The following is a 127,500-nucleotide window of genomic DNA, read 5'->3' as shown; positions in this document are numbered from 1 at the left end:
TGATTTTTAATGAGATGTCTACACAGGTGTACAGAGGCCCATTCCACCAACCAGCCCTCCTGTGTTCTAGTGGTACCTTGTTTAGCTAACATGTTAAAAGGCTAATTGATTGATTGATTAGAAAACCCTTGTGCAATTATGTTAGCACAGCTGAAAACTGATGAATAAAAGTGCGAGTTTTCATGGAAAACATGAAATTGTCAGGTAGTGTATATAAAACGGTAGGTTTATATACAACAATGTAAAATACAGGTTAACATGATTGTTTTGTGCTCTATAGACTTCTGTTCTGCTGGTTAACAACGAAGGTTATTCTGTGGGCTGGGCTTAGGGTGGAGGCAGTGAAATCCCTGAATGCTTGAAACCAGCTGGCTAAAGTTTATCAGGATATATCCAGCAATGAAACTTGGATTTGTAAGCATGATTGTTGACCTTAATCTTCTATCCTACCAGTTTATAAAGTGCTTATTTGTAGGGCTTGATTTAGGTCTTCGATTCAACATTGTCCGCGGACCTCATCACGGTATCATAACGGTATGATGATTTGGGACTATGCTTAACAACAAATTAAGAATGCAAATCATAAGTATGTTTTTGTGTGCTACCTCCATGGCTGAACTCGTCACATAAAAGGAGGTGTATTGTAAAGCTCCCTACAAGGAGTCTTTAGTAACATTTATTTGCAAAAGCACCTTCATGTTCAAACTAAGTGTCGACCACTCTCCACTCTGTCACACCCCTACTGCCTACCATGTGAGGCCCAGCATGTAGCCTCTTAGAAACAGAGCAGCTCTGTCCTCAGGCCACGCCCTCCTCCACCTCCACACTCAATACCTCCCATTAGAAGCCATTCAATTGACCGTTAAATGTATTTACTACAGTATTAGTGGTACAACACACCAGCCATTCACAACTGGCCAGTGGACGGTTAGTTACTGTAAAGCCATGAGGAGGACCCTGCCTGACCTCTGAGAGAGAGAGAGAGAGAGAGGAGAGAGAGAGAGAGAGAGAGAGAGAGAGAGAGAGAGAGAGAGAGAGAGAGAGAGAGAGAGAGAGAGAGAGAGAGAGAGAGAGAGAGAGAGAGAGAGAGAGAGAGAGAGAGAGAGAGAGACTGGAGTAACAGAGATGAAGCCCAAGTGCTTTTAACGACTTGATTAACGGTATAACCTTTTTCTCGCACTCATGACTGAAAGGCAATATTTATGTGGGAGAGGGACAGGTTTGTCTGTGTGTCTGTGTGTTTCTGGATCCCAAAATCCCCCCACACGCACACTCGTGCTGAACTCAAACCCACACAGGCTCAGTGTGCACAGTATCGCCCCTCTCCTTTCTTTTTTCCAGTCTTGCCTTTAAAAGAATGCCTGCTTTGATGAGCCAAACATGGGAGCAGAGAGGCAGGAGGAGTGAGGGCAAAGAAGGGGCACGGCAGAAAACCCCTCTAAAGAAGTGGTCGGGACTGGGGGGCCACGGTCGGCCATCGTTAAATCAGAGCCAGAACCAGATCCAATTTCCTAAGGGATAGCATCACTGCTGCCGCTAGCGCTGCGGGCTAGTCCTCCCCGGGGCAGGTCTGACATCAAAGCATCAGAGAGATCACTCGCTCGCTCGCACGCAGACATAGACACACACACACACACACACACACAGACACACTTCAAAACAACACCATGAAACATGAAACGTGGAACAGGCTCCAAAGGAAAGCGAGGTGGCTGTCCACCCCTTTCAGGGTGGCAGCTCAGGTGTTTGTGCTGCGACAGCAAGCTCGCCTTCTGTGGAGACTACTGCCGCTACTGGGTGGTGGGGGGGGGCTTTCCCTTGAGTTACGGTTCTTATCTCTTTCTGGGGCCTTCCAGGGGTCTTAGGAGCAAGGCACCAAAGGTCCTCAGCCACGGTGTGTGGCCCTCAGGTTCCAAGTCTAAGAGTAAGAAGGGTCTATTGTGGAGGATTGTAACGCGTCGCCTCATAATCTAACAAAACAACCCGATAGGCCTGGGATTATCAACAGGCTGCCCGCTAGTGAATGTTAGCCTGTGCCCGTCCTGGCAAGAAGAGCAGCAGAAGAACTGGAGCGTCCTTAACCACAGTGGGCATGCAACAGCATTCACCCAGCAGAGGACTGGAACAGATTCCTGTTGCTTATGACTTCCTCTGTGTGCGTCTGTGTCTGTGGGCGTGTGTGTGTGTGTTAAAATGCATTCTGCAAATGTATTCAGCAAAAAGTTTGTCCTTCCAAACCTGACCCACTTTTCTGACCCATAAAAAGCTAATAAAAAGTTGCGCACACACACACACTAACGTGAACACACACACACTAACGTGCACACACACACTAACGTGAACACACACACTAACATGCACACACACACACACACACACTAACGTGCACACGCTCTGCCTCGGATTGTCTGTTCGGCCGAATGATTGCATTGAATTGTATATTGATAGTACACAGTGAACTGTTTAACATTACACACAATGGACTAATAGCTAACTAAGAATCTTAAGGTCCATTTATATACTAAGATATGCTTCCTCATCTAATCAGGAAATGTATGGGAAACTGATTTGTGTGTGTTTAACTCCAACAGTCCGTTTGTTTTGTCAAACCGATGATGAAGCAGCTACAGCTTAATGGCTATAACAGATAACGACTGGCTGCAGAAGGCTGCGCACACACACACACACACACACACACACACACACACACACACACACACACACACACACACACACACACACACACACACACACACACACACACACACACACACACACACACACACACACAACACAAGGGGGTCAGTGAATGCAGAAGAACACATGTGTTTTACTCAGACGTATCTGCAATATCAACAGAAGAGTGGAAGCAGAAGGAGGCTGAAATGCAAAATACAGGCGAGAAGGGAAAAGTATAAAGAAGCTGGTTTTGCGTCAGTCGTACGATAGAAATGCCATCAACATGTCCACTCGCTTGTTGTGAAGTCTCCGGATCTCCGGACTCTACACTTGGGGCCTGGCCGGGGAAACTCTGGGTAACCTTGAGAGGGGCTGATGCGGACATGTGCGTTCACACACACATTGGGAGTATATGGATGAATAATAATCCGGAGAATGTTACAGGCTTACAGTGCATGTGTGAAAGGCCTAGAGAGATTGCTCCAACTTGTGTTTGCCCAGCCCCTCCTTCCCACCGCCCTGCTCTATGTTTGGGGCACACCCTGGTAGTTTCCTGGGTAAACACACACACACACACACACACACACACACACACACACACACACACACACACACACACACACACACACACACACACAGCAAAAGGGAAGATGACTAGGCTTTGGTTACATTTTGTTCAGATTATCTTCAACCTGATCCGTGTAAATGATCTCTAATTATGGCCCTAAGCCTGCAGGTTGAGACTGTTTCTTCCCTCTCTTCCTGTGTGTGTGTGTGTGTGTGTGTGTGTGTGTGTGTGTGTGTGTGTGTGTGTGTGTGTGTGTGTGTGTGTGCTGCGTGTGTTTGTGTGTGTGTGCGCGTGTTTGTGTGTTTGTGTGTGTGTGTGTGTGTGTGTGTGTGTTCGTGTGCACGTGGGTGTGCTGCGTGCGCGTGTGTGTTTGTGTGTGGGTGTGCGTGCGTGCCTCGGCTGCCAGCCAGTGCCTTGACTACATGCTTTCGACCGTTCCTTCTTGTTCCCAGTCTGGTCAGACATTTTAACCCTACACCCAGATCAAGCACTCAGAGAACCACACTAAAGACAGCATCACCTGTAGAGTCGGATACTAACCATTTGTTCTCTGATCCTTCAGAAACGTGGAAGCAGTCAAAAAATGAATAGGATCACATTTCAGGAAAAAGCGCATGATCCTCCAAACAATGTACTCTACATGCTACACTGTGTTACTATGGGGTGGCCATGACACCATTTATACAACAGGCTAATAATGCAATAAACCACTTATTTGATGCCTCTCTCGGTCTCACACGTTTAAGGGAACACTTTAGCTGGTGCAGAGACTGTTTTCAAAAACACAAACAGCTTTAGTATTGACTTGGACTGCTTGTCAACCTTTCCCTACATATGCCTGATGCCTGCACATAATCTGTTGGCATGCAGAGGGGCTTACAGAAGGTCCACCAATACAAATAGACACAGAAAAGTGGGTTTTAACAACTCTGTGCAGAGACCTGCCCGTCCACTTCAGACTGCACTTTTACAGCCACCTGATGGCCCCTTTGCCCTGGAGTGCTAGGGCTAGCTAAAGATGTGGCCAGTTTTCCCCTGTGAGACGGTACCTGTGATTAAGGGCTACACAAATCAAATTGAAAATTGACCAGGAAGGTACCAGGGGGTACCCACAGAAGTACCCCAGCCAGCAATATTCACCTTATTCAGCCACGCCGGTTTTTTTAATTTCTTGTCTTCCGCATTGTGTGGAAAATTCCGGTCGGCTAACTACAGCTAGTTAGCTACGTTGTTAGCTACAACCCGGCGAATTAGGATGGAGAGGCTAACGTGGGTAGAGACAAAAAGCAATATTAAAAGTCTGGATGGAGGGATTGTACTTTGCCACCCGAGGTTAATGAACTCCAGTGGGTGGATAACATGCGGCAGTGGCCTCAAGTGTCGTAAGGGAATATTTTTAATTATTTAGTGCCGTCGGTGGGCTAGAATAATAATAATATAATAATAATATAATATATTATAATAATATATTATTAATATTAATATTATTATATTATTAATATAATAATATGTAATAATTATTATTATTTGTTACGCACAGAACAAATAATAATTAATTGGTACCAGCGATATAGAGAGCACTCTGGTACCAGAGATATAGGGGGACTCTGGTACCAGCGATATAGGGAGAACTCTGGTACCAGCGATATAGGGAGAACTCTGGTACCAGAGATATAGGGGGACTCTGGTACCAGCGATATAGGGGGACTCTGGTACCAGAGATATAGGGGGACTCTGGTACCAGCGATATAGGGAGAACTCTGGTACTAGAGATATAGGGGGACTCTGGTACCAGAGATATAGGGGGACTCTGGTACCAGCGATATAGGGGGACTCTGGTACCAGCGATATAGGGAGAACTCTGGTACCAGAGATATAGGGAGAACTCTGGTACCAGAGATATAGGGGGACTCTGGTACCAGCGATATAGGGGGACTCTGGTACCAGAGATATAGGTGGACTCTAGGGAGATATAGGGAGAACTCTGGATTAGTGGGTAGGGACTTCAGTAAGGACAGATGAGATAACGCGGGAATCCTAATAAAGAAGAAAGGTCATAGGTTTAGCTTTTTGAGCATCTCTTAAATAGAGGCCTGGACTCACATGGGCGGAGCTTAGTGTTACATTCTAATCGTGATGTCTCCTGATAAAGTGTCAAATGACATGTCGCCTGTTCAACATATAACAATAACGTAACAGAAAACCTCCCGTTTATGAAACATGCAGCACCTATAGCGATAACTCCCACACGGCGCCTATTTGACCCAGAGAGGGGTTTTGTCCATCCATGGTGTGGCGGGGTTCAGATAAGATCGACATGGCTGTGGTAGAAGGGCCGCTGCTGGTCGCCCCTACTCTCTCCTCCTCCTCACCTCTTCGTTCACACAATACACCCAGAGTCAGCTTTCAGCCGTCAGATCTCACAGCACACAAAAGGGACCTACCTACCCCAGCAGCGACACACACGACTGTGATGTGCACACAAACACACACATGCATAGACACCTTGCCACCTTTCACACTAATCCACAGACTTGAATGTATGGAACCGTCGCCTGTCAGCTTGAAAAAATACAATAAACAACACAAAATACAACATTTCAAATGACAACATTTATAGTTGAAAAGTATCTGGTAAAGCTTAACTGATCGTTCTGATTTAAAAAAAAAACGAACTTACAAGACAACAGTGTTATGACTGTTAAAGAAATGGAAATGGAGGAATAAAATGTCCACTCTGATCCCCAACTCAGACCCTCTTCAGCATGACATCACTGGCTGCCTGATCCCAGGACAATAGCGTGGCCTGTGATGTCCAAGCCTCTCCCTTCTCCCCCTCTGTCTCTGCCTCTCGCCTTCTCCCATTCCCTCTCTCCATACTTCTATTCATTTCCCCTCCCTCATTAATCTTCCACCCCATTTTCCTCACTCACTAACATGGTTCAGATCATCCTATTTGGACACATGTTAACCATTGCGAAGAGCCCCTCATCACGTGCACCATGTCTCCTAGGACCATCAAAAGATATTTTGGAAACTTAACTTTAACTCTAGTACTACTATAAACATCATGAACATAACGTTAACATTTCCTTGTGGAGTTAAAAGCCAAAGACTCAGGGACCTGCTGTGACACACAAGCATGGCCCATTATCTAGAAATGGAGACCAGAATCAGCTACACTGTTGAAATAGGCCTATAGGACACTCACACCTACAGATGCTGGTTCCCAACGTCCTACTGAGTGTACATTGTGTCTGAGAAAGTATACCAATCGATTACTTCGGTGTTGGATCTTCGCAGAAAGCCAGACTAATGGATTGATACAAGTTCCCTCCACCCTCCTGGTCACATGTTACACACAGCTGTGCGGTATGATCAAAATCAGATGCATTCAGGAAAACGATCTGGCTAAAGCTCTGTGGAATGGCCTTTTTAAAAGTAATCCAGGATCGAAGGGTCTCTCCGCTGAAGATGTGACGTTGATGTGAATGGAAAGCCCTTGGTGATGGTGGCAGTTATCACACTGGGCGTATTGATGCGGTCCAGTTCTGTTGTCAATTAAAACACATCCTTAAAGAAGCATGCAGAACACACTTCTTTGTGGCTGCAGTTTCAGCGTCAGAAGATGCCAAGCTCTGTCTTGGTATATGCGTGTACATCTGCATGCATGCACATGCAAAGGTTATCTAAGTTAGCATTTTGTGATTGTTTGAGTACGTGTCAAACAACCTTCTTGTTGACTTGTTTCCAACATCAGTAATTTGTAAAGAATTACCCTTAGTTACAGCCCAGGTCTTCAGCTTTGACTTAACAGGGTCACGCAAACTCTCTGAGGTCAGATCCGAGATAAGGGATCAGGCAAACTAGGACATATGACACTAAAGGTGTGTGTGTGTGTGTGTGTGTGTGTGTGTGTGTGTGTGTGTGTGTGTGTGTGTGTGTGTGTGTGTGTGTGTGTGTGTGTGTGTGTGTGTGTGTTGGAATGAAAGTAGGAGGACAAGAGTTGTTGGGAGAGGTCATCAGTCAAACTCCACCTGCCAACACCCAGTTCCATTTGTTTTCCCAATTCCCCACTCATTCTCACTCTCGACCACAATGAGAACTGTCTGCTGTACTCAAAAGACCTATGAAGGGCTCTCAATCTGCAGACACTTCCCAGACACTTCTACCTTCAGGTTCATCTCTCCTGCTCAGTTTCAAACCCCTTTGAAGTGACACAGAAGAAGAGTTGAAAGAATACGGTGATGTGGCCGTAGAAAGAAGACGTTTCTTTTGGCTAGGGTATGTGCGGCGTACTCCCTTTGGCGCCACAATGAGGCGACGCAGTCTCGCCGTCTGTTTAGTAACGGTGTCGGGGGGACAAAGGGGGCTCAGATCTTCACAAAACGTCTGTAATAAAGGGTCCCATCTTCATTTCTGGGGATTGAGACGCAGGGCCTGATCTGTACTGACGTTAAGGACCATAAAGTGTCACTCAGGATTTCACACAGTAAAAAGAAATAGCACACAGACTGAATCACACACACACAGACAGAGAAACAGAGAGAGAGAGAGAGACAGAGACAGATACAGAGAGACACAGAGACACAGAGAGAGAGACAGAGACAGAGAGACAGAGAGAGACAACATTCCTGTCCTGCTGTCTCGGCCCTATGTCTCAAAAGCAGATGTTTGAAGAGGAAGGAACTATTCGCATTAGTTACAACCGCCCCCACCCCAACAATCTCAAGGACTGCCCTACATTCATTCACAGGACTAATACTCCCTGAGTGTAAAACAGTCTCACGCAACAGTCTGCATTTCTCTCTTACTTTTCACATTAACACCTGTTGTCTATCCAATGGGGTTTCTGAGATGGCAAAAACGATTTTGTCTGTGCACTGCTCAGTTTGATTTCACTTATTGAGATTTTTCTTGCTGACCTTGCGCTCAACAACAAGAGGGGGGGGGGGGGGGGGGGGCAGAATGCCACAGAACCAAGAGGACCCCCAAGGAGGAGCCACTGTGGGAAAATCTCCAGCCGCAAGTCTACACCCCCTATTTTCGGACACACACACACAACTCAAGTCAGACAGTCACCCTAAAGGACACACGTGTGACCCCTGTTACCCCTCCCCAAAAAAGAGTGACACACTGGCCTCATTCTGTGACCCGATTGGACGTCAGCCCAGCAAACTTCCCTTGGAAGACCTGAAATAGTCTAGTTGTCGGAGCTCCACTGGCTACTGCTCGCTCCGGTTCTCCTCCTGTAACTGGGCCCACGATAGATCACGTCAAAGCAGGGGCGCCGCGTGACGCACATGCTTGTCGGGAGAACTCTTCTTCAAGAGTGTACAGCCTTTTATTGGCTCTTGTGCGTTTAGGCCAGGGGCTAACAGGTTTCCTGGTGTACTCCTGCTGGGGGCGGGGGGGGGGGGGGGGGGCTTCTACCACGGAGGGCTCTATTGTTTACAGCACCTCAACACCAAAGAGTTCACTCTAAACAGTAATTATCCCCCGTCCCCTGCACCCTTCGCGTGGGCCCGCCCCCCAACCCACCACCAATCCTTGGCTGCTCTAATTTGGGTCATAGGCTGCGAACGGCATCTCAGCCCTGCTGCCCGCGTGCCTCTGAGCCAGGGCAGCAGCAGAAGAGCCTCCCAGGGGATGCATTGGGTCACAAGAAAAATACTAACTAGAACCCTCAAACCCAAACAATGTCAGGAAAAACAACTGGGCAGCGTGTCTGGCGTCAGTGGGCTGTCTACTGTGAATAAGAGTCCATCCCTGGCTTGAGATGGTGGTTTCACGCTCCACAAGTATAGGATTAATTACGCCAATGGCAGACGTCCATAGGAAAGTTTAGAGCATGTATGACAAGCTTGTCCAGGACAAACCATAGACTATGTACTTCCAAAATTTCTCTGTAATCCAGTAAAAAAAAGTTATAGGTGGTCTGCCAAAGAAATGTTCAAATGGAAAATCAGACTTTCTTCACAAAGTGAGATGAATGGAAAACAATCAGCGTAAGCATTTCAAATCGAAAAGTATTTTTTGACAAATGAAAGCTTTGGCAGCAACTACTTCTGGGCAATGTTTCTAAATTCCCAAAATGTACTCAACCAAAAGAAATCGTGCAAAGCCAAACCGATGGGCAGTAAAAAGTTCCTTGAGAGGAAGTGTGCATATAGATTTATACTTTTTTAAAGCCTCCATGTTAAGCCAGGTATCACTGGGATAGTCGCCAACTTACCAGTAGGCATGGTGGTTCCCGTCAACACACACTAAACACCAGCAGGTCCGACAGCAGGACGGCGGGGCTGTTCTGTTTGAAGGAGTCCTGAGAGGATCACATATCCACATTTGTATTCCGAGTTATATTCCCAAAGCTGGAGCATTCCTGGGAGAAGCCTGGGACCGTCCCGGTGAGTCTCACATTCTCTCAGAGCCGTCTCATTCCTTCAGTACCTCCTCTCCGCTGGGAGACCGTGGCGTCCACCGCTCCAACACACAACACACACACACACACACACACACTGGTGTAGCCTGTGTGCCTGGCTGTGTGAGAGAGAGAGTCTCTCTCTCCTTCTTTCTTTTGCTCTATTGATCCCTGTGGTCTCTCTCCCTCTCCTTCTCCTGACTGCTGTGCAAAGAATCCCCTCTCTCGGCCACCCGTCTGTCTTCCACCACGCCTCAGTTAGCCGCTCGCTCACCACTGGACACGCACACACCACTCTGTGTATGCGCTACCATGTATGTATGCATGTGTGTGTGTGTGTGTGTGTGTGTGAGTCTTTAAAGTGTGCAAGTGTGTGTTTGTGTCAAAGTGAATGGCCTCTGCTCCCTTCCCGCTGGGTTTCCCCTCCCCCTGTCTCCACCCCCCTCTCTCCCGCAGCAAATTACAAGGAGTGGAGAGTTCCACACACACACACACACACACACACACACACACACACTCAAACAGTGCCCCTCTCGCTCTCCTGCATTTCTTCTTCTCTTACCCTTTTTCATAAATGAAACTTTCAGGCGGGGACCAAACTTTGTAGAATAACATTAACTCTGTGTGTGTGTGTGTGTGTGTGTGTGTGTGTGTGTGTGTGTGTGTGTGTGTGTGTGTGTGTGTGTGTGTGTGTGTGTGTGTGTGTGTGTGTGTGTGTGTGTGTGTGTGTGTGTGTGCATGGCTCCACGCACACCCAGCAGGCACATGAACTGATGCCATTAGCCACACACACACACACACACACACACACACACACACACACACACACACACACACACACACACACACACACACACACACACACACACACACACACACACACACACACACACACACACACCTATAGTTCCTATAGTTGATCAATGTAGCGGATCAGACAAAGGGTCCTCACGCCCTGCGGTGCACCGTGGGTCTCCTGTGCAGCCATTGTGCTGGTCTCTCCCGCGGCGGTGGCGGGGTGGTGTGGTGTAGCCGGACGGAGCCCAAAGACCTCGCAGGACATATTGCACACAAATGATGTGTTGCGTAACACGTGGTCAGTGCTTCACTGACCATGAGGAGAAAAAAAAATGGAAAAAGAAAGCATCACAGACAGAACAAGGCCTTCTGAGCCCCGCATGGAAGACCTGCAGCTAAAACATAAGACTTCTGTCGCACCATCTCAACTCCCACGTGTACCAGTGAGGTCCCACACGTTGGAGACAATGGGACCACGACGTCCCGCAATAAAACAATCTGGCTGTTTGACTCTATTAGTCGTCTTTCTTCAGAGACAAGTTGGCCTGGTCCTGCTCTCCACGCTCCCTCTCTTTCCCACAACCCCACACACCCCCATCTCCTCAGAAACACTCCCATTCTGCGGACCAAAACAATGAGCCGGACCCCCTGCGCCACGACACGCACACACCCACCCAGCCCCCCCACCCACACACAAACACAAGGTTCACCAGGAGCACGACCCCTCTCTGGTAGGACCCAGTGACCCTCAAAACCCCTCGCTCTTATTTTTTTACCTCCAGAAAACCCCCACTCTATAACGAGCCTCTCTGGGAGGCGAATCAACGCCACCAAGCCACGGGTGGACTGACAATGTGTCACCAATATATATGCATGTCAGTTTGCATTATTTTGAGGTATTCACATACTCATTTGAGTTCAGAAGTTGTATAATCTTGCACCTTCACTGTGGGCTGCAAGGTATTTGTGGATGAAAGTTGTCTGCAGTCTCATTTTGCCCAAACTGTGTGTATGTTACATTTACATTTATGTTTGTTACATTTTAGCAGACACTTTTATCCAAAACGACTTATAATAAGTACATTCGTCAGAAGGAGAAACAACAATATATCGCCGTCAGAAAGGATGTTCATAGAACCAAATGCCAAGCTCTCACAATCACTAGGTTAACACATTCCCAGTAAACTGCAACTGCAACTAATGCAACTAAGTACTATTTTTAAGTGCCAGGACGTACAACATACAATAAGTGCATACATTAAGTGCCAGGATGTACAATACAATACAATACAATAACTATGTATGTATGTGAGATAAGATGACGGACTGCATCAACAAACTCCATAAAAATAGCTCTTATCAGAAGCCTCCACACACACCATGTTCTCCAGCTCTGTATTTCTGCTTTACCAGACCATAGAAATGTAACCGCACTATATCAAGGCACACAAACAAACACTTCACTGCCTTCAGCTCGTTTAACAAACACAGAGTAGTCTTAGGGTTGTTGTTCTATTTGTGACACTCGCAACCCAAAATGGCCCATGGGAGGACATAGCGATGGGGGTTGCTATAACAACAGACTATCCACAAAGTGAAAAGCGGGCACAAGTGGGCAGAGAAAGAGAGCGGCAGAGAGCTTATTGTCAATAAACCACTTAAGTCTTCATGGACACTCAGGCAGTGTGCAAACATCCACAAGAGCCACTAGGTTCATGCACGCTCTCCACTTGTATGTGTATACACACACACACACACACACACACACACACACACACACTTTCACTTTTTCAACACTAGCTGTGAATTCCAACTTGAAAGTTCCAAAACCTCTTAAAATGTCTTCCGTCTATTGTATAGTTGCATATCACTGTTTGCCATAGTTGCATACAACTATGGCTCCATCAAGTATAAGTTCATTGTTCTTAAGAGCATGTACTGAAGAGGAAGGGGATGGGAAACCAGCATTTGTTTCTTGTTAATGCAGTGTGTGTGTGTGTGTGTGTGTGTGTGTGTGTGTGTGTGTGTGTGTGTGTGTGTGTGTGTGTGTGTGTGTGTGTGTGTGTGTGTGTGTGTGTGTGTGTGTGTGTGTGTGTGGCCTTCCTCATTTTCCCAGCTGTCCACGCAATTCAAAATGAGGGCCACATGATTCTATGGCAACCTATATAAGAAGCAGGGGGAGTCGGGGGGGGGGGGGAGAAAAAGCAAGCAGAGGGTGACAAAGAGAATGAGAGGTAGTGCTCAGAAGGAAGAGTGTCATGACGGAGATAGACGGAGAGTGGAAGGCAGTGGCATTGTCTCTCTCTTGTCTCTTCCCTTACTTACAGACAGACATGCAGACAGACAGACAGACAGATAGACAGACAGAGAGAGAGAGAGACAATGAAATGAAATGGCCAGGGTCATTCATATACAGTTTCCCCCCCCCCCCGTGACCCCATCTGTCTATGTCAGTGGCAAGATGGATGGGTCATCTGGACGTAAACAAACTAACACACACACACACTCAGTGTCTCTTCACCATATGAAAGAGTGCCTTCTTGTGTACTATACTGAAGACTCACTCTCATACAGTCTCCTCCATTTAATGGATTGCTTTGTGTTGCTCTACTTGCTTTGCAATGCGGCTATGCAAAGTGATATTGATGAGAGGTTTAGAGTGATACATTTGAATGATGAATACAAACAACACTAAATGATTCATCAACTGTATCCTGCAGAGCATTAGGACAGGATAACCTCATATAAATGTGTCCATCACCTTTAATGGCATCCCTAGCTGGTGTTCCCTCAAGGCCATGGTGGCAACCTGCACGGACCAGAACGAGCCCAGGAATATCCGACTTCAGAATTCAGCCTAAAGCTCTCAATTATGGCATATATAAAGACCAGGGATCATACGGAACTGGCAGGAATAGCCAAACTACCACCCAGCTACGACACCAAAGCTTCCTACCTTCCTTCACCCCAACAAATACAACAGTATACATAATGTAATGTTTGCTTCCGCAAAAGACTCAAGACTCACTTGTTCAGAGTTCACCTAGACTCTGCATAGCCACCCCCCTTAACCCTGTTACACACTTATTGTATGTTGTACGTCCTGGCACTTAATATGCACACTTATTGTATGTTGTACGTCCTGGCACTTAATGTACAGGCTTATTGTGTGTCGTACTTAGTTATAGTACTTAATTGTGTAGCATCTTATCCTAGCTATCTTTATTGTATACGGGGTATGGGTTAACCTAGCGACTGTTAGTGCTTGGCACTTGGGTCTTGAACATCCTTACTGTACCGACAGCGATAAATTGTTTCACCTTCTTCTGACATATATACTTAATGTCAGTCGCTTTGGATAAAAGCGTCTGCTAAATGCCCTAAATGTAACTGCAAATGCCAAGGAAGGTCCGGCGTCAAGAGAAGACTGAGGGGGAGAAAGAGAAAACGCCATAATGCATGACACAACCGTTTGGTATTCAAAAAAGGGCTGTGACTCATGCATTATGACACATCAGTGGGATTGTATGTAAACAACATAAACATGACATGACTCAGTTTTGCTTCCTACATTCAGGATCGCCCAGGTAGATACCACTGAGGACTAGGGGATTTACGATGATCGCATACCAATACAACACATAATGAACCTCAATATGATGAGAGCCTCCGCTTGAGGTGAGGACTCAACACCACAAACAGAAACATTAAATGTACAAACAGAAATCAGAAATAATCATTGATATTTGTTCTGCGTGACTGAAAAAACCGAGCCACATTTGCTTATTCTTTGAGTGTAAGAGTTCATATGGGCATGTGTGTGTGTGTGTGTGTGTGTTAGTGCATGTACGTGTACGTGTGCGCGTGTGTGTGTGCAGGCGTGCACCCATGGCGGATGGACTGAGGAAGCTGTGTTTAGCCTCAGATTAAAATGCGGGACAAAGGTCCCTGGTGCAGGAAAGGCGCACTGGGTTTAGGCTGAGGGAGGGGCTGGGACTGACCTCTGGGTGGACAGACTCCGTTTACCTCCACGGATCAAACTCTCCACTAGCCATCGGGCACTCCTCATCAACTGCTCGTGTATCTCTCCTCATTGGAAAACACGAGAAGAACTCTCATTGTACAACAAATCCAGATAGTCCAGACAGAGTCACTTGCACTAGTGAACACACACACGCAGACACACACAACACACACACACATACAAAATGAGGACACACGCAAAGGTGTGTACATGTTCAGCGACGAACCAAATCATTGAAGACCATTGGGGTCAGAAAATAAAGATTCTGATGAATCTCCCTTTTTGTCTTGATAAGATTCACAATTTGTATCATCTAACACTTGGTCAAACTTCCCCAGCCGTACATAAACGACTGATCAAACAAGTGGCCCTGCTGGGTCCTATAATATAAACTCAACGCACACTAAAAGGGGAACATTGTAGAAGGATATTTGGTATAATGGACTGTTCTCGGTGAAATGAGAGCCACCAGTCTAATAGCTGCGCTCTGCCCGAGCGTTTAATTACAACGGCGGGCCGGTCTGCCATTACCCTCCCGCTGAATTGAAACTCTGGACAGAGTAATTGGAGGTTGGACTGGCTGCGTAAGCCCAGTGCAATTACCATTAATGAACACCAGAGATGTTGTGGAGACGATATAGAAGGGAACATTATGAGCCTGGACAGGCAGAAGGTTGGTACAGTAGAAACCATAACCCCTGAAGAATTGGAGCTGTGGCACAATGTAAAGCTAAATTAATCAGAGGATAAGGTGTTGCCCTGTAGGAGGACATTACGGAAAAGAAAAGTGAAAACACAACCTATGATGACAACAGTAATTGCAACAATAGTGAAAATAATAGATAAAAGTATAGTATATTAATGCTATAAGTCAGGATAATAAGGACGCAGTCCTTGGGAACATGCAGAAATGTTAAGTATGACATGGCACCGCAAAACAAAACAAAAGCCAAGTCCCACTCACCACAGAGAGCCTGGGACTAGCCTGCTGTCAGCCGCTGGTATCCCAGTATCCTTTCACCAGTTAGTCCCATGTCCAAAGTATTTGGAGAGAAAAACAAACAAAAGAAACGTTTTGTTTTCTCATACACGATGAGAACCGCGCGAGGGCAACGCTCGGAGGACATCAGATTGTGGTCCTGGGCTGGAATCAGGATAACTGGTTCCACAGTCCACACCTCATTGAGGTCAGTTCACACGGAGATTGGAGAGAGAGATTGGAGAGAGAGAGCGAGAGAGAGAGCGAGAGAGACAGCGAGAGACAGCGAGAGAGAGAGAGAACAGATGGAAACGGAAGGCAATGGAACACACTGCCCACTGGGAGAGAGGGAGGGAGGGAGGCAGAGTGTGATAGAGAGGGAGAGTGAGCAAAAGATGCAGGTCCTAAGCAGCCAACTTCCTGACCAATTACTGCAACAACACTACCTTGCTGCTTTCTCTCATCCCATCACACTTTGTCAAATATGCACACACACACACGCACACCGACACACACAACCTCCTTGTCTCTCTCCCTCCCCGTCGCCTCCTTCTCTTTACAGGATCTTGGCAAATCAATGTGGAGCAGCACCAGCACTACGGGCTAATGACAGAAGCCCCCACAGAGAGAAGAGGTGTCAGTGCAACGCTGGCAACAGACGGAGAGACCGGGCAGGGTGCAGGACGCCTTGTGTCCCAGAAAACAGACCAGGGCAGAGCAGAGGACAGAACGGGTAGTCAGAGAGGGAGAAATCAAGAACAATAACCAAATGCCGAAGGAGGACTGGTCTCGTCTGACCCCGTGAAAACACAGAAAGCACTAGGTGGCCCCGCATTAGGGGGGTGAGCTCCAGAAGAGATCCTCAGGCCTCACTCCCCCCTGCGTATCGGCGCTATATCGCTTAGCATCACAGTTCAGAGTGCAACCTGCTGTGAGCCACAACAGGTGAGTGCGCACATGTGCAAAAACTCATATGCATGCTTGTGTGTGTGTGTGTGTGAGAGAGAGTCATTTAAGGCATTGTTCTGGATGGCTGAGAGCCAGAGAAAAGTCCCCTCCACAAGAGCCAGCGGGTTGTGGTTCCTGCCCCCTGGAGCAAGGCTTCCTGGGATTGAAAGAGTGGCTCCGGGCCCTGTTAGCGGTCACACTTGCTACTTCCATGTTTTCGCTACTCTGCAGTCATCAGCAAACATGAAACCTAAGCTCAAAACTGTGTCAATGCAGTCTGTAGATAACAGCATCCGCGTACAGGCACAAAGAGACAAACCAATTGTAAAGCATCAACATGCGTTGAACAGGTCTACAGAATGCCCCTGGGCCTGACCCATTGGGTAAGGGCTTATAATCTCAGAACAGCAACACAGAGAAAAATGACCTACTATGTGTGACCAGAGGCCTTTGAGCATGGCCCTTTAGTCAATGAGCAATGCTTCGGTGGATCAGCCAGCTCCGTCTAAACATTTATAAACAGAGAACCAGGCTATGGATGTTGGTGGTGGTGGTGGTGGTTGCATCATGAGAAGGTGACCACATTTAGAGCTGTATTACCATACCAAAACGTTGTACTCTTTCCTTAGAGGCGAACCAGGACAGGAATCAAAAGGAAATATGTATTGCCTTTTACCAATAACAGCATGCAACTAATATACTTAAAAATGAGTAAAATGACGTAGCAGAGGTGAACAAATAAGCAAGAGCTATCAATACATTGGCCTCGCTACTTAGAAATTTCATGTTTGGTACTAATTGACAGATGGTGGAATCTACAAAACATAGTTATTGCAGATCGAGCAGAGCCCTAGAGAGGAGGGGGGGGCACTAAACAACAACAGGAAGAAACCTCCCAGCCATTTCCTCCTGTTGTTTACAGATTGACAAATTAAAACAGGACGTGACATCGCCTGGGAAGTGAATCACCCGGCTCCAAGCACTGGTCATCAGCGTCACCGGCCATTACACACGTTACCGTTATCTCTCCGTTTGGCGACTTCCTCTTGGTCATCAAGCAATCACCAAGGGAAACAATGGCCACTATCAAATACAGCTGTATTTACAGCAGGAGCTGTACAGCTGTACATCGTTAATCAAAGTTTCCCAAGCGCTGCGCATATATGATGGTCCTCCAAGTCAGTCCAATGTAAACGTCTGTCAATGAGCAAGGCAGCGCCATGCATTAGGTGACTTAGGTGATTAGGTGAAGAAAGACCACACCGAGGAAGGGATTGTTTGTGGTGCCGCGTTTCTGTTAGAATGTTTGACTTCACGCTAAGTGGCTTCCGAGCTCCCTCTCTATAAACATGAATGGGGCATGGGGGTGAGCATAGTGTGTCCACATGAAGGTCAAAAGCAGAGAAGAGGTCACACCCCTGGGCAAGGGGGGAAAGAAAAAGTGAAAGTGTATTTGACGTTAGGCCCGCTGGTGCCTGTGTGTGAGGAGTTTGAGCGCAATAAAGTGAGGGGGGAGGGATGGTGGTAGGCCGGCTCCCTTTGACCTGCTGTAGCTTTAGCCCCACCACCCCCCTCAAATTCATATTGGACTAATGCGGTGCTTTTCCCATGCCAGGGAAAACCTGGCCCTCTCCCCGCTCTTCAGGGAACTCCAAGACACAAAGGGGGCCGTGAAAGCCGCTCCAACTCAAACAGAGGCTATTATTTACTGTACCAAAAGAAAAACTCTCCCTCTCTCTCTCTAATAGCAATCCCCCCCCCCCCCCCCCCAAACCCCTCTCTCCCCCTCCCTCCCTCAAACCTCAATGCCTCCCTCTATTCTCAACTCTCAGTCTTGTATGCTGCTGTCCGACTCTCCCTCCGTTCCTGCCTGTTGGCCCGCCCTACCTCTTTTTGGTTTAGGTCCTTCTCCCTGACTCTGTCTCCCTCTCTGCGTCTTTGCGTCCTTGGTTCATGTAAATAGAGGGTCTCGAAGCCCCAAAGACAGGAATTAGAGGAAAATCAAACCTCAATTATGGCTTTGCAGATCCTGCATGAGCCACTCAAAACCAGCAGACAAATCCTGGCTGATCCCCAGACACACATGAGGCACTCCTGGTAAACACAGGGGGTTGGAGAGGGAACTACATTTGATCAACTTTGGCACAGAGTTAAGAAAAGGCTTCATAACCGGCTTCTCCTTTTGCAGTAGGCTCCTTTTAGGGAGAAATGTAATCCATACAATAGAGGAGGCCCAGTGCTTATGGAACAGCCAGTGATTACAATATATCAGACTACATGTGTCAGACATCTGAAGATACCCAATGTATAGCCAGGGGAGGAAAAAAATGAATATATATATATATGTCAGTGCAACATTTACAATGGTATCAGTCTGCAAAACTGCACTTTTTCATATTTATTACTGTTGAATTGTGTATTATCATTTGACTAATTTTTCTAATATCTATAAAATATATATACTTTATTACACGGCTCTTCTCAATGCTGTGGAACGCTCCATTCACTTGCATGGGCCTTCCTGACTTCCGGTGGTGAATTGTTTTTCAATAATGACCATTGCTAAGCATATAATGACAAGGAAAGTGGAGTGATTCACGTCTTTCGTATCACTCCGCAAGTAGTCCGGTAACTTATCAACCCCAGCGGATTCGGTTGCTAAGCGACGTCAACGTCTTTGGCGGACTATTTCTCTTCTGATGAACTCTCTTCTGAACACTACGAATGGTAATTGTAAAAAGACACACCGTGTGAAGTTATTTTTTCGTTTTGGCAAGTAGCCGTGTAATAAGCGGGATAATGTATAGAACGTTGCCGGACATTATCTCATTATCTCAGCCCCTTCAGGGCGAAGCAAGACCCCTCCACTTCGCGTCGGTGTCCGGTTCGCCCTGTCGGGGCTTATTTCCCGATAATGACCGGCGTTCTTAACATTATCCCTTACATATAGTATATATAATATACCATAAAAGCAGATAGACATCCTCGCTCGTTTGAGCCAAACAAGCTGTTTCAGGCGCTTGTTGACGGGAGTTATCGGTGGGAGCTAATACTCGCCCTGGCTTGGACTTAGATTATTCTAGTTTAGCAGACGTAAAACATACATACGTCATACGTCAAAAGTGTAAAGCAACGGGAAAAGTCGAAAAAGCATGATATCACCCATATAAAGGGCTGAGTTCCCCTATTCATCTCAAATTAACGTTAATTTGTCGATTTATTCAGCTACCACAGAACTTTACTATACTTGGAAAATATAGCCTAAATTTTTTTTTTTTAAATAGCCTATAACTTTTAATTATATTCTCTGGTATTAGAAGATTTAAGTGTTAAGTGTTAAAATTTAGGATTGATAAGGAAGTAGGATTCCTAGTTCACAACTCTGCTTTCGAGTCCTTGAGGAGGACTTGTGCAGTGTGTTACTTGTGATAGTTTGCGGAGCTTACATTTCTGCTGGCTTGACACTCCTCACAGACAGCCTGTTGCAGACTGCACGCATCAGCCTAAACAGCGGTTTGAGTTAATGGGCTGACAGAGGAATTGGCCCGACCACCGGCAGGCCACAAGCAAACCGACGCCTGAGGTCACCGTTCAACTGTAAAAAAATTAAAAAAAGGAATAAAAATAGAAAAATTGTTGCAGCACATCCATTTGCAAATGTATAACAATGTAATGGTCAAGAGGAAAGGCATGTGGTTCCTGAATGAAAAAAACATTTGCTTAGCCCTCCTACGCCGATATGAACTTATTCCTATGAACTTAGATCCAAGAGACAGATCTAAACCAGCCCCAGATGTGCATGAGGAGGATGGGCCTCATAACCAGCTTTAAGCTTCAGCTTCAAGCTGACACAGCCCTTAAGGAAACCAGAAAAAGGCATCAGTTATAGACGTATATCCATACAGTACTACACAAAGTTACACAGCCAGTTGGAGAGTCAACCACTATCCTCCACTGTTTATACCCCATTTATATGTACTGCAAGACATTTCTACCAACAGAAGCATATCCAACTCTTCGTCCAGCTTTGCGATAAAATAAGTGTGTGTGTGTGTGTGTGTGTGTGTGTGTGTGTGTGTGTGTGTGTGTGTGTGTGTGTGTGTGTGTGTGTGTGTGTGTGTGTGTGTGTGTGTGTGTGGGGGGGGTGGGTTTCAGGAATCGAGGACAGATGATCTTTTGTGTTGTTGCGTCTCTTCCTTCTCTGCAGAGGAACTCTCCAGCCTTCTACTACCTCTGTCCTACCCTTTATGTTCCCTCCTCCGTCCTCACCGTTCTTCAGCCGCATTCAGAAGCCAAAGTGTGCTGTTAAAATAGGGCATGAGCTACTTTGAGATGGCTCCCCATCCCTACGGCACCGTCACAGAACTCAGATCTAGGGCAAGCCAAAGACGGAGACAGCAATGGGGAGGACAAACCAAAGGCTACTCAGCTTATCGCCCCACCGTAGTACTGATTAAAGCTTCTCACCAAAGATATACGGAACGCTTTTGATTTAAACCGTCAAGCTTTGGGTCCTGGCATATACAATGAATACATAGCGTTGCCTATGCAGAGCTCTGTTCTGTTGAGATCTGTTGCACCAAACACTGCACCCTTTCCCTGACCTCTTTTCAGATCAACATAACACTATTACTGCTGAAGACGTCTGCACTGTCTAATGCAAACAACTAAACAACATAGGCTATGAAGAATCTACAGGTAGCTAGCAATTGGCTTCTAGTTATGGAGGAAAATCAGTGCCAAATTGCTCTGAAGAAGTTACTACAAAACCTTTCCATAACTTAAAAAGGCACAGAAACTTGGCTGGTAAGTGTGTTACTGAGCCCAGGTTCACATGGACACAAAAACACGTCACAGGCAATAATAATATTACAGCCATGTGAGGAAGGGGAAAGCAGGACACAATAGTGTGGTGCGTTTTCAGCCTTCTGAGCTTGACACACGATCTTGCTTGCAATTGTCTGTCTTTTTCTGTTGTTTTTTTGTGGGTTTAACCGTTTAACCCTTTTTAAAATATTGTTTGTTTACATCTAGTTTTTATGAGTTATTTATGAGTCAGGTCTCGTGGTTTGGCCCATCCCAGTTCATGCAAAGTTAACTTACCAAAAATAATTACCTTGCACATACTTATTAAACACCTGACTATTTGTGTCCATGAAAACACATTGGTGTGCACTGCAGGTGAGAATGGACAAGGCAAGGTAGTGTTGTATCCTTTCCTGCACATTCATAACCACGACCCCTCACATCTCTCATCAGCTTTAATATGCGTTGAACGCTGAACCAGAACACTCATAGCAGTATTTTGCTGAAACAGTTCTCCCAAAAAACATTTTAAAAAAAACAACATACGTCTTGTTTTCATTACATTTTAGGACGTTGCACCTGCAGAAGACTGTTTTGGAACTTCCCAAAGTACATTCATCCACATCAAACAGGATCTGAAAGGCACACACACCATAGGAACTCCACTCACGCGCACCTAAGTGGCTATTTATACACCACTTCCCTTTATTTACCCAGCTCATTGTTCAGGCCACATCTGCTCAGAGGCCAAGGGCACAATAGCCAGGCCATATCCCTGACCACACACACACACACACACACACACACACACACACACACACACACACACACACACACACACACACACACACACACACACACACACACACACACACACACACACACACACACACTTTAGCTCCTTACCCAAGTGACTAAGGTCTAAACAGCTGAAGCCACCTGTTACAGGCTGGCACTTCTGGCTGTTCTCTTCCTCCGTTTACCCTTCCCCCATTGGCTGAGCTCTCCAGATCCTCCGCTGGACACAGGACAAAAACAAGTAGCAAGGGCATTCAGCGAAGCAACTGAAGAAGACATCTGGAAGGTGGAAGCTTGCCTGTATGTGTACATCAGCCCGGTCAGACACTTTGCTGCAGATGTCAGTTTATTATAGCTTGTCTGACTCATGTCAGCTTTAATTGGATGAGAAGTCAGTTGAAGGCCCATTTAAAGACCAACGGTCAACTGTTAACCCCCGAGGCCCTGTGTCCTGCCGAGGCGGCAGGGAGTGAACAGCCAGGCGTAGCAGGCAGCTGCATGGGTTTAAAGCACAAACAGACAGCACTACTCACTCCAGAATCAGTCACCGAATTGAGAGGGAGATGATGCACATCATCATCATCATCATCATCAACACATTTAGAAGGAAGGTATTTTTCCATGCTGGCATTTAATAAACACCTTGGCTTTACTCTAAAGCCTGTGTCCCCCGTTCCTCAAAATGCCTTCAGATTATTACATGTGACAATTTTACATGTGTAAAATCATCATCAAGACGAGCAGCACACACTCACACACACAAACACACGTACACACAAACCCAAAAACAAGACCGATAGCTACAGTAGCTCTTTGTTCCAAATAAATACCGCTGTCCCTTTGGGCTCCAACACTCCAACACTCGTTTCCTGTCAGAAGGGAGCTACCCAAAATGGCCTCTTCAGGGTAAACAACCCCAGATCATTTACCCCCCACTCCTACTGCACCGCCGTCGACAGGGGAGGTGGGGGTTGGGGGCCAGGATGGAGGTACATGGTAGGCTGTTTATCCAAGCCTGGAGAACTCTGTTTAATTCAAGCACTGCAGTTTTCTACCATTGTGATTGTGTCCAAAAATACTAAAAAACCTACTTGTCTGTTTTGGATTAGACAAAACAGGATTCAATAAGGTGGTATTTTTAGCCTTGGTCACAACAATGACGCACACACACACACACACACACACACAGTAGTACGTGTGGCTTTTGTCGTCTCTTCGGTGGGCAGAGGAGAAAAACAAATAGTATTCTCTGTGGTGAACAGATCTGCTTGGCCTATCGCCACAGGAATGGATGCTGCGTCTTCTACACAGGAAATGGTGGGCTGTCTACACTGCAAATCAACAGTGTTTGTTTCCTGTCTTTATGGCAATCTAAAAGTGAATCTGGACTTGACCGATTGGCCAACATCATAACCTAGTTACACAAGTCATTATTATAAAAAAAAAATACATTCATAATGTTGATGATTATATTCAAATATACACATTCATACAATGACTATATAATAACAATACAAATACAACATTCCAATACAAGCCATTAAGCCAATCATCTCTTCCGGGCTGAACTGTGAGACCTGAACTGAACCTGATAATGAGAGTACTCCCAGCAGGATAACATTTCAGCTGTTTTTACATCAGTTGAGGGGGGGTTCCCATCAGCTCCATAACACCAAGCTCATTGATAATATCCCATCCGAATTCCCCTCCCCCAGCCAACTGCTAATCTGGATATCCCCCCGTCCGCTATTTGTTCCAGAGCCTTGGAACCCCTTCCAGGGTGGGTGGGAGCAGGGGGGATGGAAGGGGCGGTGGTTTTCTTGCTTAACACTCTGCAACAATAAAACAAAAGCCCTAACATCAGGGAGGTGGGGGTCGAAAGTGAGAGGAACAGCTGGTGGGTGAGAGAGAGGGAATAGAGAGAGAATAGAGAGGGAATAGAGAGAGAACAGAGAGAGGGAAAAGAGAGAACAGAGAGATAACAGATAGGGGGAATAGAGTATAAAGCAGAAAGGAGGCAGAGGAGGGTTAACCCCGTAAAACAACCGTGGGCTACAGACCGCTCCAGCTCCATGGGCATCCATGGTACCCATGGACAACAACAGGCCAAAACACTTTTCCTTCCGTTGTTTTTAAAGTGTTCTCCCTCCCGAATACAGTGGAAAGTCTAGCCCGCACCACCAAAAAAAGCAACACTAAACCATAAACACGTGAAGGCATCCAAACATGTGTGCTTGACTGCAACATGGTCACTGAATGAATCTCTCCTTATAGACGTGGCCCCTAATCCTCTCTCTCTGGAATGCTCCTTATTGGAGTCCCTGGGACACTCTGGGACTGATCAGCCCACCGCTTGGTTCTCACAAGTGAGAACCAAGACAGGCTTCAGAATGCTGTGCCCCAAGTAAGGGTGCAACGACTAATCGACTAATAATTGACGACTAAATTTGTCGCAGACAAATTCAATAATCGTTAATAACCTATTACGTCCTCGGGCATGTTTTCCCCGTTGTGGAACTGAAATAAACATTGTTTTCTGGAGGTGGTAATGAAAGTAGGAAAGGAGTGAATCATCTTGCTTCCCAACTATCTCTGATTGTTGCGCATGTGCAATAGCGACCGGTGGGACGAGACAGGTAAACAAAACATAGCAAGCTGGTGGCGGCCGCATCGTGTCCGAGATCATCTAAAGTCTGGCAGCATTTCATTCTAAACGCTGAAAAAAAAGTCACTTGCAAAATATGTAGAGCAGAGCTGGTTTGGCATAGGAGTACAACGGCAATGCTCGATTTGAAGAGGAGGCACGTTGGACTGAAGAACAATGTAGACACGGACTCACCTCGGTAAGATAGTATGCTTGTTAGCTAGCTAGCTACATAGGCAGAGTTGTTTTCCAACTTTGTGTGTGTGCAGGACTTTCTCTTCTGAGCATTCCTGCAACATCCACACCAGCAGAACACATTCTCTGCAGCGGGGAATATCTGCTCTCAGAAGAGAGCAAGCCTCACACGAGACCATGTTGAGATGCTGACTTTGCTCAGTTTGAATAAACAGTTTGATGTAGCCTCATATACTGTAGTTGCAACTTGCTGTTAACAAAATGCACTTTGTTTTATTGCTGCTTCTTTGCCTGTTCATTGTTTACAAAAAGAAAGAGACTTTTATTTTGTTGTTATATTAGCAAATGTGCCTTTCTTGGATTTACAGAAAAAAAAAAGATTTTTTTTAATTTAGCTTTTATAATTTTAATTTAACTCTGTATTTGGTTAAAAGAAAAAATGGAAACTTGATTTTTAATTTTTTTTAATATCAGCTTTAAACAGAAATGTTGTATTGGAATTTTTTTTCTATTTGTATGACAGAATTGGCCTTATCAGCAGCAAACGTTAATAAAATACATATTTCTAAATGAAGTATCAATCTTTATTGTCTTTATTGTTAGTGAGCACATGCCTAACACAAGCCTCAAGCTAAATTTAAAAGCTAATGCCTAATTAAAAGGCATTGAGCAATTGATTAATTTATTATCCGATTAATTGATTAATCGTTTCAATAATCGATAGATTAATTAGCTGCAGCCCTAGCCTAAAGACGAGCAGGCACGTGTGTGTGTGTGTGTGTGTGTGTGTGTGTGTGTGTGTGTGTGTGTGTGTGTGTGTGTGTGTGTGTGTGTGTGTGCCAATGCAATAGATACAGGTAGAACCCTCACCTTAAGTATCATGCAAAATCCACAGATTTGTTCTTCGCTTTTTTTCCTCTACAGCTGGTTGACGATAACAATAAGAGCACGATTGGAGCCAGTGTTGGGGATTTAAAATATTCAAGAGTTGGAGGATCCAGTTTTATTGTCAGATTCAAATATTGAAATGCTATGGAGGTACCAATTATTACAGCAGAACAAAAATAAGGGCATTCGTTTTCTTCTTCTCCGTGATGACAACACTTCCTGATTGAGTGATGAAACAACCTGCGTCTCAGAGCGTGCAGCTCAGAGCGTATCCAGCTGGGACGGGGCTGGCTGTGTGAGCACGCCGTCGGGATGGTGTGGCTACAGTGGGTAGGCTTCAGAGGCTTGGGCAGTTGCTGTGACCCCGGTGTCGCACGCCTCATGTTTGTGTTTGGTGCGGCCCCGGGGCCACTCTCAAATACAGCTGCTCGCTCCCCTCGAGCAGGCGCAGGGACAACACCAGTCAGCAAACAAGAGGAGCGCAGAGGAGTGGCGGCCGTCACCGGGCCTGCAAGGACCCATCACAACAACACTTTGTTTGGAGTAGTGGTGCCAGCCCGTTGCATGTGTGGTGCTTTTCCCTTAAACACAGGTGTATATTGGACAATGTTTTAATGTTGGCTGGTTACAACATAGCCCATTCCCTACAGTTTGGGCTGTGAAATAAATAAACTGTTTATTTTGTCGAGGCTTTACAGCCTCGTCAAACTTCTATCCCCTCTTTTAACTAGTTCTTGCTCGCCCCCTGCTTTCTTTCTCTTGGCAAGGTCTCTGAAATTTAAAATAAATGACAAAGCAGCAGAAGTAGAGTAATATATTTGCTGGGGGGACTAGACATAACACCGGAGGGGGGCAAGCAGCCAGCCCCATATCCAGGGCCCTTGGGGAGTGAGCTGGGCCGACAGGGAGGGACCACAATGGCATTGATTCATGTCCCGCTCCAGCCTCGCTTACTGCAGCCTCAGACTGGAGGAGGCAAAGGGGCTCTTTCAGAGGACAGAGATGTAGTTTGGCAAATATTTTAAAGGACATTCACTTTCAACTTTTCAAATTAATGTCAAATGAATATCTCCCAACTACGCTCTCCAGACACCTGCAAACCTAACCTTCGTCACGCTAAAGATCCTGACGGATAATAAACCTTTTCCTCCAGCACTGGAGTGTGTGTGTGTGTGTGTGTGTGTGTCTATGCGTGTGTGTGTGTGTGTGTGTGTGTGTGTGTGTGTGTGTGTGTGTCTCTGTGTGCGTGTGCGTGTAAGGGAAAGCGGATGGGGGGTGAAGCTTGATGTCTTCGTCCCCGCCCTCACCATTCTCCCAGTCACTACATGCCTAGCCGCCCATCAACACAGAGAGGATATTTTTAAAAGACAGCGGAATAATTCCCCCCGCAACATTCAGCTGTACATAGTTTCCCAGCTGACAGACGACACAGCAATCTGAGCAGGCAGGAATCCATCCCAGCGGCATAAAAGTGCCACTTGTTGTCATGGGACGTTGTGAAGCTATGGGGAATGACACCCACCACCCACCACCCCACTCCAAGCCAAACCGGGTTCCTCAAACACATTCCTCTCCAACTCTCGCATTCACAACTCTCGCATAGGCTGATATAGTCTCTCTATCAAGGAATGACACACATCTGGCCACATTAGAAGTTGGTACTGAATATATCTCACCAATAGTTTATTTTTCCATTCCTCACCTATAGTGTATTCATAGTGTATCACTGTCCATATCATACCCATCCTGTAGTCACCATATTCATAACATACATTATTCTTTATATAATATCTTGCTTACAGCATTACATGTACTTACACCAGCAATGTACATATTCTTATGCCATATCTGCACTACTACTGCTGCTCATGTTCATAGTCTTCTACCATGTATTTCCTAATGTATTCATCCCCACTGTTCTAGTGTCAATAGAGTTCTTCCAGCTGATCTTATTTTTGATATATTCCAATATTCATATGTATATACCCTGCACTTTACGGCTATTTTTGCAGTTCTGCTTAGATGCTAAGTGCATTTTGTTGCCTGAGCATTATGACTATAAAGCTAAATCCAATCTTTTAAATACAAAATATGGGTGTGTGTATGTATATATGTTGATTGATTGTTTTATATCACTTAAGCCGAAACGTTTAGGAAAGTTTTAACATGAACAGTCTACTATTCAGCAAGGATGGTCAGTTTGGAACATAAATGTACATATGTAAACATGACATTCTGCTCCTTCAGCACAGGAATTTCAATACTGTACAGTAGGGCTATGTTCACAAGTTTGTTTGCTTTGGTCCAGACCAAACAAATAAAAAACAGTTTGCCCCTGGCTTGGTACAGACCAAAAGTTGTAAGTAATACTTTGCATGGTCTCTGGTAGAACGTCATGGGCCGACTCGCTGCGCAAACCAAAGCAGGCAATACGGCTTGCAGCGACCCAAGTTCGATCCCACCTGCTGTCCCACTTTATACCTTCTCCTCTTCAACCCACTTTTCTGTCTTTCATCACTCTTCTATCCATAAAAAGAGGGACGATATAGGCCCAGAAAATGAATAATAATTAAAAAAATAAGTGTAAATGTTAAAATTGAATGCACTCTGGCTGGTATAACCAATTCCTACCTGAAGCACAGAAATTGCCCCCCTCTGTCCAACGCCGTCATAATGGCCCACGCTATCGGCCCTGGGGTATTTCAGTTTCACCCTGGCCCCGACCTTTGCCATTTCTTGCCCGGCATTTACGTGCAGCAGCCTGCAGGGAGAGTGCGCTAGAAACAGGCGCGCAAGTACCCTTGTCAAGGTGGGGACCATAAACACAAGCATGCATTTAACTTTGATGCACTTCCTCTGACTGGCTATTAAAAAACTTTACAAGTGCTTTGCGAAGACCGCAACATGTTCTGTTGTGTTATCCATGAAACAAAGTCGAAGTCAGTTCGATCCAACTCAACAATCGTACTTAATCTCGTAAGAGCAAAGCTTATCAGGCAACAAGGCAAGTCTTTATAGTATTTTATGCTTATAATAGTATTAAAAAAGGTATCCATTTCATGTGTTCCCGTCAGTGGCCAAGCTATCCCCCTCCCAGGCACCAACTGTGTAATTAAGTGAACCTGTTTTTACAGTAAATCTCACTGTCTAAAGCGAGGGTTAAGGGATTATACAGACACCGCCCTCAACCTGAAACACCACAAAGACACACACAAAATAGACACGGCCCAGCTGAAGAGGGTTTGAGGATGTCTTATACTTGCAGTAATACAAAATGCACACACAAAACACACCTGCACCTGAACCTGAACACATTGAGCGTGTATGGCAGGTTACACCAGTACTACGCATCCTCCCAGTAGCTCCCACAGCTCCTCCCTGATGCTCCCTGACTGAATTGACAGTAACAGTATTAGATTGAGCTACATATCAATAAAATGGTTGCTGACTGTAGATGATAAAATGTCCCCCCACACACACACACACACACACACACACACACACACACACACACGACAATTTAAGGGTGTGCAGGACAACGTATATAAATATATATATACTGTATATGCAAGGGCATTCTTATTAGCATCCGCTCTATGCAGATCAGGTCAAGGTTGCCTATGTGGGTTATCCCGGCTCTGTATTTAGAACCAAGGTAAGGAGGTCATGGAAGCTTCCATCTAGACCATGTCTTGGCTGGCATTCAAAACACAAAGTCCTATCAAGAGCACATCTCTGGGAATGTCACAACAAGCCTCATTTGACCACTTCTGCACAACTGAATGGAACCTAATGGATTGTACCATAGAAGTATAAGGTACTCATTCTCCTCAGTGGGAACTACAGAAAGTCCTTTAGTCTGAGGCAAGCGGCAACCATGATGAACACAGTTTCCCACCTTTTCATCCACATATGACGGCAATGTAACAGCGCAAAGCCCTTTCCTTTGAGACATTCCAGTCCACAGGGGAGCAACGAAAACCATGAGGGCCTTGAGGGGGTTCAGAGAAGGACGAAACCTTCCCTCTACAACTTGTGTCGAAGTGAACAGGTCTCCACACGTGCCCAGGCCACTTCCATTACTAGAGTCTGGACCACAGAGTGCACGCACGCACACACACACACGCACACGCACACGCACACACACACACACACGTCAGATCTTGGTTACAATTGCACTCGCAAACACGCACTTTCACCAACATGCGACAGGTGTCACATGTCCAGTTCAAACAAGAAGCCGCTCTCATGAACAAAGTGAACTGATTTACATATTGAGAGAGGAATTCATCGATCCACACCAGGAACAAATGGCAAACCCATCGTCAGACCATTCCATGCAGTGCTAGCCACATGGTTTTGCATGTTGGTGAGAGGAACTGTTTTGCATTGCAAGCCCAGTCATGAGGCTTTGTTTGCATTGAAAGCAATGACGAGTTAAATAACAGGGATGGGTGAGATTATGTCCATTTTCTGCCTTAGGCACTTGTGTTTCTTTGTCGTGAGAGACATAGCCGTCAACGGAGGCTTTATTAACGGCTGGATGAAAAAATCCATTAATGGGAGGGGTATTACCATGGCCTTTTACCACTATTCAGTAAAGGTTAACCGCAAACTCCTTGAGGCAGTGATCATTGTCTGTGTGTGTGTGTGTGTGTGTGTGTGTGTGTGTGTGTGTGTGTGTGTGTGTGTGTGTGTGTGTGTGTGTGTGTGTGTGCACAGTATCAATGATGAGTTGGCTCAAGCTGATGCTGGCAAGGTAAACGTCCTCAAACCATATGGCAAGTGGGAGAAACCATTCATCTGTGCAGGAGGATGCATCCATCTGTCTGTCTGAAGAGGGGGGGGACCAGCACATAGCAACAGGCTAGCATTCAAGCCCCGCCGCCTCCTGGTTTAGGATAACATTTCAGTGTTTCCTTTGGTGACAAATCATTGCCACCAAAAAGCACACTTTCTTACAAAGCACTTATAACGCGCTCGCTGGAACATTTCTCTTCTCTTGAGAGCAATAACACTGCACTGAGAAAATCCTTCTTTAGGCACACACATAGCCAACAACATACAACAGCCAATTGCTGCAACTTACTGTTTGCAACAAAATATCACTAAATGTGTTTGTCAACATATTGCAGACAAGTCGAGACACCCTTGAAGTATTTGGACGATTTATTGGGGTGTATCAAGCAAGGTCACTGTGAACCGAGTCTGACTCATGCAACTATGGGGCTGGGTGGGACTGCACACCTATTGTGCATTGGGCAATCAATGTGCAGAGGTGAAACCAGCCATCTCACCACACACAACAAAGTGATCTCAGACATGGCAGCATACCACCTGCTCTATGCATGATTGTACTCCAACCTCTGCAGTACACCGGTTTCAACATCGACAACCGGTGTCCCAGCACCAGAGAGCCCAATGAAGAAATGAGGTGGACTGTGGCAGTGTCAGTGCTACCCCAGGGGCGGCCTAGAGCTTCATTGGCCAAGCAGTAATTGACCTGTGTTTTACTGTCGTATAGTGTGCTACACTTAATTGCATTTTAGTTAGAGTTAGGGCTAAAACAATGGCTCTATAGAGAGTAGTGCTGCTCCCGTCTCCAGGGCAGGTATACACCACTAGACACACTGGACTGGTGGCCGCTGATCGCATCTGTAGTTCCCCGCATCACATCGCTGTAATTCAGATTGTGAATATCTGTAGAATATTCTATAGATTTCCAATTAAAAATAAAATAAAATCCCTTTCAACCAACCCACCCCACGTCAACTACCACCGCAAGGATAATCAAATGATGTGGGAAACACTGTAATGCATATGGTATTGTTATAAAGTTACACATACGCCCAGTTATGGTGTGTACACGGTTCCCGAAATTGGGCAGTTGGCTAGCCATTGACATCCATTCTATTCTATTAGTAGCAGTATACATTTCCACTATGTACTTTGTCCCTTCTAATTCACTATTCTGTCTGTTCTAGCGTGTTGCGGTGACTGCGACTGGATGCCTGGACTCTCCTCATGGTTAACCGGCCAGCACCCCATCATCAATTTTAATGTTTTGCCTGTACGTCAATTGTGGCACCCTCTGCACTCCTGATCATCCCTGGAAGGAGGGATCCCCCACTCTGCGTTTCTTCCCAAGATTTCTTTCTTGCTTGCTTAAGGGAGTTTTTCCTTGCCTGTGTGGGGGCTTGGGTCAGGGGGTGGCATAAATACTTAGCCTGTTAAGCCCTTTGAGACTGTAATGGTGATTATGGGTTATACAAATATAATTTAATTAAATTGAATTGAATATGTATTAACAAAATTGAGGAGAGAGCATTTTTTTCCGTCAGACTGCTGCGTGTCAGGCGGGCTCAGCTATCATTACTTAGTGTGTGGGTGTTTCCTTACGACTAGGCTTGAATTTCCCCTTGAATTTCCCCTTGGGATCAATAAAAGTATCTATCTATCTATCTATCTATCTATCTATCTATCTAGGCAAACGGCTACGCAATGCGGCGCTTGCGTGCCCAGTCTAGAAGGGATTTAGCCTACTGGCCAAACCACTTTTTCTCTTTATGCTTCCTGCATTTAGTCCAAAGCCATCCATGAGCTAGGGTCACCTACAGTGTAATCACGCATTTTATCCTTCTATAGCAGAAAACTATTTTGCTGTCAGTGTTTTTCCACAGTGAGTCTTGAATGACAGTATGTGCAGTAGCGCTTGGAATCGAGTGGCTGTGTTCACCACTGCTGGATGCATACAGTATGGGAGAAACACTGCATTAAAAGACACATCAGGTAAAACATAAGAGAACAGAGTAACCTAAATTAAGTTTCCCGGACCTTGTTTCCTCTCCTTCAACTATTCCAAAGTTTGTTATAGAGAATCTATAGTTTATGTTTCCTTCTTGGTCATGCCTAAACAGGTGTGCATTTCTAGAGAAACAAAAAAAGTATATATTTTTGTTACTTGTCATAACAAAAACAACAACTAAGCGATAATTAAAAGCCAATCTTTTTCTGCATTATTTTTTCCCATATGTCTTACTCCTTAAAATCTTTATCTTAGCTCTGATAGCCCTGTGTGTGGTGTGTGCGATTGGATGAACCTATAATTGTATAACCTTAACATAACAATTCCGAAGGACTCAGCAAACCCTATTGAATCTACTGAAAAGAGAGCGAAAGCCACGTTTTAAGAAGATATGCCTGGCCCAAGTCTAAATCACGAATCGAACCCTCGTGGGACTTTCACCTGTGTTTTTAGGGCATATATGCAATGTTTTGATAGCAGTTTGTTAGGTAGAAAGACATCTGCACACGTCATGTCCAGTAAGCTTTCCATGTAGTGGTGAAAGGAAGCCCCATTGAGTCATAAGGCAGGGCGCCTATGGTGGTCAACTTCACATCATATGGAAGTGTTCAAAGCACGCTCACAGCGGACATCAGGACACAGTAGGCCTGCATCCCCAAGACCACCGTAACCCAACACTAAGTTTTATACATTTTCTATGTCATCAAAAGACAAAAGGTCAACAGACACACACCCACACAAATGTTTTAACCATAAACAGTGCTGTAACAGAAGAAAAATAAATAGTCTGCACATACAGTAACTAACTGCCAATTGCACGAGTAAACAAGCACACCTGGACTAAGTCCCGAAATAGAAAAACATAAAAATAAAACAGGGATTGCAAGTGTGATTTAGGATCTTCCCCAACGGAAGGAAAGGCGATACAGGGTGGGAGAGCAGACATCCTGTGATGCCACCCCTGTGAAGCGCCTCCAGTAAAAAAGGGGAAAGGAGAAGAAGAAAAAGACATCTGCTGTCAAGGTTGTTATAAACCTGAACGGGCGGCACTGGCGTCACCCTGTGCAGAAAACAGTGGACAGAAGAAACGAGAGCTTGACTGAAATTATGTTGTCCATTGGTGACTGGGTTCAATGTCATCTCATTTGACTATCAAGTGAATGAATTATCAATTCATCCAAGAGAACACACACACACACACACACACACACACACACACACACACACACACACACACACACACACACACACACACACACACACACACACACACACACACACACACACACACACACACACACCTATGAATCTTACCGGATGTTACTACAAGTTCCAAGAAGAGAACCAGCCCATCTAATTTTTCCTTTTGTGTTTAGGGGTTGAGCAGTTGGGTATGTTGTCCATGGGGGAGAAGATCAAGGTGTGTTTGGCGGGGGTCATCTCATTTACGTCTCATTTGGAGATCAGATCACCAGGACATTCCCCATACCGTTGGGAATATCCAGAAGGGAAACTGCATCCAACCCCTTCATCTTCATACCTCATTATCACCCACAATGAGCCAGGTGGAACATGAAGATACAATAGGCTGTATGTTTAATAGGTTGTGGCTAGGAATGTAGCCCAATGCTGCTTTAAATATGCTTTATAAATAAATGTTTGACTTGATAACCTCAAGTAAAACTGAATGACATGTATTTGTGTGACTTTACTTTCATTTAAGTAAAAAAGTGTAAATCAACATATCTCTGGTACAATCTTTTAAGCAATTGGAAGTGGTTAAATGCTCCAGCAGTGAATCCATGTGGTCCTTTTGAAAACTCACTCCACCAGAACTCAAGTCTATCTCAACTAGACAGCAAGAAGGAACATATACAAAAACTTTTTTTTTTTTTTTTTTAATCATCCACTTTAGGTTTAACCCCATCTTAAATATCACCTAACCCTATTCCCATGAAACTCTCTCCGTGCAGACGTCTCTCACACTTAACTTCCCAGAATCTGAGATTCATAATTTATAAAATCGACCAACACTAAGACAGACAGAACTGCATACAAGAACAGAGAGAAATACAATAATACTTAAGCCCTTTTCACATTTGGTCCTTTCGACAGTCTACGATTTGTTAGATCACACTTTAGGCCTATGTGATGACTAACGTTACAAACTTGTGTTTTGTAATACAAGTCATGGTATATTCATGGTATTTGTTTCTAGCTAATGATAATATTTTGACATATAACTAGTGTGTGTGTATGTCAGTATTGCTGAGCGTACAACAGAGCAGGTATTAGTGCACACAAGACACCTAATGTCCCGCCTCTTCTTGTTCATCTTCTTCAGCACCATAGTGTCTCTTGGACCCCCAACACTAATGAGGGGGTTGCATTGGCAAAGGTCGTGTTGACGTTGCAAGACAAAAACCGAGATCGGCAAACTACTTCAATGATGATGGTTATATGAAGTTATATATAGTTAAATAGTGTTAGATATATAGGTAAAGTGTACGTCGTAATAAAAGAAGAAGAACACACCGATTTCGTACGAAACAAAGCGCTTTTGCGCTTTCGATATAAATCGGATACAATGCACTGAATCACTCACCCGCATTTTCACACGTCTTGACAAAAAGTACTTTCCAACATCTCTTTCTGACAGGTGAAGCTAGTCGTGCTAGCTTGGGAGACAAGTATTTAGACTTCATTGAACCGGAGACAGAACCACCGTCAATTTGAATTCGTTGATATATTCTAAAAGGTTTGTTTTTACAAAAAAAAAAACGATTCAAATTTTAGATATTTCCGTGATATTCGTCTGTTCCGAAATGTCGTACTTTGATGTTATGGTTTGTTTTGTGATTATTCGTTGCGCTTGCGCACGTGATTTCAATATAGCTTCTTGATAGGGTAAACAATTCGCCTTCTATCCTTATACTGCATATATATATATATATATATATATAAATTGAATTGTAATATTAGCAATGCTTTACATATTACATCTATACGTCATCTTACATCATATCTAAATTAATCAAAATATTTGAATTGATCTGGAAACAAATGTGTTTTGTGTGTTGTGAAAATACCATGAATATACCATGACGTATATAACAAAACTCAAGTTTGTAACATTAGTCATCACATAGGCCTAAAGTGTGATTCATATACTACATAAAAATCAAACAAGGGGGGAAATTCATAATCATAATCTCATTTTGCTCTGGTTTTGTTGCTTGATGCACACAACAATGTACTGTTTAATGTATCTATTTTCCCCATAACCTGCCAAACATAATATGACAACACATAAACAGAAACAACTATTTAATCTGATGGGCTGCAGTAACCCAGCTCCAAACTAATGGATGTCAACGGAAAACCAGACCAAACCCAGTTGTGTCAGTATAAATAGCCCCCCATTAAGGCTACGAAAACCAAAGCACGGAAGGAAATGTCTGTCATCGCTGAACCAGCTATGGAAACTGGGTCACAGAGAGATACCCATGGGGTTGGGCTATTCCTCCACTTTCCATTCACCCACACCACTCCCTAAAATATGCCTACTAAATATGTTTTGTTTAACTCAGACACAACCCTGTTGTCTTTTGGCTCTGTTGTGAAACATTTGAAGGGCTAAAATGTGTATCAGACAATTTATTGTGAGACTTAAAATTGCACCTCTGACAAAATGGCTCAATAGCTTTGTGTTACGGTAACAGTTTCATGTCTAATGTTCCTGTTTGCTCCACAGATTCAGTACAAATAGCATAACCTCTATAATGCACAAACATGCAAATGGTAAGGCAGGGGGAATGACCCACACGGTTTGATTTATAGGTAACAGCATGTCCAGTTGGCTGGGGGGGGGGGGGGGGGGGGCAGAACAGTAGCCTGAATCCTTCTTTCAGGGCTGCTGAAGGCTGGATGATTATCCCACAGGGGGAGAGGCTTAGCCCTCAGAGCTATTCCACCGCATATCATCTTTCCTGCGACAAGATGACTTCATTGTTAACCTGAAACCCTAAAATATCAAACTCCCCCCCACCCCACCCCCCCAGGTAGCAGACAAACAATGCTTTGCTCACAACACGACTGGCCCTCTTTCAATGTGTCAACGGCTCTCGGCTTCCAGTTAGAGATATTACAGTCTGGTAATAACAGTTTGTCTCCCTGTCCTACGGGTACAGGCATGCCCAGTCATTTTCAGTAAGTGCTTTTTCCCATAGTCCAAATACTTTCAGTTCAAGAAACATGGGGCCTTGAACCTCGCCCAGAGCACGCGATCCCCCTAAGTGCAGACGTCCGTAAGGGACACGGTGAAGTTCCCTACCATCTTTATCATTTCTTTCTAACTTATTTTGATAATATAATGCGTTGAATCTAAGCGAAAACTGCCTACTCCCATCTGAGTCACAAGCATGTGCACACTAGGGTGTATGCGATTTATATTGTGTCTAGTGGCATAACATAACAACAAGAAAACAATATGTTTATCTTCACAGACCACAGAACTCCTAAATGACTTACTGGAGAGGAGATTAACATTTCCTGTTTTTAGCATTTTGTGTTTATGGTCCCAGTAATGCACCTTTTATCAGATGTGTGCTACATTCGTGTTCTGCTTCGCAGGAGTAAGCTTGTGTGGTTGTCTGTTACTGAAGGCCCTGCCATGTTTTTTTATGGTCAATTACAGTTACATTGAAAAGCAAGTTCAGACATTCTCATCTGGTTTCTGTTTCCTGGTTATTTGGGTTTTATTTGTGTCTGCATCAGATATTGTATCCATATAAAACAACACTCTATGCAGAAAGAATGTCAGTAGAACCAGACAATTACAAGAGCTGCATGCTTTTAGAGTCCATGATCATGATCCCATTACCTGTGATGTCACCAGAACAGGCAGTCACCTTTGTCTAACCCGAGATACATTGTATTGGATTCACATAAAATTATGACAACCGAATACTATCTGAAAGTGTGGAGACATTGAGATGGAATGTTTCAGAGCCGTGTTTGATGTGCTATAAGTACCTTCCACTCTTTGGTTATGGAAATAGTTATTGTAAAGACTAGAACATAATAACATAAGAACATAATAACATGCCAGCACTAAATAAATTTAGTGCTGGCACTTTATGTACGCATTTATTGTATGTCATACTTGGTTGGCACTTGGTTCTATGGACATCCTTACTGTACCGACAGCGATACGTTTTTTCACCTTCTTCTGACAAATGTACTTTTGTAAGTCGCTTTGGATAAAAGCTAAATGCCCTTACAGTTTTTGCCCGTTGCTTGAACACGATTTGCAAAACTTGGCTAATTGTGTCAAAACTCAACACACAAGGAAATAAGACACAACGCTGGGGAATATACCATTCAGTTCAAATAAGGGGGCAAGTATATGAGCTCAAATTGATTATGGTTGGTGAAACAGTACCGGACCAGAACAGCCTGATGGAAACTAACATGATCCCAGACAACAACAAGCCTGAGCTGCTCTGATCCTCTACAGCTGCATCATGAAGTGCATCTAGAAATGTGATGATATGTTGGGTTTGGCAGGGACCTATTTTTGCATGATGGTGCAGTAACCCTTGAAGGCTTATGGTGGCACACAATTAGATATTTCCCCCTGCCCGGGACGTGCAAAATTGCCCTTTGGCCTTTTTATAGCTGGCTGATTGGGGTACAGTTTTGTAAGTAAGTGTTTTCAGGTCTGTATCTAAGTATTTTCAATCACCCAATGTGTTTTGTATTTTGAATAGATGTGTTATCCCAATGGTACGCAGAGATTAATTTTTTTTTTTTTTTATAAAAGTTTTTTTAACGTTAAAGTGTCTCATGTATGAAATGTGTGCAGGAGCAAGTGTGTTGCAGAATTGTAACTAAAGTGAAAAGCAGCGCTTTCGTTTAAGGTATAGTAACAAAAACTTCAAGTTGTGTTACTTTGGTCTAAGCATGTGTCTATAGTGTTCAAGTAATGGGGAAAAACTGCAATGTAAATGTAAATGTAAATTGAAGTGTCTGTCTATGAGAGTCTCTATAAGAGAGTGAGTATGTGAAGTGATGAAGGACATATTTTTGGTAGTGTATAGGGGAGAAAGATACCAAAAGAGAAATGTTGCTGTTCTAAGTCATAATGTTGAGTGTTGGCAACGGTTAACTTTGGTAAACAAAGCCATTGTGACCTTTTTTTAAAGTATATCATTCGCATTGGTATTTCAGATAGCACACATTCTTCACTCCAGAGGCTTGACAAAGACTTCATCAGGCCCTGGTGACACAAAAATATGTTGTCAAAGTCTACAGGAAGGGAAATATATTGTGTTTGATCGTTTGCATATTTCCTTTGACCATGGTTACACATTTATTTGGGTAAGCACTCCCTGCATGCGGCCGTTTGCCAGAACTCTTTAAGAAATGTATCAAGCTCAGTTCACTGCCTTTGGCTTTGGCTGCAGCTCCCCGGACTGTTGCATTGTCTAATTCATACACAAACACATCCACATTCAAGCACACACACCATGCAAACACACACACACACACACACACACACACACACACACACAAACATCCATACAAACACACACACACACACACACACACACACACACACACACACACACACACACACACACACACACACACACTCACGGCTTATCTCCACCATCGGCTGTGAAATGCTGTATGAGCGAGTCAGAGTGCCTTTGTGGTATCAGATGCTGAGACGGGGAGAGCTGTCGAGAGCTCGCCAGGATTAATGGACATTAGCACATGAACTCACGAAAAAAAAAGAAAAAGCAGGAAGCACCACAGGAAATGCCTAAGAGGATGTGTAATGCCATCTCTGATGACTGCCCATATAATGCCCTCATGATGCATGCTAATGTGGTGGGAAAATACTGAGTGCTTTTGTAAGTTTAGCACAAGACTAGAATGCTAATGGCCACCGAGCAAACCAGTTTTATGAATGTACAGTTGCATTGGGTAAGGAGGCCGGCGGGTCGTACATGTGACAAACGTTTAAGAAATCCCCACAGGATGATGATATTTTAACCATTTTATTAGATTTGATTCATCAATATTAGCTCAATTACAATTCAAGACTAAATCTTTGTCCTTGACCCATACAGTATAAGGCCTAAGTAATTATAATGTATATAATGTACAATATATAATGTATATATGTATATAGCTGAATCTTATATGTCATGCAGAGTTGGTCCCTAACCATATTATATAGATATGGTTGAGAAATCAATTACACAAACCGGAGAAATTGTCATATTTTAAGACATCATGTGGCAGGTGTGTGTGTGGGTGTGTGAGCCCAGTGCTGAATAGCTTGTGTTTATCCCTCACTCGGTGAGACAGAGACAGGATTCTGCGATTACGTAAGTGAAATAATGTGCCCCAGGGAACAAAAAATGCACAAACCTCTCTATCAATTGAATAAAACATTTTGTATAGTTCAGTTTAAACTTTAGACACTGAGTTACACATAATTCATAATAATTCACTTTAACCGTGAGTGTTTGAGTGTGTGTGTGTGTGTGTGTGTGTGTGTGTGTGTGTGTGTGTGTGTGTGTTTCCTTTGTAAGGGAGCAGGTGGCCGCAGACACCCAGGTGTTGTGTGTGATCGTCTGTCATTTCAAACAGGAGACCTCTGGTGTCCTCTCCACAGATCAGTGTCCTATCGCATTATGACCACACTCCCTTTACTCTCTATGTCTATATATAGTATCATGACGTCATGAGAACATGTCCGGAGCGGTCGTTACATTTCGTACGAGGAAGTGAGGTCTTCCATCCCAAAAGGGTTTCTCACCCTTTAGAGACCGGTTTACTTAGTTTTAACTTAAATTGCATATGACTCAAATAACAAGATGATGAGATGAGAAGATGTGATTCATGATGACATACAGTATATGGAAGAACCTTGACTGAAGCATAGATGCTCAGAATGTCCTCACTTGTAAGCTGCTGTACCCTCATGTATAGCTCTTTCACTGCACCTTGGCTTAGGACTCGGCGCTTGGTACACGGTGACAACCTTCATGAACACCTCATCAAAGAATGACTCGATAGAAAAAGCTCTGCTGGCATTTATTTGATTCAGTGAGTAATGGTGGGGCTTAGTTTTTGTCACGCAGCCAATCCCATGACCAACCATGGTCATCCCATGACCAACCCTCGACTCCACTCACCCCGAGATAGACGATCCACCACCACGAACTTTGACCTCTGGTGTAGTACTTCTCTCATCTCTGTCCTATCCCATTCTCTCTCTCTCTCTCTCTCTCTCTCTCTCTCTCTCTCTCTCTCTCTCTCTGTCTCTCTCTGTCTCTCTCTCTCTCTCTCCTCTCTCTCTCTCTCTCTCTCTCTCTCTCTCTCTCTCTCTCTGTCTCTCTCTCTCTCTCTTGCTACAGCTCTATGTCCACACCCCCCGCCGTCGTCTGTCTGGTCTGCCTTCCGCTGCCTCCATTCCTCCTTCCTTCCTTACCACTCATATCATGTTCAGAGAGAGCCTCACTCCCACCCTGGACCCCCACAGCACGGGGAGCGAGGAGGAAGAGGAAGGTGTGTGTGTTTACATCAGCCGTGGCAAAGGGAGATTGATGGAGGGAAAGGTCAAAGCAAGAGGAGGCTTGTTTCCGGCTCTGATGAACCTCCATCTTGGGAACGGAACCCACGTTCCATCTCTCTTGTAAGTTTAGATGGTGAGAACGCTCAGAGTGTGATTCCCATGGAATTTGTCCTCCTGCTCTGTTTCTGGAGAGAGGCGAGGGCTGTAAGACAACACTGTAGCCAAACACAGAGTGTGTGGTATGAGGAGCAAAGCCCCATATCATGCTTTTTTAGGGTTAATAATTGCATTAGGGGGTACTACTAGAATAGGGTTACATGCCTGTATGTTAGAAATACCCCTTACTATTCTCACACTGTTCATTACTGCAAAACTAATTTCAGAGGCTTTCAAAAACGGTCAGATTTGTATCATGTCGCTTTAAGGCCCTCCTCCCGCGTAGCCATCTGCTGTGATTGGTCAGCACGCCCACTATGTTGCGATTGCACGTGTGTCGTCAAATTCACACTGCTGAGAAGTTGTAAACATTGCGGGAGGTGGGACTTCTGCACTTAAGCACCGCCCACTGTCTGATGTCAGACTATTACGGAAGTAAAGTTTGAGCGCAAACAAGCAGTTTCACACACTTTTTGAGGGGTGTTCTCGGTGGGCGCTAATACTCCCCCTGGCTCAGATTCATATTTTTATAGCTTAGCAGGCTTAAAACATGTATACAAACGTCATATAACAGTGCAAAGGGAAAGTCGAAAAGAATGATATCACCCATTTAACATAGTCTATATACAGACATTTACAACTTCATGTTCATGCAGTCAAAGCTCTGACTCTCCTCTCAAAGCCAGTTGTTGCTCACAGCTATGAGCACTGAGAACTTTGCTCTAAAACACAGTGGCGTGGCCAGCACTGGTAGGCTAGGTCTCGCTCCTTGAATATACTTTATAGAGCAGCGCCATGAAACTAGGCTGCCGTTAGGCTAAAGTTAGCCATTCAATTAGTTCACATGCTAATTAGCAGAGGGACAGGAAGAGGCGGAGCAGATTTCCCCCGTGACGGGAACCTGTTTCACTTCAGCCAGAATGAGGAGATCCAATCAGGGCCTAGCAGAAGAAGAAACTGTCCCTAAAAGTAAAGAAGGAATAGCGTGGCAGCACACACACACATACACAGACACACACACATAGAGTAACATAAGCCAGTCAAAGGAATTGGGGATGTGTATATGATATAACAAGGGAATGGAAATACAACTATTACTAAGCACATAGCACAATAGTGCAACTTTAAAATCCCTTTAAATTGTATCACACTCTGCCATAGTGTCATCTCAAAGCTGTAGCTGTATGATTCCTGTGAGTCAAGACTTGGAAGGGTGACTTAAGAAGGGTTGTAGAGATGTTAACTTATTATTATTATTTTTTTTTAATGTATTTATTGAGTTTTCCATTTTTTACAAAAGAACACCAAATAAAAAAAGACTTAATAATAAAATAAAATATAGTAAAAGTAAAATAAAAATACATATATAGAAAGAAAAATATATATATACATATAAACACACTTAAATGCATACCGACACATAGTACATAATAAGAAAAAGTATGTAAATGTACGCATACCCACACACATATAAATGCGTAGATTAATAATAAAAAAATTTAAAAAAAGGTACATTACAATGCGTTCCCTATTATCCTCCGCGGGTACTACAAGACCTCTAAAGCAGAGGCTGTACTTATCCCTCCTTCACTTCATCAAGCATCTGAGAGAGATCCTTGTCCCTGATGTAGTTAATGAATGGGCCCCATATTACTTTAAACTTTTCTTGTTTGTCCCTGAGTGTATAAGTAATTTTTTCTAGAGGCAGACATAACGACATTTCTTTGAACCACTGTCTAATACTTGGTCTCCCATTGCTTTTTGTTAATGCAATCAATCTTTTGGCCTGTAACAGGCAAGTGTTTACAAAAATCAGTTTTCCTCTACTTATATTGTGTTTCTTTGGATAGATGCCTAGAATAAAAAGTTTAGGTTCTATTATTATTTGGATTGATAAAATGTCCTGTATCATTTTTCCAACTTCATTCCAGAATTCACTTATTCTCGGACACTTCCATATATAATGGATAAGTGTTCCCTTGTCGTCCCCACATCTTGTGCACAAATCTGGAATGATGTTAACTTTTTACTTGTTTGGACAAAGTCCTGCTTGGATTCAATGTGGTTTTACTTTGGGGGCCACGGGTTGTTCAACAGACCATGTTGTGTGTGTGTGTGTGTGTGTGCGTGTGTGTGTGTGTGTGTGTGTGTGTGTGTTGTGTGTGTGTGTGTGTGTGTGTGTGTGTGTGTGTGCTTGTGTACGTTATTCATGTGCAACCAAAAGCCCAGGAGTGTCACAGGGAATAAAACAATCACAGGTGCAACATAGGGAGTGCACCGTGCTGGAGAGCACATCCGTCTACCTTTCATCCAGACAAAAGGGCCTCCATGTTTCCCTTCACCCTGCAGAACGCCCATCAGGTGTTGGTCTGTGGTGAGGTTGTCTTTTTCAGGTCAGTCCTTCCTAGCAGATGAATAACCATTGTGGTTGTAGGGTTATTTTGTGTCTATTGAATTTCTGCCAATAGAAACTTGAGCAACAGATTTCCTGAATCTGTGGCCATTGTTGAAGAAGAATCCTAGTCTCAGATAGGTTGATTCTGAAGAAGCAAGAGTATTTTTAACAGTATCTAATAGACACAAATGAGATATGTTCCTTTCAGATGGCAGTTATAGTGTCATAGTGTTATAGTATAGTGTAATACTGGCAAGGATTGATTGAACCATTGGTTGAACCATTCCCGCCCGCGGCGACCGCCCCACATTGTTGCCTTTCTGAAAGTGAGGAGGAGAGTCTGGCGTCAAATGAAAGCATGTGAGCTAGCCCTGGAACATTAGCTATTCATGCACTTGTACTCCCCTACGGGGGCGGGAGCAGGAATCCCAGCCGTTTACCAGAAAAATGAAGCTATCGGGAACACAGATCCAGACCTCCGGATCTGTCCCATGGTGCACAGTGTTGCATGTTTTGTTTTGTTTTGGGTTCGTTTTTTTCAAAGAGGACTTCCATCTTGAGGACGTTACTTTTCTGTTTAGTTTTGCTCAGTAGTTATTCTTCCATTTCTCATCCTGGACTCGGTTTAGTTCATTTTTGTTTGGATTTCATAAACAAAGGTCAATTTCTTGAGCCTCATTCAGGAGACAGAGGGATTCCCCTTACATTGTAGCGCTGTTCAGACCCTTCATATGAATCACAGTCGGATACGTCAATGACCTTTATAAAGACATATGGATATCATATATCAGATGAAGAGCTTTTCTTCCCTGTGTGTTTACCTAAGCTAAGACGTAGGATCCTCTAATACAACCCTGGGATCCTAGACTGGGAGACTGAATGTGCAAAACAATATAGCACAAAGCACCAGATGGACACCTCATGAATCAAAGGGCCCTCTCCCCACCCGAGGCCATCGTTAGGGGGGAGAGCGTTTGGGCAGTCCCTGGTTCCTCTTCAATCCAGAAGGCCTGTGTGTTCTGGAGGCCCTTAACCCTCCAATACCTTTCTATTGACACACAGCGTTGTAATGTTCTCATTAGTCTGAGTAAATGATAATGTGTGTGTGTGTGTGTGTGTGTGTGTGTGTGTGTGTGTGTGTGTGTGTGTGTGTGTGTCTGTGCATGCGTGCATGGTGTGTATTTGTTTGTTTAATGTGTGTATGTGTATGTATACAATGTGTGTGTATATGTATAAGGAAAAGGAGATGCAGATAAGACACTTAAATGTCTAATTTACACACACTTTCCCTACAACCTCAACAAAGTAAGAGCATGCTTCAGCCCAACTACTGTAGGAGATGAGTTAGCTCAAGCATCAGTGTGTGAGTATGGGGATCAGGGGGGTTATGGCCAGCGTGCTCCTGTGAACACCCTCTGGAGTGAATATATCTTCCAAGGCACCTCTGACACTCATCTGGACCACAACAATGCCCCCTTTTTCCTCCGCCAATCACGCTTGGCTGGGTGCTCTGAATACGACCCATGGCAAGATAATCTTACACACGCACACACACACACACACACACACACGCACTCACGCACGCACGCCGCACGCACGCACGCACACACACACACACACACACACACACACACACACACACACACACACACACACACACACACATACACACATGTTGGCATGTTGAAATTGAGTTGAGTCAATAACTTCCTGCAACAGTACAGGCACACACAACGTATGAGACACTGGTGAGTTGGACACGCATGTTCTATGTACAAACACAAACGGTGATTTGGAGAAAACCGAACTAAAGAATGAGTTGCTGGTGGACGAAGCACACAAGGAATGCCAAGAAACTGTCATGAGAATGAGGAGTACAACAGCGTCCCCTGGTGAGCAGAGGCAGAAACGTCCCCAGATGCACAGTGCGTCTACAGAAAAGCTTTTCAAAAAACATCTGCTGCATGTGTTTTGCTGCGTGTATTGATAGATGGAAAAAAAGAAGCACAAAACACGGCGGTTTTCCACCGTAGACAGTGAACACTGCTTGAATTAAACAAGTATATATATATATTTTTGGATTGGACTATAGAATTCTATAGAATCCAATACACGCTTACATTATATATTATAGTATTGACGAAGTAGGCCTATGCGTCCAGCAGGTTACGTTTGGTGTGTAGTGTCTGTCTGTCTGCTGGGGTTTGTGTCCGTGGTAGGTCCCTACATTAATAATACATCAAATTTATATAGCGCTTTTCCAAATGCTCACAGACGCATTAGGAAGTTAACCCCCCTAGTAATGTGGTATGGTGCTGCCATCTACTGTGGTTGCCAATGCTGCGCGGTCACCATCGGTGTGACCATAAAACCAGCCTCGGGGAGACTATAGCTTGTCAAGTAATATAGTATCTTTCTTTATAAGAAAAAAAAAGTCAAACGAAGAGATCCTGAAGTTTAACTGACCCTTTACCCTTTGAACAATCTCAGCTATGCTAAAAAAAATAATAATAATAGAAAAAAACACAAGAAATTAAACATTTCTCTCTGGCATGGTTCTCAGGGAGGATTCTTTCGTTTTTTATTAATGCAACATTTAATTTGAGCGTTGATTTGAGATCCTATGAAATGGCTTCAGGTGGCGCTACTGCCTCATTGCAAGACAAAACATCTCCAAGCCTTCGTTATGACCCTTGGCCAGCGCACACCTTAACATTCAATAAAGAAATTAATTGAATTGTCCTCTTTTGACATTCAATATGAATTACTGAAACACAACATGCACAATTAAAACAAACACGCCATCTGCCGCTTATCCAAGATGAATTAAAGATTAATTTCTAATATATATGGACCCAAGTCCAGTAGAGCGCTCAGACCAGCGCTGCTCCCACCACCCCGTGCCCTCACCCCCCCACCCCATGCCCTCCACCCCCAGCCCACCCCACACATGGCCCCGCACACCCTCACAAAGGCCGTGATGACAGAGATGTCTCCTCAAGCTGATGGCAAGATGCGAGCCCGCTCAGATTTGCCCTCAAAACAGAAACAAACACAAACACCTGGGTCAGACGTTCCTGCCCTAAAGGGTGCCCCCCCCCCGTGATCCGAGACCCCCAAGACCCCTCTCATCCCCTTGGGGTGGGGGTCTTAAGTGGCCCTCTGTCTCAGCCACCGAGCCGCATGAATAGGAGTCAGCCGGCAAAGGTTTCTGAAATACGATCTGTGATGTCACCAACAGCTGGCTCGTCATAAGACCTTTATGAAAGGAGAGGAGGGAGAGAGAGCTAGAGAGAGAGAGAGAGAGAGGTGTGCATTATTTCGAACCGACCTCAACCTCGGGTGCTGTTGAGATTATGAACTGAATGACTGCCATTAGAGAGTGATTCTGTAATCTACTTTAAGGCCATAATCCAGGGATTACCAGACTTTGACCCCCACATTGCAGGTGTTTAACAGCCTTGTTTACCCGCCCAGTACATATGCTCCCCGGCTGAATTTGCATGTGTTTGTGTTTGCGTGTGTGGACATGTTAAGGGTATGTGTGTGCGTGCATGTGTATGTATGTGTGTGTGTGTGTGTGTGTGTGAGTGTGTGTGTGTGTGTGTGTGTGTGTGTGTGTGTGTGTGTGTGTGTGGTGTGTGTGTGCGCACAAGCACGTCGTGTATTTTAGCCCATAAGGGGCATATCTTTATTACCACTTGTTCAACAAAGATGCACATATTGTTCAGGAGTGGAGAGGTTGAAATTGAGGCTGCCCCTTATCGTGTGGACCAACTGTCCATGAAAACCATTCAAAGGAGGCCCGAAGGCCCCCACTATGGGGGCCTTCGGGTGAGGTACCGTGACCGCCAACGTTTCATCTCTTACGCCTGTTCTCTGCTGAGGTGGATCTGACCAGCAACAGCGGAACATTCACATACCTGAGCCTCCATCTGTGGCCTGAGCTGTCTATGTCTTTAGTCATCGTTTTGGATCAAGCCGCCTTAGTCAACCAACACAAACCAACAGACAGATCTATGAGAAAAATGAAGAAATACATAAATGAATGTGGCGCATGAGTTGTGGACATTGTGTGATAATGACAAACCATTTGAATTGAGCCTGGACCCTCCATGTGGTGGGGGCTTAGGGTGGGGTGGGGGGCATGGGGTTGGAGTAGGCCTACATTTTGATGATCGATGGAAGAATTCAGGAGCATTAGCCTTTAGCGTCCTATGACCCCCTGATAGAGACAACAGTTTAACTGAGTTTAATTTAATAAAGCATAAAATGCGAAGTACAACATTCCTCCACTCGTAATGAAAGGTAAAATGCACCTCTCATGTTTCAAGACAATTGTACAAAACCAAGGGTGTATTTGCTGTGGCCTATCTTTTGACAAGGCACTGCTTGGCAAGATAAATACATTAGCGTTAGACCAAAACCAAACGTTTTACCCAAATATTAAGAAAAGAGATCCAGAGCCATCCAGATCTACAACTGTATCTGATACATTGAACTGAGGAATTAGATAATGCAACCCGCAGCTCGATCAGCTTTCCATAAGCATCAGTTACCCAGTTTGACGTCCATAATCCCGGTCTCAACACCCTGACGAACAGGCATTCCTCGGGTGTTACTTCCTTGGGCTTTAAGGTTCCAAGAGGTCACCTAACGACTTGCCGCATTACGAAAGTTGAGGATCTGGAAAGAAGGGAGTGCATTGTTGGGGCCCTGGGCTGAGGAAACACCTTTTCTAAGGTGTTGATTTCATAACAAAGTCATTGTTGTTGTTGTTTATGTATACACGCATACCCATTATGTAAATCCTTTTCCCCCATACTGCGTTTAAGTATTGGTTATTATATGACGAATCTCATCAAGTTATATACACACACACACACACACACACACACACACAAACACATGTTTCACAGTCAAAACTATTTTGAAAAAAAGGCTATAAAGAATAGAAAGTACATTCATTAATAAATATCCTTCTGTGGAAAGCAGGTTGAAAAGAGAATAAGGCACAATCCTAAACATAGTGAAAAAATGAAATGACAATTGTCAGATAAGTCTCTTCGACTGTGGTCCATATTCAAATAAAAAGAAAACCCTTGCAGAAAGCAGGGTATTAGTTCAATCAGGCTTGAAAGCTTGCCTTCATTAACATATTTGAACTATAATCCTTTTATGATATAATGTTATACAATTGTAAGGTATTTCAATTGAGTAATTATGGAATAACCATAACCGACTGGATAGTCTACCTTTTCATTACATTCTATTTATCATACACCTAATATTTATATATTTATAGATCCTATAGGTCTAAGGGTGACACGTAAAGACAACTCAAATTTGATCATGAACATTTTAACCAAGAGGTTTAATACATTAATAATTTGTTTCCCGATTATTTTCCTAATTAGTTTACAAACCAAAATTAAATCTAGGGTCTGTAATTTGGAGAAACCAACCAGTGTAAGCTAGATTTTGAAAGTATCAAGCTGAAAAATCCCCATCCCTCACTTCAGGCCACCCGCCACATCCATTCCCCAAAACACATGATGAGCTTGCTAGCTTTAGCAATAGAGCTCCTATAACCATATGCAACCATTTTGAGAGAGGCTGCTCACAACAGAGCCAATGGGTGGAGCTCGGCCAGCTCCACCTCTAGGTCAGGCTGCACCCGTCCCAGGTCCAGCCCCACCTCCAGGTCCAGCTCTAGGTCCAGCCACACCTCTAGGTCCAGCTCTAGGTCCAGCCCCACCTCCAGGTCCAGCTCTAGGTCCAGCTCTAGGTCCAGCCCCACCTCCAGCCCCACCTCCAGGTCCAGCTCTAGGTCCAGCCCCACCTCTAGGTCCAGGTCCAGGTCCAGGTCCAGCTCTAGGTCCAGGTCCAGGTCCAGGTCCAGCTCCAGGTCCAGCTCTAGGTCCAGGTCCAGCTCCAGGTCCAGGTCCAGGTCCAGGTCCAGCTCTAGGTCCAGCTCTAGGTCCAGGTCCAGGTCCAGCTCCAGGTCCAGGTCCAGCTCCAGGTCCAGGTCCAGCTCTAGGTCCAGCTCCAGGTCCAGGTCCAGCTCCAGCTCCAGGTCCAGGTCCAGGTCCAGGTCCAGCTCCAGGTCCAGGTCCAGCTCCAGGTCCAGCTCTAGCTCTAGCTCCAGGTCCAGGTCCAGGTCCAGCTCCAGGTCCAGGTCCAGGTCCAGCTCCAGGTCCAGGTCCAGCTCCAGGTCCAGGTCCAGCTCTAGGTCCAGCTCCAGGTCCAGCTCCAGGTCCAGCTCCAGCTCCAGCTCCAGGTCCAGGTCCAGCTCCAGCTCCAGCTCCAGATCCAGGTCCAGGTCCAGCTCCAGCTCCAGCTCCAGCTCCAGGTCCAGGTCCAGCTCCAGGTCCAGCTCCAGACCTAGAGTCCACTAATGGACTGTTCTCACTGCTGAACTCTGAGGTACCGCAGCAGGAAGAGCAGAACAACCAGGTTCTGTAACAGCTTCTTTCCCCAGGCCCAAGACTATTGAACTCCCAATAAACCGCTGCTAGACCTTCTGTTTTATTATACATTGTCACTTTTTAAACATAATCTATACGTATATTCATTTTTGTAGATCTCTTTTAAACAATATGCACATGAAGCACTTTATATACAGAGCACTTTTACTGATCGCCTGATCATTATGTTGATATACTAACCCCTAAACCTGACCTTAACCCAACAATATCCCTAACATTAACCCCTAAACCTGACCTTAACCCAACAATATCCCTAACATTAACCCCTAAACCTGACCATAACCCAACAATATCCCAAACATTAACCCCTAAACCTAACATTAACCCCTAAACCTGACCTTAACCCAACAATATCCCTAACATTAACCCCTAAACCTAACATTAACCCCTAAACCTGACCTTAACCCAACAATATCCCTAACATTAACCCCTAAACCTAACATTAACCCCTAAACCTGACCTTAACCCAACAATATCCCTAACATTAACCCCTAAACCTGACCAAACAATATCCCTAACATTTACCCCTAACCATAACCCAACATTATCCCTAACATTAACCCCTAACCATAACCCAACAATATCCCTAACATTTACCCCTAAACCTGACCATAACCCAACAATATCCCTAACATTTACCCCTAAACCTGACCATAACCCAACATTATCCCTAACATTTACCCCTAAACCTGACCATAACCCTGACCCTAAACGGGTTGATTGTCCAGAATTAAACCCAATCAGCTACAGGTTCAGAGAGGTGGAGCTAGACTAGGTTTGCTCCTCCCATCTGGCTCTGCAGTGAGCCGCACTTGCATTTTGAGCGGTCTCAAGAGAGTGGTAGTAGTATTAATGAGAAACCCTATGGCAGAATCAAACATAACACGTCTCCAATGAGAAATGATTGCATATATCTCTCATATTTCGCGGGTTAACAGCTCTTTGAGTTGTGTGACTTTTAGCCTCAGGACCCGGTTCTTCCCAGAAAAGCCACGAGGCTTAAGACCAAATCAAAGCTGTCATTCTGCGGGCCGGCCCGCACATGAGCTGCTCAAAACTGCTCCCCCCCAGAAAGCAGCCCCCCTCCCCCCCCCCCCCCCCACACACACACACACTGCTGGCTGCAGTAGGATCATATGATTGGGCATATTAGGAACGAGAGGTAATGCTCTTAGGCCCTCCGTCCGATGACCAGCAATGGCCGGTCTCCATAAAACCAATAAGCCAATGCAGTTTAACGGATGTGTTGCCACGATTATTCGGTCAACTATCTTTATCCCACATTTAGATTAGCTGCTAATGACGGGGGCCCTCGTTGCAAGAACAGGGGCCACGTAACCTGAACACAAGGACTTGTTTGTAGAGAGAAATAGATTTTCATTCTGAGCACAAAATTCGATACGTTTGAAATTTCGAAACACAAAAGGCTATTACAGCATTTAAGTACTGTTGTATGCAAACATTTTACATTTAGTCATCTATACTGGTTGACTTTAATAGGACTAGGACTATTTGCGATGCTTTAAATGGTTATTATGAATGCATTGTAACATGTAATACATGGTGTCACTACCAACGTTATCATAGAGTAAAGAACCATTTTTAGCATTAGCATTCAAGTTAATATAAATACATTTTTGTTTACCAGAGTGACTCCTAAAATGCATAACTGATAATTGTCCAATTCAGCAAGGCAGTGTGCCTGCTTTCTGAGTGAAACCTGACTATAACGAGCTGTTTGCAACCTCCAACAAATTAAGTTAAACAGCGGAAAGCAGAACAAAACATGTTAAAAGCATCACACACACACACACACACACACACACACACACACACACACACACACACACACACACACACACACACACACACACACACACACACACACACACACACACACACTTTTGAGTGCCTTTCACATTATATGCCATTTTTTTATTTATTTACTTTTCTTCTCGTTGCTGCCCTCCTCATCTCTTCTTACAGCAGATACATGTCACCAGTAATGGACATCAAGTGCTTTCTGCTAAGCCCTTTCTGCTGGACTTACATTAGACATAAAACCCATCTCACAACCAAAGAGAAATGGCGTATGCACACAATGCCACTTACATATCCCCACTACACATCAAAAACCAAAAGAACTCAACACACCAAAAAAAAAAAATACAGCAAGCTTTTCTGAGTTGGACTTGCTTGGGGCTTAGGTCTGCCTCAAGAAACTGAAAAATACAATATTTATTTTTTATTTAAAAAAATTGGTGTGCCAAAACAATGTAGAACTTAACTTAAATATAACTGCAGTTTAGCTCAGGACTTCATGTTAGGAAGCCTCAAAGAAATACAAATGAAACAGTGTGCGTGAAACGTGCTTAAAATACCTATTATTTTTCTTCATAGTTTTGAACATTTCAGCCTCTACAGCGACAAGACCCTGACACTGGTCCCAGTACAGCTGAGAGGTCACCTTCATACCATTTGGAGTCAAAAGTGTCCCCTGTAAGCGATGAGCCAGGGCTACTTTAGTGGAGCCCTCTTCAGCAGCAGTGCACATGGTTGGGGGTTGGGGGTGCTTGGGTCCACAGAACACACACTAGCATGAGGAGGGGCGCTCTCTGCCAGCGGACGGCCATTGGCAGAGGACAAAGGAAGGCCCGGGGGTAGGTGAGGACGTTCGAGACAAGCGGCCGTAACATTGAGCTTCTCCCACAGGATCCTCACTCAGCTGAACTTATCCTGGATGTTCATCAGGCTGTTGTTGGACTTGGCTCTCTTGGCTGTTGAGAAAAATAGATATAAATAAGTTAACTTTTCCTTATTCGATAAAACGGGCGAGTCTGCCAAAAAACGGCTAAAAGAAAAGCCCCTCAAAAATCAGATCAAATATATCGAATACATTTATTTGATTTATTTTGTCAAAAGAAAATTTATTTTTGTAAAAATGTATCCACTCTTTAAAGAATAATAATTGTCCCGAATAACAACGGGAACTAAGGCACCAAAGGTAAGCTCCCATTCGCCGTCGTGATCCTTTATCCCCAAAATCACCCACACACCCATAACTCCCCTTGAAGCGCCGTGTCCTCCTCTGTAAGGTTGTATAGAGCGCCCATGACCTCCGACCTCTCTGGCCACCGCCTTCATCTACCACTGCCATTGAACAACCCCTCCCTCCCCACCCACCGCCGCTCTGATCAAAACCCGCTCGGCTTTTTGAACAACTCCAGGACAGCCTATACACAGTACATCGCAGCGCCACACTGAAACACCCCCCCTGCCACAATCCCAGCTTCGGTTCCACCAGTCCATCCGACAACACTGACAACCCTCCAAAGAAAAAAACATGTCCGAAAAATCTTTCTGCCGCAACAATGGCCGAATTAAGCCGGTTACTCACGGTGTATGAGCTTGAGTTTCTTTTGTTCCGAATGAAGGTAGCTGCTCAAGTAGAAGATGATGGGCAGAAAGAGCATGAAGCAGGAGACGGCAATGACAGGAATCATCCCTTCTCGGGGGGCGATGCAGTCGTAGTTCTTACTCCAAAGCTTGCGGGTCATGTTCATCTGAAACCCGGCCACAAGACTTTACATTTACTATTTTGTGTGAAATATATTTACATCAACAATATATCGCTGTTGGAACATTAAGGATGTCCACAGGACCAAGGGCCAAGCACTATGATCTCTAGGTCAACCCATTCCCTGTATACAATACGGGAAATACATATTTCTGTAAGCTTCAACCTTCAATTTTTTAATGTTAGAGAAACATCTGTTGGATAACACCTTGTAGAGTTAGATGGAGTCGAGGTGTTTCCATGACAAGTCAGTTGCACAATTTGGGTCCATCTTCAAAAGGAAATAAAGAGAAGAGAAAGTGGGCCGTTTGGTAATTATCCAGCCCAGAGATACGTACCGCATCCTCAATGTCGATGCACAGAGAGTGGTTCTTCTCCATGCGGCCGTAGAGCACATTCAGACTTTCATACTTGCTCTTACATTTCACGCACAGGTCTGAGTGGTTTCCCTGTTTTTAACGACAAAGTAACAAAAACACAACAACCTGTTAACACTAACACAAAAAGGGACATTTCTCCTGGATTCTAAACCTTATTAAACCTAGTTTTAATGCCTCATCTTTTCGCCGGCAGTGCTGAAATTATTTATCTTTGACTGCAGTCATTGGTATCCAAAGTGAAAGTGCAGAATATAATTTTCTGCAATGGAAATTTATAGTTCTAGTTTTTCAGTCATAGTCTCAAATCCAGAGGAGACTAGATTTGAGATCAAATAGGATTGGATCGATTAAACAAAAATGTATCACTGTTCCTCCATCTAAAAAAATGGAAATAAGATCAAATGGTGACATTTTTATTTTTTATAATTATACAGATTCCTATAATCAGCCTCACCCAATAAGAGTACACTGAAGAACTAAGGCTTTTAACTACAACCAATCGGGCCTAGCTTCACAACCAACCTGTTTATACTGGTCAAAGCAAGAGATGGATTGGTTGCGCTCATTCATGAAGACCACAGTGGCATTCTTCTGGGTCAGGAGTGTTGTGTTGACACACTCTACAACCAGGGGGAGAAACAATACAAATAAAAGAGAAGAAACATTTATTTCATTATAAGTATGCTGGTTGAAATTTCAGCTAGCTTAGATTCAGTGTAAAGATACAAAACTGTACACATAAAGGGATGATTCAGATTGGATGTGAATAGATCACATCCAAATTAGGAAATTATTATCTATTAGAATCTCATTGACAATCAACATGACATTAGATCTGATCGTTACAGCAGCAAAACTATACACGAACAGAACATAAAATATCAAACACTAATCGCCGTTTTAAAAAAGGATTTCTCCATTCATAGTCACATGTTAAAAACACTTCCCTATATTGACAGCTCACGTCCCTGTGAGAGGGTGGGAACATGTCTGCCCCAAGACACGGAACACATCCATTACATTCTAGGTAGGCATGGACGGCCCAAGTGGGAATCACACCTCTCACCCTGGCAGTGTTCATATCATACTGGTTGACTGTTATACTGTATAGTCCTAGCAGGAGAAGGGCCGCATGGATATGTCCTTCTGATGGTCGATGTGATGGTTGAGCAGGCCACAGGACTTACGATCGCAGGCCGAGTTCCTCCAGATACTCTGCATGTTGCCGTACAGCAGATAGATCAGCATGAGGCGGTCACTCCTGAGAAGACTGTCTCTGCAGTTACCAGGACCCACCTGAACACAGAGTGAGAATAGTTAACTCCTTTAAAAAGTGTTTTCATTCATCTTTGCATTCTAGTTAGTCTACACTTTGTGTGTTTAGCCTAATTCTAATGATGCAATGTTTTTACTGTTTTACTTGATAGTTTATTGTTGTTCCTTGTGAATAACGTTGTGAATCACACCATCAGGCCATATAAGGAACGGTGGTGTGTTGCTGATAGTTTAAGTTGTTTGCTCCATAATCTCCTCCTGATGTTCACTCTAAACAGACTCACGGGACATGTGCCTGTGACTCATCAAGGGACAGCAAACCCCATCCACTCACGAAAAGAAGCATCGCAATCAATAATTGGATCCATTAAATACACACACGAACAAACAATGGCATTTACCTTGTCGTTTGAAATGTTTGCATATATTTCTGACAGGAGAGCATAACCTTCAAAACAGTTGAGGCACACTTCGACAGGACGGGCAGACTTCACCAGACAGTCTGCGTATGCGATGTACCGATCATGGAACATAGTGGCCAAGTTGCGACAGGTTTGGTTCATGTCTTGATCTTGGGCCACAGCGGCTGACAGAGTGTGTGATGATGAAGGGTCCACGGCGGCCAGGCGCACAGGGCTCAGCCCGGGGAGGTGCCTCGATGCGTCCTCTTCATGTGAAACATTGACAATGTCGCTGTCAACGGTCGCAGAAAGACAAAGACTAACTACAGTCAACACCGAAAACGCACTTGTTTTACATAATTGCATGATGAAGGCATTAATCCCACTGCTCTACTTGTTGAAAATACCGAACCAGTACTTCCGGGTTTTTTCTGAATGGGTCATATGACTACGAAGAGACGAGATCTCGCGAGAACTACAGTGGACTTCTCCATTTCTCCAAGGTTTGTGCGCGGAGATGAGTATGGTAAATATGAACCCATTGGATAGGATATATTGCATATCTACAGCGGTGCGTGCGTGTGAGTGCGTCTGTGTTTGTGCAAGTGCGCGTGTTCGTGCGTGCGTGGATGCGTGTGCGTGTGTGTTTGTGCGTGTGTGTGCGTGCGTGTGCGTGTGCGTGCGTGTGCGTGTGCGTGTGCGTGTGCGTGTGTGTGTGTGTGTGTGTGTGTGTGTGTGTGTGTGTGTGTGTGTGTGTGTGTGTGTGTGTGTGCGTGTGTGTGTGTGTGTGTGTGTGTGTGTGAATAGCTGCGCCTCCTGGCCTCCTGCTGCTTGCCTCCTTATTATTTATCTCCGTGCAGCTTTGACACCATACAATTTTCAAATGTGCGCTTGGCTCGGAGTAAATAATCACGAAGTCAAGATAAACGATTTGGGCTCAAATTCTGATTGTGATAATTGTCAAAAACCCTCGAATCAAGCCACCGCAGTCAATGGTCTTTAATGTGAAATTAGTGCCTCTTGATAACTTGCAGGCCGCAGCAATTCCGTAGTCATCAGAGCCTAATGAAAATAAGGGGGAAAAATGGGTGGCATTAGGGCCTATTATCCCTGCTCGCAAGTCTCGCGTTAAATATGCCTTTTTATATGGATTCTGGGCCGGCCACTGATGCTCCAATCAAAGCACGTGACACAGTTTGCTCATTAACTCTTCTTCTCCTGTCCAAAGTTCACCTGATTGTTTCTTGTGTGCATCTCACAAAAAATGCATCCCACCCCACTGCCTTAATAATCTAAAAGTATTTTTTTTTGTCCTGCATTAAGGATAATTTTAGAAAAGGTTTATTATAGCCACAAAAATGTAAAAATAAATAAACTGTATTAGGCCGATTGCAAAATGCAGAGTATAGGCTATATACAACGATAATAATAATAATGACAATGATAATATGATAATGCAACTTAGGCTTAGCACTACTACTACTACTAGCCTACTACGGCTCCTAATAATAATATTAATATTAAGTAATAATTATAGGAATAATAATAATAATAATAATAGGAATAACAGCAACAACCACAACAATTCATTATTTGTATACAAATATATTTTTGATATTTCTAATAAAATAATACTTATTAATACTAATAATGATAAATAGTATTAATCATTCATAATTCGAGTAATAATAATAATAATAATAATAATAACAATAACTAATAATAATTATTCAAACAATAACAATAGGCCTATTTGTGTTACTTAATGTTTGTAAACAACAGTATCGGAAGTAGCCTAATTAATTAGCCTGCCTTATATTATCCATTAATTCACTACACCACGGGGATGCTCGCGGATAGGCGATAATTTGTCGAATTGTGCACGTGGCGAATCTCAGAAAAATCAATTGAGGACGCAATGAAATCGGCATATCATTATTTAGATAACTGTTAATTTAAAATGGCATAAATAACTTCATTAGCATGTGATAGCAGTTAGCAGTGATAAAAACCAAACCAGCCTCAAGGGAACAAACGCGGCCGAGCCTAATTAGAGCCCAGAGCGGCTCGAGGGCCCTCCAGGGGCCTGAGGAGGCCGCGGGATCCGAGCACACAACCTCCTCACCATTTGGCATGTGATATTTTACTTTCAATGCTTAAGATTTAAATCAAGTTTAACGGGGTCTAAATTTAAATCAGCCGTGTTTTAAGAAGGGGGGGGAAACCGATTCAGGGCACTCTATGAACAATATCGATCCGAAATAAAACAACGGAGTGGAGTTTTAAAAATGTTTGTGTTTTAGTTTTTTCCAGTGTGTTAAGCCAGTGATGCTAGGACGAAGCATGCAAGATATAGTTTAGGTCTTAAACGAAATAACTCTTTCTTTATGCCATGTCAATACATTCCTAAGCATGGCTAATTTCTTTGTAAACCATATGCATATCTGAAGAAAGATGCCACGAAGGGTTAATTCAAACGGGTTTAGCTTTAAAGTGGGCGCATACAGGCGATGGGAGAAAATAGCTGTAAAGTTATGCAGGAGTTATTCTCCATCCCTCGGGCCGTCCCTAATCCGCCAAAACCGTATTCTTTCACTGGAGAACTGTGCTTCTTTTCTTGTATTCCCCTCTCTTTACAACATAAAGTCAGACTGCATTTAATGGTTATGTCGGGATGGGAGAGGGCTTCTCCACATGCGAGGCCCCTCTCTCTCCCTCCCCAGAGTATTGGCCCTTCCCGTCGTGTGAGCAGACCCACCCTGGGCGACCTCTGCGTCTCTCCGCCTCGGACTCACATCACACACCACAGAGCTCCACCACATTCCTGGGAAACGCACAAAGTGATAATAGAGATTTCGCTTTCATTTTTTACGCTTGACTTGGTTATTGTTGCTTTTCTCCGGGTCTCCCGCGAGTCCTTCTTCCAGGGATTAGCTCTGACTTGGCCCACTATTGCGCATACTGGTGGCCGACGTGTCGCAGAGCCTACAGGATCCGGCTGACAGTTGTGTATCAAGGCAGAGCTATATTATTGCGCAATTGAGCGTATGAAAAGAACAATATGTGCAGAGAAAACCACACCGATCCGACTTTGACTGCGAATGACCTCAGAGAAGTTAAGCGCACATTCAGTGGATTAAATGGATGTTCTCTTAAGCATAAATTAATTGTGCTGAAAGGAGCGGCTGATTGAAAGAGGGCGTGTCCGGAGTCGCGTTAATTGGCGTCGCGTCAATTAACTGTCCGCTAAGTGACTGCTGGGGTGGGCCTGCACCGCGCAGGTACACTGCAGTCGTCTTCTTTGGCTCACTTGATAAGATTTTAAATGGCAGAAGGAATATGTTTGGAATCACCCACAGACAGCAGCAACCCGTAACACTCATAGGGCTTCGTGCGGCTTCTCCAATCACCCATTCACCGCGGCACCGCTAATCTCTGTTGACGGTATTCGGTGCACTCTCTCATCGTTTGGTTGGCTGGTCGCTGGAACACTTTTGCAAACCAAGTCTGGGCACACAGACGGGATAATTAACGAACACACAGCCCGCAGAAGCGACACAAAAGCCGCATTGACTTACTCACTGTTGGTCGCCTGTAGAGATGGCCTGGCCCAGGGAGCAGCTCTCTCCCTCCTCTCTGCCTCCTCTCTCCCTCCTCTCTCCCTCCTCTCTCCCTCCTCTCTCCCTTCTCTCTCCCTCCTCTCTCCCTCCTCTCTCCCTCCTCTCTCCCTCCTCTCTGCCTCCTCTCTCCCTTCTCTCTGCCTCCTCTCTCCCTCCTCTCTCCCTCCTCTCTGCCTCCTCTCTCCCTTCTCTCTGCCTCCTCTCTCCCTCCTCTCTCTCCTCTCTCCCTCCTCTCGGTGGGACCAGCCTACTTCTCATCGCTCACGCGAACAGAGAGGCAGAGACGTCTTGTTTCATAACAAGACACGAAGCTGACTTCTTTCAGCTCCAGTGAACTGCACATAAACCCCGACTGACAACCTCCAGTGCCCAAACAGAACGAGAGGGCGGGTGGGCCCAGCGATGGAGAACAAGGGGTGGACAATGTCGGGGGGGGGGGGGGGGGGGGGAATAGTGGAGGTGATGACGCGAGGCCCACTGGAGTTTAATCCATTAGACATTTAAATGTATATGTTAAAGTGACAGTTCTCAAAGAAAGTATTTAGAACTAATGTCTAAAGCGGACGGCTTATTACTATGTTTTTATTTTGGGATGAAGCTGTCCAGGAGAAGGAACTCCTCTCTTGAAGTTAACTCTGCACTTTTTTCCGTTGTGAGAATCGGAGTCATCGCGCTTGTGGCCCCTCGGAGCCATCAGCCCGTCAGCGCGTTACACCAATTAAAGCCCTACGTGCTGTAGACGGAATGGCCCGGGAGTGATTGTTTGTGACATGCAGCAAAACAAGACCCTCCCATCCTATTAGGCCCCGGGGGGGGGGGGGGGGGGGGGGGAGACGTGAGAGGGTGTGTAGTCACGCATGCACGTGTCAGCACACAGGGACACAGATAGATAACGTTTGGGCTTTTTTTCTTTTATTGCGAAATATAGTTCTTATGCCTTTGACCACTGCAGCTGAGATCATGTTATCAATAAACGGTGTCTGGAATAAAGCAATTATCTCTATCAGGGTTACTGAAGTTTAGCCATCTCCTGAAATTGATAGTTTGATAGCCTAGGCTACTCGATATTTTGTTGTTTTCCATCAACATTAGGAAATTATTAGTCAGAGTACAGACATCCAACATGCATAAGCATTGCTTATTAAAGGCACAATATCACAAGAGGACCGTCGTGACGTCATTTGGATTATGTTTAATTTCCTAAAAGACACGCTGACAAGTCAGCTAACGTCCACGTGCATTCGTTCGTCAATTTACTACAACCCGGTATTTCATTTCCTGGTGCAACAGCAAGAGTCTAGGCTGTGTGGTTCAGTCATTTGATTATGTGATCATCATTTATTGTGAAAATTAAATACAAATTCTGAATTTGTCCAATTGCATTGTTAGATGTTTACACAAAATGGATGCAATAAAAGTGAATAAATTGCTCTTTATATAAAAAAAAAGCTGAAGTGGCATTTATTTGTCATCAGTTACTGGCAGTCTAAAATGAAAGATATCTGGCTTGACCAAATATTACTCCGGCATCACCAGATCGACTCACTTAATTGGGCCAATGATTTTGTGCATTGTAATTACATGAGCAAAAGAGCACAAAGGCATTTAACCAACAACCAAGCAAGTGGTTGGCGGTAAACTAAAGTTGTGATTTGTGAACGAGAATGTGGGAGGGGTCAGTGGGCGGGGGTGAGGGGGGGGGGGGGGGCTCTCCTGGCTGAGAGAGAATTGGAGTTGGCCCAGATGCAGGCGGCGATGTTAACTTTGAGTGGCCCCTGTGGCTGGAGCCCAGCCCCCCCTCCTTCCCACTTCCCAAGCTCCCAGGTTGCCTTGCATGACATCATCCCCAAACTATGCCCCCCCATACCCATGTGAATCTGAGCTGTCACAATCGGCAATCCCCTCCACCCCACCCCTCAAACTGTACCGCACGGTAAACCCACAACCCCCCCTTACACCCCACCCTTTTTTGTTCTCTCTCTCTCTCTCTCTCTCTCTCTCTCTCTCTCCCTCCCTCCCCCACCCTCTCTTTCTCTCTCTCTCTCTCTCTCTCTCTCTCTCTCTCTCTCTCTCTCTCTCTCTATCTCCCTCGCTCCTCTCTCTCCCTTCTCCTACTACCAGTCTCCTCCCTTTGCTTCCTTTTTAACCCCCAGAAAGGCATTGTTTGAGTCAGGGCTTGATCAAAAAACTGTTGCCCGCCAACTGCGGGGCTTTCTGTAAATTCAATAAGGCCACCTTAAAGATTTTCCTAATTAATGGATGACATCTTTGGCTGGAGGAGAGGCGAGGCATTCTGCTCCAGCTCCTTCTTTGTTGGCCTCCTAATTAACTTTCCTAGGTCACTCAGGTCCTCGCAACCTGAGAGTGAAGAGCCCCCATTGAGGAGGGAGTTGTAAACTTACTTTTTTTTTTGCCTCGGCACTTAAAAGGGGAAAGCAACTATAGGGAACAGAAAATATCCTATTTAAGTCCTTTGTGAGTGAACTGCTTGCACATGTTCCAATAAAGGAAGTCTTCTAAATAAGCTGCCATGTTGCTCTGCTCGCCCCGGCCTCCCCTCCCTCGCCCAGCCCCATTCGGCTCTCTCTTCCCCTTCTTCTGGCTCTCTTTCACGCTCAGCTCCACACACAAAGTTATGAATGATAGCTCTGGGCTGGAGAGGAGGGCTTAAGGGCCGAAAGGACGACATCTGGGCATTGTGGGATTGTTAACATCTAGGAGTTGAAGGGAGTTGGAGGATGGGAACGCAGAGGGACGTGAGGTGGTGGAGTCGGTCATTTAGGGAGTGTTGAATATGAGTAAGGAGAAGAAAAAGAGTCTGCCTCTTTGGCCCTATCATTGTTCCGGCGGTTTCTAAAAGCCCCCCCACCTCTCTGACCAAAACGCTTTCTCCTCTCCTGATCCTTATCTTCCGAGGGGTGAGAATGTTTTTTTTGTCCTCCACATCAAACAGATTGTGATTTGCCACAGACTCTTCCAGTCTGATCATAACTGGTCTGACAGCCGTTAGTGAGGATGGGGGTCAGAAATGGTTTATTTCCTTCTTTTCTTTCTCTTTACGAAGCATACAAAAAAAAATCGAATTGTGATATTGACTAGCTTATCATATTTGTAAGGGGTTAGTTATTTAACAAAAAATGCTTCAGCAAAAGTAAAAAAAAAATTAATGTTGAAACCATACCTTTGGAGTTATCAATGTGCTATTATTCAAACACACGTGTTTGAATGATTTCGATGCTCATAAACTGCCTAACGATACACATAAAAAAAAAGTTTAAGTTTGTATTTGCACACACACACACACACACACACACACACACACATGCACTCTAAGTGATACTACCCCCAAACCAAAAATATGTGTACAGCTATTTATTTGATATTATAAATGTTTATTTTAGTTCATTTTATTTCAAGAGTTTTACAAGTTTTAATTGAAACAACAATACATATTTGAACGTACTCTACAGAAAATTCCCAGAAATACAGTATAGATTCATGTCCAGGCCTCCCTCACTCTTAACAGTGGGGTTAATCTCATATCTTGATTCTGCAGCCTGGAGGGAGAGAGTGGGGGGGGGGGGGGGGGGGGTTGTCCTCTGGTCCCTGGGGGAGAATGACCAGGCGAACTCTGACCTCCAGCCCAGGACCACTGAACCTGAGCCCGCCTGCTGGACACAAGGCTCTGGTGTACCCTGACACATACCCTGTGTGTGTAGGACACAGTACCCTGACACATACCCTGTGTGTGTGTGTGTGTGTGTGTGTGTGTGTGTGTGTGTGTGTGTGTGTATAGGACACAGTACCCTGACACATACCCTGTGTGTGTGTGTATGTGTGTGTGTGTGTGTGTGTGTGTGTGTGTGTGTAGGACACAAACAAACGCTAACAACTTGGAGGAAACTGCAACTGATTATACAGCGTGTGTGTGTGTGTGTGTGTGTGTGTTTAAAGCCGTCCCTCTGAGTGACTGCAGGTGGATACTGGAGTGACCTCTACCTCTCTCTGTGGAGGAAGGTCACGACACCCATAATGATTGTGGTTAGGGATATCGCTGTTTTTTTTAATTTTTATTAATTTATTATTAATTTATTTTTTATTTTATTTTTTGTGTTTATTTGAGAGAAAGAAAAAGAAACAAGCCCAAAAAACATAATATCTACAATCAAATACAACTGGTCATTTGATTGCAGCAGCGTGAATATGACTTTGCAATACTTGTACGGTTTAATGCATAGAGTTCACATCGTCTCATTCATAAAATGTTCATCAAAATGGTAAGCCTCAATGCCTTCTTTTTTCATTTAAATAATACAGTTCGAAAAAGGATATATATTATATCAAATTATTATGACTGTGCTAAGATCATTAAATGCTTATTCAATTAAATTCTCATGGTTCATGGTCAATGATGGTTGTGGTCTCTTTAATTCCCACTCCATGGTATTCACAGATTCCTTGAGGATATAACAATTGTCGTAATTCCTCGCTGTCATCATTTGTGTAGTAATAATACATATTGAGGGTTTTATTATACCGTTTTACTACCTTAAACCTACCTTATACCTTAACTTTTCCTAAATGATTATAATGCTCATGATTCATACAGCTAAATAGATACTGTAATACGCACTAAAATCTCTACTCTCAGAGATTCACATTTACTTACAAATCACACGTCGAAGGAGACCCAAAGCTGTCACTGCCTCATGAATATTAGTAGTATTTATGTCCATAAACAGTACCAAACCTTACTATGCACTGTTCATGACCAGTATAAGGTGTGCAGTGGTGATGATCACTACATAATACGTTTTTATTCTTTATGAACAGTATAACCTGTCCTCAGCTCCAATGTCCAGCCCCAGAGAGACACAAGGAGGCCGCTGCTGTTGTTGTTATGGTGGGTGTGTTGCTGATGGGCAGAACTTATATAGACACATTGTAAGTAGTGTGTAAAGGGCCAGAGAGAGTGCTGCTCATGGCTATGTTGCACGCCTGCCTCCTCGCCTTTCTCGTGTTTGTCTTTGCGGTGTGAACAGCCTAAGCCCCTCTACTCAGCTGTCATAATTTGTTAACGAGCCTTTTCAGGGTCAAAAAAGAGAGAGAGAGGACAGGGAAAAAAAAGAAAGAAGAGAAGGCTCTTCACAAGTGACTGAAAGCAGAGGTCCGTCCAGAGGGGGGAACCCAGGGGCGACATCAGACCGATTTCAGACCGGCCCGTGATGGCATCTCTGTATATTTTAATATTAATGACCCGCGCGGCTGCAAAGCCCCCTCTCTCTCTCTCTCTCTCTCTCCCTCTCTTTCCCCCTCTCTCCCTCTCTCTAAGCCTCCAACAGGTGCCTGTGCCCCACTCCAGCCTGGAGAAACCACACACGGGATCATTCAAGATCACCAAGTTCCCCCAACTGCTGGCGCATTAAAGATCCCAATTGAAAAGGATGAGGAGGGTGGAGAGAGAGGAGGAGGAGAACGCCGAGTGGAGGGAGAGTTAGGGAGTCAGCCGTCTCTCCTCAATATGTTTTTTAAGTCATTTTCCCGAAGCTGCAACACGGGGTCGATATATATTTTTTGCCCCTTGAGAAAGATATTGACTTTTGTTTGGAGTTTGTGAGAAGTGGGAATCAGGGTGGGGACAATGGGACGCCCCACGGTGAGGGGCTGAGAGGAGCCATCTCAAATCAGTCAGCCAGGGGACGGACTAATCCGTCCATTGTCCCTCCCCAGCCACCGGCCGCACATCAACACATTGGCCCCCCATTGTCCCCACCCTCATGCAGCGGGATTTGCTCTCCCCAACAGCCAGTTTTGTCCAAGGCAGTTCGAGCGGAAGTTTCTCACTGACAATTTGCCCCAGATAGATTTGTCAGAGCATCCAATGCACCGACTTCTGGGTCTGAGAGGGTCTGGTCTGGTGGGTCTGAGAGGGTCTGGTCTGGTGGGTCTGAGAGGGTCTGAGAGGGTCTGGGTCTGAGAGGGTCTGGTCTGAGAGGGTCTGGGTCTGAGAGGGTCTGGTCTGAGAGGGTCTGGGTCTGAGAGGGTCTGGTCTGAGAGGGTCTGGGTCTGAGAGGGTCTGAGAGGGTCTGGGTCTGGGTCAGGGTCTAGTCTGGTTCTGGGTCTGGGGGGTCTGGGGGGTCTGGGTCTCTTGGTGGGTCAGGGTCTGGTTCTGGGTCTGGGGGATCTGGGTCTCTTGGTGGGTCAGGGTCTGGTTCTGGGTCTGGGGGATCTGGGTCTCTTGGTGGGTCAGGGTCTGGTTCTGGGTCTGGGGGATCTGGGTCTCTTGGTGGGTCAGGGTCTGGTCTGGTTCTGGGTGAAAGTGTGTCTCCTCTCTGAGGTGGTGGGGGTCCTGAGCTGAGAGTGGTGGTGCTCTGTAGAGTCCCAGAGAGCATGGTGGGGGTGCATGGTGTGAGGTGGTGCATGCATTGTCCTGTGCATGTGGTCAGGGCTGTGATCGGTGGGTTGAATGCATTTGGCAATGTATTTTTTGCCTGGATGTAACCTCACATGAGTAGCTACTGCTCATTAACAAGAGACTGTGGCCCAATGGCTTCTTGGAACGAGACTAGGGTCTGGACTATGGGGGGGCAGACTTTGAATTGTGATTTCAAAGTACGTTTAGAAGAAAGACAAGCTGCATGATGCAATCTCATAAAGCTTGATGGCAGATTTAATCAAAAGATTTGGTGGATTAGTAATAGTTTCACAAAGTTGTTTTTAGCTATCAACCGTCTTCAGATGAGTTTATCAATTTTGAATATTGCACCAATGAAAAACCTCAAAGGAAATGTCCTTAGAAATGAGCAATTCGTTCATGTTGCCTTCACTTTCAAATGTTCGAAATTAACTCCAACTCATACACATAAACAAACAATGACAATATTACAAGTGCGCTGAATATTGTCATTCTGCAACCTGCCAGGTGTGAGAACTGTCCGTGGTGCTGAATGATGTGAGGCTATGTCCTTCCTTCAGAGATCATAACGTTATAAGGGCAGTCGGCCAGATCATTCGATCCAGGTAGCCTGAAAAAGGTTAGTTTAACCACCGTGCGCACTTTCACTAGGCTATAAGTAGGCTATCCGTCGTGGAGAAAACACATCCAACAGGGAGGCGCAGAACTAAGCCCTGAAAGTCAAATAATTTGCTCCATCGTGTATTGGGTAACGTCGGCTACCTGCCCTCCCTAGAGATTATGAGTCGGTTTTAAAGGATTGCTGGGTCTTTAGCTGCTTGAAACCGCTCTATTATGTGCGCTCTCTGCTGCTTAGTGACTTCTCCTCAAGCCGATGGCTTCACGCCTGGTTGGTTATCTGCGACACCTCAGTGGCTCCTGCAGTTTAGGGCTGGATTAGGATCCCGTCCAAGCTATAAGTCAAATATATCGTTTATATTTGACTTATATTTATATTATATATTTGACTGCACGGTATCCAACCTGATTTATCCGATTCGTTAACGGCTAATTTTAACGTTATAATTGACTGGCGCTCCTTTAGTCCTTTGGATTTAGTGGTTATGTATTGTATTAAGTAGCCTCGTTGCAGAGACACACCAAGCCCTAAAAACAGATACACAATCGCCCGGTCTCTTTGTTCACTATATTTCATTGACTGCTGGAGGAGAAGAGAGTCACTAATACAAAAAGTGAAAGAAGGCAACCTGGGCAACCATGATGTTGGTTATATTTGTGTAAAGGCTATCACTGAATGACGAGGATTAGACCGAGTTAAGGAGATTATGTCCCACAATCGCTCACCACCCACCCTCGGTCATTCGTTCGAACACGTGCGCACGCGCGCGGGACACACGCACACACACACACACACACACACACACACACACACACACACACACACACACACACACACACACACACACACACACACGCGCACACGCAAGCGGACATACCCCCCAAAACACACACACACACGCGCGCGCGCGCACAAGCCCGCCCGCAAACACACACACACACACACACGCACGCACGCACGCACGCACGCACGCACGCACACACACACACACACACACACACACACACACACACACACACACACACACACACACACACACACACACACACGCAGAAACACGATTAAATGAGCTTTGAACCATTTGCTCACTATATTTCCAATAAAAATCCCAAAGAATGCGAGGCTTTTATCACAGCTTACTTTGGACATTTGTTTAAAGAAGAATTTCCTTCCTTAAACGAATCATTACAATTTGGATTTTCTGTAAGCATGCTTGTAAGCTCCGCTGTTAGGCCTAAGACACAACAATGGCTAATTGCAATTAACTACGCCTTCCTTCACCGCCCTCGTCGTCCGTTTAAATCGACACTTTCAACGTCCATATGGCCATAGTGTACCGTGGGAATGAACACAATTAAAAGCAGAATATGGATTTCTGGAGTTACCGGGCGAAAGCACAGCAAGCTGTCAAGGTCAGGATGTCAGTTAGCGTTCTGTGGGTCCACCCCCACCCCCCCCACCCCCCCCCCCCCCCTTCCCCCACAACCACCCACCGCCCCAAAACCACCACCACCACCCCGACACCCCATGCCCTTTTCCCCCGCTCCGAGAGAGGGAGAAAGGGAGAGAGCGAGAGAGAGAGAGAGCGAGAGAGAGAGAGAGAGAGAGAGAGAGAGAGAGAGAGAGAGAGAGAGAGAGAGAGAGAGAGAGAGAGAGAGAGAGAGAGAGGCATTGTACCCTGGTGGGCTGCAGCCCTGGTCCAGACAGACCCCTCCGCAGCGACCCGGGGGGGATTCAGGAGTTCAACACGGAGAGACCCCTGCCGGAGCCTCTAAACAGGAGCGCGGTATCGCTGCTCTTCACAGCCTCTTATATCGGTTATCAGCTCCCCTGTTGATCACCGCACTTACGCCTCTGTAACAAACCCGCTGGACGCACAACAGCCCCATGTACCGGGAATCAAACAAACCCTTGACTCCCACACGGGGGACAGACTCTTCAGACCGTCCCTAATGTAACAACCCGATGTGCTTTAATGTCATTTGGGGTTTTCGTTGAAAAAAATCTCCGTGGCAAAGAGCCCTCTTAGGTAAAGGAACCCCACGGGGTTTAAATAAGCGTGAACAGAGGCATACCGAGAGACAACCACGGTGAAACTAGAACCACAAGCAACAAGTGTTTATCCTCCGCCTTGTGCGTTATAAGGCCCGGGCTGCAGACCCCCACTGCCCGGTGACGTCAGCCCGGCTCAGGAGTTGGGAGTAGAAAGCAGGGAAAAGCTAAGTGGATGAAGGGAGCGGGGTTCTCCACCCTCCTCCTCCTCCTCCTCCCCTGAGGTTTCTCCTACATATGACTGAGGTTGTGTCTAAGGGACTCGCTGTAGTAAGTCACCTCGGCTCAGGGCTTTAACAAGCTGCTTAGAATAGACTTGTTTCTTTCTTTCTCCTCGCATCCACAATCTGCCGCTCTGGTAGTCGAAGCGCACCGGGGGCAGATTCAACTTTTGTGCACCAGTCGCTCCGCGCCCCCCTACCCAGACCAGAGCGCCCCCCACCAGGACCAGAGCGCCCCCCACCCGGACCAGAGCGCCCCCCTACCCGGACCAGAGCGCCCCCCACCCGGACCATAGCGCGGCGGTGGTCGTCGACGTCGGTCCTGTAAACAGTTCGGTGTCCTAGCTGAAGTGAACCGTCGCTCTCTTACCCACTAAGGACCTCCTGTGACCCTGGATCACACCCACTGAAGGGAAGGCAGAACAACATGTCTGGTTGAACCGCTTCGTTCTGCTCCAGCTCAGGGACCGATGCTTTAGCCGCGGGCTCCCGGGACTCAGGGCGACTCGAGGCGGGCGGAACAACTCAAAAGACTTCTCGGTTTTTCCATCACCTTGTTGTAAAAAGAGAAATAGGGTTTTCAGCATCAACATTAAGAACACAAGAAGAGAATCACGATGAGCAAACCTGCAAACTCAACAAGTGGCTGTTTGGATATTTTGAATGTCAAATCTAGTAAGTGGGCGCTTTCTGAATTTCTAACAACATCACCGGTCAAACGTGTTATAATCGCAGTGTTAATAATAACTGATAAAATATCTTAAGGAGACTATTATGCCGTGAAATAGATATATACTTTATATTTTGTCATCAAATAACACTTTTCCGCTTGCATGCAATCTTTGTTTCAATGGAAGTAGTAAATCAACAGGCTAATTTACTGGATTCATAACGCGATGAACTCAATCTAAATAAACATCTACAAAGTGTCCGCTTTCAAATGAGAAAATTACTATTATTTGGATTGATTTATCAACAAGAGGCACCTGTTACAATTCATATTGGACTTTGCCCTCAGACATCACATCATAAATACTAGACACATAGCATCATACACTGGTGACACCAGGACCTGGCGGGGTTTAGTGGTCCTAAGCCCCAGGGCGGTGGGCCTAAAGGTCAGAAGGCAGGCCGCTGCGGGCCTGAGAGGACATAAGGGACTCAGAACTCCTATTGCTCTATGTGCTCGGTTCTTTTTGGCATGCATTTTAATTAAGTACTGTAAGACAACAATATCATGTGTATATAATGCGTATTAGTAAATTATTTAACATTTTTAGTTGCTAAGACGAGTTGCTAAGACGTATGCCATTTTACGTGACATGTATATTTAATTCCTACTGACAGTCCGTATAAGGTCCGTGATTCTGGCCGACCTATGGAGTACGTGTCACTAAAGTAAATTTATGTGAAATTATTGTATTTATTAGATCAACTGCTTTTATTGGGAATAGCTTTCTTTCTCGATACCTAAAGGGCCAGGCAAATGGTTTAATGAGGAAAGGCTAGATTGGGGTCCCAATAAGTATCAAAAGCTATAATGACCTACCCAACAGGCCCAGTAGGCCTCGTCTTAAACAGAGCTCCGTTAAACGGCCTACGAGGGGAAAACTATATCCCCATAAGCGATTAGGCCTACACAATACTAACAAAGTGGACCCCACAGGAGAGACTTAAATACTTTATCTTTTTACAACAAATGTGTGCGTCATTTTGGTGGTTCAGTTAACTTTCCAAAAAAAATAAAGTTGATGTTTTAAAACTAAAACGTGTCCATTTTACAATGCAATAGGCCGACAGACCTAAACAAATTAACCAATTAGCAACAAATTGCGTATCATTAACTATTTATTTATTTGAGTCGTAGCCTTTTCATTTTTTAAGAATATGAACTCAAATAGATCCGAACAAATAGCCTACCAGAGAAGACAAATTACAAACAACATATATATTATAAAGTCGCAAACTATTCTCGGATCTATCTACTGTCAAATAAATATTGATATATTTAAATATTTATATGATATATTTAACTTCACCACACTATCTTATGACTAGTGTGTCCCACTCGGAGCTGGACGCCGAGCTGCGCCTCGACGTGGGCCTCCAGTGGGCTGCGTCCCCGCTGCGGCTCTCGGCGGCCGGCCTCCGAATTCCCATGCTACCCTTTTTGACGGGTCACTGGTGCCACAGTGAGCAGGTGGCCAGACCTCAGTGTAATTACATAGACCACTTACCCTCCCCAGAAAAAAAGATTCCCTCACATGCATACAAATATGGTCCAGTTATTTAATATAGATTTGAAAAATAAATCTTTCAAAAATCTGAATTTTGATCTACTTTGAGATCAATTGACATACACTTCATTAGAGTTGGTGAAACGAGTCGGTCGCGCATTATTCTCGGCGCCGTGTCACTCCCTAATCCTCAGGCCTATAGACCTGCGGAATAAAGCAGCTGTCGAGCTCCATTATGAGGGGGTGTTGGCAGCTTGTCGAGATTGCGGCAGTCAGACGAGGTTCAATGGGCAAAATCATTAAGTTAACACTTTCCCTAATGTCTCCATTGTCGACCCGCGCACATTGTTTTAAAGAACCCAGATGACGCTCCGCACCCAATATCAACCGCGCTATGAATTCCCATGGGAGGGAGACCTGTGAAGGCGCGAGGAGCTGACCTGTCATGTGTGTGTGTGTGTGTGTGTGTGTGTGTGTGTGTGTGTGTGTGTGTGTGTGTGTGTGTGTGTGTGTGTGTGTGTGTGTGGGGGGGGGGGGGGGGGGGTTCGTCCGCGTGCGTGCGCACGAAATTATATAGCAAAAATACGAATTGAATAACGGTGATAAAAATGTGTTTCACTTACATTTTCCCTTTCATTTGAAATGAAGGCCTCATATATAATGAGTCGCTATACAGAGGCCCTGTATGCGTAGACACGCATGCAGGCCTCTGTGACTAATTTCGACAAATTTCGACAATATATTGTCCATATGAAGGCAATGATGAACCATTCCTAGTGAAGCCCACTCCACTGCAGCGCTAACTCGGTGCGTCTCTCTCAGGTCGCATCCTGGACATCCCGTGCAAAGTGTGCGGGGACCGCAGCTCGGGGAAGCACTACGGGGTGTACGCCTGCGACGGCTGCTCGGGCTTCTTCAAGAGGAGCATCCGGAGGAACCGGACCTACGTCTGTAAATCTGGCTCTCAGGTAAACACCTCTTTAGACATCTCCATACATCCCTACATCCTTATCCAAGTTGTCGTTGTCGCAAGTTGTCGTTACATCTACATCTCTATATATAGGGATATTATATATATATATATATATATATAGTTAATTTCCGTCATTTAAGTCCTATTTTTTGTTGCTCTCTAGCCCCCTAATTGTGTTATCCGCGGGGCATTAACTTAAGGGCTAAACACGGTTCTTATTGAATACACCAGGTGCAATCCTATCTAATGCAATGACACTAAGGCGCTGGTTTAAGCCAGCGGTGGGCGGGTTAGGCTCCTTATCCCCACGGCGGAGCGGCTCTGCAGCAGCGGGGGGGGGGGGGGGCGCTCGATTGCCGCGGTAATAACATGATCCTTCACCTGAGACCGGCGTCCCGGGAGGATAATGGCACGGAGCTGTGGCCTCCGTGCGCTGCGAGAATGCTACTCGAAGCTCTGACACTCTGTCTGCCTGCCTGTCTGTCTGTCTGTCTGTCTGTCTGTCTGTCTGTCTGTCTGTCTGTCTGTCTGTCTGTCTGTCTGTCTGTCTGTCTGTCTGTCTGTCTCTCTCTCTGTCTGTCTGTCTGTCTGTCTCTCTCTCTCTCTCTCTCTCTCTCTCTCTCTCTCTCTCTCTCTCTCTCTCTGTATATGTCTCTATGTCAGGGGGGATGTCCGGTGGACAAGACGCACAGAAACCAATGTCGAGCGTGCCGCTTGAAAAAGTGTCTGGAAGTGAACATGAATAAAGACGGTGAGTTGGACGACGGGGGGATGGGGTGGTGGTGGGGGGGGGGGCTCACAGCTGACCCTCACCTCACGCGGTCATGGGTCAATGTGACGACAGCATGGATTACACACACACACACACACACACACACACACACACACACACACACACACACACACACACACACACACACGCACGCACACGCACACGCACACACGCACAAGACACACAAAGTAATCAATGCACATTCGTGGCCAACGTAGAGTCTTTTACTAAAGTTTCCTCGCATGCTTTCTTACAGCCGTTCAGCACGAGAGGGGCCCCCGGACCTCCACCATCCGCAAACAGGTGGCCCTCTACTTTCGGGGCCACAAAGAGGTGAACGGGTCCTCGACCCATTTCCCCGGCTCCTCCATGCCGGGACCGCCGTTCTTCACCACCGTCACACAGCTGGAGCCCCATAATTTGGAGATGAGCACCGTGGCCTCGACGCCGGAGCGGCAGGCCATCGTCGGTCTGGCACAACCGACCCCGAAGGTAAAGCCCCCTCACCCCGACCTCCTCCCCGGTACCCGGCGGCCCGTGATGCGGACACAGACACATAGTTTAGATTTTGGTTCGATAATGACGGTGAATTTAACCCCTATTTAAAAGCATTGTATGACCTTTGTTTGACCTTGTAGTTGCTCTGCATTTATAAACTTATTTTAATTAACCAAATTCAATCCAAATGTTTGTGCTCTGCAAGCGTTTCTATTTGCTTATTTGCGTTCTGTAGACAAGCAGACGCGTGCTGGGCCTTGATAAAGGCGATAATGGCGACACATGATTCCATGTCAACGTGTAATTGAATTTAATTTGAGCACGTTTGTTCCCCAGTACCCCCACGAGGTCAGCGGCGCGCCCCTCTACCTCTACGAGGTCGCCACGGAGTCCGTGTGCGAGTCGGCGGCGCGCCTCCTGTTCATGAGCATCAAGTGGGCCAAGAGCGTGCCCGCCTTCTCCACGCTGCCGCTCTCCGACCAGGTACTGCGCCCAGCCGAGAGGAACCACTTCTTTTCTTTTCAAAATATTTGTATTGAGTTTTTCTTATTGCAACCAGCATTCCCGGGTTGAGCAGATATATACCACATTGCTGTGTTTTGTAAAGTAGTAAAGTATAGCAAAAAACTGAACAACAGTGGCAGTTCAAAAAGTTATGAGAAAAGCAACCTTAACCTCCCTCCCGTCCCACCCTCTGATCATCGAAACCAGATGTTTATCATGTATTTACATGAAGTTTTTGTGTCAAGGGTAAAGTTACCATGTTATGCCAGTTGGTGTTAGGGGAACCACTTCTAATATGTTTGTTTTTCCTCCATCTTGAGGCTCGAATTAGGACTGTTAACATTTAACTAATAATAGGGTACCTTATTTCATTAACAGCTGATCCTGCTGGAGGACGCCTGGAGGGAGCTCTTCGTCCTGGGCATCGCACAGTGGGCCATCCCCGTCGACTCCAACACGCTGCTGGCGGTGTCTGGTACGCATTTAAAGACTTAATTTAAAGACGTACTTCACAGCAAGGGTTCAGGCCTTCTCGGCTTTAAATAGAATCTACTTAAATATCTACTCCAGCGGTGCAGGGCCACTCTCATACCGCTGTTCCTCCCTATAACAGGAATGAACCCGGACAACACAGAGTCTCAGCGGCTGAACAAGATCATCGCGGAGATCCAAGCCCTGCAGGAGGTCGTGACGCGGTTCCGCCAGATGCGGCTCGACGCCACCGAGTTCGCCTGTCTGAAATGCATTGTGACTTTTAAAGCTGGTGAGTCTCCCAGTGTGTGTGCGCTGGAAAATGACGTCCAAAGTTGCCAAACAGGATGTACGATATACGCATCGATGGTTATGATGAGAGTACTAACGTATCCTCTTTGGGCTACTTTAGTTCCCACTAACGGCAGCACGGAGTTAAGGAGTTTCCACAACGCCAGCGCCATCGCCGCCCTCCAGGACGAGGCGCAGCTCACGCTCAACAGCTACATCCACACCAGGTGAGACACCGGGACCACCCAGACGGTCCACAACAGTCAAGTCCAGTTATTATTATTTTTAAGTGTTGGGGTATGCATTTTTCATTTTGCACGGTCTGAGCATGGCCTCTAGAACGTAGTATGGCCTCTAGAACGTAGTATGGCCTCTAGAATGGGGCATGGCCTCTAGAACGGGGCGTGGCTGCTAGAACGGGCATCTAGAACGGGGCGTGGTCTCTAGAACGGGGCGTGGTCTCTAGAACGGGGCGTGGTCTCTAGACCGGTCTTTAGAACTGGCATGACCTCTAGAACAGAGCAGGGCCTCTAGAACGGAGCAGGGCCTCTAGAACGGAGCCTCTAGAATGGAGCAGGGCCTCTAGAACGGAGCAGGGCCTCTAGAATGGAGCCTCTAGAACGGAGCCTCTGGAGCAGGGCCTCTAGAACAGAGCAGGGCCTCTAGAACGGAGCAGGGCCAATTCTATTGTATAAATAATTACGGCCTGGACTTATTACTCTTTTGGTAAATGAAACATGCTGATAATATTAACATGTTAATCACATGTTGTGATCGCAGGTACCCCACTCAGCCCTGCCGCTTCGGGAAGCTACTGCTGCTGCTGCCCGCACTGCGCTCCGTCAGCTCCTCCACCATAGAGGAGGTGTTCTTCAAGAAGACCATCGGCAACGTGCCCATCACGAGGCTGCTCTCCGACATGTACAAGTCCAGCGATATATGATTTCTAGATTTTATTTTATTTTATTTTATCAGTTTCTTCTTCAACAATTGTCAAGCAGCAGAACAATATTGGAACATGACTGCGAGCCGGAGCAGGCGTCCCCATGGGCGGATGTTTGAGGAGCACAAATTATTTGATTGGTTGATGATGGAAAGAAGAAAGAAAGGTCAATTAAGGTTTTATTGAGGAGAAAACACTGTTAAACAGCCTGATTTCACCAAGTAGCCTGTTAACTGTTGCTCTTCTTGGGTGAAGGATATCCTGTAACTTTCACCATACATTTCCCCGTCAGGAGAATAGGTCTTCACCACTGAGGAGAAACAAAGGCTAAATGTGGGCTTGGCCACTCGGTGGCCTAATAACTCTCTGGGACGAGCTTCTGCTGCAGAAAAAAGAAAAAGATGGTTTGACAATGAAACTTTAAATCATTTACGAGTGTCTGTAAGACCAATGAGCTGGTTGACCAATGCCCTTTCAATCATATATTGCTGTGTCAAATCTGAATGGAGGAAAACCAAAAACGGAGGACGCATGCATCGCCGACCGTGCAGAGGGGACGAGGCGCTCTCCCTTTGACCCAGTGCTGAAACCAAACGCGCTGCGGAACACCACGCAGGCCCTCACGGACACGAGAGACATTATAGAACGAGTAGAAAAACACCTGCATCTTTACCTTAACTACAAAATATAACATTGCAGCGGAATTTATCAGTGTTTAGTGTTGTCACGAATTGTGTTGGTTATGTTAAATCCGAGGAGCCCTATTAAAATGTTTAGGTCGACTTTTTGAAGTTAGACACTAACACAGGTTAGCCTATATATACATATATACATATATATATGTATATATACATATATGTATATATATATACATATATATATATATACATATATATATATATATATATATATATACATATATATATATATAAAAATCAGCACTTGGAAAATGTTGTGGTTTTTAATATTTTTATTTTGTTGTAAAAACTATTTGCAAGTTGTAATGAAATACTAGAATAAAATGCATATATGTTAAGGGATTTTATATATTTTATAATGGCCAACAGTAATTTTAAAGAATTTAATCTTTTTTTTTCTTAACGTCAAAACAATTACAAACTCTTGTTGGCCATGTTAAAAAACGAGGATGTGTGGTACCTTGAGGATCATTCTAAGGTCGAATACAAAAGCTGCAAATGACAGTGCAGTTAAATTAAATTACAACCATAGGCCCAGAATGGTTTGGGTTCCCACATTTCCTAAAGAACACATTACAAGGTATTCATTTTTAAATGTTTTCTGTACCCCGTTTACATCTTGCATTTATAGGAGCAGCAATTGTCCATACTCCATTTTCTTGGACAATTCCTAATTTTTCATTGTATTTTACCATTCTGGTGTCTGCTGCATGGAACATGAAGAAATGCCAACGATTGGGCTTGTGCATCAGTGGATTTGACCGGTTTATTTAAAAACTTTCAAAATAAAGAAAAATGGCACAGCAGTATACAAATCTCAAAATGCATATAGCCTGTAGAAATACTGCAGGTCCCACCACCCACCCCCCCTCCCCCCAACCCCCAAGTATATTACTCTTCACTCGCTAGAAAACCACTACATGAAACAGGGAAGGTGCTGGTTTAGACACTAATAGTTCAGTAACTGAGCCACGGCTGGTAATGCGTGGCTGTGGTGCGCGGCCCATCAAAATAGTGTGTGTGTACTTCTGTAATAAGAGACGATGATCTTTGTGTTGTTGCCATGGAAACGAAAATTAAAACAATCAAAGACGCATCATACTGATAAATAGATTTCAGAGGGAGAAACAACAACAACATCAACAACTGTTATCTCATTTTCACCTAGCAGGCATAATTTGTCTGACATCTTTTTTTACGAACGAGTGGGGTTACAAAGTGGGACAGACGAGCACAACATTTGGGATGTCTAAGAGTCAAACAGGGAGGAGGGGACAGAGGAGGGGTGGGGGGGGGGGGTTGAAATGTTTGTGGTCCAGGAGGTGCGACCTGGGGCGAGAGCGTTTGGTTTTGGGGTTGTCGTTGGTGCCCGGGTCCAGGTCCGGGCGTGGCGTGGCTCTCCTAGGCGGGTCGGATTTTGGACGGGGTGTAGTTCTTGTCCACAGATTCGTCCTGTAGAAACATGTGCAGGCAACGTTCGTTCTGGGCCAGGGGATGACCGGCCACTCTGAAACACACACACACACACACAAAACAAATAAACAACTGACCGCGGCATTCCAATACAGACACACTTGGGATTGCATCATACTAACACACCCAGACTCAAATAGACACATGGCACGCACACAGTGTACTGTAAATACGAGAAAGTGTTCTATAAAAAATTACTATGAAAAAAAATGAAACCCCAAACATAATTAAAGCATGCTCACTACAAACTCCATATTGGTGTTCACTACAAAACCTCCAGCGCACTACAAACTCCATATTGGTGTTCACTACAAAACCTCCAGCTCACTACAAACTCCATATTGGTGTTCACTACAAAACCTCCAGCGCACTACAAACTCCATATTGGTGTTCACTACAAAACCTCCAGCTCACTACAAACTCCATATTGGTGTTCACTACAAAACCTCCAGCTCACTACAAACTCCATATTGGTGTTCACTACAAAACCTCCAGCTCACTACAAACTCCATATTGGTGTTCACTACAAAACCTCCAGCGCACTACAAACTCCATATTGGTGTTCACTACAAAACCTCCAGCTCACTACAAACTCCATATTGGTGTTCACTACAAAACCTCCAGCTCACTACAAACTCCATATTGGTCCCACTAGACAGAACCTCTAGCTCAATACGTTCATACTCAAACGTTGTTGTCATGCTTGTTACGGTGATTTGACAATACCACCACAGTGTCGTTGAAGATAAACCTGTAGACAAAACCGATCTCTGCCGGCCAACCTGTCCTTCTGTAAAGAGACTGCTCATAGAGCACTTTAGCATGTGGCCACTCCAACACTTTACAACGTGTCTCACATTCTCATTCAGACACACATGGGGGGGGGGTGGTGTCAACCATGCAAGGGGACATCCCCCTGGGGTGCCCTTGTCCCATAATGTAATACAATATAGGATTCTTTGCACCCACAGGAAGAGTTTGGGGAAATACTGAAAGTAAATTCCAGGCGCTGGAATGGCCAGGGGCTGCACAGAGCAACACACATTTTGACAGAAGCTAGGTCTGAACCGCTTCCTCTCAGCGAACACTACACGCGTCATAAATGCTTCTGATCTCATCCTAGTTTTCAACATTGAAAATATTGATGTGCACTTCATTCACATCGATTTGAGATGTTCATCAACTATAGATGTTAAAGGTCATAGTTCTGCTCTGGATGGCATCGTTCATAAACGGAAGTAAAGATGGCTCCTTTCTTGTATAAAAAAAACGTTGACTGTAAGGCTAGCATACCTATTGGAGACATGGAAGAACCACAAATGGTTTGAGAAAACACACTGATAGCACTGTACGATTCTACTGCTGCAACACATTTCTACCAATTTTCTTCATAAAAGGAAGCAAAAGCTAAGCAAGTGTTTACAATGTAAGTGGTCATAAATATGCCGGGGATGAATTTTCCGGAACACGAGTCATGAGATAATACGACCCACGCTTTACAAACAAAAGGAAGTGAGGGAGTTTAAAGTATTCCAGACAGAGGTGCAGCTACCATGGTTCTGCTGTGGAGGACTGCGTTAGATCTACACAGAAGGATTCTTGCAGACATCGATGCAGGGACGTTGTTGATGTGAGTTGTGGGATGCCACAGGGTGGCCACAATGACCTTTGCCCTCTTGGCTTTAACAAGGCTTGTGTGTTTATTTTTAATATGGCCGTTTACATGCTCTACATGTGAACACTACGTTGGTTAAGCCAAGGGCAAAGCACTTTTCAAAGCACCTTTTACCACCATCTAACCCCGCCTCCCAGTTAAGAATGCCCTTTAGAGGATGGAGAGAGGCCACCTGAGCCCTATTAGAAAAAACTAATTCTCAGAACACTGATAACAGTGACCCCATGTGACGCACACAGAGCTGTACTTTAATTGGAAATATTTCAGACATGGGAAGAGGCCAGCCATCGACAGGGCACGCACGCACGCACACGCACGCGCGCGCACACACATAATATATGTATAATATATAAATACAAAAATGTCTAATTTTTAAATAAAACAACCCTGCCCTGAACTGAACACAGCTGACAGCTTCCCCACTTCCACAAACTTGTTTTGGAGTAATAATTATATTTACCATCTCAAAAAAAAAAAAAAACACCACAATGCTCTCAATCACACATTAAAACAAGACTGGCAAGCCGACACAGTCGCTATTAAGTCTCAACAATGCTATGATCAACAGGAGTGTTTTGCCTTTACAGCAACTGTGGAGTGGATGGAGAAAAAAATAATGGTAATTACCAAACACATTCTCAGCCTCTTTTAAATAATTAAACTGAACAAAAAAAACACTAAACTTGCAGAACTATGGATTTTAATTTTCCTTCCACTGTCTTTGCACACCTATTATGTGAGCAGGTAACACGGCTGCATTTGCACATGAAACAAAGATGATGGCCAAGTCTGCAATCAAAGCAAATAATTACAATCCCACTGTAACTTTTATTGTTCGGCAGCAGGAAACGGGGAGGCGCTGGATCAAAAAATAAGCTGGGGTGCACACACCATCCCTTAAGAAACAACGCGCCGCAATTTGAGCCGCAATTATCATAAATTACACATCAACAATAAAACAAATGTGGGAAAGAAAAAAATACTTTAGGGTGGGGGTGGGGGGGGAGATGGTGGCTGGGAAGGAGGGGGTGGGGGGCACACTTGTGTCCCCTTGGGTGGTTCTCGTCTTCTACAAGGTAATTACGAAGGAGAATTAAGGAGGAGAGTGGGTGCAAGACTTGGCCTCGTTCCACAGGGTTCAGTTAGTTAACAGTGCAAAAAGAAAAAGTAAAACAAAAAAAACTAAAAGATGAGCATCTCACCGACAGACAAAAGGCGTCGTCTTCTGGAGGTAAAATCTGGATAGGTATTATAATTATAGCTATAAAATTATCTCTTTTGGATCCTGTCCCATTTAACGTGCTTTAACTTACTTTACTTTATCCAATGTTCAAGGGACAGACGTGCCGAACTGGACAGTAGTAAAAAGTCAAAGAGCCAAGGAGGTTGAAGCCAAAGATGCATATAAAGTGACACACATACTAAAACATTTACAGACACAAAATAGTAACATATCCATAAAAACGCCCGTTGACAAAGATGTTGATCACCAATCATTAATCCTGTGTAGAGATTATTTTATTTGATAATTTTCATCCTATTTTACCTCCTTGGCCTTTTGCAGGTGTCATCAGAGTTATGATGGGTCTGATTTGATACCAGAGAACACGTATTAGAGTCATCTTCACTAGTGAAGACCGGGTCCACACCACAGCAGTGTTTCAAATCACTGAAAACGTTTCCACATACGTGAAGAATACGCCTACTTTGGTGGTAGTGTGAAAGCACTACAACGTTTACATTGGATTTCTCACCCTATGTCCATTTTTTATATCTTTTAAACATAAAAATTCATACTTATTTGTATTACTCCACTCCATAGAACATAAACCCGTGAGAAAGAAGGACCAATTGAACGGGTTAGCAGAGGGAGACCTTACTTGTTGAGGAATTGCTCCAGACCCTGTCTCCTCTCCTCGATGAAAGAGTCATCGAATATCCCGTCGTCCCCCCGGAAGGGCAGCTGTCGGGCCAGGGCCTTCCCTGGCAGCGGGGGCACCACCACCTGAGACCGCGAGTGGAGGAACACCACATCTTTAGAGGTGGAGCACGATGGAAGTACAGCTTTTCAAATTGATAAAACCTTAAAAGCCAGTACAATTTATATATTTGATATATTTCTATGAAACAACAAATTAGAATGCATTGTCAAATGGTGGCATTGACCGCATTGCCCTTTTCTTTAATATAATCATTCAGGTCCGTATGACAATCTGTCCAGGTCATGTGGAGAGGGGGGCGAGCCACTGTTGTGTTTTCACGGTTACGTAGGATCCTTTAAATATGGCTGAGACTCATTCAAATGTGGGCCCATGTCTTGAGGACCTCACAATAAGAGCCCAGGGCTAAAATAAAAAACACTTGACTATTTTCTCAAATCAGGTCCTCTATTCATGAACACTCTGATACATAATATTGATAATTGTATCCATGGACACCGCCGATGTGGAAAGTAATATCATCCACAGTGTTGGCATGGTAGGCTAGTACCGCCTCACTGAGTCCCCAGGCGAGGCTACGGACTAGGCTGTGGACTAGCGTGTCTGCCTACAGCCCCGGCGGGCGTGGCTGGGGCCCTGGGGGCGCCCTGCTGGCTCACCTTGCTCTCCCTCTCCAGCTCTGCTCGGAGCCACTCGAAGTCACTGTAACGTCGGCGCACGCGAGACTCCTTCAGCTTGAAGATGGGCAGGTTGGTCTGAGGAAATGCACGCGCAGACACACACACACACACACACACGCTCTGAAAACATGCTAACAAGTGCAAGACGGTAAATATATATATTATACAGATATAATATCTGGTACAACTTTTGATTTGTATATCAATAAAAAAATGTATGTAAGGCTTGTGCCTTGCCCCAAGTCACATTATAGAGATAATTCTGGAAAAGCAACACTAGACATATCGGTAAATTCAAAGCAGAGTTTCTCTGTGGTCCATTAGGATTGCGGTAACTTCAGGCTCAAGAGTTGTTTGTTCAATTTGCTGTGATTTCTTATTTTTTTTCCTCCGTTGCTCTAATGAAATATTCTTCAGAGAGAAAAGAGAGAATTCCATCCACTTCAGAAACCCATTTGCTTAGCGCTCCTTCTACTCACCAATGTCACCCATCATTAAAACATAACCAAAAGAAGAATGGTGCTGTAGGCAGGCATTGGTGGGCATTTTGTGCTAGTTCGAGGCAGTGGAGCGAGGGAAATGTTTACTTTTGTAGTTGGTTTGGGCTTAGCCTTGTGTTACCAACTGACTTTCTGGGTAAAAGAGAAGAGCAGGGGGCGGGGGGGGGACAACAAAGCGCCATACAGACAGAACCAAATTGAAAAGGAAAAAATTGAAATAGGCCTCCGGTTGAAAAAAGTTCTGCAATTTGCTCACCAAGGTCTAATACACTTAAGACTTTTGTGTGCGTGTGTGTACATCCATGACCAAGGGCGGAAGAGAGAGTGTGTGTGTGTGTGTGTGTGTGTGTGTGTGTGTGTGTGTGTGTGTGTGTGTGTGTGTGTGTGTGTGTGTGTGTGTGTCTCTCTTCACTGGTCCTGGCGGCACCCAGCCAGCCATCCAGCACAACAATGTGCAGATGAGGAGACAGAGAGCATGAGAGACGGATAAAGAGAGCGGTGGGGTGGGGGGTGGGGGTGGGGGGGGGGGGGGGGTTATTGGCCGCCCACAATCACCGAAGGTCAGAATTCATGAGAGGAAGGACGGGACCCACGCAATTGAGCGCGTGGGCTTACATGCTAGAGCAGGGTTGGGGGTGCGATCAATCCCCCCGCCCCTTCCTGTCTGGTTGACTGTGTGTGAGTAAATGGCTTAAAGGGAGAACAAAACGAATAAACAATACAAAATGATGTGCGTGTGTGTGTGTGTGTTGGGGGGGGGGGGGGGGGGGAGGTGATGCCAGGGGGGCCAGGAGATCCATCTGGTCCGGGGCGGAGGACTCATTTGAGGTGGAGTACGGAGGAAGGAGGCAGAAGTGGTCGTCTCCTCCTCCCTCGGCCGTCCTCTGTGCTTCATTTCTGATAATAAGTCAGGTTTTCCTTTTGCCCTTGAGACTCCACTAAACACATATCCTCCTCCCTCCCTCCCCCCATCCTTCTCCCCCCTTAACAGGCCCTGGCATCACCCCCTTGTGTACACTAAAGGCCTTGGTGGCTTTCAAGATCCCGGTGCCACTTTGACATTGAATTTTAAGTGCTAAGAAGGCAAAGGGAATATAAAACTATTTTTCGCCATTGGGCTTGGAAAAGGTGAGGTTTGCTACAGTTGGACCACTTGAAATGAATTCAAGCTTTATTAGAAACGCTTCATTCCGGGGTAGAACGTGCCTGGAACTTTTTCTGCCCCTGGTAGATTTGAAACCAGGTAGACTGTAGTACCACCTGTAGTACCAGCAGGTGGACTGTAGTACCACCTGTAGTACCAGCAGGTAGACTGTAGTACCACCTGTAGTACCAGCAGGTGGACTGTAGTACCACCTGTAGTACCAGCAGGTGGACTGTAGTACCACCTGTAGTACCAGCAGGTGGACTGTAGTACCACCTGTAGTACCAGCAGGTGGACTGTAGTACCACCTGTAGTACCAGCAGGTAGACTGTAGTACCACCTGTAGTACCAGCAGGTGGACTGTAGTACCACCTGTAGTACCAGCAGGTGGACTGTAGTACCACCTGTAGTACCAGCAGGTGGACTGTAGTACCACCTGTAGTACCAGCAGGTGGACTGTAGTACCACCTGTAGTACCAGCAGGTAGACTGTAGTACCACCTGTAGTACCAGCAGGTAGACTGTAGTACCACCTGTAGTACCAGCAGGTAGACTGTAGTACCAGCAGGTAGACTGTAGTACCACCTGTAGTACCAGCAGGTAGACTGTAGTACCACCTGTAGTACCAGCAGGTGGACTGTAGTACCAGCAGGTAGACTGTAGTACCACCTGTAGTACCAGCAGGTAGACTGTAGTACCACCTGTAGTACCAGCAGGTGGACTGTAGTACCACCTGTAGTACCACCTGGTAGACTGTAGTACCACCTGTAGTACCAGCAGGTAGACTGTAGTACCACCTGTAGTACCAGCAGGTAGACTGTAGTACCACCTGTAGTACCAGCAGGTAGACTGTAGTACCACCTGTAGTACCAGCAGGTGGACTGTAGTACCACCTGTAGTACCAGCAGGTAGACTGTAGTACCACCTGTAGTACCAGCAGGTAGACTGTAGTACCACCTGTAGTACCAGCAGGTGGACTGTAGTACCACCTGTAGTACCAGCAGGTAGACTGTAGTACCACCTGTAGTACCAGCAGGTAGACTGTAGTACCACCTGTAGTACCAGCAGGTAGACTGTAGTACCACCTGTAGTACCAGCAGGTGGACTGTAGTACCACCTGTAGTACCAGCAGGTAGACTGTAGTACCACCTGTAGTACCAGCAGGTAGACTGTAGTACCACCTGTAGTACCAGCAGGTAGACTGTAGTACCACCTGTAGTACCAGCAGGTAGACTGTAGTACCACCTGTAGTACCAGCAGGTGGACTGTAGTACCACCTGTAGTACCACCTGGTAGACTGTAGTACCACCTGGTAGACTGTAGTACCACCTGTAGTACCAGCAGGTAGACTGTAGTACCACCTGTAGTACCAGCAGGTAGACTGTAGTACCACCTGTAGTACCAGCAGGTGGACTGTAGTACCACCTGTAGTACCAGCAGGTAGACTGTAGTACCACCTGTAGTACCAGCAGGTGGACTGTAGTACCACCTGTAGTACCAGCAGGTGGACTGTAGTACCACCTGGTAGACTGTAGTACCAGCAGGTGGACTGTAGTACCACCTGTAGTACCAGCAGGTGGACTGTAGTACCACCTGTAGTACCAGCAGGTAGACTGTAGTACCAGCAGGTAGACTGTAGTACCACCTGTAGTACCAGCAGGTGGACTGTAGTACCACCTGTAGTACCAGCAGGTGGACTGTAGTACCACCTGTAGTACCAGCAGGTGGACTGTAGTACCACCTGTAGTACCAGCAGGTAGACTGTAGTACCACCTGAGTCTGCTTGCTTGGGCTAACCACACTCCTTCATGAAACCAACTTATAATTTTATAGAAGATAGTCGCTAATGTCTTTTTTTATAAACAGCCTACATCCAAATTAAGGCTGCACTTAACGATCATCTTTCTATCCATTAATCCGTGAAGTTTTTGATTAATAATTGATTAATCTAAACATTAGCAATCCCCACTGGAAGATATTCGAGTGGGTGGGGTTTTGTGATGGAACCTGATGATACGCAGCCTCTCTTGGAGCGACTCCAAGACGTCAGCGGAAACAACGTTAAAACGACCAAATTTAAGTGTCAACACGTAGTTTGGTCATGTTAACACGTCATATTTTGACGTGTTAATATGTCAGGTCTCATTTTGGCTTGTAAATAATAGTCTGTCACAGCCAACGGGTTGATCCATTCTTATCTTATCGGGGCGTTAGATACATTAAGCATAAATCTTTTCCAAAGCTGCTTGGATTGAATGCTCATCGTCCGATGTTGTTAGTCTAAAACACTCCCTAAATGTGCGGTTTCATAAGGTTTCTTTAAACTCCACAGTCCCCCGCTGAAAGTTCAAATTCGTTCTTCTAAACCACAACTCTGATTTATGTTTTCTCCTTTAACGGTATACCTAGGTGCACATCACCCACATCACTAATTTATGCACAGTGTCAGTAATTTATGCACAACGTGCTCCCTTGCGTTGTTGTTCGACATCATTGACTGAACCTCATCATAAATATGTATGAATGCCTTGATTCAAGGTCCCTCATTGGCCAGAACCAGAATACGCACGACAACGTGTCTTTGTTACGTTAATACGTCCAAATATATAATGTGTCATCATGCAAAATTTGGTTGCGTTACCGCAACATTTTTAAGACTCATCCGTTATCTGCTGTTATGGCTTTCAATATGCTGAAACCGCAATGTTATTTTTTAAATCAGAGAGTTGGTCAACGACGGGAAGCAAAAGCAACTGACTTGAATGCAGCAATTGCGTAGTGATACTGAAGTATCACACGAAAAAAAATCCCACTTGAATTGAATGAATTATGATTTAGAAATTAAAAATATATATTTTTAAATATGCATAGATTAAATGTATTGACGTTGACGCATTTTCATTGCATATATATATATATATATATATATATATCTTTATTGTGTGTACTATTTTTTTCAGGGGCCTGTGTTTCAAAGGGCCTATTAGAGCCATCGGTGTGACTGCCCAATTGTTGCCACTTCATCTATCAACCCCATGCTCTTGCTCAGCCTCTCTCTCGGCCTCTCACACACGCTCTCTCCCACGCTCTCTCTTCATTTAATTCACCACTCTTGTTTCAAGGTCTCTCCAGGTGAAACTGTCAGCCTTGCCCCCCTTCTACAACCCCCACCCCATGCCGGAGCACAAGTGGATTAGCTTAGCTTTACCGCCCCAGTGCTCTGGTCTTAACTCCTGGGCACCCCCCCCCCCACAACAACAGATCATAGTTACAGGTAATCTGCCACCGCTGCGACATTAATCCCATCGCGTGCATGCAAGAAAACACCACATCATTTGTCGTACACAAACACACACACACACACACACAGAGGAAAAATATTTCACATTTGACAGGTTGCAGGCACACGGGCAGTAAGGTAATGGGCCCACATTGTGCAGCCTTTGCGTAAACCGTAAAGCACACAAAGTCTGTTCCCGGGCCGCTCATCTGCAGACAAAAGGAGCCTGCAGTAGCAGAAGAATAGAGAATAAAGTCACCTGCCCTTCCGATCCGTTCTCTCAATCCAACCCTGTGATTAAGAGATTGGCATTACCGCACCAGGAGGAGAACCGAAAGGACAAAATTGAAAAGTGAGAGCTCTCCTCCCCCCTCTTTTTCTCCTTCCTCTCTCCCACACCCACCCACCCAACCACACACACACTGTTGAGGGAGGAGAGCGGTGCGTGGGAGCTTTACAAGTCAAAGATCAGGTTTCAGCTGGCTTGTTTTCCCTCATATGGCTTTTAAGAGGTTAGGGGCTGAGGTGTGTCGGGTTTCTGGGCTATAGGCTGATAATTGACTGCCGGCAGGCCACGTAAGCCATCCTGGGCCCTGACTCATTACTGCTCTACAGGTACACTCTGAACCCCAACACACAAACACCTTCACTGCCAGGGATGCTTTCAGGGGAGGAAAGGCGAGCAAAAGTCAACGAAGAACAAGCGGAACATGGTGGGAAACTTAGCATAAGAAAACACAAACCCAATGAGAACGTAGCCATTTTACATTAGTCTAGGGAAGTTAGGGAATCTCTTGGCACCTCGCGATTCGATTCAGAGGTCAACGATTCAAAAAAGAAAAAAAAACGAACTATAAAAACAAAAAAAAAACATTATTTTTTTTAAATTTGTTTCCGATTATTAATTTTTCTGCGTCGAGACAGAATCGTTCTAGAGAGAATCGCGATGCATCGAAGAATCCATTATTTTTCCCACCCCTAGTGTCTGCACATGTTGGAGGCAGAGCCTGGTTGGGTTGGAGGCAGACTCAGGTTAAGTTGGAGGCCGAGCCTGGTTAAGACAGACACATTAGGAATGCAGCAACTAATTGTAGATGTTTTAGCACCTAGTCAAGTCAAAAGCACTGGTAGCACAGATTGATAGATGAGCAAAACACTGGCTTATTAGTGTAATAAACAGCAACACTGCGGCAAGGAGAGTAGGAGAGGGACATTAATATAAATGTTGAGATTGCTGCACCATATATAAAACTTGGAGAGAAAGAAGCAAAGGTTGCGAGGTAGGTCAGCATTACAACAACTTTAATAATATGAACTAATATGAGGACGCAGTAAATTGTTTGCCATTTGAAATTTTGACGAAGAAGGAATATAGAATGCCCTTAAAAAATGTGTGTGCAAGAAACGTCCCCGTTTTATTGATTTGTTGGAGGGCGGTAGTGTTTTACAATAATAATTCAAACTGCCATACCTTTCTATGAATATTGGCGTTTTTGAAAGCAAACATACGTCAAAGCCAACCCAAAAGAAGAAAACACATGCATCAGCCATTCTTAGACGTAGAAGGTTTTCCACTATGTTGGTGATCCCTCAATCACCCACAGGCCCCCCTGCTCTCCCCCTACCCTGGAAGAGCATGCAATGCATGGTGTGCAGGAGATAATACCATGAGGCTCATTAAAAATGGAATGAAAAGAGTCCAAAGCCTTCTAAAGTACGAGAGAGGGGTGTGTGTGTGTGTGTGTGTGTGTGTGTGTGTGTGTGTGTGTGTGTGTGTGTGTGTGTGTGTGTGTGTGTGTGTGTGTGTGTGTGTGTGTGTGTGTGTGTGTGTGTGTGTGTGTGTGTCATCTCTCAGATGGTTCAAGGCCAGCAATGCATTAGCTTTTAGCAGGGTGATCAAGTTTGAGAGTGTGCATCCTTAACCTTTCCGTGGCCCCTTCTTATCCCTTCCACATTACCCCCTTTCAGAGAAGAAAAAAAAGACGAGCAAAAAAAAAAAAAAAAAAAAAGGTATTACAAAAGAAAAATGGCAACACAATAACACCTCATTGCATCATATACCAAAAGGGAAAGAAATGAGGAACAAAAGATGCAAGGGCTTGTGGGTATTCACCTCTCTCTCTCCCTCTCTCTCTCCTCTTTCTCTGTGCAGTTCTCTCTCAGTCACTCATTCGTTCACTGGCCACAGTGGCCCGTCAACCTCTCCCCCTCTCTCCCTCCCTCACTCCACCCTCTCCCCTTCTCGCAGCTCGGCTTGCTGGCAAAAAGCTGCTTTGTTGCCATAGTATCAACTCCCACTTTTGATACTGTCATTTCAAGTACGATATGGTAGCCTTGATACAATATGCTCCCCTATTTCCATTAAAATAGTTGTCGGAGAGGATGCTGTAGACTTTGGATTACACTTGACTGTGCCTGACAAGCACCCCCTACCCACAACCCAAAACCACCCCCACCATTTTATTAATGACCAAAAGGGTTTTAGCCACACACACACACACACACACACACACACACACACACACACACACACACACACACACACACACACACACACACACACACACACACACACACACACACACACACACACACACACACACACACACACACACACACACAGCAATGGAGGCGCGAAAGCAAAGGAGAAGCTATAGTATGGTAGAAAGGGAGGGGTGCAAGAGTGAGAGAGAGTGAGCGCGCAAGAAAGAGAGAAAAAGGGAGAGAAAGAGAGGCATAAGAGGCCTATTATGCTCCCCTATCTGTCCATAAACAAGTACGATCCCAAAGTTCACTCTCCTGAGAGTGCTCTCTGGAAACCAGGGATGGGAACCGACTCGGGGAGAAGGACAAACAGCATGTCTCATAAGCCCCCCACCCCCTTTACCCCTCCAATGTTTGTCAATTTCCAAGCAAATACAGGATGCTGGGCAGGGAGATACTGGGAGTAGAGGGGATGGGGATGGGGGTCTATCCAGAGTGCTAGCTATAGAACTATTAGGAATGACATTCAAGTACCTCTCTATTTCAAACAACAGAAGAAGAAATTATAAACACACTATTTGACGTACTGATGCAATACAGGATTGACAATAATCTATGCGGTCTATTTTCGATAAACAAATTACAAACAAAATAAGAAAACAATGACTCCACCGTTGTGTTTAGATTGAAATGAAGCTAGTTTGTTCCGGCCATACCAACATGTCAGCCATGTTTTTCAGAAATCCAGGTTATTAGATTTCAAACATCTAATGTTGTTGTACAAACTGCTGAGAAGTCACCGTGAAATTCGTCCCACAGCCAGTGGAACCGGTTGGCATCTGTGCAATTTGCCATGGGACACTGCAAACAGCTAAGAGAGACACGCTGCTTCTCAATAGACTACGCCTCAGCCCTATATAACTACTTCAACTGCAGGCTTAAAGATTTTTTATTCCTGAAACATCTAGTTCAACCAAACTAAGAGAGTTTATGGATTAGAGCATCAAATCTGAAGATTTTCTTTTCTTACATGTGCCCCAGAAAAGAAAAAAAAAAGCGATGCACCTTGCCTATATAGTCATCACAAAGACTAAAAGGTGACCGTTTCTGAGTGACTGCACACAGTTGGGAGGGCCAGGGGATAAGCAGGCAAAAGAGTGTGGCTTTCTGCCCTTCCATGGGTGGGTGGGTGGCTGGGGAGGGAGGGCGCTCCGATGGAAAGCAATAGCCCCAGCACCCCCCACCCACCCCCCAGCCTGATTCATTCTTCTCCCTCCTCAATGAGGGGATTAGGAAGGCTCTCTCAGTGAGGCCGTAAGGACTCTCTCAATTTGGTGATGAATCGCCAGGCTAGCGGTGAGAACATTGGAGAAGAGCAAAAGGAGAGACTGTACTGCGGCATAATTAAAAAGAAAAAAGACATCATACACACATCTTACCCGGCCTCCCACAGACTAAGCATGCTCCAAGGTGGGAGTCAGAACGCTTCCATCAGAGTGTAGAAGAAAGGAGTAGGAGGAGGAGGAGAAGGAGGAGAAGGAGAGGGAGGAGGAGGAGAGGGGGAGGAGGAGGAGAGGGGGAGGAGGAGGAGAGGGAGCATCGATGCAGAGTTGACACTGCGTTTTGTTGAGAAGTGAGGGATGCTCCTCGTCTTCTGTACACTTATGCAAAGCAGGGTCACTGGGGGCTACGAGCCGCACAATAATGCTGATTACACACATATGCTAATTATTATACGCTAATCAAGTACAGTAGCCTTATCTTCCCGATAATGCCTAGAGACGGCTCCCCATTCCTTTTATTATCTCCCTCTTACCGCTTTTCTTTAAAGGTTAAGGGAAATTAAATACTTTATGAGTGCCACGGCCAAGTGAACTGAAAAATGTGTCAAGAGGGCAAAGGGGTGTCGGTCGACTTGAAACGACGACTAAAAGAAGCCAAGGATGAGCCAAAGAGGTGACTGACATGTGGCCATTGGTGCTGTTCCTGTAAACTAAACATGAAGTAATTGTATAGGCCTGCTATACAATATCATGCAGTGACATTGTTTTTTGTGGCAGCTGTATCCCAGGTAAAGAAAGGGGATCGATTTGGTACCCTACAACCGCCAGACCAAACAAACTACAACATGAACATACACTTAGTAATGAAGTATCTTCTTGATAAAGCATTTGTAATCTGGTTAAATAGGGCTGTTAAAATGGACTAAACTATACTCTGCTTGGAGATGAAAGCAGATATTGATTAGGTTGAGATTTGGTAAACATAATGAAATGGGCTCAACTTTGGATTACCCATTTCACAATTTCTTTTTGCCTGTAAAAAAAAAAAAAAAAATGTTTATGTTCAATTGTGAATTGAAAGGACAAAGGCCTTTCATGGTTAAAGTCCAGACTTTTTATTATGTTTTACAACATTTAGAATAGCCCAGACTCTGAAGCTCTCTCGTTTCCTCAGGATTTGAAAATAGAGCAATAAGTGGGTTTTATTGCCAAAAATGACGATTAATGATTGAATGGGTGAAGGAATGAAGACGGGAGCACTTGGCCTTGAGTTGAAACTTGATACTTTCTTGAAACTTCAACAGGCAGCATTACACAGGTGAGAAGATCTGAATTACCAAGAGATAAACATAACTCTGTGCAGTTACACAATTTGATAATGCGTTTGACTGCGTTCTATACATCAATCTGGAGAAATTGGTCTTAAAGAGTTTCACTGGATCCTGGGTTAATGTGCCAAGGTTGCAGAAGGAAAGCCTATATTTTAAGGAAGGGGCGGGACGACAGGGACAGGGAGGGGGGGGGGGGGGGGTGGTCTGCATCCTGTCTAAAGTTCCTGAGAAGTTGATGACTGTGGTTTTGTCCTCTTCTATCTATTTTGCTGACTTCTATCTTTTGAGAGTTTTTCATTTTTTTATTCCGTTGGATTTCTCAATTCATATGGATAATCAAGAATATGACATTTAAACAATAAGGCTCCACAAACAAATCAAAACAAAAAACTGACCATCGTTAGATCTAAAGTATTCACACCAATGTCAAGTTTAAAAGGCTGAGGAGGTTAACAATCAAAGTACCTGGGTGTGGCAAGTTTTTATCGCTCTTAAGAGTTAAAGAAGAGAATGACTTCTTTAAGTCATTATTGTTATTATTATTTGGTCAACAACAACAGTATCTAGTGGATCATTTGAAGACGTCCAAACTAATTGACCGAGGGGGTTAAGGTGGCATTAAGGTTGTTTTTTAGGTCTAAAATGTCAAGAAAAACAGCTCTACTCTTAGTGTAAACAACCTGCCCCAACAAAGCGGTGCATCCTGCTAGCTGGCTGACAGAAGTCGCTACTAGCGTAGTCTCAGATAGTATGTGCTAAAGTGGTGATTCCCCAATGACAAAGAGCTAATGAGACGAGATGTGGACACACATTCACCGTAATGACAGCTAAACAAGGTTAATGTCAGTGACGTCTGTGGCGACGCAGCCTGCTAGATTAGCATTAGCTTCATGGCATCCTGAACGGTACGTTTCCTGTATGTTTACATAGTCGGGATTATTATAACAGCTGATCGCGACACATACTCCAGTAGCGATGTTGTGGATATTGCTTTGACAAGACTGTCAGTCATTTCTGTCACCTCAAAATAAATAATCGGGGGTGGGGGGGGACGCGGACGTTAGCATGCTAAGACGTAGCTGTCCAGGTGCTCACCTTCAGTCTGATCTCATAGGTGGTGAACCTGCCCCGGCCCACCCCCATCGTCTCGGGGCTGCTCACGTCGATCTCCAGAAAGTTGCTCGGAGGTCCGTACGCGTCGTTGAGGTTCTGGGGCTTGGTGAATAGTCTTCGTGTGTCAGCTATGGTGTCAGCCATTTCTCCCCCTCGGCGTTCAGCAGGACGGCCACTGACACTGCAGCGCGCGGCGGCAGCAGCACTTCCGGTCAGCTGACACTCCGCTGACGCCGCGTGACACCCGAACGGTTGATTTCACCGCTTTTCGTCGCGGTTCGCTCGAGCCCCGTCCCCGCCGCGGCGTGGCGTCGACGCCGAACTCTGAAGACCGTTAAATGCCCCCATGTCCAAACGATGGGGCACGTCATTAATTGCATTTTACAATTCATAAATAGCCTATATTTTAAGATAATACACGTTGCTGTTAAATATAATAATATAGTACATATGTGCAATAATATTTAATATGATTATACTAGCTGTGTTGCGTTTACGGTGCCCGGATTGCATATTTTTACGTAAACGGACTATTAACTATAATGTTCAAATTACACTTTGCATGTCGCATGGTCATTATAGACTATATTCGTTTTGATTGTGTTGTAATTAAAGTGCACATAAAAAAATATGAATAGGGTAACAACGTGTCTGTATATAATCAATATATTGATAAAGTTTGAAGAGCTTGAAACAAGATGGCGCACTACAGTTCTCTTTTAGCGTATAGAACTACAATAAATGTACTCAGACGCTCGGTTTTAGATATAAATAAGAAATATCTCCCTGCGTGCATTAAGACTATCAAAGGTCAGTGTTATTTTAATTCATTTGACATAATTCACGAGGCATTGTATGCTTGTTATGTTTCATTTGTCCTTGATAATAATCTTCACGACCTACGACTTTTTCGGATGTAGGGTTATCAATGTCAGATATTGTATGGATTCAAATGGCAGTTTATCCTTAATTAATTAGTATACCGTTCTATTATATTGTAGGTTGCACCGTTGATACCGGAGGCACTTCATTGCAATCATCCTACTCCACTAAATCTACAACTCCAGATACACATGTTTTTAGTAAAACTGTTGCACACTATGACGACCTGACTCAACGTGGTACCCTGAGGGAGGATGGTCATCAAAGAGCTGTTCTCCAACATCTGGCTCAACTGCAACAAACCATCAAGAGCTACAGCAATGAGATATACTTGGATGTACCAACACAAAATGAAAACAATTCCACTCATTGTAAAGAAAAAGATCATGCCACACTTGGAAAAATGAATGAAGATCCTATTTCCCTCAAAACGGTAAATTTCTTAATTTTCAAAATACACTAGATTTGTTTAATATACGTTTTTTTGCAGTTGATAATAGCTCGGGCATGATACATATTTATTTGAGGTTTACATTTTTACAACTTTAACAAGAACAGGTAATGCATCAACACTTCATTGCATGCATGTCTTTCCTTGCAACAAGTTTCTACAGAGCCATTTGTTTCCCCTGCACTTCATGGAACTGTGTGGTTGGTCTGAATTGACCGCAAGGATAACCAGTAAAGAATAGGTTCAAATTCAACAAGTGTTCTTATGCTAAAAATATGGTGGTGGTCACATTAACATTTTAACACGATGTTCTCTCTCTAAAAAAAACAATGGGAAAAATCCTATATCAAGTGGCAGAGTTTTTATTTGTGTTAAACGCACTGCATCGATAGTTGTTTACACCTTTACAGAGGTTCTATAAAGGTTATTCTTTTATGTTTGTGTGTGGTGCATGGATTTGCTTTAAGCATTGTTTTTCTACAGTGTGGCATCTGGACTGTGGATCCAGCATAAAGCCCCAATGACATCCAACATATGCGCGCACTTCCGTGGGTGATGATCCAGCGAACTGTAGCCCAGTTGCATGGCTGATGCGGCCTCTCCGGGGCTCAGGTCAAAGGGAGCGTAGGGGTCTGGGAAGTGTGTTGTTGCCGTTTGTATTTTGGAACAGTAAAGGGGGGGGGGGAGGGGGGGGGCGCTGTTGTTGTTTTTAGGTCAAGGGGAGTTGACTGTCTAGTATTCGCGGTTGGTGGGAGTTTTCTGTTGGTTGGCTGGCACAGACACACACACAGAGCCAGGCAGTGGGTTTTTTTGGAAAGCAGCCGGGTGGACCTCCCGCTGGGCTGGTCCTCGGCTCCCACCCCCTCAGTCTCTTCATCGCTAACTCTCGCCGTTGCCGTGCAGTAATGAGGGGATCCCTATTGTCCCCGGGCATTCTTGTGCTTTTTTTGCTTTTGATTCCACACTCTGACAAATACTTTGGTGTTGGGCTGTCATCTCTACCACCATCACCACCCACCTCCCTCACGGCCCCTCCCCCCATTATTCCCTCCCACCTTATTCCTTAGCCTGGTTCACATTCACACACACACATACGCATGGGCCAACTGGTGTTATGCAGTTCTTCTATGTTGAATCGGGTCAGACTGCTGTCCTCTTGGTGCCTGTTATCTCTATGAAAGTGCCGCCATTGTCCTCTGCTAACTGACCAAGTCTGTACACTGGGGAGTACACTTGACTTAATATTGACCCAATGCGGCCCAGTTTTGCAGATGGCCGACCAGACAATGGTCCATTGTTCAGACAGAGAAAAGCCTTCATGTCGGATCTGCATTGTTTACTTTCACTTTTTGCATATTTTTGCGATGGATTCTCACAGTTTGCTGTTCGCCGGTGAGGCCCAACGTCTGAGAGACAATGTTGAGAATACACCAGGTTGCTGGAGTTGTCCCAGCCATGTCCTTGCGGCCTGGCATTGAACCCCATGGTCAAGTCATGCTAAACTTAACCCCCATCACCTCAGTGCTGGACTGGGGGGCGAGAGAGATTGAGGGAAGGGGTAAGGGAAAGAGAAAAAAGGGACACCTTTGTTTCTCTGTTGTTACTTTTTGAATTATTCGTCAGTCATCAGATACTAAGATATACCGTCGCATTTCATCACCGCATTATATTACTGTAGCGGTTCCAGGTTGTTCAAAACTAGAGGCAGTGTCATCCCTTTTGAGCTGCAGCATGGCCATTTAGAGTGTGTGTGTGTGTGTGTGTGTGTGTGTGTGTGTGTGTGTGTGTGTGTGTGTGTGTGTGTGTGTGTGTGTGTGCGTGTGCGCGCTGTCTTAAAGCCAGGGCCTTTTATATTGTGTCAGGAGGCAGGCAGCACAATGACTTCCAGCAGCAGCTCAATGCGAAGGCACCGTATCACAATTAGCGGTGCGAAACAGGGTCCTGCACGGAGAAACCTACTCCATCCCGGCACAGCCTCATCCCGTCCTCCACTGTTTTGTCTGACAAATCCCTCCATTGTTCGTGCGATGATGCTTTTCTTTCGTGGGAACCCCAGGCTTGTCTTGTTGATTAGATGCCCTTTGTCTCTCCTGTCCTGCAGTGGGCCGGTCTGGAGAACTGCGAGAGTCTCTCACTCCCTCTCTCTCTCTCTCTCGCTCCCTTTCTTCTCTCCCCTCTCCCTTCGTCGTGTCTTAATGCCTCAGCATACTTCCCCTTATTAAACGCCCCAGCCCTTCTCATTTGTCAGTGTATATATCACTGCTTATATATTGCCTAGTATTGTGTCATGGGCTCTGGGTATCAGACTTGTGCTACAAACACACAGCACACACATTAAATATTTAGGGTTTTACCTTTTTTTCTTTCTTATGGGGTCAGTGTGTGGGATGAGTTTACTCAGCCCTGTTTCTAGTTATTTTTTCTTACCACAGTGATGGATGTAACATGTATATAATGTTTATGTTTCACCTCCCCTATAAACCAGCAAGAAACACCTCAGCCACCTCCACCACCAAGGGGGCTTTACATCCATGGAGATGTTGGTAAGAAAGTATTTGGAACTCTACACACACACACACACACACACACACACACACACACACACACACACACACACACACACACACACACACACACACACACACACACACACACTCTAAAATAAGTTAATATGTGAAGTTTTCTGTTTGTTTTATTTCACTCTGTCAGGCACTGGCAAGACTATGCTGATGGACATGTTCTACTCCCACGTAGAGAACAGTCGCAAAAAGCGAGTGCACTTCAACTCCTTCATGTTGGACATTCACAGAAGTAAGCGTGACTTTTCTGGAAGTGTCTGCGCTAGTCAAAGCGTGGAGCCTATATTTCCCAACTAGTTTGTCCTGACTCTCTGCATAATTGTCTGCGTGATGCGTATCTGCGTGTGAAATTACTACTTACTACTTACTACATTCTGTATTGTTAGGTGGGGGTGGGTGGTGGTGATGGGGGAGGGCAGAGGGAGGATTGCTTACCGATGCAGGTGTCCTTTAAGATGTGCCTGACGTTTGTGTGGCACTTAAAGGGATTCATCGGCGGAAACAAAGCCTGCCAAAACGAGGGCGAGGGAAAATGTTCACCTACGACCCCATATCGCCGGTTGCTATGGATATCAGCAGTGAAACCTGCCTCCTGTGTTTTGATGAGTTTCAGGTGAGTGTGTGTGTGTGTGTGTGTGTGTGTGTGTGTGTGTGTGTGTGTATATAAGTGTGTTATTCAAGTGTGTTTGCCTGCTCTCAAGCAGGTGCATGTAAATGAGCTAACTAGGATTTAACAATGCAGACAAAGATGTTTATATGCATATTGAAATTGTGAGCCACACAATTTCTAGAACACACAATTTTCAAACACACCAAGCTTGGTGTGTTTGTCTGTTTGCTAGGAGAGAAAGGCACGTGTAACCCTCGACAGAACTTTCTCAGACATATGAACTCAGGTTGAATGTTTCGTACATTTGGTCGCCTCATACTGTCAGTCAGGTTATACAATTGAACTTGGAGATGGAATTAAGATGAAAGTAATTATTTGTAACAGATAATAGATATTATTGAATCATACCGAAAGTCAATTCACTTTTCACTGTAGCGTCTTTTATTATCTTTAATGCATTATAGCATTTCATGTCTTTTGAGCATATTAAAACTGTTGCTATTCTCTGTGCAGTATTACTCTCTGAGTGAGAGCTTATTTCTGTCCTGTCTGTCCCATCTGAGCATGACAACCTGATGCTTCTATGGTTCTTTGGGCAATGACGAACAGGGATGGGGACACCTAGTGGCTGGCCTGAGCATCGCAGCTATCGATCGGTTGCACAGAATTAGTAGTGAAAGATTAGATCCACCAGTTTCTTTACCGAGGCCCTGACAAGGTGTGATTGTAGGGAACCCATCACATCCTCTCCAACTGCTCTCTGTAGATTGAGGCTGACTAACTCTGTTCTGAGTGCGTGGTGTGATGAGCGTTCCTGCGTTCGGTCTCAGTGGTAGGGTGTTGTCGCTGTGGCACAGTTCAATGTATTTATTTAGGATGTTGATGCCACTAGATTAAAAAAAAAAGAACTTCCCTTTGTTTAATGAAATAACTTCAGTTGGAAAGATGGCCCTTATACCTCCCAAACTATAGAAGGTAAGGGCCAACAAAACCCAAGTGATCCACAGAATAAACTGTAATTACGGGACCGGGGATGAGTTTCTTTTTATCCTTCGCCTCAGTCCTTCGTCTGTGCAGATGCTTACAATGAAGACTAAATAATCATTGATACGGACGGTTTTACTTTGTCGTAATGAGGGGAAAAAAAACACTCTTGCATAATATTTTGTGGTGAACAGAAAATGGTTACCGGTGTTAACGGAGGCTTTCATAAATGTTGTTTTTCGTCAATGTCCGCAGGTCAAAGGTCAGAGCCGGGAAGGGGAGGCAGAGTTTCGGGGGGGGTGTGTGTGTGTGTGTGTGTGTGTGTGTGGAGGGGGGGGGGCTCTCTGCTACGCATCTGCCAGGATCAAGAGCGGCTCCCTTTCATCCTCTTTCTTTCACGTTTTAAACTGCGCCACGACTCTGCGTCTCCCCATTGATTTTGTTTTTGTTTTGCCGTGGCGCCGCTGCTTTTCCTTTTTTTTTTCGTCGCTCCTAGACTGTTGCCGCCGGTGAATGGAAGGCACCAGAAGCTGCCATGCGTGCGTTGTTTGTGATGCATAAACAAGAGGGTTGGTGAGGAGGCCCGGTTTGGGGGGGGGGGGGGGGGGGGAGCAGGGGAGGGGTCGCAGGGTCTATACCAATCAGCATCCTGCCCCACTCAGCCATGCAAATAAGATGGTCTGGGTATCAGTCGCACTCCCCGGCTCCTTTAAGTGAGTGGAGCTAGAAAGCGACTGGCGGTGGCGGCGGGTCAGATGGATCTTATCCTCTTAAATGCTAATGACATTTCTCCATTCTCTTCATTAGCGCTGTGCCATTATCAGTAATTTGTAGGACCCCCCCCCCCCCCCCCCCCCACCCACACCCCCACCGCACCCCCCCCTCCCCTCCTCTTTAGCACACACCACTCTCCCTCCTCACCACACACACACACACACACACACACACACACACACACACACACACACACACACACACACACACACACACACAGAGAGAGAGCACTGCTAATGAATACTTTGCCATTGAGAGATCCGAGATGGAAAGATGGAGTTTGGGGCCAGGGGGGGGGGGGGTGGGGGGGGCAACTGAGGAGCGGGGAAGTAGGGTGACAAGGAAGCTCTCGAGCGGCCATTGTCTCCGTTGGCCGGCAGTCAGCGCGCAGCGGCTGTGCAAAATTGCTCATAGGTTGTGTACATAAAGAGGTGTAACATCAAAAGAGGCTTAATTTGGCCCCCGCGGCATTGCGGACGGCCGCACCAGGAGTAATTGGATGCTCATTTAAATATTGGTGTTGGCCGGGGGGGGGGGGGGGGGGGGGGGAGATTGCAGCGTTATTTTTGTCTTTGGCGAGTGCTTTACGTTGTCTCTCTCCCTCCTCCCCCCTCTGTCCTCATTCTGTGGGCTCCCCCTCAGCTCGCTATCAATATTGCTCCTCCAAGTATGCCCGTTTCGAGGGCACATGAATAAACAAATCCAGGTTGTATGAAAGGTCATTTTTAAATGATTCTTTTGAAATTAAAAAAAAAAAAAAAAAACTGGCTGGAGGAGGGGACATAGATCCTTGGCTTTCAGTTGATTCTCATTACACACACACACACACACACACACACACACACACACACACACACACACACACACTAATTTGATGCCCCCTGGCCACCTCTCTCCAGTGAAATCAAGGCTTTTACACGCATGTTAATACGAGTGTTTGTGAGGGCAGCAGGGCTAATATGCACCGTGAGCACACCCTCCAGGGGCTGAAAAGCAGCATATGCTGTGGGCATGGCCCTCCGGAGAGCTCGCTCACACTCTGGGGCGCTTGGTGACAAGAGAGAAGGGGGGGAGAAGATCCTGGATAATGTTTTATTCCACGCACTCGCTTCAGTGCATTTACATTTACATTCAGGGTATTAAGCAGCCTTTTTTATCCAAAGCGACTTTAAGCAGCCTTTTTTATCCAATGTGACTTACAATATATATCGCTGTCGGTACAGTAAGGATTTTCATAGAACCAAATGCAAAGGACTTACAATCGCTAGGTGAACCCTTTCCCCGTATACAACAAAGATAGCTAGGGTAAGATGCAACACAACTAAGTACTGGAACTAAGTACGACACGCAATAAGTCTGTACATTAAGTGCCAGGACGTACAACATACAGTAAGTAGGAGGGGTGGGAGGGCTGTGCAGGGTCGGTGAACTCTGAACAGGTGAGTCTTTCGCAGAAGCTGGTGAGCGACTCTCGGGCTCAAGTGCAAAGCAAAAAGCAATACAATCTTTCTTTATACAAAAAAATAATAATAATAAATCAACACCAAATGGAATGAAATTTTACCTCTGACTGTTTCGACGTGTGGCATTGCTGCATCACAAAAGGATTTTATGTTTCCATTGAACTGTTTGTTCTACTTTAATTATGCTGCAGTCCAATCCAAGGCAGGCCGCGTGCGCCTCTCCAAAATACTGTACAGGCAATACTACAATACAGACGCCCTCTGCACCGCTCAGACCCCCTTTCACCTCAGGGTGAAAGAGAACGACGAGGGTGACCACACAATGATGAGCACCTCCGCAAAAAACGGAAAGGTCGCCACTCTTCATGTAAAAAGCTAACGGCTGCAGGCTGCGGTGCCGTCATAACCCCCCGCGCAAAGCGGGGGATAGGAAGACCACAGCAGGCTTTTGGAATGAGTTTTAACTTCATATACATGCACAATAGGTGCACGTGTGTCCTACACTCACACACACACACACGCACACCTTTATATGGCCATCTGCGACGGTACAGTATGACCCCTGTCTGGATTCACATTGGTCCAGTTTCATTATTCTTTTCTCCCTCCCTCTCTTGTTACCTCGCACGCTCGTCCTCGCCCTCTGTTTATTTGATTAGCTCAGCCGTCGCTGGTCCTCCACAGACAGCCGCTTCATGACATCCGTGCGTGTGCGTGTGTGTGTGTGTGTGTGTGGCCAGTTGCCAGTTGTGTGTGTTACAGTTTGTGTGTGAATAGACATCACCGGACATAAAGACTGGAATGAGCGCATCTCAATGGTGCTAATCAACATGGAAAAGGATGTTAATTCTCCTTTGCAAGCTTTGACCCTGGTGCGTGCGTGCATGCGTGCGCGCACACACGCACACACACACACACACACACACACACACACACACACACACACACACACACACACACACACACACACACACACACACACACACACACCACAGTTTCAGTGTATTAACAGATGAAAAGGATGAAAATCATGTCTTTTTTAACTCTTACCTTGGTTCTTTTGTCCGTCAGGTGACGGACATCGCTGATGCCATGATCCTGAAGCAGCTGTTTGAGACCTTGTTCCGGACAGGAGTGGTGGTGGTGGCCACGTCAAACAGACCCCCAAATGGTACTGCCAAGCACTGTGTGTGTGTTTCTGTGTGTGTGTGCCTGCATGTGCATCAATGTGTCGTTCCGAGCTGTGCCGCGGCATTTGTCGTCTCATGGTTAGTGTTGCATTACTGTACAGCACTATACCAATAGGCATGCTTACTGTGTTGCTTACCTGATAGTATGGATGGTGGTCTTGTTTGGCAACAGGTGTGTGGTGGGTTCAATCCCCGTCTCCGCCAAGTGTTTTGGAGTCCATGAGCGAACTGCTTCCAACAAGCTGGCTGTGGCCTTGCTTTGTGGACACCACCACTGGCGTTAGTGTGTGAGAGACGAATGTGGCCATTGAGGTCAGATCAACCGATGTCATAGAATGTGAAGAACCCAACTTCAGGTGGAGCAGAGGCGATGGCTTCATGCTGAACACATTACTTTCACAGAAACCAGTTTGACCTGTTTGTCGTGGTTGTAGCTAGGGGTGGGACAAAATATCGATGCGGCGATATATCGTCTCCCTTCTTCTTGCGATACGAGAATCGATACACTGCTGCTAAATATCCATATACATACATATTTCTTTTGCATTTCCATGCTTTATTCATGAAAGGTTAGACGGGAAATATCAGCCCAGATATCAATATTTTGATTTATAAAATAAGGCGCTCCAAACAGATTTCCCTGCTCCTCAAGGTGGCGCTCAACACATGACTGAAGGAAACGGAGGTTAACCAACCAAAGACGAGTAACTGAAGAACTCAGTTTGGACCCTGAATAAAGACCGAAATCCAGCACCTTACCTTTTCACAGTCATTTTGTATTCATCGTTAGACATATATCGTGATGTATCGTTATAGGATTGTCAATATATACAATATATTGATTATTGCGGAATCGCTGTGTCGTGATATATCGGTTATCGTCATCGCGGGCCACGCATGGCGCTTAGGTTTTCTGTTTCACTTCCCACGGCCCCTCTGACATCCTCCTGCCATGTTGGCAATCCTGCAGCCTGCATTATTCTTATTGTTGCTCCTTCTGTTGCTCTAAAATCAACTGCAACTCGGGTGCAATTTAAACTGCTTTAAACGGTACACATTTTCTATTTTATCCTTCATGCCGTCCTAGTGTTTGGGGTGAATTAAAGCCCGCTTTTTTTTTTTTTTCCCCTCGCATCGCAAGCACATGAGCAATCGATGACGCATCGGGCGTCAAACGAGAAAACGGTTCAGGGCGGTGCGACCGAGGACCGAGGCGACCGCCGGGCGACCGCAAAGAAAACAGCCTTGGAGTGGCCCTGGAGTGTGGGGCCACGTATCCCGGGCGCAGAGCGCCGGTCCTTTGACGTTAAGCTACAGTGAGGAACAAAGCAGTGCACCGGGCTAACTTGATAGGGATCCTTCTTGTGTTTTAATTACGCTGATAATGGAACACTAAAAGCCTCCAGAGACAACCGGACATGAAAGGAGCCTTGGTCCCCCTGTCTTTGCTGATGTTGAGGAGAGGCTATCAAAAGGCCCTAAAGTAGGTTATCTGATTCAAGGGCTTATTTTTCTTCTGCTATTTTGTGTGTGAATGGAATCCATTTATTGACCGCTTTGCTAGTCACTGTGGACTTTCTAAGATTGAGTCAGTCTAAACACACACACACACACACACACACACACACACACACACACACACACACACACACACACACACACACACACACACACACACACACACACACACACACACACACACACAAAACATGCACACGCGTGAAACCCTCGCTCATCAGCACTTGAAGCCAGCCGACCCTGTGCAGCGTAGAGACGTGGATGGGCAGCGCCTCCTGATGATGTCTGATGACACACACTGTACCTGGTGACCATAGCGGTGGGGGGGGACTGCGTTATCAATGCCGTGGGACTGATTGTGCATCTGAGTTACGTGCACCTATCGGTGTGATTGTATTCACAATCCATTCTTTTCCAATAGTGTTAGTGTGCTGCAGAGTTGGGAAGTCTTTGTTGTTGCATTCCCTCTAACAGACATGAGATTTAACTGGAACTCAAACAAAGGGAAGAGAAGTGGGAATATATACATGTGTGTATCACTTCTCATCCCATTGTGTGAGTGCTAATTCATCTATCATCCATATAAGTTGGAGTCTTAAATATCGTTTAATGCAATATTTATCAATTGTTCACTTACCATCACCCGATGGATTCAGGCAAGGAAATATTGGAATTGACAGGAGGGCTGTGTGGAAATGAAGGTGTTTATACCATTGTATTGTGAATTCCTTTTCTTTGCAAAGTGAATAATTCAGGTTGTTTATATAAATAGCTGGTTATTTTATCTACAGGTCTAATTACACAAAGGTATTTCGTTTGTTTAGTTCATTGACCTGTCAATTGGTTTAATCCAGGTCACTTCCTGTGTGCCTATATAAGGCTGGTTGTTCTACTATTTTGAGTCAGTCGGTTGAAAGCAGTCTAGAGAGTAACCAATTGGCCATCTCTCAGTGACCCAGAAAGAATGTATATTTTGTTGATAGCCGTTGATGTCTGTTCGAGCAGTGGTACAAGATGTATGGAGACAGACCACAGTCAGTTCAGCGATGATGGTTGTGATAATGAGGATGACGGAGCCATCTCTTGAAGTCATACATCTTCAGTCTGTTGAGTTGGTCACAGACCTGTGAGTTAGGTATAACCGCTGATACACGTATCACGCACACAAAACACAATCCATCACGGAAAATCAACTTTCCAACAAACTACTTACTTCCTTCTCAGCTTTGCTGCTTTCGTTAGCTTAAGCCCAAACATCAACAACATCCACTTGTGCACATTTGCAACTCTAAAGACCCCAGGCTTTTGTGCGCGCGTGTGTGTGTGTGTGTGTGTGTGTGTGTCACACACCTTTTCTGTATGTGTTCGTGCATGTTTGTGTGTGTGAATCCCTATCCGTTTTATCTGTCTATCAGGGATGCTACTTCAGATGTAATTTGTTCCAGCAGAGCTAATTGAGTTCTCTATTCAGGCAGCCTCTGTGGACATTGTCCTTCCTGAAAAGGCGACAGTCCTTTCTGCCGCCACCATTGTTTGGGAATGTAATGAATTTTATGTCGCCGCCGCTGCCGGTAGAGAAATCCATTTTTCTCCCTCTGGTCCAATGCTTTTGTTCCCGCCTCCCCACCCATGTTTCAGTGCATCAATAGCCACTTTATCTCTGTGTGTGTGTGTGTGTGTGTGTGTGTGTGTGTGTGTGTGTGTGTGTGTGTGTGTGTGTGTGTGTGTGTGTGTACGTGTGTACGTGTGTACGTGTGTGTGTGTGTGTGTGTGTGTGTGTACGTGTGCGTGCGTGGATGGTGGGGTGGGGTGGCGTTATTAGGAGGCTAAACAGCACCTCTAATTCAAGCCCACCCCTCTCTTTCAGATCTGTACAAAAACGGACTTCAGAGGGACACCTTCCTGCCTTTCATCGGCGTGCTGAAGGTACACACAAAGTCATCCCTCCTTCACTCCCTTTATTTCCAAATGTATTCATTTGTTTATCACCCACACACGCCGTGCTTACGCACACATAAACACACACACACACACTCTTTACATTGCACACCTCTGTGCCTCTGTGTTCACTTTGCTGTTCCCCGGGTTTGATGTGATCCTGTTTTTCCTCGTCGGACGCGGCGGACGGTGTCACAAAGCTGTCTTTGATCATACAGCGCGCGGGGAGAGGGAGAGCGGCAGCGGGAGAGAGGTAGAGAGAGCATAGGTTACACCAGTGAAAGATGGGCAGGCGAGCAGAGCAACTGAGCCGAGGCACTTGCATTTCAAAAGTGTGTGTGTGTGTGTGTGTGTGTGTGTGTGTGTGTGTGTGTGTGTGTGTGTGTGTGTGTGTGTGTGTGTGTGTGTGTGTGTGTGTGTGTGTGTGTGTGTGTGTGTCTTTATCGGAGGGAGGGGGTCCTGAGGCTTGCAAAGCTGGCAAATACACTACTTTGCAATTTAATTGCATTATTGTAAGCAGGTAGGACCATTATCCTGCCCGCATCCCAGATGATCATTGATGTGTGTGGAGTGATCGCCATGATACATAATGGCGGCTTAATTTGTGTTTGTCATGCATTTTGCAGGAGACTAGGCGAGCATTCTTGGGCTTTTATAGCTATTTAAATATCAAAACGGTGGAGGCATTATCAAACTATGGCATATTAGTCAGATCAATGAGTAATAAAAAAAGAGCAAGGTAACGCTTATTAGCACGCACGCACGCGCACACGCACACACACACACACACACACACACACACACACACACACACACACACACACACACACACACACACACACACACACCAGTAGTCCCGTCATGTCATCACACTGCAACAATGATGTGATTAGCCCTAGCTACTATTGGACCTATTTTAGCTATTTACAGGAAAAAAAGTATGCCAGTGAAGAAGTTTCAAATTCAGTACGTTTTTAATTGACGTTTCAGTTAACATGGAATTGTATCTTTAGAATAAGAGTAAATGAATAGGTTAACTTTATTAATTAGGTTTATTTATCCAGTAATAGCTTCTACTGTCTTAAACGGGTTTTCTAAAGAGGAGTCTCACTGGGGTCTCTTCCTCCAGACCCCATCGCTAGAACTGTATTCGACAAATAACAACAAAAATCCCACAACCACACAGATGACCAGGCAGTGAACACCGTGGACGTCCCCGCAGGGGAATGTAAAGTCACTCCCTTGTTACCACCAACCTCCTCTAATCCCCCGCCCCATCAGGGTCCTGAATGCCCCTCTCTGCCCCACACTGCCTCCTCTCATTCAGGGCCCGTGTTCTCCTTTGTGAGGCCATCTGGTTGCGAGGTCTTTCTGGGGGTGCAGCGGGCCTCTGTGGTGGCCCTCCGTTCTGCGGCGTTGGGCCTGGGTGGGGGTCGGACGGTGGGTGGGTGGGGACGGAGACGGGTCACCCCATTAACTACCTGACCCCGAACAGATTGAATTAAACCTGGCAAAGGGACCACTGGCCCTACGGCCTCCTCTTGGTGTGTGTGTGTGTGTGTGTGTGTGTGTGTGTGTGTGTGTGTGTGTGTGTGTGTGTGTGTGTGTGTGTGTGTGTGTGTGTGTGTGTGTGTGTGTGTGTGTGTGTGTGTGTGTCGGTCTCTGCGTTGGGGTGGGAATGAAAAAAAAAAAGAAAGTGAACGCAGGCCCTGACCTCTCCTCCCACCATCACCTGGGTGGTGGTTGGAGGCTAATCCCCGTCCATGGGCTGGATGTCTTTATGGATCTATTGACTTCTGATTAGACAGGAACTCTTTGCTCATGATGCCCCTCCCTCCCTCCCTCCCTCCCACCCTTCACTACATATCCGCCCTATCAACTCCCCAGCCTAATTTTCAACCTATTAATTTCCCCACCAAAACCTTGAAGCATTACTTGTGGATTTTCAACCTGGAGCCTATTTCCCATCCGTTTGGGTGTAAGTGACTGATGCAGACAGCACTCCAGCTATTGCAGCCGCGAAACGGGCTGCACTGTAATCGGATGGGGTAGTAGCGTCAAAAAGGCCTCTCAAATACCTTGTTTTTGCAGCTGACAGAATGTTGGTGTCTGACAACATTATGAAAGGGAAGCCTACTGAGTGAAACTGTATTGTCTTAAAGGTCCCATGACATGCCACCAGGTGTGGGTGTGATTAGCCGTTACAAGCCGTTTTGAAAATCGGGCTCTTGATGACATCACAAGACGGCGTGTCCACCTAGATGTGTGACGGATAGATGAGCAACGTTTGCTACGGTCCACTGGGTAGGCTGGTAGACCGATCTATCCGTCACACATCTAGGTGGACACGTGTGATGTCAGAAGAGCCAGATTTTCAAAATGGCTCGTAGCGGCTAATCACACTCACACCTGGTGGCATGTCATGTGACCTTTAACTTCTCACTTGATCCAGTGTGTTTGTTATTGTCTCTAACCAGGTCTTGCTCAAGGAAAAGGCTTTCGTTGAACTCTTGCACTCTTAAGGGTTGAGTGGTTGCGGGACATGTCCCTCTTGTCATTGATATCACCAAACGTGGCTGTCTGTAGTCCAACACTACACACTACACTACACACTGTGTATGGTGGCATAAGTATGTAAGACTCAAGTTGTTTGAGGTTGTTTTTGTGAACTATAAAATAGCAGGGAGGGATAATTATGTGAATAAAATTGAATTAGTCAAATCAGGCCTACTCTTGATTTGTAATATCAAAAATATAAAAATATATGGGCCATTGGGCCTATTTTTGCCCTCAATGACTGAAGCTGTTGGTTGTAATTTGGCTATGTTTATTTTCAGCTACAATTGTTCTAAGAAAAATTATGACACAAGACCAAAAGTGATTCCATTTAAAATGCATCATGGTATCACTGTACCGCAACGAACAGTAGCACACCGCTCAGTTGAAACAAGGCATACGACTGAGCGGGTTCGTTGGTTCTCGTAGTGGGAAGGGCTTGAGGGGATAAACCCTCCCCCCGGGCTGCTCCACAGCCAGGGCTCCTGCTTATTGGTTCATAGCGCAGCCAGGGCTCCTGCTTATTGGTTCATAGCGCAGCCAGGACTTATTCTTATTGGTTTATAGCGCAGCCAGGGCTCCAGCCTACTTGTGAATAGACGTTGACGCGATTCAGATCCCTCAGCTAGTCCCACCCACTCAGAGGAGGACTTTCCTCCTCTCTCCCATTGAACCCCATGTTATTCACCGGCCGCCAGTAGTGCCCGAGAAATGAATGGGAGTCAATGGAGGCTGAGGGAGGAACGTCCTCCCTGAAGTAATATTCAATAGGCGATAGTGGGTGCTAATATCCCTTCACCCAGGGAAATGAACATTATATATACAAAGGCATTAAAGTAGTCATATATAAGGGCATTAATTCATTACAGTAGTCTGGGCAATCTACACTTTTTATTCTCAACAATGTTAAGGAGGATCTTCCTCCCTCTCCTCATTGGAGAAGCCTCCACTGATATAGAAATATATAAAGTAATCCTTTTAGGCTAATTCAAACAAAAAAAAGTAGGGAAGACGGCTCTCAAAAATGGTGTTTTAGAACGTTTGATGTGGATGTGATCTCCTGCCTAGTTGAACGTTTCATTCCACTGGTATCGATTGGAATGTCAACGTCAGTTCGATCATCACTTCAGCAAGCTCTTTACAACCTGTCCTTGTGCCCAAGGTCCCAATTCCAGTACCCCTCCTCTCCTCCCATCCCTCTCCTGCCCATCAAAGCCATCCAACGATTTTCATGTTTACGTCGAAATTTCGAAATATCAGAATGCCTCTCAAGCAAAAGGTTATCCAGTGCCACTCTCTGAAGGCTGTGCAGAATGGGGATTGTGTAGATAGACAGTGGCTCCCTGTGCACCTCCGCTCCTCTCTCAGACCTCCGCAGCCGTCCCCTGGCTTGGCTTAAACAAAGTATTGTTTATCTGCAAAACCAAAGGTTTATTACAAAGGCAGCCATTTTCAATGTCCCTGAAAGGGGGTTTCGGGGGGGGGGTTGAGAATGAAACATGGCGTCAACTTTGATTCATTGAGTCTCGTCCCTCCGGGGCTCCTCTGTGGGCCGTTGTTCTCCATCGGTGTGCCGTGTCTACTAGGCCTCCACACAACAGGAATCTAAAAAAAAAATAGGATGAGAGGGAGGAAAGGATGGGGGGAGGGGGGCTGAAGAGGGGAGGGGAATGTGAACGAGACCAATTTTGGTACTCAGGTCTGAGGCCTTGGGCATAAGGGTGCCTTGTTGAGGCGCCCGCCGCGGACCATAAGTTACAAATCGATGGGATGTTGATATTTGATGACTGCCATTGTGCCGCCGTGGCAGTGGGGCGGCGAGACAATGGCTGCGGGCGGTACACCTCGAGGGCAGCGCTCTCTGCCTTTTGTAGTGGCCTCGCTGCTGCGGCTGCTGCTCCACAACAGCACTAACCATTTGGAGAAAAGGGACAAATCCATTTCTCTGTTCCAGTGTGTTTGGGAAATAAAATGTTTCATCCGTGCAGCGTTTGTGTGGCCGTGTTACAAATTTCTCTCGGCTGATTACGGCCAGGTGTAGCGTGTGTGTGTGTGTGTGTGACGTGTGTGTGTTCCACATCATTCATCCTTGAGCGTGGGTTTGTGTCCCGGCGGGTCCGGTGATTGTGGCCTGAGGTACACAGCGCTATGATTCTCCTAGCGTCTTGAGGACGGGTCCCAGTGTGTACTGCTGGAACTAGTAGTAGTTAGTAGTACTAGTTGTAGGATGGCACACGTGCATCCCATCATTTCACATCACCTGTGACGCGTTATCTCAGCCTGGTTTTGTCTGTCAACACCTGGTTTCTATCAGACTCAAAGATCATTGTGTCCTTTGACCGAATAGAAGCGTGACCGTTGCAACGAAATGCAAAGTTGTTGTTTTTTCTCTATGACAGCTTTGATTGTACCTGTCATTTGTAATAATCTGTAAAAAACAATAACGCATTTTGATAGGCCCCCATCATGCAACTAGCATTAAGCGGGCATATAATTATGCCAGATAACCACTCGATTTCTAATATTGCGTTAAAGGTCCCATGGCATGACATTTTCACTTTATGAGGTTTTCTAACATTAATATGAGTTCCCCGAGCCTGCCTATGGTCCCCCAGTGGCTGGAAATGGCGTTAGGTGTAAAACGAGCACTAGGTATCCTGCTCCGTCTTTGAAAAAATGAAAGCTCAGACGCACCAATTTGGAATCTGGCCCCATATGTCGTCATAAGGGGCCAGGTTACCGCCCCTTTCTCTGCTTGGCCCGCCCAGAGAATTTGGCCCACCAATGAGACACTGAGCTAGGACCGTGCGAGCGCCACATGTGTGTGTGTGAATACACACACTGTAACGCAAGTGTTGTACACTTCTTTGTTATTTGTATAACTGTTCTGCTGTCGGTGTTATGGTGCATAACACGCGACACAATAACGCAAGCTTGCGTAAAGCTCCCATTTGATGAAAAGACTAGACTGCGTCGGGTTCTCTGAGGTCTCTGGTATTTCCACAACGAGATTCGTAGTGGGGGTTATCTCAGCCATGGTTGAGAAGGAATTGGGGGAAAGGAACCTTCCTTTCCCCCAATTCCTTCTCAACCATGGCTGAGAATAATATTTTATTATTATTATTATTATTATATTATATTATATTATATAGATATCTATATAATATGATATTATTTCGATGTAGAGCTCCAGGACTCCCGCCGGAGCACCCGGAGTGTTCTAGAATATTTACAGAACACAGCCAAAAGCTGTGTGGTGCCTCCGGATGATATTATGAACGCATGGTACCGTGGCCACAACCTGCTCAGGGCCACATTCCCACCCTCCACCTTGACCCGCCTCTAAAAACGGCATGTTTGTGGAGAGCTCATTGTGGGACTGGCTCGTAGTGGCTGTAATTCTGCACCAAGGCTGAATTTCTTGAACGTCTTCAAATACTGTATTAGGGGCCCACTAACACCTATATAAAAGCATCCATAAAGTAGCATGCCATGGGATAGCATGCCTTTAAATCAACCTTTTTCCACACTTTCGTTTTCATATGGGGGGTCCTGGATCACAAAAGGCAGCCCTCATGCTCACAAGATGTTTCCCTAAGAGGAGCAGCTGAGGCAGGGGGAGGTTGTGAGAATGACCCCTTGGAACAAACTCCCGATGGCCCAAGGTGGTCATGTTTTAAGGGAACAGATCATTAGGTGCAATTAGAGTGTGCACATTGTTATGTAGTCCCACCGCCACCTCCACCACACTGCCCAAGAATGAATCAAATCACTGGAATACATCCCCATCTCTCTCCTTTTTGCTCTCACTCATTCTCTCTCTCTTCCTTTTTGCTCTCACTCATTCTCTCTCTCTCTCTCTCTCTCTCTCTCTCTCTCTCTCTCTCTCTCTCTCTCTCTCTCTCTCTCTCACACTCACACTCACACTCACACCACACACACCAGCTCCACAGTGAGTAAAGACACTTTGATGTCAGGAGAGTCGTCCAGGACTTTGCCAGCATAAAGGCACTGTTTTAAGCTCTCATTCTATTCTCCCTCCCTCTCTCTCTCTCGCTCTCTCTCGACCCCTGCACCCCACTTTCCAACTCCCCCCCCCCCCCCCTCCCCCCTCTGTCTCCCTTCTCTTCTCTCCCTCAACACAAGGCTGCAGGACACATCGATGAATGAATGAATGAACGAATGAACGACAACCTCTCCCCTCCCCCCCCCCCCCCCCCTCTCTCTCTCTCTCTCTCTCTCTCTCTCTCTCTCTCTCTCTCTCTCTCTCTCTCTCTCTCTCTCTCTCTCTCTCTCTCTCTCTCTCTCTCTCTCTTTTTTGCAGTCTTCCCACCCCATGTTTCTTTGAGGCCTGGTCAATTCTCTGGGCCAAACAAAAAAAAGCATCAAATGTTTTCCTCAGTCCAGTAATGAGGGAGTGGACCTCATAAGGGCCTGGTCGTCCGCTGTCCTTGGCTTTTGTTGTCGCTCAATGGCACCGCACTCTTTGAAAAAAAACTCAAAAGCACTTTTTTCTTTTTTTTTTTTAGGAGGAGGATGGAGAAGGATATGCCATGGGGGGAGGGGTGTGTGTGGGGGGTGGGGGCGGGGGGGGGGGGTGGAGTGAGAGGCACAAGAAAGAAGAAGAAGCCACTCTTTTTTCACTTTCTTTGAATGCTCAATGGCTGTCCAGGGGGATAAAGAGACGAGCTGCTGGGACAATGAGGAACCAGGAGCTACATGTGTTTAGATAACTCTCCTACAACCAGGCCCTTCTCCTCCTGTCACTCACATGTCTCTTGTCTCCATATCTGTCTCTGTCGCAATGCCCCCTTTCTCCTCACGCCACTTTCCAATCTGCTCACCTTTAGTTTGTGAACTGTGTGTAGAGGCCATGCATTTTTTTCTGCATTTTAAAGCGCTCTGCTATCCATAACGAACGTGGTCAGTAGTTGCTCTGTAGCCAGCTAGGCAAGACCCTGGGCAGTGGCTGGTTTGCTCCAAACATACCTACAGGCAGCACTGGGGGCTGAAGAAAGGGGAGGGTGTGGCGGGGGAGGGGGGCGGTGGGGGGGGGGGGGGGGTTGGAGGGGAGTGGGAGTGAGATGGCCAGGAGAAGTGGCAGGCAGAAATCTTGGAGGAGTGAGAACTTGACAATCCTCTTGAGATGAATAATCAAGTAATGACCCCGGTCTCATCTGATTATAAATAACCCATGGAATCATCATCGCTGATTGTGTTTCCAGCCTCTCCCTCTACCACCACCACCACCACCACCACCACCACCTCCTCCACCACCACCACCACCATCACCACCACCACCTCCTCCACCACCACCACCATCACCACCACCACATCCACCGCCTCCACCACCACCACCACCACCACCACATCTGCCACCACCTACTTTTTCTCCTTTTCCTCCTTTTTGTTATATGATGTTATAGTCAGTTAGACCGCAGTCCCTCGTCTATGTATAGGTAGAGATGGGAGCCTTTGTGTGTGTGTGTTTTTTAGGATGGCGGCGGTGACAAGGTTTGAGTTGTTTTTATCCTCCGTTTCCCGCCAGGGGGAATATTTGCCGGTGCGGCGTAGCGGCCCTGGGGTCACCACAGCGCTGATGAAATGACGCCTCCCTTTTGTGCGTGGGGGGGGGGGGGGGCTGGCTGGCTGTCAGGTTGTTATTAAGCCCGATCCAGCCAATTGGCTCTGGCGCGGGGATGGCTCCGGAGGTGTGTGCGCGCGGACGGGGAGATAAAAAGTTGACAGCGGAGAAGAATGGAGTATTTCCGTCCCCTTGCTTTTGTGGTGATTGCTAATTATCCCCTCCGAGCTCAAGGAGGCCAGTGGCAGAAACTCACTGATTTCATAATGCAGCGGAGCTGTCATCGAGTCTCTGCCGGCCGTCCAGGGAAGGGGGGGTTCGGGATGGGATGATGCCACAAGCGCAATTCCTTTCTCTTCTCTGATAGAATGGCGGAGCGATGATGATTATAGTTTGCGCGACGCTCGTCAGCAGGAAGACACGAGGTCCCCCGTCCCCCCCCGTCCCCCCGTTCCCCCCCCCCGTCCCTGTTAACGTTTTAAACTCTCCGTAGGGGGGAGGGGAGGGGGGGGGGGTGAACTGTCACTCTGCGGGTCGGACTTGAACGGTGTTGGGGTGAGGAAGTGAGGGAAGCACGCGGGCGGTTGAGCGACAGATTAAATGTGGTTTACGCGGCCGCCCCCCCCCCCCCAGGGCACCTGTCGGTGAGCATCAGGTGCGCTCTGGGCTCCTCTGCCCCTTCGCCGGGGAATTAGTTTTAGTTAATGGCCCGAAATGTGTCAACATTTCTCCCGTACGAGGCAACTTGATGATCGCGTCCACCGGCAGCAGTAAAGGTGCTGCTGTGCGTCACTGAGGTCGGCCCCCGGGGGCCAGGGGCCACAGGGCGTCGTGGCGTTCCCTCTGCCGCGCCCGGCGACCGGAGGGAATCAGAAGGATGGGAATACCGTGGCTAAGAGACGAGGTCGCTCGAGGTCGGGTGCATTCGTGTTCACGACTCTGCTATGTTTCGGCGCCACGGTGGTTGGTGGAAAGAGCTCCCTGCCCAGGTCAGGACCAGCAGAGTCCTGCAAGAGACTCAAGACTCGCCTGTCCAGAGTTCACCTGCACTGTGCACGGCCGCGCCCCCCTACGCACTTATTGTACGTCGTACGTCCTGGCCTTAATGTGTGCACTTATTGTGTGTCGTACTTGGTTATAGTGCTTGGTTGTGTGGCGTCTTATCCTAGCTGTCTTTGTTGCATACGGGGAATGGGTTGACCTGGCGACTGTTGGTGCTTTACTGTGCCCACAGCGAGATGTCGTTGCTCTTCTTCTGAAAAATGTACTTCTCTTAAATCGCTTTGGATAAAAGCTGTCCGCTAAATGCCCCGAATGTAAATGGAATGGAATACTTACGTGTGTGTGTGTGTGTGTGTGTGTGTGTGTGTGTGTGTGTGTGTGTGTGTGTGTGTGTGTGTGTGTGTGTGTGTGTGTGTGTGTGTGTGTGTGTTTCTGTACAGGATCACTGCCAGACCATCTGCTTGGACTCGGGCACTGACTACAGGAGGCTGGACAATGCGCCGGCAGGGCGGCAGTACTATCGGTACAGCCTCCCTCCATGGCCTCCATCCTCTCCTCCTGCACCTGAAGTCGTTCTGCATCGCTCGCTCATGCAAACAAAAAAAAAAAACACATCCTCTTCACAAACACACACTTTCATACATGTTGGACTGCATGCTCTCATGGACACACACACACACACACACACCACACATACCATCTCTCACCTGCCACTTGACCCTGTACTTCCTTTCACATTTTCATGCACACACGTGCACTTTTTTTTTGTGTGCATACGAACACCTCCGTTTTTTTTTCCCTGAAGGGGGGCCGAGAGAAAGGGCCCCTCGGACTGGAGGCGCGGGGACCAGGGAAAAGAGCCGCGTTACCTTGAGGGCCGTGTGAGAGAACCACACAGAAATCAATAGACTGCACAAAATGGCTGGGCTCGGAAAGCAAGTTTTCCATTTATTTTTTTTGTGAAGCGTTGAGACCGCCACACCAACACACAAACACTGGCACACACAAACCCTAGCGCACACACACACACACACACACACACACACACACCTACACATACACGGGCACACACTCACAGTATGAACTAGAAAAGTACGAGAGTGGTCGCTAGGGTGTTCTTTGTGGTTGCTAGGGGGTTATGGGTGGTTGCCACAGTGTTCTGGGGGATGGCTGGGTCAGTCTAGGTAGTTGCCAGGGTGCTCTGGGTGGTTTCTATGGTGCTTTGGGTGGTTGCTAAGGTGTTCTGGGTTGGTTGCCATGGTATTCTAGGTTGTGGCTAGGGTGTTTTGGGTGGTTGTTATGGGGTTCTATGTTGTTGACGGTGTTGTCATGGGTGGTTGCTAGGGGGTCGTTGTGGTTTATATTGCTTTTTCCAGGTGGTTGCTAGGGTCTACTGGCGGGTTGCTAGGGTTTTTTAAATGGTTTCTATGGTAATCCAGATGGTTGCTAGGTGTTCTAGTTGGTTGCTAGGGTGATCTGTGTGGCTGCCAGTTTTTTCCAGATGATTTTTTTTTATTGTGTTATACATTTAAAATGATCCATCATTAATATTATTATCACAATTGCTTGAAAAATTAAGTGCATCCCAATCACTGCGGCGCTCAGCATTGTGATGTATAATATCGGGTCAATTGGGTCTAAATACTGTGGGAGGAAGGACAGTTTATAGATCTTGATAATATAGATATAGACAAGAGTTTTGCAGCTGATAGCCGTACACTTGCTCATTCATGTGCCAGAGATTACAAGCGCCTTTGCCTTTTCAGTGTGTTTTAAAAACGATGCGCACTGTTATTTTTTTCCGAAGTTAAAGCATACATACACAGACACTTGGCAATATTATTAAGACATGCTTTGAAAGGGGCCTAATGCTCATGGTTAGTGAGTAACATCCTGCTTTCTGCTAATAGATTGTAAAGATAAGTACCCCCCCTTCTCTCTCGCCCCACTGCACCCCCCCCCCCCCCCCCCCCCACCCCATCCTCGCACACAACCTCTCTTCACTGCTCTTAGTGTTTGATGTGTGGCCACTTCACTATTGTTCATTTCGTATTGTATTATTCTCCTATTTCACCCTCTGACTCTGTGTGTGTGTGTGTGTGTGTGTGTGTGTGTGTGTGTGTGTGTGTGTGTGTGTGTGTGTGTGTGGGGGGGGGGGGGGATGTTTGTGTGTGTGTGGGGATGTGGGTGTATGTGTGTGGGGATGTTTGTGTGTGTGTGTGTGTGTGTGTGTGTGTGTGTGCAGCACGGGGCAGGCTGATGCGGAGGCCTTCATGGACGCCCTGTTTGATGAGCTGGCCTTGAGACAGAGAAGCGGTATGGAAGAAGGAATTCATGTTTTAATTGTTTGCAGAAAGACTGATTGGTGGGCGGTGGAGCAGCGGGTTAGAGTGGAGGCTGACACACGACTACAGTAAATAGAGGGGGGTCGCGGTGAAGCATGTTTAAAACTGAACCGACCTCATAAAGCAGATTGCAGATTCATAATTGATACGATTCTTTTCTTTCTTTTTTTTTAGAAATCTATTTTTTTTTCTTCAAAAAAACTAAACAGAAGACCGCAAAAATAATAGAAATGCAACAGTACATAACGATGGAACACATAGTTGGTCACCTATTCATTCACACAGATCTTTCCCTGGTGGATATGCATGGCTATTTCACTGCAGAGCAAATCAGATCTTATGATGACCCAAAAACAGACCATTTTACCCCGTACCTCAAGCATTTTTCAGTCCTTAGATTTAGTGAGAACGTAATTTATACAATTCTTTATTCCTAATAATAAACAAACGAACATTGGAAACACCCGCCCCTCTTCTGAATGTGACAAACCAGCCAGGTCCCTCTATGACTGAGGTTTGATATGTGTCATTTGTTTTCGCTGTGGTGCAGGCTTATTGAATGCCTATGTTTCACCCTCATACAGACATTAAGTATAGATGGCTGTATTGCCAGCCATGCAGGACTGATGGTTTTGAATCCAATTCTGACCTACATATCTTCCCTCTAACCGGGCAATGGTTACACACCTGATTTAACCGATGACACTAGTCACCAAACAGCACAGGAGACACATAACAAATCAGAGTGGTGGGGACCCAGAAGACCGGATCATGTTATACTGCTATCTGTTGCTGTGTGTATTATTTAATGTTTTTTACGTTTTAGCCATTCTGTGCCTAGCTTAACATCTTGCCAAAGGACTACTGCTGGCTAACACTGGCACATTTACAGAGCTGTAGATTAATGTGCACTGTCCTTTAAATAAATAAATGAAATGAATGAGTTTAGGCGAGCAGAGCACCAGATAGACTGAACCAGGAGAGCAAGGGAAGGAGCAGCGGGGTTATTGTCACGGATCTGAGGAATCCTAAACTTAAAGTCCAGACCCCATAAAGCTGAATGAAACATAGCTGTTGTTATCTCTCTGTCACTATGATCTGTAAATGTACCGGAGCTACAGGTGTGGGTCTTGCGAGACGGTATGAGAACTGAACGCCATTGGAGACGGGGGGGTGGTTGTTTGGTTGTCGTAGAGACGGGTCGGCGGGTGTTGACGGTGCTGGGCAGGGAGCTGGTGCTGGAGAAGACCTCGGGCTCTCTGGCGGACTGCACCTTCCACCAGCTGTGTGGCACGGTGAGTCAATCGTTCCTCTCCAATCATTCCTTTTATTCATCCAAACCCTGGCTGCTTCTGTGAAGTCTTCCCTGGTTTGGTTTCCGAGCAGCCAGACTCCTTGTTAGTGCGTGTGCGCTATGTATTTAAAGCAGGCTTACGGCGCCGTTGCATTGCCTACACTCAATAATTGACACTCTCACTAGCTTTGAAGCGAGCTGCTTGCCTCATTTCTTCAAAAATAAATCATTTCAACTTCTTGAATCTTGGCTCATCCCTCTACTCATAAGCAGTGGGCAAAGTGCTTCGTAGCAACACAGGTTTGATTCCCTCCTGTGGTCCTATCCTACAAATCATTCCCTCACTTCTGCAACCAACTCTCCTATAATCTCTTCACTGTCCTGTGTATAAAGACACCAAGAAAACAAAACACTCATATGTATTTAACTGCTTATGATAAATATTTATGTGCCAAAAAAGGCACACGTGAAGCACGAAGGAAGCGGAATGAACCGGAAGGAGTGCAGCCGTCCCCTCGGGGCCGTCCCCTTAAGGGCCGAGGGCCGGCGGTGTCTGACCTCTGCCGTCTGTCGCTCTGTGCTCAGCCCGCGGGCGCCAGTGATTACCTGGAGATGGCCGGGCACTTTGACACGGTGTTCATCCGGAGCGTTCCTCTGCTCACCCTGGAGCTCAAGGACCAGGCCCGGCGCTTCATCACCCTCATCGACACCTTCTACGACCTCAAGGTAGCCGCCCCGAGCCCATACATATACTGTACATATTAAAGACAATATGGTTAACATGATTCCAAAGATTGAATGCGTTGGCTATTGTTAATTTATGAATGTACGATTATTGAAGTTTTTTTGAAATGGGAGGAACAGCCTAGCCTGGTCCTACCAGACTCTCGTACTTCATTTCATTGAAGGGAAATTAAAATTGAGCGGCAGTACGTAGGCGGGCGGCGCCAGGCTAGGAACAACCACCGTTAAAAAAAGAAGAAAACCTTAATTCCTGCAGTATTCTGTCCCTTAAGGCAGCCCTGCTCAAGTCAAGATATGCTTGCCCCAGACTTCAACATATAGACGGTTTGTGGGCAATGCAACAGCAGATAGGCGCACGCAGTCAGTGGGCAGAAAGACACCCATCAATATGGCCCAGACTTGATGGGCCGTTACCTGTGCTAATCCCAAAAGCCAGGGATAGAAAAGGTTTGACACACCATGGGGTACACTCCCTTTACTAGAAGTTATGAATCCAATCTTTAAAAGGGTGCATAATCTAATGATTTGTGTGCATGTAGATTTTCTTTAGTAGATACACCAGGCTTTCTATCACATACGTATAGGCTATATTTTCCAATATCAGGCCATACAATAGTTGGCTGTTTGGACATAGGCTCTCCAATGTCCCCTGATGCTCAGGAGTAACAAGGCACTGCTCATGTGTTCCCCTTCTCCACTATTCAGTTTCTGTGATTGGGGTAGAAGGAGGCTTCAGATGTCAATGACATCACCTGATAAATCTTACCACATACCCCTCCCATCAGGATTATTATAGATTTACCAATCTATAAGACTTGAGGAGGTTTGATGTCTGTAGCTCTTATTTTTTATAAGTTATTGGAAAAATCTGCAAATGTACTATAAGCGGGAGGGGGGAGATGTGACCAAAATGGGTGGTGCAAATGCCCAAAACATGAAGTGTGACATGATTCTGGGATTCAAACAAAGAATTCTGATGAGGGTTTATGTAAACTGTAGCTGATGTATTGAGACAGTGTAGACTGTGTCCATCCATAAACTAAATGTTCCCGGTCAAACTGCCAGGTCCATAAATCGTCATTTTTTTTTAAATTTAACTAAAACTAGCCTGCTTAGAACATTTCAAATTTGGTAATACATTTTTTCAGTCTATTGATAGTCCATGAGTGAGTGATATTAGACTAGTCACTAGAAACAAGCATTAGCTTTGTGACATTAACATGCAATAGAAAGACAAACCATCACATTTGGCATAGCGGTCTATCATTCCAATATCCGGCTTTACAAGGAGAAATGCAATACACTGTTGTTCATACATTCATAACAATGCTGTCATTGCTTATGTGACAACAGTCTTAAATGGTGAAATGGTTTATTGCCCCCTGCCTGTTGGTAAACGGGATACCGTCGGTTTTAACCTTTCCCTGGTGGTTTTTTACCTAATTTTTACCTTTTTATTAACGATTAAAGAAGTCCAACCAGCTCTGGTATTGACCGGGCTGAGGCCCCACCTCAATGAACCAGTAAAGACGAGCCAGTGAGGGCCGTTCGTTCCATGTCCTCCCCTCTCTCTCCCATACCTTCCTCTCTGTCTCACTCTATCATGAAGCATCATTGTTTAATAAGATTCGATGCGCCAGTGAAAGCACACAGCAGGAGGCCGACCCCCTGACCCCCGTCTCTCTGGCCCTGCTGCTCCAGGTGCGGGTGGTGATCCAGGCCGCGGCCCCTCTGGAGGCTCTGTTCTTCCACTCTGGAGCCGGAGACGTCAGGGACCGACAGCTGCTCGACGACCTGGGCCTCAGCGGGGTACCACGGCGCCTGTCTCACCCCCTGACCTGCCTTCATGTTATCTGTCTGACCCTCCTTACCTGGCCTCATCTTACCTGTCTTACTCCTTCACCTGGCCTCACCTTAGCTGTCTTACTCCTTCACCTGGCCTCACCTTAGCTGTCTTACTCCTTCACCTGGCCTCACCTTAGCTGTCTTACTCCTTCACCTGGCCTCACCTTACCTGTCTTACCTCCTCTCCTGCCTTCACCTTACCTGTCTTACCTCCTTACCGGCCCTCACCTCACCTGTCTCATCCCAAAGTAAAGAACAGTGCTGAGGAAAGACTGAAACATGGCTTTGTTCCATTACACGACTTTATGCTAAAAGGTTTGGTTTCCTTTTGTGGTTCTCCTCTGGGTTTGCCCACAGCAGTGAGGCCCCTCTTTGGTCAATCAGCATTAGCTACCAACAAACACACAACGGAAATAAATATTGATAAGAGTAGTAACTGCTTGTAACATAGGCAGGATTCCAGTTTATTTCAAGTAAACGGATAAATGTTTGCATTACCTGGAAGGTTTTTTAAGTCAATGCTCTGGCACATGGGAATTGACATCAGCTAGTTATACCTGCTACGTAAGGGGATGACTGAATCAGTCCACATGAAGGGGTCTCATTGCTCTTCTCTAACGAAGGGTTGCAAATATAAAAATAGCCCAAATCCTGAGCTAACTCGTTCATATGTAGGACATATTATAAGGGAAAACGTTTGTTTGCTGGGTAATTAAATTGCAGACATTTGCCATGCATATTTGTTTTTCATTCATAGTAATGCATATTGTGTTAGGTGTCATCAAAGCTGGTGTGCTTGAACCTTCATTTTCTGAGTGAAAACATTGTGGTTTAAAAATGTACATGCTAAACTGTGAAGAAATGGCTGTCAGAACCCAAATATATGCAGCTCACTGGACATTGGTTCATGTCCAGCCCCGACCACGCGTCCAAAACAACTTATTTAGGAATATTAGTTTTGTTGAAAGTCACTAGAGAACGTTTGAAGTGTATTGACCTTTGACTGCTGTGTGTGTGTTGTCCCCTCTAGGTGGCAGCCCAGCAACTGTCTCTCTTCACAGCAGAAGAAGAGATCTTTGCCTTCAAGCGTACCGTCTCAAGACTGTTGGAGATGCAGACAGACGCATACTGGAAGCAGGGCGACCGCACTAAGGAATCAAACCAAACACCAGAAGAACATCGCTGAGGACACTGAACCAAACCATTCTTTTGTCTTTATTTCAACGTTATTGTCGAGTCGGGCCCTTGAAGGGCCGAACTTAATATAATGAGAAATTATATATATATATAATAACAATAATAATATTGTATAGGCACCGAATACTATTTATAATGTTTGGGTACCATTTGTTCCTTGGGCTTGACTATATTCTGGGACAGCTATGGACATTGTCCTAACTACCTCAATTTGGCTTAAGTTGATCTGTGGATTGTTGCTGATCAGAGGGCCTCTAGTGTATGTAAGCGTCTGTCACCCATGAGGCAAACAGGTGCTTATTTCAAGGAGAGATGAGCTCATTGGTCTTTGAGAGTAGATGAATACTGCCCTCTGTTGGTGAAAGGGGGCAAAGTGGAAAACGACTGACTACGTTACACTAAATCCTTAACTCTTTATATTTTGTCTAACGTGTATTTTTGTTCAATTAATAAAATGCCTGCAAATAAAGTAATTGTAAAAAGCTGTAATTTTCTATACAATTAAAAGATAAAATAATATACTGTGTGGATTATCCATAGTTCACTATGTTCCATTATTACTTTTGATTAAACAATTCAGTGTTTTCAAAACTGCAGCGTGCTTGCAGTTATTCATATATAATTACTAATACTATTTTGTAGTTTTCTATATCGCAATAATTATGTTAAGCACCAAATGGAATACTGTTTTGATCATAATTAAATAATTCGTATATATTAATGATAATTACAATGACTTCTATGAATTTCCAATGACCTAAGCACAATGAAAACGCGCGTTCATGCGTTGGTTACGGCAGTATAGCTCCTATGTCAATAGATGGCAGCAGAGGTAATGATTGTGTCGATTGTGTAACGGCTTGTTGCATGGTTGGATGCATGAGGTCATCCCTCTGCACCATTCAGCCTGTGCTTCCAGTACTGGCCCAGCCCAGTCCAGCCAGTCTTTATTAGAACCTTAACTGGTAATGTCCACTCCATCCGATCCAGGTCTTTCCCATGTCACTGTTCAAAGGTTCCTGGATTATTATTAATGTTGTCCGTTTGGTGTCAGTAGAAATAGGTCCTTGTATTGTACAGAGACATGCATTGACCATGTTTGCCTCTAGAATGCAAAGGTTCAAATTCAATCCATGACATAAGTCTGAGTTGTAATATAACGTCAAAGTCCAACAGCAATGCATAAGACAGACAGACATACAGACATAATGCTTCATCACCAATACAGTGAGGAGGGGCTATGAGGAGGAGGGTGTGCTGGTTGGTTTAGTTGGGAGGTTAGCTTAGAGTTTAGCTTGTTCACCCTCCTGTCTGGAAAATCAATCATGCTCTACTCACAGGGGGGGGGGGGGGGGGGGAGTAATCCAATCAGAGCATTATGCTGCTTGGACGGAGAAAAAAGAAAAAGAAGGAAAACACCACAACACAAACAGAGACGCCTCCCTCCCTCACCCCACCCTCCATAGGAGGAGGTGGAGTGTCTGTCCCATCTGTTAGCTCTGTGGATGTATATGTATTTATGTATTTATGTATGTATGGGTTCATTTTGACGGTCGGCTCGCTCCATATTTATGCTTTGTTTTACACTATAACTTTAAAATGAGTTTGTATAGCCCCCCCCCACACACACACACACACACACACACACACACACACACACACACACACACACACACACACACACACACACACACACACACACACACACACACACACACACACACACACACGTCCAAAAGGACCCTTCCAGCAGACCGGTCAGTGCAGTTTGGTAACATAGGTGAGTGTTGTACTGGCTGCTGTTGTGCGTCCCATTGCAGTTATTCCTGTACAACGACCCTGCTCTTATGGCTGAAAGCCTCAGAGGGGACAGGAAGGAAGTCGTTGAAGAGAGCCAAGAGTACAATTCTCTGTGTTCGACAGTTTACTTGTATAAGGTTAATAGTCTGTGTTTTGAAGTGATGGAACTCCAATATCGGAAATTAAAATGATACCAAAAACGACATAGGGACGTAAACACTACAGTTGTATTCCCATGCCTGTGGCATTCACACAATACAAGGGTATGGCCTACATTGTGGTGTGTGTGTGTGTGTGTGTGTGTGTGTGTGTGTGTGTGTGTGTGTGTGTGTGTGTGTGTGAGTGAAGCATCTCCACAGCCATGTGTGAGGTGCTGTAGAGGTTTCACAATAAAGAAAACCTTTGAAATATAATAATTTGCTTAAACACACACACACACACACACACACACACACACACACACACACACACACACACATACACACAGTCACACACTCCCACCTGCATGCACCCAGTGAACAGTTAATAGGGCTCTCTGCAGGCGCTAAACTGCTGCATCAGGTATTCTCTTTGGTGCGCAGGGAACAAAGAAAGAGAGAGTGTGTGTGTGTGTGTGTGTGTGTGTGTGTGTGTGTGTGTGTGTGTGTGCGCGCGCGCGCGCGTGTGCATGTGCGTGCGCCAACCAACCTCCAGACATGCTTTAATTTAACATTTGGATATTATTCTTTCCACTTGTGTAGGTCCTATACTATATATTTTGTGTTTGTAGGGGGTAGCCTATACCTGTCTAGGAATGTTAAACAGAACTCTGTGTGTTCATGTATGATCATCAGATTGATTTCATAAGAAATGAGTAATGGTTACGTTGAGCTCCGACTCCATTGACAGATCACAGCACACAGCCGAGCCGACTCGCATTCTTGCACAAAGAGAACCTGCAGATGAAGCCTGTTGTGATGAAGCGAGGAGAGGGACGGGTTGGGGGAAGGGCAGAGCAGCACCACTTACAGCAAGGAGAAAGCTATAGGATTTCTTCTTGCCTTAATCTTTGGCTAATAAATGGGTTGACGTCATCTTCGATGAGTTGGAACTGGCTCCAAAAGGGGGCGTGTCACGTGAGCCCTGACAGCCGTGATTGACAGTCGCTCCCTCGACGGTTAAAGGCGCCGTACGCAGTTCCACTCCGGGGCAACAGGCGGAGGGTCTGCGTCAATATCAAAATACACTCAACTAAACTATTAAACTCCATCTTATAACGGGGGGCTTTAAATACGCATTTGAATATGGGTCCGAATAGCAAAAGAAGTCGACTACATGTGAAACAATAAGCTAATTTTGAACTATGGATCCCCATCATAATAGCCTATATCTGGTCACTAATTAGTCAACACGTGTCATCCAATTAGAACACATGTCAACAAATGTCAAATAGGCTATCGAAATTATTTGGTAAAAATAAATCGAGTTTATAGGCTATACTATTGTTAAAAACCGTTGTATATTTAATTTCACATGGCTCTTTTCACCGTCAGTACATTTTCTGAGTGTGAACATGTCCGGACGTGCCCCGTCCCCGGTCCATACAGCGGCTAGTCTCGGCATGCTGCCTGCTCCCCTTTCCTCGAGCGTGTCTCTTTAAAAGGCGATCCCGCTGCGGGCTCCAGGGGGCTGGCTCTCACCGACTCGTGTTTGGTATGTGTGTGTGCGAGTGTATCTGTGTGTGCAGCGTTGAGAGCAGCAGAGCCAGCGAGGTACAGTAACCCAGATCGAGGTGGCGTTCTTATTCCATATCCACAGTGATAGTTGTCCTCACTTAGGCTGCGTTCTCCCCTTTTTAGTGTTTGTAGTCAAGTCAAAGGGTGTGAGTCGAAAAGATGTCCACTGGAAGTGCGGGAGTGTGAATGTCGACTGTACGGGATCGGGTCTCTGGTTTAGTCCGGGCTCAGGACCGAGTGTCCGCTGGACGACGTGCTGAGGGTCTCCCCGCGGACTGTGATGACGTCGGAACCCCTTCTCCGTGGCCCTTGATACCGAGTGGGTGTAGTACACTGTTTGGTTACCTTGCACCACAACGGGGTATTTTTTTTTTATTTTTTTTTTGGGGGGGGGGGGCCGGATTGAACGCATTGTTATAGACGATTGGACTGCATAATGTGTTGAATTAGACAGGGGGGGGGGGGTGTTTTGTATTTATTTATTTTGTTAATAGTTGTAGCTTTAGCCTGCAGTTTGAAAATATAACGCATAAAATCCATTTTGACATAAACATGGTTAAAGGGGTTTGGAATGGATTGGACGTGATGTGTGGTCTGTAATTGTAAGCTTATGTGTTGCTGGTTGTGTGTTGTCTTAATGTTGCTGGTTGTGTGTCCTCCTCAGGGTTAAAGAAACTGTGACGAGCCTCCAGGAGGCTTCAATAGCAACAAAGAACGGGCACGCGCATTCATGGAATGCGACTTTGACAGCACTTCGTCTTTCCCAAACTAAAGTTCATCCACTGCGATCGGGGATACGTGTTTTTTTCTTCCGCTGGCCGAGATGGCGGAGGTTTCGGACCTCGACCTTCTCAGCGACTCGGACGTGGCAATTGACCCTGACTTTGAGCCACAGAAGCGGCCACGGTCGTGCACCTGCCGCTGCCCCGACCAGAGTCAAACGCAGCGAAACCGGAGAGTAATGACACAGATATCATACCCCGAGGAGGAGGACGACGAAGAGGACCATGCCACCGCGGCAGCTATCGACATCCACGGCTCCAACGGGGCGTCGGAGGACCATAGCAGCAGCAGCCCCGTGGCCGACGGGCTGCTCTCTTCCTCGGCCAGGAGAGCGGAGGATCCCCGCTCTCCTCCGACTCGCCGTCGGCCACGTCAGGGCGCGCTGGCCGCTGACGGCCTCGGCGCGCAGCAGACCCCGAGGAAGTCGTCGTCGCGGAGGAACGCGTGGGGGAACCTCTCCTACGCCGACCTGATCACCAAGGCCATCGAGAGCACGCGGACAAGAGGCTGACGCTGTCGCAGATTTACGACTGGATGGTGAGGTGTGTGCCATACTTCAAGGACAAAGGCGACAGCAACAGCTCTGCAGGATGGAAGGTAAGCGTGCGCCGCCTTCCCCCTACACACACCGTCTCCCCTCCTCCCCACTTCCGATCAAAACAAAAACAAAACACATGTGGCTTGCATTCGCTCCATCTCACATGTGGCTCATAAATCAAGACTTGCAGCGCGACAACCTCCGAGCCAAGCAGTCGCTCTCTCTTCACATGTCTACAATTACAATTAATAAGATGCAAGCGATTTGTCTCGAACGGAATATAGCCTATTTACTACATGACGTAACATGGGAAGCCCAGACCATAATACAATTACGTAAAACGAAGAAGCCTGCAAAAGCTGTTTAAAACATCTCATTGGACGACGGCTGAACGTAAACAAAATAATCCGTTAATCCTAGGCCTGCACGTCGCGGTCATTAATCGCCAATGCGTCTGCAGCGCTCTTATGAGTCTTCAGTCTTCAGTCTCAGTCCCCCCCCCCCACCCACAGACACGTTTCCCCATGTTTGTTATTACCTAAAACCTGGATGTCGTCCATGCCTGTGTTCAAGGCCAGGTCTAGTATAGGGGGTTGGTTGTTGATTCTTCCTTGTGGACAATTGCAACTAGCTGACGTGCCATGGGGTCACATGAGAGCCGTCGTGATGGTGGG

At 45.6% G+C, this 127,500-nt stretch overlaps 5 protein-coding genes across 8 annotated transcripts in view; 2 read left to right on the top strand and 3 right to left on the bottom strand.

Moving 5' to 3' along the window:
* The window catches only part of LOC311364335 (pleckstrin homology domain-containing family G member 1), a 31,719-nt gene extending 22,005 nt beyond the window's left edge, over positions 1–9,714 (bottom strand). Inside the window, 1 exon segment of the mRNA XM_084484315.1 lies at positions 9,483–9,714. Within this exon segment, the coding sequence (XP_084340441.1) occupies positions 9,483–9,492 (10 nt within the window). The 5' untranslated portion in view covers positions 9,493–9,714.
* Positions 9,715–52,550: 42,836 nt separating this feature from the next.
* Positions 52,551–56,243, bottom strand: ostm1 (osteoclastogenesis associated transmembrane protein 1). Its single transcript, XM_084483719.1, has 6 exons — positions 55,819–56,243; positions 55,330–55,438; positions 54,665–54,762; positions 54,101–54,211; positions 53,583–53,748; positions 52,551–52,962 (listed from the first exon to the last, which is right to left on the bottom strand). The coding sequence occupies exons 1-6, from the start codon at positions 56,182–56,184 to the stop codon at positions 52,907–52,909; spliced, it is 906 nt and encodes a 301-aa protein (XP_084339845.1). The 5' UTR covers positions 56,185–56,243; the 3' UTR covers positions 52,551–52,906.
* A 13,119-nt stretch (positions 56,244–69,362) lies between these two features.
* nr2e1 (nuclear receptor subfamily 2, group E, member 1) lies at positions 69,363–75,434 on the top strand (the record flags this gene model as incomplete). 2 transcript variants are annotated; one of them, XM_084483813.1, is made up of 9 exons in its annotated part: positions 69,363–69,387; positions 71,805–71,950; positions 72,619–72,706; positions 72,984–73,219; positions 73,562–73,708; positions 74,108–74,204; positions 74,343–74,492; positions 74,613–74,718; positions 75,272–75,434. In XM_084483813.1, 9 exons carry the CDS (start codon positions 69,363–69,365, stop codon positions 75,432–75,434), a joined length of 1,158 nt encoding a protein of 385 aa, XP_084339939.1. The 2 variants fall into 2 exon arrangements, with proteins under 2 accessions (XP_084339939.1, XP_084339938.1); XM_084483812.1 differs by having other exon boundaries at positions 69,363–69,420.
* A 1,419-nt stretch (positions 75,435–76,853) lies between these two features.
* snx3 (sorting nexin 3) lies at positions 76,854–93,229 on the bottom strand. The gene is made up of 4 exons (XM_084483537.1): positions 93,017–93,229; positions 81,880–81,975; positions 81,161–81,285; positions 76,854–77,639 (listed from the first exon to the last, which is right to left on the bottom strand). Exons 1-4 carry the CDS (start codon positions 93,176–93,178, stop codon positions 77,534–77,536), a joined length of 489 nt encoding a protein of 162 aa, XP_084339663.1. The 5' UTR covers positions 93,179–93,229; the 3' UTR covers positions 76,854–77,533.
* A 498-nt stretch (positions 93,230–93,727) lies between these two features.
* Positions 93,728–122,557, top strand: afg1lb (AFG1 like ATPase b). Of its 3 annotated transcripts, none has more exons than XM_084483920.1 (13): positions 93,728–93,844; positions 94,036–94,349; positions 96,853–96,910; positions 97,077–97,178; positions 97,432–97,559; positions 101,849–101,948; positions 105,353–105,411; positions 115,006–115,088; positions 116,811–116,881; positions 118,105–118,205; positions 118,790–118,930; positions 120,650–120,757; positions 121,824–122,557. In XM_084483920.1, the coding sequence occupies exons 1-13, from the start codon at positions 93,733–93,735 to the stop codon at positions 121,977–121,979; spliced, it is 1,533 nt and encodes a 510-aa protein (XP_084340046.1). In that variant the 5' UTR covers positions 93,728–93,732; the 3' UTR covers positions 121,980–122,557. The 3 variants fall into 3 exon arrangements, 2 of the variants coding, with proteins under 2 accessions (XP_084340046.1, XP_084340045.1); XM_084483919.1 differs by having other exon boundaries at positions 97,047–97,178; XR_014639084.1 differs by lacking the exons at positions 118,790–118,930; positions 120,650–120,757; positions 121,824–122,557 and having other exon boundaries at positions 97,047–97,178; positions 115,006–115,500; positions 118,105–118,163.
* Positions 122,558–127,500: the final 4,943 nt, after the last annotated feature.

This window comes from Micromesistius poutassou (genome assembly GCF_964030765.1).
Source record: "Micromesistius poutassou genome assembly, chromosome: 19".
NCBI lineage: Eukaryota > Metazoa > Chordata > Actinopteri > Gadiformes > Gadidae > Micromesistius > Micromesistius poutassou.
This window is presented reverse-complemented; position numbering and strand designations above follow the sequence as displayed.

Bases quoted from the DNA above. Each gene is read 5' to 3' on its own strand.
- ostm1 (XM_084483719.1), bottom strand. From the start codon at position 56,184: ATGCAATTATGTAAAACAAGTGCGTTTTCGGTGTTGACTGTAGTTAGT. The intron at 54,763-55,329 runs GTAAGTCCTGTG...CCCTGGTTGTAG, and splicing joins GAGGAACTCGGCCTGCGATC to AGTGTGTCAACACAACACTC. The intron at 54,212-54,664 runs GTTGGTTGTGAA...CGTTAAAAACAG, and splicing joins GCTTTGACCAGTATAAACAG to GGAAACCACTCAGACCTGTG.
- snx3 (XM_084483537.1), bottom strand. From the start codon at position 93,178: ATGGCTGACACCATAGCTGACACACGAAGACTATTCACCAAGCCCCAG. The intron at 81,976-93,016 runs GTGAGCACCTGG...GCATTTCCTCAG, and splicing joins CCTATGAGATCAGACTGAAG to ACCAACCTGCCCATCTTCAA. The intron at 81,286-81,879 runs GTGAGCCAGCAG...TCGCGGTCTCAG, and splicing joins AGCTGGAGAGGGAGAGCAAG to GTGGTGGTGCCCCCGCTGCC.
- afg1lb (XM_084483919.1), top strand. From the start codon at position 93,733: ATGGCGCACTACAGTTCTCTTTTAGCGTATAGAACTACAATAAATGTA. The intron at 93,845-94,035 runs GTCAGTGTTATT...ATTATATTGTAG, and splicing joins GTGCATTAAGACTATCAAAG to GTTGCACCGTTGATACCGGA. The intron at 118,206-118,789 runs GTGAGTCAATCG...CTCTGTGCTCAG, and splicing joins TCCACCAGCTGTGTGGCACG to CCCGCGGGCGCCAGTGATTA.